The following is a 144,179-nucleotide window of genomic DNA, read 5'->3' as shown; positions in this document are numbered from 1 at the left end:
GTGAATTATTGTATTTTTTAAACTACCTTTTCTTTCTCTTGCAGAAAAAACCAACAAAAAAATGTGTCTTTAGTAAAGTTAAGATTGTATGAAGGTAAGGGAATTATTGTATTTTTTAAACTACCTTTTCTTTCTATTGCAGAAAAAAAATGTGTCTTTAGTAATGTTAAGATTGTATGAAGGTAAGTGAATTATTGTATTTTTAAACCACCTTTTCTTTCTATTGCAGAAAAAACCAACAAAAAAACTTTGTCTTCACCAATGTTAAGATTGTATGAAGGTAAGTGAATGATTGTATTTTCTAAACTACCTTTTCTTTCTCTTGCAGAAAAAAATGTGTCTTTAGTAATGATAAGATTGTATGAAGGTAAGTGAATTATTGTAGTTTTTAAACTACCTTTTCTTTCTCTTGCAGAAAAAAACAAAAAGAAAATGTGTCTTTAGTAATGTTAAGATTGTTTGAAGGTAAGTTAATTCGTGTATTTTTTAAACTACCTTTTCTTTCTATTGCAGAAAAAAATGTGTCTTTAGTAATGTTAAGATTGTATGAAGGTAAGTTAATTATTGTATTTTTTAAATTACCTTTTCTTTCTCTTGCAGAAAAAAAAACAAAAAGAAAACTTTGTCTTTAGTAATGTTAAGATTGTATGAAGGTAAGTGAATTATTGTATTTTTTTAAACTACCTTTTCTTTCTCTTGCAGAAAAAAACAACAAAAAAATTGTCTTTAGTAATGTTAAGATTGTATGAAGGTAAGTAAATTATTGTATTTTCTAAACTACCTTTACTTTCTGTTGCAGAAAAAAAACAAAAAGAAAATGTGTCTTTAGTAATGTTAAGATTGTATGAAGGTAAGTGAATTATTGTATTTTTTAAACTACCTTTTCTTTTTCTTGCAGAAAAAACCAACAAAAAAATGTGTCTTTAGTAATGTTAAGATTGTATGAAGGTAAGTGAATTATTGTATTTTTTAAACTACCTTTTCTTTCTTTTGCGGAAAAAAAAACAAAAAGAAAATGTGTCTTTAGTAATGTTAAGATTGTTTGAAGGTAAGTGAATTATTCTAATTTCTTAAATTACCTTTTCTTTCTCTTGCAGAAAAAAACAACAAAAAAATTGTCTTTAGTAATGTTAAGATTGTATGAAGGTAAGTGAATTATTGTATTTTCAAAACTACCTTTTCTTTCTATTGCAGAAAAAAAAACAAAAAGAAAATGTGTCTTTAGTAATGTTAAGATTGTAAGAAGGTAAGTGAATGATTGATTGTATGAAGGTAAGTGAATGATTGTAGATGAATTTGATTAGGACTGTAGATTACTTTAAAGTAGAAAAATACAGAGCTTTAGGAGGGTCTCCTGACAATCTTCTATCCAGCTGTTATTTACTGCAGTTCATGTATGAGTTTTACTACTGAAATAATCCTTCTTTTTGATACTTTAATCAGTTTGACTAATTCAATTATTGTTTTCTTTAATTGAACAATTGTATACATTATTCCAACTGATGTATCTTGTAGTGAACGTGAGCAGTAGTAAACATAGCTGGATGGATCATTGTCAGAGGGCGGGTTAGGGAGGGTTGACCCTCCTAAAGACATTTTATTCCTCAAAACTGGGACAAATGTTGATGTGTTTCCTTTTTTAAACTACCTTTTCTTTCTATTGCAGAAAAAAACAAAAAAACTTTGTCTTTAGTAATGTTAAGATTGTATGAAGGTAAGTGAATTATTGTATTTTTTAATCTACCTTTTCTTTCTTTTGCAGAAAAAAAACAAAAAGAAAATGTGTCTTTAGTAATGTTAAGATTGTATGAAGGTAAGTGAATTATTGTATTTTTTAAACTACCTTTTCTTTCTATTGCAGGAAAAAAAAAAAAAAAAGAAAATATGTCTTTAGTAATGTTAAGATTGTATGAAGGTAAGTGAATTATTGTATTTTTTAAACCACCTTTTCTTTCTATTGCAGAAAAAAATGTGTCTTTAGTAATGTTAAGATTGTATGAAGGTAAGTGAATTATTGTATTTTTTAAACTACCTTTTCTTTCTCTTGCAGAAAAAACCAACAAAAAAATGTGTCTTTAGTAATATTAAGACTGTATGAAGGTAAGTGAATTATTGTATTTTTTTAAACTACCCTTTCTTTCTCTTGCAGAAAAAAAAACAAAAAAACTTTGTCGTTAGTAATGTTAAGATTGTATGAAGGTAAGTGAATTATTGTATTTTTTAAACTACCTTTTCTTTCTATTGCAGAAAAAAAACAAAAAAACTTTGTCTTTAGTAATGTTAAGATTGTATGAAGGTAAGTGAATTTTTCTATTTTTTAAACTCCCTTTTCTTTCTCTTGCAGAAAAACCCAACAAAAAAATGTGTCTTTAGTAAAGTTAAGATCGTATGAAGGTAAGTTAATTATTGTATTTCTTAAACTACCTTTTCTTTCTATTGCAGAAAAAAAATGTGTCTTTAGTAATGTTAAGATTGTATGAAGGTAAGTGAATTATTGTATTTTTTAAACTACCTTTTCTTTCTATTGCAGAAAAAAATGTGTCTTTAGTAATGTTAAGATTGTATGAAGGTAAGTGAATTTTTCTATTTTTTAAACTACCTTTTCTTTCTCTTGCAGAAAAAAAAACTAAAAGAAAATGTGTCTTTAGTAATGTTAAGACTGTATGAAGGTAAGTGAATTATTGTATTTTTAAAACTATCTTTTCTTTCTATTGCAGAAAAAAACAAAAAAACTTTGTCTTTAGTAATGTTAAGATTGTATGAAGGTAAGTGAATTATTGTATTTTTTAAACTACCTTTTCTTTCTATTGCAGAAAAAAAATGTGTCTTTAGTAATGTTAAGATTGTATGAAGGTAAGTGAATTATTGTATTTTTTAAACTACCTTTTCTTTCTATTGCAGAAAAAAACAAAAAAAAATGTGTCTTTAGTAATGTTAAGATTGTATGAAGGTAAGTTAATTATTGTATTTCTTAAACTACCTTTTCTTTCTATTGCAGAAAAAAACTTTGTCTTTAGTAATGTTAAGATTGTATGAAGGTTAGTTACTGTAATTATTTTATTTTTTAAACTACCTTTTCTTTCTATTGCAGAAAAAAATGTGTCTTTAGTAATGTTAAGATTGTATAAAGGTAAGTGAATTATTGTATTTTATAAACTACCTTTTCTTTCTATTGCAGAAAAAAATGTGTCTTTAGTAATGTTAAGATTGTATGAAGGTAAGTGAATTTTTCTATTTTTTAAACTCCCTTTTCTTTCTCTTGCAGAAAAACCCAACAAAAAAATGTGTCTTTAGTAAAGTTAAGATCGTATGAAGGTAAGTGAATTATTGTATTTTTTAAACTACCTTTTCTTTCTCTTGCAGAAAAAAAACTAAAAGAAAATGTGTCTTTAGTAAAGTTAAGATTGTATGAAGGTTAGTGAATTATTTTATTTTTTAAACTACCTTTTCTTTCTATTGCAGAAAAAAACAAAAAAACTTTGTCTTTAGTAATGTTAAGATTGTATGAAGGTAAGTGAATTATTGTATTTTTTAAACTACCTTTTCTTTCTCTTGCAGAAAAAAAAACTAAAAGAAAATGTGTCTTTAGTAATGTTAAGACTGTATGAAGGTAAGTGAATTATTGTATTTTTAAAACTATCTTTTCTTTCTATTGCAGAAAAAAAATGTGTCTTTAGTAATGTTAAGATTGTATGAAGGTAAGTTAATTATTGTATTTTTTAAACTACCTTTTCTTTCTATTGCAGAAAAAAACAAAAAAACTTTGTCTTTAGTAATGTTAAGATTGTATGAAGGTAAGTGAATTATTGTATTTTTTAAACTAACTTTTCTTTCTATTGCAGAAGAAACCAAAAAAAAATGTGTCTTTAGTAATGTTAAGATTGTATGAAGGTAAGTGAAATATTGTATTTTTTAAACTAACTTTTCTTTCTATTGCAGAAAAAAAACAAAAAGAAAATGTGTCTTTAGTAATGTTAAGATTGTATGAAGGTAATTGAATTATTGTATTTTCTAAACTACCTTTTCTTTCTCTTGCAGAAAAAAAAAACAAAAAGAAAATGTGTCTTTAGTAATGTTAAGATTGTATGAAGGTAAGTTACTGTAATTATTTTATTTTTTAAACTACCTTTTCTTTCTATTGCAGAAAAAAAACAAAAAAACTTTGTCTTTAGTAATGTTAAGATTGTATAAAGGTAAGTGAATTATTTTATTTTTTAAAATACCTTTTCTTTCTCTTGCAGAAGAAACCAAAAAAAAAAGTGTCTTTAGTAATGTTAAGATTGTATGAAGGTAAGTGAATTATTGTATTTTTTAAACTAACTTTTCTTTCTATTGCAGAAAAAAAACAAAAAGAAAATGTGTCTTTAGTAATGTTAAGATTGTATGAAGGTAAGTTAATTATTGTATTTTTTAAACTACCTTTTCTTTCTATTGCAGAAAAAAATGTGTCTTTAGTAATGTTAAGATTGTATGAAGGTAAGTGAATTTTTCTATTTTTTAAACTCCCTTTTCTTTCTCTTGCAGAAAAAACCAACAAAAAAATGTGTCTTTAGTAAAGTTAAGATCGTATGAAGGTAAGTGAATGATTGTATTTTGTAAACTACCTTTTCTTTCTCTTGCAGGAAAAAAAAACAAAAAGAAAATGTGTCTTTAGTAATGTTAAGATTGTATGAAGGTAAGTGAATTATTGTATTTTTTAAACTACCTTTTCTTTCTCTTGCAGAAAAAACCAACAAAAAAATGTGTCTTTAGTAAAGTTAAGATTGTATGAAGGTAAGTGAATTATTGTATTTTTTAATCTACCCTTTCTTTCTCTTGCAGAAAAAAACAAAAAAAATGTATCTTTACCAATATTAAGATTGTATGAAGGTAAGTGAATTATTGTATTTTTTAAACTACCTTTTCTTTCTCTTGCGGAAAAAAAACAAAAAAACTTTGTCTTTAGTAATGTTAAGATTGTATGAAGGTAAGTGAATTATTGTATTTTTTAATCTACCCTTTCTTTCTCTTGCAGAAAAAAACAAAAAAAATGTATCTTTAGTAAAGTTAAGATTGTATGAAGGTAAGTGAATTATTGTATTTTTTAAACCACCTTTTCTTTCTATTGCAGAAAAAAATGTGTCTTTAGTAATGTTAAGATTGTATGAAGGTAAGTGAATTATTGTATTTTTTAAACTACCTTTTCTTTCTCTTGCGGAAAAAAAACAAAAAAACTTTCTCTTTAGTAATGTTAAGATTGTATGAAGGTAAGTGAATTATTGTATTTTCTAAACTACCTTTTCTTTCTCTTGCAGAAAAAAAAACAAAAAGAAAATGTGTCTTTAGTAATGTTAAGATTGTTTGAAGGTAAGTTAATTATTGTATTTTTTAAACTAACTTTTCTTTCTATTGCAGAAAAAAACAAAAAAACTTTGGTTTTAGTAATGTTAAGATTGTATGAAGGTAAGTTAATTATTTTATTTTTTAAACCACCTTTTCTTTCTATTGCAGAAAAAAATGTGTCTTTAGTAATGTTAAGATTGTATGAAGGTAAGTGAATTATTGTATTTTCTAAACTACCTTTTCTTTCTCTTGCGGAAAAAAAACAAAAAAACTTTGTCTTTAGTAATGTTAAGATTGTATGAAGGTAAGTGAATTATTGTATTTTTTAAACCACCTTTTCTTTCTATTGCAGAAAAAAATGTGTCTTTAGTAATGTTAAGATTGTATGAAGGTAAGTGAATTATGGTATTTTTTAAACTACCTTTTCTTTCTCTTGCGGAAAAAAAACAAAAAAACTTTCTCTTTAGTAATGTTAAGATTGTATGAAGGTAAGTGAATTATTGTATTTTCTAAACTACCTTTTCTTTCTCTTGCAGAAAAAAAAACAAAAAGAAAATGTGTCTTTAGTAATGTTAAGATTGTTTGAAGGTAAGTTAATTATTGTATTTTTTAAACTACCTTTTCTTTCTCTTGCAGAAAAAAACAAAAAAAATGTATCTTTAGTAATGTTAAGATTGTATGAAGGTAAGTGAATTATTGTATTTTTTAAACTACCTTTTCTTTCTCTTGCGGAAAAAAAAACAAAAAAACTTTGTCTTTAGTAATGTTAAGATTGTATGAAGGTAAGTGAATTATTCTATTTTTTAAACTACCTTTTCTTTCTCTTGCAGAAAAAAAACAAAAAGAAAATGTGTCTTTAGTAATGTTAAGATTGTTTGAAGGTAAGTTAATTATTTTATTTTTTAAACCACCTTTTCTTTCTATTGCAGAAAAAAATGTGTCTTTAGTAATGTTAAGATTGTATAAAGGTAAGTGAATTATTCTAATTTCTTAAACTACCTTTTCTTTCTCTTGCAGAAAAAAACAACAAAAAAATTGTCTTTAGTAATGTTAAGATTGTATGAAGGTAAGTGAATTATTGTATTTTCTAAACTACCTTTTCTTTCTCTTGCAGAAAAAAAATGTGTCTTTAGTAATGTTAAGATTGTATGAAAGTAAGTGAATTATTGTATTTTTTAATCTACCCTTTCTTTCTCTTGCAGAAAAAAACAAAAAAAATGTATCTTTAGTAATGTTAAGATTGTATGAAGGTAAGTGAATTATTGTATTTTTTAAACTACCTTTTCTTTCTCTTGCAGAAAAAAACAAAAAGAAAATGTGTCTTTAGTAATGTTAAGATTGTATGAAGGTAAGTGAATTATTGTATTTTCTAAACTACCTTTTCTTTCTCTTGCAGAAAAAAACAAAAAAATTGTCTTTAGTAATGTTAAGATTGTATGAAGGTAAGTGAATTATTGTATTTTTTAAACTACCTTTTCTTTTTCTTGCAGAAAAAACCAACAAAAAAATGTGTCTTTAGTAATGTTAAGATTGTATGAAGGTAAGTGAATTATTGTATTTTTTAAACTACCTTTTCTTTCTTTTGCGGAAAAAAAAAACAAAAAAACTTTGTCTTTAGTAATGTTAAGATTGTATGAAGGTAAGTGAATTATTGTATTTTTTAAACTACCTTTTCTTTCTATTGCAGAAAAAAATGTGTCTTTAGTAATGTTAAGATTGTATGAAGGTAAGTGAATTATTTTATTTTTTAAACTACCTTTTCTTTCTCTTGCAGAAAAAAACAAAAAGAAAATGTGTCTTTAGTAATGTTAAGATTGTATGAAGGTAAGTGAATTATTGTATTTTCTAAACTACCTTTTCTTTCTCTTGCAGAAAAAAACAAAAAAATTGTCTTTAGTAATGTTAAGATTGTATGAAGGTAAGTGAATTATTGTATTTTTTAAACTACCTTTTCTTTCTTTTGCGGAAAAAAAAAACAAAAAAACTTTGTCTTTAGTAATGTTAAGATTGTATGAAGGTAAGTGAATTATTGTATTTTTTAAACTACCTTTTCTTTCTATTGCAGAAAAAAATGTGTCTTTAGTAATGTTAAGATTGTATGAAGGTAAGTGAATTATTGTATTTTTTAAACTACCTTTTCTTTCTCTTGCAGAAAAAACCAACAAAAAAATGTGTCTTTAGTAAAGTTAAGATTGTATGAAGGTAAGGGAATTATTGTATTTTTTAAACTACCTTTTCTTTCTATTGCAGAAAAAAAATGTGTCTTTAGTAATGTTAAGATTGTATGAAGGTAAGTGAATTATTGTATTTTTAAACCACCTTTTCTTTCTATTGCAGAAAAAACCAACAAAAAAACTTTGTCTTCACCAATGTTAAGATTGTATGAAGGTAAGTGAATGATTGTATTTTCTAAACTACCTTTTCTTTCTCTTGCAGAAAAAAATGTGTCTTTAGTAATGATAAGATTGTATGAAGGTAAGTGAATTATTGTAGTTTTTAAACTACCTTTTCTTTCTCTTGCAGAAAAAAACAAAAAGAAAATGTGTCTTTAGTAATGTTAAGATTGTTTGAAGGTAAGTTAATTCGTGTATTTTTTAAACTACCTTTTCTTTCTATTGCAGAAAAAAATGTGTCTTTAGTAATGTTAAGATTGTATGAAGGTAAGTTAATTATTGTATTTTTTAAATTACCTTTTCTTTCTCTTGCAGAAAAAAAAACAAAAAGAAAACTTTGTCTTTAGTAATGTTAAGATTGTATGAAGGTAAGTGAATTATTGTATTTTTTTAAACTACCTTTTCTTTCTCTTGCAGAAAAAAACAACAAAAAAATTGTCTTTAGTAATGTTAAGATTGTATGAAGGTAAGTAAATTATTGTATTTTCTAAACTACCTTTACTTTCTGTTGCAGAAAAAAAACAAAAAGAAAATGTGTCTTTAGTAATGTTAAGATTGTATGAAGGTAAGTGAATTATTGTATTTTTTAAACTACCTTTTCTTTTTCTTGCAGAAAAAACCAACAAAAAAATGTGTCTTTAGTAATGTTAAGATTGTATGAAGGTAAGTGAATTATTGTATTTTTTAAACTACCTTTTCTTTCTTTTGCGGAAAAAAAAACAAAAAGAAAATGTGTCTTTAGTAATGTTAAGATTGTTTGAAGGTAAGTGAATTATTCTAATTTCTTAAATTACCTTTTCTTTCTCTTGCAGAAAAAAACAACAAAAAAATTGTCTTTAGTAATGTTAAGATTGTATGAAGGTAAGTGAATTATTGTATTTTCAAAACTACCTTTTCTTTCTCTTGCAGAAAAAAAAACAAAAAGAAAATGTGTTTTTAGTAATGTTAAGATTGTATGAAGGTAAGTTAATTATTGTATTTTTTAAACTACCTTTTCTTTCTATTGCAGAAAAAAATGTGTCTTTAGTAATGTTAAGATTGTATGAAGGTAAGTGAATTATTGTATTTTTTAAACTACCTTTTCTTTCTCTTGCAGAAAAAACCAACAAAAAAATGTGTCTTTATTAAAGTTAAGATTGTATGAAGGTAAGTGAATTATTGTATTTTTTAAACTACCTTTTCTTTCTATTGCAGAAAAAAATGTGTCTTTAGTAATGTTAAGATTGTATGAAGGTAAGTAAATTATTGTATTTTTTAAACTACCTTTTCTTTCTATTGCAGAAAAAAAATGTGTCTTTAGTAATGTTAAGATCGTATGAAGGTAAGTGAATTATTGTATTTTTTAAACCACCTTTTCTTTCTATTGCAGAAAAAACCAACAAAAAAACTTTGTCTTCACCAATGTTAAGATTGTATGAAGGTAAGTGAATGATTGTATTTTCTAAACTACCTTTTCTTTCTCTTGCGGAAAAAAAACAAAAAAACTTTGTCTTTAGTAATGTTAAGATTGTATGAAGGTAAGTGAATTATTCGAATTTTTTAAACTACCTTTTCTTTCTCTTGCAGAAAAAAAAACAAAAAGAAAATGTGTCTTTAGTAATGTTAAGATTGTATGAAGGTAAGTTAATTATTGTATTTTTTAAACTACCTTTTCTTTCTATTGCAGAAAAAAACAAAAAAACTTTGTCTTTAGTAAAGTTAAGATTGTATGAAGGTAAGTGAATTATTGTATTTTTTAAACTACCCTTTCTTTCTCTTGCAGAAGAAAACAAAAAAACTTTTTCGTTAGTAATGTTAAGATTGTATGAAGGTAAGTGAATTATTGTATTTTTTAAACTACCTTTTCTTTCTATTGCAGAAAAAAAAACAAAAAGAAAATGTGTCTTTAGTAATGTTAAGATTGTAAGAAGGTAAGTGAATGATTGATTGTATGAAGGTAAGTGAATGATTGTAGATGAATTTGATTAGGACTGTAGATTACTTTAAAGTAGAAAAATACAGAGCTTTAGGAGGGTCTCCTGACAATCTTCTATCCAGCTGTTATTTACTGCAGTTCATGTATGAGTTTTACTACTGAAATAATCCTTCTTTTTGATACTTTAATCAGTTTGACTAATTCAATTATTGTTTTCTTTAATTGAACAATTGTATACATTATTCCAACTGATGTATCTTGTAGTGAACGTGAGCAGTAGTAAACATAGCTGGATGGATCATTGTCAGAGGGCGGGATAGGGAGGGTTGACCCTCCTAAAGACATTTTATTCCTCAAAACTGGGACAAATGTTGATGTGTTTCCTTTTTTAAACTACCTTTTCTTTCTATTGCAGAAAAAAACAAAAAAACTTTGTCTTTAGTAATGTTAAGATTGTATGAAGGTAAGTGAATTATTGTATTTTTTAATCTACCTTTTCTTTCTTTTGCAGAAAAAAAACAAAAAGAAAATGTGTCTTTAGTAATGTTAAGATTGTATGAAGGTAAGTGAATTATTGTATTTTTTAAACTACCTTTTCTTTCTATTGCAGGAAAAAAAAAACAAAAAGAAAATATGTCTTTAGTAATGTTAAGATTGTATGAAGGTAAGTGAATTATTGTATTTTTTAAACCACCTTTTCTTTCTATTGCAGAAAAAAATGTGTCTTTAGTAATGTTAAGATTGTATGAAGGTAAGTGAATTATTGTATTTTTTAAACTACCTTTTCTTTCTCTTGCAGAAAAAACCAACAAAAAAATGTGTCTTTAGTAATATTAAGACTGTATGAAGGTAAGTGAATTATTGTATTTTTTAAACTATCTTTTCTTTCTATTGCAGAAAAAAAATGTGTCTTTAGTAATGTTAAGATTGTATGAAGGTAAGTGAATTATTGTATTTTTTTAAACTACCCTTTCTTTCTCTTGCAGAAAAAAAAACAAAAAAACTTTGTCGTTAGTAATGTTAAGATTGTATGAAGGTAAGTGAATTATTGTATTTTTTAAACTACCTTTTCTTTCTATTGCAGAAAAAAAACAAAAAAACTTTGTCTTTAGTAATGTTAAGATTGTATAAAGGTAAGTGAATTATTGTATTTTTTAAACTACCTTTTCTTTCTATTGCAGAAAAAAAACAAAAAAACTTTGTCTTTAGTAATGTTAAGATTGTATGAAGGTAAGTGAATTTTTCTATTTTTTAAACTCCCTTTTCTTTCTCTTGCAGAAAAACCCAACAAAAAAATGTGTCTTTAGTAAAGTTAAGATCGTATGAAGGTAAGTGAATTATTGTATTTTTTAAACTACCTTTTCTTTCTATTGCAGAAAAAAAATGTGTCTTTAGTAATGTTAAGATTGTATGAAGGTAAGTGAATTATTGTATTTTTTAAACTACCTTTTCTTTCTATTGCAGAAAAAAATGTGTCTTTAGTAATGTTAAGATTGTATGAAGGTAAGTGAATTTTTCTATTTTTTAAACTACCTTTTCTTTCTCTTGCAGAAAAAAAAACTAAAAGAAAATGTGTCTTTAGTAATGTTAAGACTGTATGAAGGTAAGTGAATTATTGTATTTTTAAAACTATCTTTTCTTTCTATTGCAGAAAAAAACAAAAAAACTTTGTCTTTAGTAATGTTAAGATTGTATGAAGGTAAGTGAATTATTGTATTTTTTAAACTACCTTTTCTTTCTATTGCAGAAAAAAAATGTGTCTTTAGTAATGTTAAGATTGTATGAAGGTAAGTGAATTAATGTATTTTTTAAACTACCTTTTCTTTCTATTGCAGAAAAAAACAAAAAAAAATGTGTCTTTAGTAATGTTAAGATTGTATGAAGGTAAGTTAATTATTGTATTTCTTAAACTACCTTTTCTTTCTATTGCAGAAAAAAACTTTGTCTTTAGTAATGTTAAGATTGTATGAAGGTTAGTTACTGTAATTATTTTATTTTTTAAACTACCTTTTCTTTCTATTGCAGAAAAAAATGTGTCTTTAGTAATGTTAAGATTGTATAAAGGTAAGTGAATTATTGTATTTTATAAACTACCTTTTCTTTCTATTGCAGAAAAAAATGTGTCTTTAGTAATGTTAAGATTGTATGAAGGTAAGTGAATTTTTCTATTTTTTAAACTCCCTTTTCTTTCTCTTGCAGAAAAACCCAACAAAAAAATGTGTCTTTAGTAAAGTTAAGATCGTATGAAGGTAAGTGAATTATTGTATTTTTTAAACTACCTTTTCTTTCTCTTGCAGAAAAAAAACTAAAAGAAAATGTGTCTTTAGTAAAGTTAAGATTGTATGAAGGTTAGTGAATTATTTTATTTTTTAAACTACCTTTTCTTTCTATTGCAGAAAAAAACAAAAAAACTTTGTCTTTAGTAATGTTAAGATTGTATGAAGGTAAGTGAATTATTGTATTTTTTAAACTACCTTTTCTTTCTCTTGCAGAAAAAAAAACTAAAAGAAAATGTGTCTTTAGTAATGTTAAGACTGTATGAAGGTAAGTGAATTATTGTATTTTTAAAACTATCTTTTCTTTCTATTGCAGAAAAAAAATGTGTCTTTAGTAATGTTAAGATTGTATGAAGGTAAGTTAATTATTGTATTTTTTAAACTACCTTTTCTTTCTATTGCAGAAAAAAACAAAAAAACTTTGTCTTTAGTAATGTTAAGATTGTATGAAGGTAAGTGAATTATTGTATTTTTTAAACTAACTTTTCTTTCTATTGCAGAAGAAACCAAAAAAAAATGTGTCTTTAGTAATGTTAAGATTGTATGAAGGTAAGTGAATTATTGTATTTTTTAAACTAACTTTTCTTTCTATTGCAGAAAAAAAACAAAAAGAAAATGTGTCTTTAGTAATGTTAAGATTGTATGAAGGTAATTGAATTATTGTATTTTCTAAACTACCTTTTCTTTCTCTTGCAGAAAAAAAAAACAAAAAGAAAATGTGTCTTTAGTAATGTTAAGATTGTATGAAGGTAAGTTACTGTAATTATTTTATTTTTTAAACTACCTTTTCTTTCTATTGCAGAAAAAAAACAAAAAAACTTTGTCTTTAGTAATGTTAAGATTGTATAAAGGTAAGTGAATTATTTTATTTTTTAAAATACCTTTTCTTTCTCTTGCAGAAGAAACCAAAAAAAAAAGTGTCTTTAGTAATGTTAAGATTGTATGAAGGTAAGTGAATTATTGTATTTTTTAAACTAACTTTTCTTTCTATTGCAGAAAAAAAACAAAAAGAAAATGTGTCTTTAGTAATGTTAAGATTGTATGAAGGTAAGTTAATTATTGTATTTTTTAAACTACCTTTTCTTTCTATTGCAGAAAAAAATGTGTCTTTAGTAATGTTAAGATTGTATGAAGGTAAGTGAATTTTTCTATTTTTTAAACTCCCTTTTCTTTCTCTTGCAGAAAAAACCAACAAAAAAATGTGTCTTTAGTAAAGTTAAGATCGTATGAAGGTAAGTGAATGATTGTATTTTGTAAACTACCTTTTCTTTCTCTTGCAGGAAAAAAAAACAAAAAGAAAATGTGTCTTTAGTAAAGTTAAGATTGTATGAAGGTAAGTGAATTATTGTATTTTTTAATCTACCCTTTCTTTCTCTTGCAGAAAAAAACAAAAAAAATGTATCTTTAGTAATGTTAAGATTGTATGAAGGTAAGTGAATTATTGTATTTTTTAAACTACCTTTTCTTTCTCTTGCGGAAAAAAAACAAAAAAACTTTGTCTTTAGTAATGTTAAGATTGTATGAAGGTAAGTGAATTATTGTATTTTTTAATCTACCCTTTCTTTCTCTTGCAGAAAAAAACAAAAAAAATGTATCTTTAGTAAAGTTAAGATTGTATGAAGGTAAGTGAATTATTGTATTTTTTAAACCACCTTTTCTTTCTATTGCAGAAAAAAATGTGTCTTTAGTAATGTTAAGATTGTATGAAGGTAAGTGAATTATTGTATTTTTTAAACTACCTTTTCTTTCTCTTGCGGAAAAAAAACAAAAAAACTTTCTCTTTAGTAATGTTAAGATTGTATGAAGGTAAGTGAATTATTGTATTTTCTAAACTACCTTTTCTTTCTCTTGCAGAAAAAAAAACAAAAAGAAAATGTGTCTTTAGTAATGTTAAGATTGTTTGAAGGTAAGTTAATTATTGTATTTTTTAAACTAACTTTTCTTTCTATTGCAGAAAAAAACAAAAAAACTTTGTCTTTAGTAATGTTAAGATTGTATGAAGGTAAGTTAATTATTTTATTTTTTAAACCACCTTTTCTTTCTATTGCAGAAAAAAATGTGTCTTTAGTAATGTTAAGATTGTATGAAGGTAAGTGAATTATTGTATTTTCTAAACTACCTTTTCTTTCTCTTGCGGAAAAAAAAACAAAAAAACTTTGTCTTTAGTAAAGTTAAGATTGTATGAAGGTAAGTGAATTATTGTATTTTTTAAACCACCTTTTCTTTCTATTGCAGAAAAAAATGTGTCTTTAGTAATGTTAAGATTGTATGAAGGTAAGTGAATTATGGTATTTTTTAAACTACCTTTTCTTTCTCTTGCGGAAAAAAAACAAAAAAACTTTCTCTTTAGTAATGTTAAGATTGTATGAAGGTAAGTGAATTATTGTATTTTCTAAACTACCTTTTCTTTCTCTTGCAGAAAAAAAAACAAAAAGAAAATGTGTCTTTAGTAATGTTAAGATTGTTTGAAGGTAAGTTAATTATTGTATTTTTTAAACTACCTTTTCTTTCTCTTGCAGAAAAAAACAAAAAAAATGTATCTTTAGTAATGTTAAGATTGTATGAAGGTAAGTGAATTATTGTATTTTTTAAACTACCTTTTCTTTCTCTTGCGGAAAAAAAACAAAAAAACTTTGTCTTTAGTAATGTTAAGATTGTATGAAGGTAAGTGAATTATTCTATTTTTTAAACTACCTTTTCTTTCTCTTGCAGAAAAAAAACAAAAAGAAAATGTGTCTTTAGTAATGTTAAGATTGTTTGAAGGTAAGTTAATTATTTTATTTTTTAAACCACCTTTTCTTTCTATTGCAGAAAAAAATGTGTCTTTAGTAATGTTAAGATTGTATAAAGGTAAGTGAATTATTCTAATTTCTTAAACTACCTTTTCTTTCTCTTGCAGAAAAACCCAACAAAAAAATGTGTCTTTAGTAAAGTTAAGATCGTATGAAGGTAAGTTAATTATTGTATTTCTTAAACTACCTTTTCTTTCTATTGCAGAAAAAAAATGTGTCTTTAGTAATGTTAAGATTGTATGAAGGTAAGTGAATTATTGTATTTTTTAAACTACCTTTTCTTTCTATTGCAGAAAAAAATGTGTCTTTAGTAATGTTAAGATTGTATGAAGGTAAGTGAATTTTTCTATTTTTTAAACTACCTTTTCTTTCTCTTGCAGAAAAAAAAACTAAAAGAAAATGTGTCTTTAGTAATGTTAAGACTGTATGAAGGTAAGTGAATTATTGTATTTTTAAAACTATCTTTTCTTTCTATTGCAGAAAAAAACAAAAAAACTTTGTCTTTAGTAATGTTAAGATTGTATGAAGGTAAGTGAATTATTGTATTTTTTAAACTACCTTTTCTTTCTATTGCAGAAAAAAAATGTGTCTTTAGTAATGTTAAGATTGTATGAAGGTAAGTGAATTATTGTATTTTTTAAACTACCTTTTCTTTCTATTGCAGAAAAAAACAAAAAAAAATGTGTCTTTAGTAATGTTAAGATTGTATGAAGGTAAGTTAATTATTGTATTTCTTAAACTACCTTTTCTTTCTATTGCAGAAAAAAACTTTGTCTTTAGTAATGTTAAGATTGTATGAAGGTTAGTTACTGTAATTATTTTATTTTTTAAACTACCTTTTCTTTCTATTGCAGAAAAAAATGTGTCTTTAGTAATGTTAAGATTGTATAAAGGTAAGTGAATTATTGTATTTTATAAACTACCTTTTCTTTCTATTGCAGAAAAAAATGTGTCTTTAGTAATGTTAAGATTGTATGAAGGTAAGTGAATTTTTCTATTTTTTAAACTCCCTTTTCTTTCTCTTGCAGAAAAACCCAACAAAAAAATGTGTGTTTAGTAAAGTTAAGATCGTATGAAGGTAAGTGAATTATTGTATTTTTTAAACTACCTTTTCTTTCTCTTGCAGAAAAAAAACTAAAAGAAAATGTGTCTTTAGTAAAGTTAAGATTGTATGAAGGTTAGTGAATTATTTTATTTTTTAAACTACCTTTTCTTTCTATTGCAGAAAAAAACAAAAAAACTTTGTCTTTAGTAATGTTAAGATTGTATGAAGGTAAGTGAATTATTGTATTTTTTAAACTACCTTTTCTTTCTCTTGCAGAAAAAAAAACAAAAAGAAAATGTGTCTTTAGTAATGTTAAGATTGTATGAAGGTAAGTGAATTTTTCTATTTTTTAAACTACCTTTTCTTTCTCTTGCAGAAAAAAAAACTAAAAGAAAATGTGTCTTTAGTAATGTTAAGACTGTATGAAGGTAAGTGAATTATTGTATTTTTAAAACTATCTTTTCTTTCTATTGCAGAAAAAAAATGTGTCTTTAGTAATGTTAAGATTGTATGAAGGTAAGTTAATTATTGTATTTTTTAAACTACCTTTTCTTTCTATTGCAGAAAAAAACAAAAAAACTTTGTCTTTAGTAATGTTAAGATTGTATGAAGGTAAGTGAATTATTGTATTTTTTAAACTAACTTTTCTTTCTATTGCAGAAGAAACCAAAAAAAAATGTGTCTTTAGTAATGTTAAGATTGTATGAAGGTAAGTGAATTATTGTATTTTTTAAACTAACTTTTCTTTCTATTGCAGAAAAAAAACAAAAAGAAAATGTGTCTTTAGTAATGTTAAGATTGTATGAAGGTAATTGAATTATTGTATTTTCTAAACTACCTTTTCTTTCTCTTGCAGAAAAAAAAAAAACAAAAAGAAAATGTGTCTTTAGTAATGTTAAGATTGTATGAAGGTAAGTTACTGTAATTATTTTATTTTTTAAACTACCTTTTCTTTCTATTGCAGAAAAAAAACAAAAAAACTTTGTCTTTAGTAATGTTAAGATTGTATGAAGGTAAGTTAATTATTGTATTTTTTAAACTACCTTTTCTTTCTATTGCAGAAAAAAATGTGTCTTTAGTAATGTTAAGATTGTATGAAGGTAAGTGAATTTTTCTATTTTTTAAACTCCCTTTTCTTTCTCTTGCAGAAAAAACCAACAAAAAAATGTGTCTTTAGTAAAGTTAAGATCGTATGAAGGTAAGTGAATGATTGTATTTTGTAAACTACCTTTTCTTTCTCTTGCAGAAAAAAAACAACAAAAAACGTTGTTATTACTAATGTTAAGATTGTATGAAGGTAAGTGAATTATTTTATTTTTTAAACTACCTTTTCTTTCTCTTGCAGAAAAAAAACAAAAAAACTTTGTCTTTAGTAATGTTAAGATTGTATGAAGGTAAGTGAATTATTGTATTTTTTAAACTACCTTTTCTTTCTCTTGCAGAAAAAAAAACAAAAAGAAAATGTGTCTTTAGTAATGTTAAGATTGTATGAAGGTAAGTGAATTATTGTATTTTCTAAACTACCTTTTCTTTCTCTTGCAGAAGAAACCAAAAATAAAATGTGTCTTTAGTAATGTTAAGATTGTATGAAGGTAAGTGAATTATTCTTTTTTTTAAACTACCTTTTCTTTCTCTTGCAGAAGAAACCAAAAAAAAAATGTGTCTTTAGTAATGTTAAGATTGTATGAAGGTAAGTTAATTATTGTATTTCTTAAACTACCTTTTATTTCTATTGCAGAAAAACCCAACAAAAAAATGTGTCTTTAGTAAAGTTAAGATCGTATGAAGGTAAGTGAATTATTGTATTTTTTAAACTACCTTTTCTTTCTCTTGCAGAAAAAAACAAAAAAAATTTGTCTTTAGTAATGTTAAGATTGTATAAAGGTAAGTGAATTATTTTATTTTTTAAAATACCTTTTCTTTCTCTTGCAGAAGAAACAAAAAGAAAATGTGTCTTTAGTAATGTTAAGATTGTATGAAGGTAAGTGAATTATTGTATTTCTTAAACTACCTTTTCTTTCTCTTGCAGAAAAAAACAACAAAAAACGTTGTTTTTTAAACTACCTTTTCTTTCTCTTGCAGAAAAAAAAACAAAAAGAAAATGTGTCTTTAGTAATGTTAAGATTGTATGAAGGTAAGTTACTGTAATTATTGTATTTTTTAAACTACCTTTTCTTTCTCTTGCAGAAAAAACAAAAAAACTTTGTCTTTAGTAATGTTAAGATTGTATGAAGGTAAGTGAATTATTCTATTTTTTAAACCACATTTTCTTTCTCTTGCAGAAAAAAAAAACAAAAAGAAAATGTGTCTTTAGTAATGTTAAGATTGTAAGAAGGTTAGTGAATTATTTTATTTTTTAAACTACCTTTTCTTTCTCTTGCAGAAAAAACCAACAAAAAAATGTGTCTTTAGTAAAGTTAAGATCGTATGAAGGTAAGTGAATTATTGTATTTTTTAAACTACCTTTTCTTTCTCTTGCAGAAAAAAAAACAAAAAGAAAATGTGTCTTTAGTAATGTTAAGATTGTATGAAGGTAAGTTACTGTAATTATTTTATTTTTTAAACTACCTTTTCTTTCTATTGCAGAAAAAAACAAAAAAACTTTGTCTTTAGTAATGATAAGATTGTATAAAGGTAAGTGAATTATTGTATTTTTTAAACTACCTTTTCTTTTCTCTTGCAGAAAAAACAAAAAAACTTTGTCTTTAGTAATGTTAAGATTGTATAAAGGTAAGTGAATTATTTTATTTTTTAAAATACCTTTTCTTTCTCTTGCAGAAGAAACCAAAAAAAAATGTGTCTTTAGTAATGTTAAGATTGTATGAAGGTAAGTGAATTATTGTATTTTTTAAACTAACTTTTCTTTCTATTGCAGAAAAAAAACAAAAAGAAAATGTGTCTTTAGTAATGTTAAGATCGTATGAAGGTAAGTTAATTATTGTATTTCTTAAACTACCTTTTCTTTCTATTGCAGAAAAACCCAACAAAAAAATGTGTCTTTAGTAAAGTTAAGATCGTATGAAGGTAAGTGAATTATTGTATTTTTTAAACTACCTTTTCTTTCTATTGCAGAAAAAAACAAAAAAAATTTGTCTTTAGTAATGTTAAGATTGTATGAAGGTAAGTTAATTATTGTATTTCTTAAACTACCTTTTCTTTCTATTGCAGAAAAACCCAACAAAAAAATGTGTCTTTAGTAAAGTTAAGATCGTATGAAGGTAAGTGAATTATTGTATTTTTTAAACTATCTTTTCTTTCTATTGCAGAAAAAAAATGTGTCTTTAGTAATGTTAAGATTGTATGAAGGTAAGTGAATTATTGATTGTATGAAGGTAAGTGAATGATTGTAGATGAATTTGATTAGGACTGTAGATTACTTTAACGTAGAAAAATACAGAGCTTTAGGAAGGTCTCCTGACAATGTTCTATCCAGCTGTTATTTACTGCAGTTCATGTATGAGTTTTACTACTGAAATAATCCTTCTCTTTGATACTTTAATCAGTTTGACTAATTCAATTATTGTTTTCTTTAATTGAACAATTGTATACATTATTTCAACTGATGTATCTTGTAGTGAACATGAGCAGTAGTAAACATAGCTGGATGGATCATTGTCAGAGGGCGGGTTAGGGAGGGTTGACCCTCCTAAAGACATTTTATTCCTTAAAACTGGGACAAATGTTGATGTGTTTCCTTTTTTAAACTACCTTTTCTTTCTCTTGCAAAAAAACAACAAAAAACTGTCTTTAGTAATGTTAAGATTGTATGAAGGTAAGTGAATTATTCTATTTTTTAAACTCCCTTTTCTTTCTCTTGCAGAAAAAACCAACAAAAAAATGTGTCTTTAGTAAAGTTAAGATCGTATGAAGGTAAGTGAATGATTGTATTTTTTAAACTACCTTTTCTTTCTATTGCAGAAAAAAATGTGTCTTTAGTAATGTTAAGATTGTATGAAGGTAAGTGAATTATTGTATTTTCTAAACTACCTTTTATTTCTATAGCAAAAAAATGTGTCTTTAGTAATGTTAAGATTGTATGAAGGTAAGTGAATTATTCTATTTTTTAAACTACCTTTCTTTCTATTGCAGAAAAAAACAACAAAAAAAAGTATATTTAGTAATGTAAAGATTGTATGAAGGTAAGTTAATTATTGTATTTTTTAAACTACCTTTTCTTTCTATTGCAGAAAAAAATGTGTCTTTAGTAAAGTTAAGATTGTATGAAGGTAAGTGAATTATTCTTTTTTTTAAACTACCTTTTCTTTCTCTTGCAGAAGAAACCAAAAAAAAAATGTGTCTTTAGTAATGTTAAGATTGTATGAAGGTAAGTGAATTATTGTATTTTTTAAACTAACTTTTCTTTCTATTGCAGAAAAAAAACAAAAAGAAAATGTGTCTTTAGTAATGTTAAGATTGTATGAAGGTAAGTTAATTATTGTATTTCTTAAACTACCTTTTCTTTCTATTGCAGAAAAAAATGTGTCTTCAGTAATGTTAAGATTGTATGAAGGTAAGTGAATGATTGTATTTTGTAAACTACCTTTTCTTTCTCTTGCAGAAAAAAACAACAAAAAACGTTGTTATTACTAATGTTAAGATTGTATGAAGGTAAGTGAATTATTTTATTTTTTAAACTACCTTTTCTTTCTATTGCAGAAAAAAACAAAAAAACTTTGTCTTTAGTAATGTTAAGATTGTATGAAGGTAAGTGAATTATTGTATTTTTTAAACTACCTTTTCTTTCTCTTGCAGAAAAAACAAAAAAACTTTGTCTTTAGTAATGTTAAGATTGTATGAAGGTAAGTGAATTATTCTATTTTTTAAACCACATTTTCTTTCTCTTGCAGAAAAAACCAACAAAAAAATGTGTCTTTAGTAAAGTTAAGATTGTATGAAGGTAAGTGAATTATTGTATTTTCTAAACTACCTTTTCTTTCTCTTGCAGAAAAAAAAAAACAAAAAGAAAATGTGTCTTTAGTAATGTTAAGATTGTAAGAAGGTTAGTGAATTATTTTATTTTTTAAACTACCTTTTCTTTCTATTGCAGAAAAAAACAAAAAAACTTTGTCTTTAGTAATGATAAGATTGTATAATGGTAAGTGAATTATTGTATTTTTTAAACTACCTTTTCTTTCTCTTGCAGAAAAAACCAACAAAAAAATGTGTCTTTAGTAAAGTTAAGATCGTATGAAGGTAAGTGAATTATTGTATTTTTTAAACTACCTTTTCTTTCTCTTGCAGAAAAAAAAACAAAAAGAAAATGTGTCTTTAGTAATGTTAAGATTGTATGAAGGTAAGTTACTGTAATTATTGTATTTTTTAAACTACCTTTTCTTTTCTCTTGCAGAAAAAACAAAAAAACTTTGTCTTTAGTAATGTTAAGATTGTATAAAGGTAAGTGAATTATTTTATTTTTTAAAATACCTTTTCTTTCTCTTGCAGAAGAAACCAAAAAAAAATGTGTCTTTAGTAATGTTAAGATTGTATGAAGGTAAGTGAATTATTGTATTTTTTAAACTACCTTTTCTTTCTATTGCAGAAAAAAATGTGTCTTTAGTAATGTTAAGATTGTATGAAGGTAAGTGAATTTTTCTATTTTTTAAACTCCCTTTTCTTTCTCTTGCAGAAAAAACCAACAAAAAAATGTGTCTTTAGTAAAGTTAAGATCGTATGAAGGTAAGTGAATGATTGTATTTTGTAAACTACCTTTTCTTTCTCTTGCAGAAAAAAACAACAAAAAACGTTGTTATTATTAATGTTAAGATTGTATGAAGGTAAGTGAATTATTTTATTTTTTAAACTACCTTTTCTTTCTCTTGCAGAAAAAAACAAAAAAACTTTGTCTTTAGTAATGTTAAGATTGTATGAAGGTAAGTGAATTATTGTATTTTTTAAACTACCTTTTCTTTCTCTTGCAGAAAAAAAAACAAAAAGAAAATGTGTCTTTAGTAATGTTAAGATTGTATGAAGGTAAGTGAATTATTGTATTTTCTAAACTACCTTTTATTTCTATAGCAAAAAAATGTGTCTTTAGTAATGTTAAGATTGTATGAAGGTAAGTGAATTATTCTATTTTTTTAAACTACCTTTCTTTCTATTGCAGAAAAAAACAACAAAAAAAAGTATATTTAGTAATGTAAAGATTGTATGAAGGTAAGTTAATTATTGTATTTTTTAAACTACCTTTTCTTTCTATTGCAGAAAAAAATGTGTCTTTAGTAAAGTTAAGATTGTATGAAGGTAAGTGAATTATTCTATTTTTTTAAACTACCTTTCTTTCTATTGCAGAAAAAAACAACAAAAAAAAGTATATTTAGTAATGTAAAGATTGTATGAAGGTAAGTGAATTATTCTTTTTTTTAAACTACCTTTTCTTTCTCTTGCAGAAGAAACCAAAAAAAAAATGTGTCTTTAGTAATGTTAAGATTGTATGAAGGTAAGTGAATTATTGTATTTTTTAAACTACCTTTTCTTTCTATTGCAGAAAAAAACAAAAAAAATTTGTCTTTAGTAATGTTAAGATTGTATAAAGGTAAGTGAATTATTTTATTTTTTAAAATACCTTTTCTTTCTCTTGCAGAAGAAACAAAAAAAAAATGTGTCTTTAGTAATGTTAAGATTGTATGAAGGTAAGTTAATTATTGTATTTCTTAAACTACCTTTTCTTTCTATTGCAGAAAAAAATGTGTCTTTAGTAATGTTAAGATTGTATGAAGGTAAGTGAATTTTTCTATTTTTTAAACTCCCCTTTTTTTCTCTTGCAGAAAAACCCAACAAAAAAATGTGTCTTTAGTAAAGTTAAGATCGTATGAAGGTAAGTGAATGATTGATTGTATGAAGGTAAGTGAATGATTGTAGATGAATTTGATTAGGACTGTAGATTACTTTAAAGTAGAAAAATACAGAGCTTTAGGAGGGTCTCCTGACAATGTTCTATCCAGCTGTTATTTACTGCAGTTCATGTATGAGTTTTACTACTGAAATAATCCTTCTTTTTGTTACTTTAATCAGTTTGACTAATTCAATTATTGTTTTCTTTAATTGAACAATTGTATACATTATTTCAACTGATGTATCTTGTAGTGAACGTGAGCAGTAGTAAACATAGCTGGATGGATCATTGTCAGAGGGCGGGTTAGGGAGGGTTGACCCTCCTAAAGACATTTTATTCCTCAAAACTGGGACAAATGTTGATGTGTTTCCTTTTTTAAACTACCTTTTCTTTCTCTTGCAGAAAAAACCAACAAAAAAACTTTGTCTTTACCAATGTTAAGATTGTATGAAGGTAAGTGAATTATTGTATTTTTTAAACTACCTTTTCTTTCTCTTGCAGAAAAAACCAACAAAAAACTTTGTCTTTAGTAATGTTAAGATTGTATGAAGGTAAGTGAATTATTGTATTTTCTAAACTACCTTTTCTTTCTCTTGCAGAAAAAAAACAAAAAGAAAATGTGTCTTTAGTAATGTTAAGATTGTATGAAGGTAAGTGAATTATTGTATTTTTTAAACTACCTTTTCTTTCTCTTGCAGAAAAAAACAAAAAAACTTTGTCTTTAGTAATGTTAAGATTGTATGAAGGTAAGTGAATGATTGTATTTTTTAAATTACCTTTTCTTTCTCTTGCAGAAAAAAAAAACAAAAAGAAAATGTGTCTTTAGTAATGTTAAGATTGTTTGAAGGTAAGTTCATTATTGTATTTTTTAAACTACCTTTTCTTTCTATTGCAGAAAAAAACAACAAAAAACTTTGTCTTTAGTAATGTTAAGATTGTATGAAGGTAAGTGAATGATTGATTGTATGAAGGTAAGTGAATGATTGTAGATGAATTTGATTAGGACTGTAGATTACTTTAAAGTAGAAAAATACAGAGCTTTAGGAGGGTCTCCTGACAATGTTCTATCCAGCTCTTATTTACTGCAGTTCATGTATGAGTTTTACTACTGAAATAATCCTTCTCTTTGATACTTTAATCAGTTTGACTAATTCAATTATTGTTTTCTTTAATTGAACAATTGTATACATTATTTCAACTGATGTATCTTGTAGTGAACGTGAGCAGTAGTAAACATAGCTGGATGGATCATTGTCAGAGGGCGGGTTAGGGAGGGTTGACCCTCCTAAAGACATTTTATTCCTTAAAACTGGGACAAATGTTGATGTGTTTCCTTTTTTAAACTACCTTTTCTTTCTATTGCAGAAAAAAACAAAAAAAACTTTGTCTTTAGTAAAGTTAAGATTGTATGAAGGTAAGTGAATTATTGTATTTTCTAAACTACCTTTTCTTTCTCTTGCAGAAAAAAAACAACAAAAAATGTGTCTTTACTAATGTTAAGATTGTATGAAGGTAAGTGAATTTTTCTATTGTTTAAACTCCCTTTTCTTTCTCTTGCAGAAAAAAACAACAAAAAAATGTGTCTTTAGTAAAGTTAAGATCGTATGAAGGTAAGTGAATTATTGTATTTTTTAAACTCCCTTTTCTTTCTCTTGCAGAAAAAAACAACAAAAAAATGTGTCTTTAGTAAAGTTAAGATTGTATGAAGGTAAGTTAATTATTTTATTTTTTAAACTACCTTTTCTTTCTATTGCAGAAAAAAACAAAAAAACTTTGTCTTTAGTAATGATAAGATTGTATAAAGGTAAGTGAATTATTGTATTTTTTAAACTACCTTTTCTTTCTATTGCAGAAAAAAATGTGTCTTTAGTAATGTTAAGATTGTATGACGGTAAGTGAATTATTGTATTTTTTAAACTACCTTTTCTTTCTCTTGCAGAAAAACCAACAAAAAAATGTGTCTTTAGTAAAGTTAAGATTGTATGAAGGTAAGTGAATTATTGTATTTTTTAAACTACCTTTTCTTTCTCTTGCAGAAAAAAAACAAAAAGAAAATGTGTCTTTAGTAATGTTAAGATTGTATGAAGGTAAGTTAATTATTTTATTTTTTAAACTACCTTTTCTTTCTATTGCAGAAAAAAATGTATCTTTAGTAATGTTAAGATTGTATGAAGGTAAGTGAATTATTGTATTTTCTAAACTACCTTTTCTTTCTCTTGCAGAAAAAAAACAAAGAAAATGTGTCTTTAGTAATGTTAAGATTGTATGAAGGTAAGTGAATTATTGTATTTTTTAAAATACCTTTTCTTTCTCTTGCAGAAAAAACCAACAAAAAATGTGTCTTTAGTAATGTTAAGATTGTATGAAGGTAAGTTAATTATTGTATTTTTTAAATTACCTTTTCTTTCTCTTGCGGAAAAAAAACAAAAAAACTTTGTCTTTAGTAAAGTTAAGATTGTATGAAGGTAAGTGAATTATTGTATTTTTTAAACCACCTTTTCTTTCTATTGCAGAAAAAAATGTGTCTTTAGTAATGTTAAGATTGTATGAAGGTAAGTGAATTATTCTATTTTTTAAACTACCTTTTCTTTCTCTTGCAGAAAAAAACAAACAAAAAAATGTGTCTTTAGTAAAGTTAAGATCGTATGAAGGTAAGTGAATTATTGTATTTTTTAAACTACCTTTTCTTTCTCTTGCGGAAGAAAACAAAAAGAAAACTTTGTCTTTAGTAATGTTAAGATTGTATGAAGGTAAGTTAATTATTGTATTTTTTAAATTACCTTTTCTTTCTCTTGCAGAAAAAAAACAAAAAAACTTTGTCTTTAGTAAAGTTAAGATTGTATGAAGGTAAGTGAATTATTGTATTTTTTAAACTACCTTTTCTTTCTCTTGCAGAAAAAAACAAAAGGAAAATGTGTCTTTAGTAATGTTAAGATTGTATGAAGGTAAGTGAATTATTCTAATTTTTTAAACTACCTTTTCTTTCTCTTGCAGAAAAAAACAAAAAAACTTTGTCTTTAGTAATGTTAAGATTGTATGAAGGTAAGTGAATTATTGTATTTTTTAAACTACCTTTTCTTTCTCTTGCAGAAAAAACCAACAAAAAAATGTGTCTTTAGTAATGTTAAGATTGTATGAAGGTAAGTTAATTATTTTATTTTTTAAACTACCTTTTCTTTCTATTGCAGAAAAAACAAAAAAACTATGTCTTTAGTAATGATAAGATTGTATAAAGGTAAGTGAATTATTGTATTTTTTAAACTACCTTTTCTTTCTCTTGCAGAAAAAAAACAAAAAAACTTTGTCTTTAGTAAAGTTAAGATTGTATGAAGGTAAGTTAATTATTGTATTTCTTAAACTACCTTTTCTTTCTATTGCAGAAAAAAAATGTGTCTTTAGTAATGTTAAGATTGTATGAAGGTAAGTGAATTATTGTATTTTTTAAACAACCTTTTCTTTCTATTTCAGAAAAAAAAACAAAAAGAAAATGTGTCTTTAGTAATGATAAGATTGTATGAAGGTAAGTTAATTATTGTATTTTTTAAATTACCTTTTCTTTCTCTTGCGGAAAAAAAACAAAAAAACTTTGTCTTTAGTAATGTTAAGATTGTATGAAGGTAAGTTAATTATTGTATTTCTTAAACTACCTTTTCTTTCTATTGCAGAAAAAAAATGTGTCTTTAGTAATGTTAAGATTGTATGAAGGTAAGTGAATTATTCTATTTTTTAAACTACCTTTTCTTTCTCTTGCAGAAAAAAACAAAAAAACTTTGTCTTTAGTAATGTTAAGATTGTATGAAGGTAAGTTAATTATTGTATTTCTTAAACTACCTTTTCTTTCTATTGCAGAAAAAAAATGTGTCTTTAGTAATGTTAAGATTGTATGAAGGTAAGTGAATTATTGTATTTTCTAAACTACCTTTTCTTTCTCTTGCAGAAAAAACCAACAAAAAATGTGTCTTTAGTAATGTTAAGATTGTATGAAGGTAAGTTAATTATTGTATTTTTTAAATTACCTTTTCTTTCTCTTGCGGAAAAAAAACAAAAAAACTTTGTCTTTAGTAAAGTTAAGATTGTATGAACGTAAGTGAATTATTGTATTTTTTAAACCACCTTTTCTTTCTCTTGCAGAAAAAAATGTGTCTTTAGTAATGTTAAGATTGTATGAAGGTAAGTGAATTATTCTATTTTTTAAACTACCTTTTCTTTCTCTTGCGGAAAAAAACAAAAAGAAAACTTTGTCTTTACTAATGTTAACATTGTATGAAGGTAAGTTAATTATTGTATTTTTTAAACCACCTTTTCTTTCTCTTGCAGAAAAAAATGTGTCTTTAGTAATGTTAAGATTGTATGAAGGTAAGTGAATTATTCTATTTTTTAAACTACCTTTTCTTTCTCTTGCAGAAAAAAAAACAAAAAGAAAATGTGTCTTTAGTAATGTTAAGATTGTTTGAAGGTAAGTGAATTATTGTATTTTTTAAACTACCTTTTCTTTCTCTTGCGGAAAAAAACAAAAAGAAAACTTTGTCTTTAGTAATGTTAACATTGTATGAAGGTAAGTGAATTATTGTATTTTTTAAACTACCTTTTCTTTCTCTTGCAGAAAAAAACAAAAGGAAAATGTGTCTTTAGTAATGTTAAGATTGTATGAAGGTAAGTGAATTATTCTAATTTTTTAAACTACCTTTTCTTTCTCTTTCAGAAAAAAACAAACAAAAAAATGTGTCTTTAGTAAAGTTAAGATTGTATAAAGGTAAGTGAATTATTCTAATTTTTTAAACTACTTTTTCTTTCTCTTGCAGAAAAAAACAAAAAAACTTTGTCTTTAGTAATGTTAAGATTGTATGAAGGTAAGTGAATTATTGTATTTTCTAAACTACCTTTTCTTTCTCTTGCAGAAAAAAACAAAAGGAAAATGTGTCTTTAGTAATGTTAAGATTGTATGAAGGTAAGTGAATTATTCTAATTTTTTAAACTACCTTTTCTTTCTCTTTCAGAAAAAAACAAACAAAAAAATGTGTCTTTAGTAAAGTTAAGATTGTATGAAGGTAAGTGAATTATTCTAATTTTTTAAACTACCTTTTCTTTCTCTTGCAGAAAAAAACAAAAAAACTTTGTCTTTAGTAATGTTAAGATTGTATGAAGGTAAGTTAATTATTTTATTTTTTAAACTACCTTTTCTTTCTATTGCAGAAAAAACAAAAAAACTATGTCTTTAGTAATGATAAGATTGTATAAAGGTAAGTGAATTATTCTATTTTTTAAACTACCTTTTCTTTCTCTTGCAGAAAAAAACAAACAAAAAAATGTGTCTTTAGTAAAGTTAAGATTGTATGAAGGTAAGTGAATTATTGTATTTTTTAAACAACCTTTTCTTTCTATTTCAGAAAAAAAAAACAAAAAGAAAATGTGTCTTTAGTAATGATAAGATTGTATGAAGGTAAGTGAATTATTGTATTTTTTAAATTACCTTTTCTTTCTCTTGCGGAAAAAAAACAAAAAAACGTTGTCTTTAGTAATGTTAAGATTGTATGAAGGTAAGTTAATTATTGTATTTTTTAAACTATCTTTTCTTTCTCTTGCAAAAAAACAAAAACAAAAAGAAAATGTGTCTTTAGTAATGTTAAGACTGTATGAAGGTAAGTGAATTATTCTAATTTTTTAAACTACCTTTTCTTTCTATTGCAGAAAAAAACAAAAAGAAAATGTGTCTTTAGTAATGTTAAGATTGTATGAAGGTAAGTGAATTATTGTATTTTTTAAACTACCTTTTCTTTCTCTTGCAGAAAAAAACAACAAAAAAATGTGTCTTTAGTAAAGTTAAGATCGTATGAAGGTAAGTTAATTATTGTATTTTTTAAACTACCTTTTCTTTCTCTTGCAGAAAAAAAAAACAAAAAAACTGTCTTTAGTAAAGTTAAGATTGTATGAAGGTAAGTTAATTATTGTATTTCTTAAACTACCTTTTCTTTCTATTGCAGAAAAAAAATGTGTCTTTAGTAATGTTAAGATTGTATGAAGGTAAGTGAATTATTCTATTTTTTAAACTACCTTTTCTTTCTCTTGCAGAAAAAAACAACAAAAAAATTGTCTTTAGTAATGTTAAGATTGTATGAAGGTAAGTGAATTATTGTATTTTCTAAACTACCTTTTCTTTCTCTTGCAGAAAAAAAAACAAAAAGAAAATGTGTCTTTAGTAATGTTAAGATTGTTTGAAGGTAAGTTAATTATTGTATTTTTTAAACTACCTTTTCTTTCTTTTGCAGAAAAAAACAAACAAAAAAATTTGTCTTTAGTAATGTTAAGATTGTATGAAGGTAAGTGAATTATTCTAATTTTTTAAACTACCTTTTCTTTCTCTTGCAGAAAAAAAACAAAAAAACTTTGTCTTTAGTAATGTTAAGATTGTATGAAGGTAAGTGAATTATTGTATTTTCTAAACTACCTTTTCTTTCTCTTGCAGAAAAAACAAAAAAACTTTGTCTTTAGTAATGTTAAGATTGTATGAAGGTAAGTGAATTATTGTATTTTTTAAACTACCTTTTCTTTCTCTTGCAGAAAAAACCAACAAAAAAATGTGTCTTTAGTAATGTTAAGATTGTATGAAGGTAAGTGAATTATTGTATTTTTTAAACTACCTTTTCTTTCTCTTGCGGAAGAAAAACAAAAAAACTGTCTTTAGTAAAGTGAAGATTGTATGAAGGTAAGTGAATTATTGTATTTTTTAAACTACCTTTTCTTTCTCTTGCAGAAAAAAACAAAAAGAAAATGTGTCTTTAGTAATGTTAAGATTGTTTGAAGGTAAGTTAATTATTGTATTTTTTAAACTACCTTTTCTTTCTCTTGCAGAAAAAAACAAACAAAAAAATTTGTCTTTAGTAATGTTAAGATTGTATGAAGGTAAGTGAATTATTCTAATTTTTTAAACTACCTTTTCTTTCTCTTGCAGAAAAAAAACAAAAAAACTTTGTCTTTAGTAATGTTAAGATTGTATGAAGGTAAGTGAATTATTGTATTTTCTAAACTACCTTTTCTTTCTCTTGCAGAAAAAAACAAAAGGAAAATGTGTCTTTAGTAATGTTAAGATTGTATGAAGGTAAGTGAATTATTCTAATTTTTTAAACTACCTTTTCTTTCTCTTTCAGAAAAAAACAAACAAAAAAATGTGTCTTTAGTAAAGTTAAGATTGTATGAAGGTAAGTGAATTATTCTAATTTTTTAAACTACCTTTTCTTTCTCTTGCAGAAAAAAACAAAAAAACTTTGTCTTTAGTAATGTTAAGATTGTATGAAGGTAAGTTAATTATTTTATTTTTTAAACTACCTTTTCTTTCTATTGCAGAAAAAACAAAAAAACTATGTCTTTAGTAATGATAAGATTGTATAAAGGTAAGTGAATTATTCTATTTTTTAAACTACCTTTTCTTTCTCTTGCAGAAAAAAACAAACAAAAAAATGTGTCTTTAGTAAAGTTAAGATTGTATGAAGGTAAGTGAATTATTGTATTTTTTAAACAACCTTTTCTTTCTATTTCAGAAAAAAAAAACAAAAAGAAAATGTGTCTTTAGTAATGATAAGATTGTATGAAGGTAAGTGAATTATTGTATTTTTTAAATTACCTTTTCTTTCTCTTGCGGAAAAAAAACAAAAAAACTTTGTCTTTAGTAATGTTAAGATTGTATGAAGGTAAGTTAATTATTGTATTTTTTAAACTATCTTTTCTTTCTCTTGCAAAAAAACAAAAACAAAAAGAAAATGTGTCTTTAGTAATGTTAAGACTGTATGAAGGTAAGTGAATTATTCTAATTTTTTAAACTACCTTTTCTTTCTATTGCAGAAAAAAACAAAAAGAAAATGTGTCTTTAGTAATGTTAAGATTGTATGAAGGTAAGTGAATTATTGTATTTTTTAAACTACCTTTTCTTTCTCTTGCAGAAAAAAACAACAAAAAAATGTGTCTTTAGTAAAGTTAAGATCGTATGAAGGTAAGTTAATTATTGTATTTTTTAAACTACCTTTTCTTTCTCTTGCAGAAAAAAAAAACAAAAAAACTGTCTTTAGTAAAGTTAAGATTGTATGAAGGTAAGTTAATTATTGTATTTCTTAAACTACCTTTTCTTTCTATTGCAGAAAAAAAATGTGTCTTTAGTAATGTTAAGATTGTATGAAGGTAAGTGAATTATTCTATTTTTTAAACTACCTTTTCTTTCTCTTGCAGAAAAAAACAACAAAAAAATTGTCTTTAGTAATGTTAAGATTGTATGAAGGTAAGTGAATTATTGTATTTTCTAAACTACCTTTTCTTTCTCTTGCAGAAAAAAAAACAAAAAGAAAATGTGTCTTTAGTAATGTTAAGATTGTTTGAAGGTAAGTTAATTATTGTATTTTTTAAACTACCTTTTCTTTCTTTTGCAGAAAAAAACAAACAAAAAAATTTGTCTTTAGTAATGTTAAGATTGTATGAAGGTAAGTGAATTATTCTAATTTTTTAAACTACCTTTTCTTTCTCTTGCAGAAAAAAAACAAAAAAACTTTGTCTTTAGTAATGTTAAGATTGTATGAAGGTAAGTGAATTATTGTATTTTCTAAACTACCTTTTCTTTCTCTTGCAGAAAAAACAAAAAAACTTTGTCTTTAGTAATGTTAAGATTGTATGAAGGTAAGTGAATTATTGTATTTTTTAAACTACCTTTTCTTTCTCTTGCAGAAAAAACCAACAAAAAAATGTGTCTTTAGTAATGTTAAGATTGTATGAAGGTAAGTGAATTATTCTAATTTTTTAAACTACCTTTTCTTTCTATTGCAGAAAAAAAACAAAAAGAAAATGTGTCTTTAGTAATGTTAAGATTGTATGAAGGTAAGTGAATTATTGTATTTTTTAAACTACCTTTTCTTTCTCTTGCGGAAGAAAAACAAAAAAACTGTCTTTAGTAAAGTGAAGATTGTATGAAGGTAAGTGAATTATTGTATTTTTTAAACTACCTTTTCTTTCTCTTGCAGAAAAAAACAAAAAGAAAATGTGTCTTTAGTAATGTTAAGATTGTTTGAAGGTAAGTTAATTATTGTATTTTTTAAACTACCTTTTCTTTCTCTTGCAGAAAAAAACAAACAAAAAAATTTGTCTTTAGTAATGTTAAGATTGTATGAAGGTAAGTGAATTATTCTAATTTTTTAAACTACCTTTTCTTTCTCTTGCAGAAAAAAAACAAAAAAACTTTGTCTTTAGTAATGTTAAGATTGTATGAAGGTAAGTGAATTATTGTATTTTCTAAACTACCTTTTCTTTCTCTTGCAGAAAAAACAAAAAAACTTTGTCTTTAGTAATGTTAAGATTGTATGAAGGTAAGTGAATTATTGTATTTTTTAAACTACCTTTTCTTTCTCTTGCAGAAAAAACCAACAAAAAAATGTGTCTTTAGTAATGTTAAGATTGTATGAAGGTAAGTGAATTATTCAAATTTTTTAAACTACCTTTTCTTTCTATTGCAGAAAAAAAACAAAAAGAAAATGTGTCTTTAGTAATGTTAAGATTGTATGAAGGTAAGTGAATTATTGTATTTTTTAAACTACCTTTTCTTTCTCTTGCGGAAGAAAAACAAAAAAACTGTCTTTAGTAAAGTGAAGATTGTATGAAGGTAAGTGAATTATTGTATTTTTTAAACTACCTTTTCTTTCTCTTGCAGAAAAAAACAAAAAGAAAATGTGTCTTTAGTAATGTTAAGATTGTATGAAGGTAAGTGAATTATTCTAATTTTTTAAACTACCTTTTCTTTCTCTTGCAGAAAAAAACAAAAAGAAAATGTGTCTTTAGTAATGTTAAGATTGTATGAAGGTAAGTGAATTATTCTGATTTTTTAAACTACCTTTTCTTTCTCTTGCAGAAAAAAACAAAAAGAAAATGTTTCTTTAGTAAAGTTAAGATTGTATGAAGGTAAGTGAATTATTCTAATTTTTTAAACTACCTTTTCTTTCTCTTGCAGAAAAAAACAAAAAAACTTTGTCTTTAGTAATGTTAAGATTGTATGAAGGTAAGTGAATTATTCTAATTTTTTAAACTACCTTTTCTTTCTCTTGCAGAAAAAAACAACAAAAACATTGTCTTTAGTAATGTTAAGATTGTATGAAGGTAAGTGAATTATTGTATTTTTAAAACTACCTTTTCTTTCTCTTGCAGAAAAAACCAACAAAAAAACTTTGTCTTTACCAATATTAAGATTGTATGAAGGTAAGTGAATTATTGTATTTTTTAAACTACCTTTTCTTTCTCTTGCAGAAAAAAAAACAAAAAGAAAATGTGTCTTTAGTAAAGTTAAGATTGTATGAAGGTAAGTGAATTATTGTATTTTTTAAACTACCTTTTCTTTCTCTTGCAGAAAAAAAACAAAAAGAAAACTTTGTCTTTAGTAATGTTAAGATTGTATGAAGGTAAGTTAATTATTGTATTTTTTAAATTACCTTTTCTTTCTATTGCAGAAAAAAACAAAAAAACTTTGTCTTTAGTAATGTTAAGATTGTATGAAGGTAAGTGAATTATTCTAATTTTTTAAACTACCTTTTCTTTCTCTTGCAGAGAAAAACCAAAAAAATGTATCTTTAGTAATGTTAAGATTGTATGAAGGTAAGTGAATTATTGTATTTTTTAAACTACCTTTTCTTTCTCTTGCAGAAAAAAACAACAAAAAAATGTGTCTTTAGTAAAGTTAAGATTGTATGAAGGTAAGTGAATTATTGTATTTTTTAAACTACCTTTTCTTTCTCTTGCAGAAAAAAAACAAAAAGAAAACTTTGTCTTTAGTAATGTTAAGATTGTATGAAGGTAAGTTAATTATTGTATTTTTTAAATTACCTTTTCTTTCTCTTGCGGAAGAAAAACAAAAAAACTGTCTTTAGTAAAGTTAAGATTGTATGAAGGTAAGTGAATTATTGTATTTTTTAAACCACCTTTTCTTTCTATTGCAGAAAAAAATGTGTCTTTAGTAATGTTAAGATTGTATGAAGGTAAGTGAATTATTGTATTTTTTAAACTACCTTTTCTTTCTCTTGCGGAAGAAAAACAAAAAAACTGTCTTTAGTAAAGTTAAGATTGTATGAAGGTAAGTGAATTATTGTATTTTTTAAACTACCTTTTCTTTCTCTTGCAGAAAAAAACAAAAAGAAAATATGTCTTTAGTAATGTTAAGATTGTATGAAGGTAAGTGAATTATTCTAATTTTTTAAACTACCTTTTCTTTCTCTTGCAGAAAAAAACAAAAAGAAAATGTGTCTTTAGTAATGTTAAGATTGTATGAAGGTAAGTGAATTATTCTAATTTTTTAAACTACCTTTTCTTTCTCTTGCAGAAAAAAACAAAAAGAAAATGTTTCTTTAGTAAAGTTAAGATTGTATGAAGGTAAGTGAATTATTCTAATTTTTTAAACTACCTTTTCTTTCTCTTGCAGAAAAAAACAAAAAAACTTTGTCTTTAGTAATGTTAAGATTGTATGAAGGTAAGTGAATTATTCTAATTTTTTAAACTACCTTTTCTTTCTCTTGCAGAAAAAAACAACAAAAACATTGTCTTTAGTAATGTTAAGATTGTATGAAGGTAAGTGAATTATTGTATTTTTAAAACTACCTTTTCTTTCTCTTGCAGAAAAAACCAACAAAAAAACTTTGTCTTTACCAATATTAAGATTGTATGAAGGTAAGTGAATTATTGTATTTTTTAAACTACCTTTTCTTTCTCTTGCGGAAAAAAAACAAAAAAACTTTGTCTTTAGTAATGTTAAGATTGTATGAAGGTAAGTGAATTATTATATTTTTTAAACTACCTTTTCTTTCTCTTGCAGAAAAAAAAACAAAAAGAAAATGTGTCTTTAGTAATGTTAAGATTGTATGAAGGTAAGTGAATTATTGTATTTTCTAAACTACCTTTTCATTCTCTTGCAGAAAAAACAAAAAAACTTTGTCTTTAGTAATGTTAAGATTGTATGAAGGTAAGTGAATTATTGTAATTTTTTAAACTACCTTTTCTTTCTCTTGCAGAAAAAACCAACAAAAAAATGTGTCTTTATTAATGTTAAGATTGTATGAAGGTAAGTGAATTATTCTAATTTTTTAAACTACCTTTTCTTTCTCTTGCAGAAAAAAACAAAAAAACTTTGTCTTTAGTAAAGTTAAGATTGTATGAAGGTAAGTGAATTATTGTATTTTTTAAACTACCTTTTCTTTCTCTTGCAGAAAAAAACAACAAAAAAATTTGTCTTTAGTAATGTTAAGATTGTATGAAGGTAAGTGAATTATTGTATTTTTTAAACTACCTTTTCTTTCTATTGCAGAAAAAACAAAAAAACTTTGTCTTTAGTAATGATAAGATTGTATAAAGGTAAGTGAATTATTGTATTTTTTAAACTACCTTTTCTTTCTCTTGCAGAAAAAAAACAAAAAGAAAACTTTGTCTTTAGTAATGTTAAGATTGTATGAAGGTAAGTTAATTATTGTATTTTTTAAACTACCTTTTCTTTCTCTTGCGGAAAAAAAACAAAAAAACTTTGTCTTTAGTAATGTTAAGATTGTATGAAGGTAAGTTAATTATTGTATTTTTTAAACTACCTTTTCTTTCTCTTGCAGAAAAAAAAACAAAAAGTATACTTTGTCTTTAGTAATGTTAAGATTGTTTGAAGGTAAGTGAATTATTGTATTTTTTAAACTACCTTTTCTTTCTATTGCAGAAAAAAATTTCTTTAGTAATGTTAAGATTGTATGAAGGTAAGTGAATTATTATATTTTTTAAACTACCTTTTCTTTCTCTTGCAAAAAAACAAAAACAAAAAGAAAATGTGTCTTTAGTAATGTTAAGATTGTATGAAGGTAAGTGAATTATTCTATTTTTTAAACTACCTTTTCTTTCTCTTGCGGAAAAAAAACAAAAAAACTTTGTCTTTAGTAATGTTAAGATTGTATGAAGGTAAGTTAATTATTGTATTTCTTAAACTACCTTTTCTCTCTATTGCAGAAATAAAATGTATCTTTAGTAATGTTAAGATTGTATGAAGGTAAGTGAATTATTGTATTTTTTAAACTACCTTTTCTTTCTCTTGCCGAAAAAAAAAAACAAAAAGAAAATGTGTCTTTAGTAATGTTAAGATTGTATGAAGGTAAGTTAATTATTGTATTTTTTAAATGACCTTTTCTTTCTCTTGCAGAAAAAAAACAAAAAGAAAACTTTGTCTTTAGTAATGTTAAGATTGTATAAAGGTAAGTGAATTATTGTATTTTTTAAACTACCTTTTCTTTCTCTTGCAGAAAAAAAACAAAAAGAAAACTTTGTCTTTAGTAATGTTAAGATTGTATGAAGGTAAGTTAATTATTGTATTTTTTAAATGACCTTTTCTTTCTCTTGCAAAAAAAAACAACAAAAAAATGTGTCTTTAGTAATGTTAAGATTGTATGAAGGTAAGTGAATTATTGTATTTTTTAAACTACCTTTTCTTTCTCTTGCCGGAAAAAAAAAACAAAAAGAAAATGTGTCTTTAGTAATGTTAAGATTGTATGAAGGTAAGTTAATTATTGTATTTTTTAAACTACCTTTTCTTTCTCTTGCAGAAAAAAAACAAAAAGAAAACTTTGTCTTTAGTAATGTTAAGATTGTTTGAAGGTAAGTGAATTATTGTATTTTTTAAACTACCTTTTCTTTCTATTGCAGAAAAAAATGTCTTTAGTAATGTTAAGATTGTATGAAGGTAAGTGAATGATTATATTTTTTAAACTACCTTTTCTTTCTCTTGCAGAAAAAAACAAAAAGAAAATGTGTCTTTAGTAATGTTAAGATTGTATGAAGGTAAGTGAATTATTCTAATTTTTTAAACTACCTTTTCTTTCTCTTGCAAAAAAACAAAAACAAAAAGAAAATGTGTCTTTAGTAATGTTAAGATTGTATGAAGGTAAGTGAATTATTCTATTTTTTAAACTACCTTTTCTTTCTCTTGCGGAAAAAAAACAAAAAAACTTTGTCTTTAGTAATGTTAAGATTGTATGAAGGTAAGTTAATTATTGTATTTCTTAAACTACCTTTTCTCTCTATTGCAGAAATAAAATGTATCTTTAGTAATGTTAAGATTGTATGAAGGTAAGTGAATTATTGTATTTTTTAAACTACCTTTTCTTTCTCTTGCCGAAAAAAAAAAACAAAAAGAAAATGTGTCTTTAGTAATGTTAAGATTGTATGAAGGTAAGTTAATTATTGTATTTTTTAAATGACCTTTTCTTTCTCTTGCAGAAAAAAAACAAAAAGAAAACTTTGTCTTTAGTAATGTTAAGATTGTATAAAGGTAAGTGAATTATTGTATTTTTTAAACTACCTTTTCTTTCTCTTGCAGAAAAAAAACAAAAAGAAAACTTTGTCTTTAGTAATGTTAAGATTGTATGAAGGTAAGTTAATTATTGTATTTTTTAAATGACCTTTTCTTTCTCTTGCAAAAAAAAACAACAAAAAAATGTGTCTTTAGTAATGTTAAGATTGTATGAAGGTAAGTGAATTATTGTATTTTTTAAACTACCTTTTCTTTCTCTTGCGGAAGAAAACAAAAAGAAAACTTTGTCTTTAGTAATGTTAAGATTGTATGAAGGTAAGTGAATTATTCTAATTTTTTAAACTACCTTTTCTTTCTCTTTCATAAAAAAACAAACAAAAAAATGTGTCTTTAGTAAAGTTAAGATTGTATAAAGGTAAGTGAATTATTCTAATTTTTTAAACTACCTTTTCTTTCTCTTGCAGAAAAAACCAACAAAAAAATGTGTCTTTAGTAATGTTAAGATTGTATGAAGGTAAGTTAATTATTTTATTTTTTAAACTACCTTTTCTTTCTATTGCAGAAAAAACAAAAAAACTATGTCTTTAGTAATGATAAGATTGTATAAAGGTAAGTGAATTATTGTATTTTTTAAACTACCTTTTCTTTCTATTGCAGAAAAAAAACAAAAAAACTTTGTCTTTAGTAAAGTTAAGATTGTATGAAGGTAAGTTAATTATTGTATTTCTTAAACTACCTTTTCTTTCTATTGCAGAAAAAAAATGTGTCTTTAGTAATCTTAAGATTGTATGAAGGTAAGTGAATTATTGTATTTTTTAAACAACCTTTTCTTTCTATTTCAGAAAAAAAAACAAAAAGAAAATGTGTCTTTAGTAATGATAAGATTGTATGAAGGTAAGTTAATTATTGTATTTTTTAAATTACCTTTTCTTTCTCTTGCGGAAAAAAAACAAAAAAACTTTGTCTTTAGTAATGTTAAGATTGTATGAAGGTAAGTTAATTATTGTATTTCTTAAACTACCTTTTCTTTCTATTGCAGAAAAAAATGTGTCTTTAGTAATGTTAAGATTGTATGAAGGTAAGTGAATTATTCTATTTTTTAAACTACCTTTTCTTTCTCTTGCAGAAAAAAACAAAAAAACTTTGTCTTTAGTAATGTTAAGATTGTATGAAGGTAAGTGAATTATTGTATTTTCTAAACTACCTTTTCTTTCTCTTGCAGAAAAAACCAACAAAAAATGTGTCTTTAGTAATGTTAAGATTGTTTGAAGGTAAGTGAATTATTGTATTTTTTAAACTACCTTTTCTTTCTCTTGCGGAAAAAAACAAAAAGAAAACTTTGTCTTTAGTAATGTTAAGATTGTATGAAGGTAAGTTAATTATTGTATTTTTTAAATTACCTTTTCTTTCTCTTGCGGAAAAAAAACAAAAAAACTTTGTCTTTAGTAAAGTTAAGATTGTATGAAGGTAAGTGAATTATTGTATTTTTTAAACTACCTTTTCTTTCTCTTGCAGAAAAAAACAAAAGGAAAATGTGTCTTTAGTAATGTTAAGATTGTATGAAGGTAAGTGAATTATTCTAATTTTTTAAACTACCTTTTCTTTCTCTTTCAGAAAAAAACAAACAAAAAAATGTGTCTTTAGTAAAGTTAAGATTGTATAAAGGTAAGTGAATTATTCTAATTTTTTAAACTACTTTTTCTTTCTCTTGCAGAAAAAAACAAAAAAACTTTGTCTTTAGTAATGTTAAGATTGTATGAAGGTAAGTGAATTATTGTATTTTCTAAACTACCTTTTCTTTCTATTGCAGAAAAAAAATGTGTCTTTAGTAATGTTAAGATTGTATGAAGGTAAGTGAATTATTCTATTTTTTAAACTACCTTTTCTTTCTCTTGCAGAAAAAAACAACAAAAAAATTGTCTTTAGTAATGTTAAGATTGTATGAAGGTAAGTGAATTATTGTATTTTTTAAACTACCTTTTCTTTCTCTTGCAGAAAAAAAAACAAAAAGAAAATGTGTCTTTAGTAATGTTAAGATTGTTTGAAGGTAAGTTAATTATTGTATTTTTTAAACTACCTTTTCTTTCTCTTGCAGAAAAAAACAAACAAAAAAATTTGTCTTTAGTAATGTTAAGATTGTATGAAGGTAAGTGAATTATTGTATTTTCTAAACTACCTTTTCTTTCTCTTGCAGAAAAAACAAAAAAACTTTGTCTTTAGTAATGTTAAGATTGTATGAAGGTAAGTGAATTATTGTATTTTTTAAACTACCTTTTCTTTCTCTTGCAGAAAAAACCAACAAAAAAATGTGTCTTTAGTAATGTTAAGATTGTATGAAGGTAAGTGAATTATTCTATTTTCTAAACTACCTTTTCTTTCTCTTGCAAAAAAACAAAAACAAAAAGAAAATGTGTCTTTAGTAATGTTAAGACTGTATGAAGGTAAGTGAATTATTCTAATTTTTTAAACTACCTTTTCTTTCTATTGCAGAAAAAAAACAAAAAGAAAATGTGTCTTTAGTAATGTTAAGATTGTATGAAGGTATGTGAATTATTGTATTTTTTAAACTACCTTTTCTTTCTATTGCAGAAAAAAACAAAAAAACTTTGTCTTTAGTAATGTTAAGATTGTATGAAGGTAAGTGAATTATTCTAATTTTTTAAACTACCTTTTCTTTCTCTTGAAGAGAAAAACCAAAAAAATTTATCTTTAGTAATGTTAAGATTGTATGAAGGTAAGTGAATTATTGTATTTTTTAAACTACCTTTTCTTTCTCTTGCAGAAAAAAACAACAAAAAAATGTGTCTTTAGTAAAGTTAAGATTGTATGAAGGTAAGTGAATTATTGTATTTTTTAAACTACCTTTTCTTTCTCTTGCAGAAAAAAAACAAAAAGAAAACTTTGTCTTTAGTAATGTTAAGATTGTATGAAGGTAAGTTAATTATTGTATTTTTTAAATTACCTTTTCTTTCTCTTGCGGAAGAAAAACAAAAAAACTGTCTTTAGTAAAGTTAAGATTGTATGAAGGTAAGTGAATTATTGTATTTTTTAAACCACCTTTTCTTTCTATTGCAGAAAAAAATGTGTCTTTAGTAATGTTAAGATTGTATGAAGGTAAGTGAATTATTGTATTTTTTAAACTACCTTTTCTTTCTCTTGCGGAAGAAAAACAAAAAAACTGTCTTTAGTAAAGTTAAGATTGTATGAAGGTAAGTGAATTATTGTATTTTTTAAACTACCTTTTCTTTCTCTTGCAGAAAAAAACAAAAAGAAAATGTGTCTTTAGTAATGTTAAGATTGTATGAAGGTAAGTGAATTATTCTAATTTTTTAAACTACCTTTTCTTTCTCTTGCAGAAAAAAACAAAAAGAAAATGTGTCTTTAGTAATGTTAAGATTGTATGAAGGTAAGTGAATTATTCTAATTTTTTAAACTACCTTTTCTTTCTCTTGCAGAAAAAAACAAAAAGAAAATGTTTCTTTAGTAAAGTTAAGATTGTATGAAGGTAAGTGAATTATTCTAATTTTTTAAACTACCTTTTCTTTCTCTTGCAGAAAAAAACAAAAAAACTTTGTCTTTAGTAATGTTAAGATTGTATGAAGGTAAGTGAATTATTCTAATTTTTTAAACTACCTTTTCTTTCTCTTGCAGAAAAAAACAACAAAAACATTGTCTTTAGTAATGTTAAGATTGTATGAAGGTAAGTGAATTATTGTATTTTTAAAACTACCTTTTCTTTCTCTTGCAGAAAAAAACCAACAAAAAAACTTTGTCTTTACCAATATTAAGATTGTATGAAGGTAAGTGAATTATTGTATTTTTTAAACTACCTTTTCTTTCTCTTGCGGAAAAAAAACAAAAAAACTTTGTCTTTAGTAATGTTAAGATTGTATGAAGGTAAGTGAATTATTATATTTTTTAAACTACCTTTTCTTTCTCTTGCAGAAAAAAAAACAAAAAGAAAATGTGTCTTTAGTAATGTTAAGATTGTATGAAGGTAAGTGAATTATTGTATTTTCTAAACTACCTTTTCATTCTCTTGCAGAAAAAACAAAAAAACTTTGTCTTTAGTAATGTTAAGATTGTATGAAGGTAAGTGAATTATTGTAATTTTTTAAACTACCTTTTCTTTCTCTTGCAGAAAAAACCAACAAAAAAATGTGTCTTTATTAATGTTAAGATTGTATGAAGGTAAGTGAATTATTCTATTTTCTAAACTACCTTTTCTTTCTCTTGCAGAAAAAAAACAAAGAAAATGTGTCTTTAGTAATGTTAAGATTGTATGAAGGTAAGTGAATTATTGTATTTTTTAAACTACCTTTTCTTTCTCTTGCAGAAAAAACCAACAAAAAAATGTGTCTTTAGTAATGTTAAGATTGTATGAAGGTAAGTGAATTATTCTATTTTCTAAACTACCTTTTCTTTCTCTTGCAAAAAAACAAAAACAAAAAGAAAATGTGTCTTTAGTAATGTTAAGACTGTATGAAGGTAAGTGAATTATTCTAATTTTTTAAACTACCTTTTCTTTCTATTGCAGAAAAAAAACAAAAAGAAAATGTGTCTTTAGTAATGTTAAGATTGTATGAAGGTATGTGAATTATTGTATTTTTTAAACTACCTTTTCTTTCTATTGCAGAAAAAAACAAAAAAACTTTGTCTTTAGTAATGTTAAGATTGTATGAAGGTAAGTGAATTATTCTAATTTTTTAAACTACCTTTTCTTTCTCTTGAAGAGAAAAACCAAAAAAATTTATCTTTAGTAATGTTAAGATTGTATGAAGGTAAGTGAATTATTGTATTTTTTAAACTACCTTTTCTTTCTCTTGCAGAAAAAAACAACAAAAAAATGTGTCTTTAGTAAAGTTAAGATTGTATGAAGGTAAGTGAATTATTGTATTTTTTAAACTACCTTTTCTTTCTCTTGCAGAAAAAAAACAAAAAGAAAACTTTGTCTTTAGTAATGTTAAGATTGTATGAAGGTAAGTTAATTATTGTATTTTTTAAATTACCTTTTCTTTCTCTTGCGGAAGAAAAACAAAAAAACTGTCTTTAGTAAAGTTAAGATTGTATGAAGGTAAGTGAATTATTGTATTTTTTAAACCACCTTTTCTTTCTATTGCAGAAAAAAATGTGTCTTTAGTAATGTTAAGATTGTATGAAGGTAAGTGAATTATTGTATTTTTTAAACTACCTTTTCTTTCTCTTGCGGAAGAAAAACAAAAAAACTGTCTTTAGTAAAGTTAAGATTGTATGAAGGTAAGTGAATTATTGTATTTTTTAAACTACCTTTTCTTTCTCTTGCAGAAAAAAACAAAAAGAAAATGTGTCTTTAGTAATGTTAAGATTGTATGAAGGTAAGTGAATTATTCTAATTTTTTAAACTACCTTTTCTTTCTCTTGCAGAAAAAAACAAAAAGAAAATGTGTCTTTAGTAATGTTAAGATTGTATGAAGGTAAGTGAATTATTCTAATTTTTTAAACTACCTTTTCTTTCTCTTGCAGAAAAAAACAAAAAGAAAATGTTTCTTTAGTAAAGTTAAGATTGTATGAAGGTAAGTGAATTATTCTAATTTTTTAAACTACCTTTTCTTTCTCTTGCAGAAAAAAACAAAAAAACTTTGTCTTTAGTAATGTTAAGATTGTATGAAGGTAAGTGAATTATTCTAATTTTTTAAACTACCTTTTCTTTCTCTTGCAGAAAAAAACAACAAAAACATTGTCTTTAGTAATGTTAAGATTGTATGAAGGTAAGTGAATTATTGTATTTTTAAAACTACCTTTTCTTTCTCTTGCAGAAAAAAACCAACAAAAAAACTTTGTCTTTACCAATATTAAGATTGTATGAAGGTAAGTGAATTATTGTATTTTTTAAACTACCTTTTCTTTCTCTTGCGGAAAAAAAACAAAAAAACTTTGTCTTTAGTAATGTTAAGATTGTATGAAGGTAAGTGAATTATTATATTTTTTAAACTACCTTTTCTTTCTCTTGCAGAAAAAAAAACAAAAAGAAAATGTGTCTTTAGTAATGTTAAGATTGTATGAAGGTAAGTGAATTATTGTATTTTCTAAACTACCTTTTCATTCTCTTGCAGAAAAAACAAAAAAACTTTGTCTTTAGTAATGTTAAGATTGTATGAAGGTAAGTGAATTATTGTAATTTTTTAAACTACCTTTTCTTTCTCTTGCAGAAAAAACCAACAAAAAAATGTGTCTTTATTAATGTTAAGATTGTATGAAGGTAAGTGAATTATTCTATTTTCTAAACTACCTTTTCTTTCTCTTGCAGAAAAAAAACAAAGAAAATGTGTCTTTAGTAATGTTAAGATTGTATGAAGGTAAGTGAATTATTGTATTTTTTAAACTACCTTTTCTTTCTCTTGCAGAGAAAAACCAAAAAAATGTGTCTTTAGTAAAGTTAAGATTGTATGAAGGTAAGTGAATTATTGTATTTTTTAAACTACCTTTTCTTTCTATTGCAGAAAAAACAAAAAAACTTTGTCTTTAGTAATGATAAGATTGTATAAAGGTAAGTGAATTATTGTATTTTTTAAACTACCTTTTCTTTCTCTTGCAGAAAAAAACAACAAAAAAATTTGTCTTTAGTAATGTTAAGATTGTATGAAGGTAAGTGAATTATTGTATTTTTTAAACTACCTTTTCTTTCTATTGCAGAAAAAACAAAAAAACTTTGTCTTTAGTAATGATAAGATTGTATAAAGGTAAGTGAATTATTGTATTTTTTAAATTACCTTTTCTTTCTCTTGCGGAAGAAAAACAAAAAAACTGTCTTTAGTAAAGTTAAGATTGTATGAAGGTAAGTGAATTATTGTATTTTTTAAACCACCTTTTCTTTCTATTGCAGAAAAAAATGTGTCTTTAGTAATGTTAAGATTGTATGAAGGTAAGTGAATTATTGTATTTTTTAAACTACCTTTTCTTTCTCTTGCAGAAAAAAAACAAAAAGAAAACTTTGTCTTTAGTAATGTTAAGATTGTATGAAGGTAAGTTAATTATTGTATTTTTTAAATTACCTTTTCTTTCTCTTGCGGAAGAAAAACAAAAAAACTGTCTTTAGTAAAGTTAAGATTGTATGAAGGTAAGTGAATTATTGTATTTTTTAAACCACCTTTTCTTTCTATTGCAGAAAAAAATGTGTCTTTAGTAATGTTAAGATTGTATGAAGGTAAGTGAATTATTGTATTTTTTAAACTACCTTTTCTTTCTCTTGCGGAAGAAAAACAAAAAAACTGTCTTTAGTAAAGTTAAGATTGTATGAAGGTAAGTGAATTATTATAATTTTTTAAACTACCTTTTCTTTCTCTTGCAGAAAAAAACAAAAAGAAAATGTGTCTTTAGTAATGTTAAGATTGTATGAAGGTAAGTGAATTATTCTGATTTTTTTAAACTACCTTTTCTTTCTCTTGCAGAAAAAAACAAAAAGAAAATGTGTCTTTAGTAATGTTAAGATTGTATGAAGGTAAGTGAATTATTCTAATTTTTTAAACTACCTTTTCTTTCTCTTGCAGAAAAAAACAAAAAGAAAATGTTTCTTTAGTAAAGTTAAGATTGTATGAAGGTAAGTGAATTATTCTAATTTTTTAAACTACCTTTTCTTTCTCTTGCAGAAAAAAACAAAAAAACTTTGTCTTTAGTAATGTTAAGATTGTATGAAGGTAAGTGAATTATTCTAATTTTTTAAACTACCTTTTCTTTCTCTTGCAGAAAAAACCAACAAAAACATTGTCTTTACCAATATTAAGATTGTATGAAGGTAAGTGAATTATTGTATTTTTTAAACTACCTTTTCTTTCTCTTGCGGAAAAAAAACAAAAAAACTTTGTCTTTAGTAATGTTAAGATTGTATGAAGGTAAGTGAATTATTGTATTTTTTAAACTACCTTTTCTTTCTCTTGCAGAAAAAAAAACAAAAAGAAAATGTGTCTTTAGTAATGTTAAGATTGTATGAAGGTAAGTGAATTATTGTATTTTCTAAACTACCTTTTCATTCTCTTGCAGAAAAAAACAAAAAGAAAATGTGTCTTTAGTAATGTTAAGATTGTATGAAGGTAAGTGAATTATTGTATTTTTTAAACTACCTTTTCTTTCTCTTGCAGAGAAAAACCAAAAAAATGTTTCTTTAGTAATGTTAAGATTGTATGAAGGTAAGTGAATTATTCTAATTTTTTAAACTACCTTTTCTTTCTCTTGCAGAAAAAAACAAAAAAACTTTGTCTTTAGTAAAGTTAAGATTGTATGAAGGTAAGTGAATTATTGTATTTTTTAAACTACCTTTTCTTTCTCTTGCAGAAAAAAACAACAAAAAAATTTGTCTTTAGTAATGTTAAGATTGTATGAAGGTAAGTGAATTATTGTATTTTTTAAACTACCTTTTCTTTCTATTGCAGAAAAAACAAAAAAACTTTGTCTTTAGTAATGATAAGATTGTATAAAGGTAAGTGAATTATTGTATTTTTTAAACTACCTTTTCTTTCTCTTGCAGAAAAAAAACAAAAAGAAAACTTTGTCTTTAGTAATGTTAAGATTGTATGAAGGTAAGTTAATTATTGTATTTTTTAAACTACCTTTTCTTTCTCTTGCGGAAAAAAAACAAAAAAACTTTGTCTTTAGTAATGTTAAGATTGTATGAAGGTAAGTTAATTATTGTATTTTTTAAACTACCTTTTCTTTCTCTTGCAGAAAAAAAACAAAAAGAAAACTTTGTCTTTATTAATGTTAAGATTGTTTGAAGGTAAGTGAATTATTGTATTTTTTAAACTACCTTTTCTTTCTATTGCAGAAAAAAATGTCTTTAGTAATGTTAAGATTGTATGAAGGTAAGTGAATTATTATATTTTTTAAACTACCTTTTCTTTCTCTTGTAGAAAAAAACAAAAAGAAAATGTGTCTTTAGTAAAGTTAAGATTGTATGAAGGTAAGTGAATTATTCTAATTTTTTAAACTACCTTTTCTTTCTCTTGCAAAAAAACAAAAACAAAAAGAAAATGTGTCTTTAGTAATGTTAAGATTGTATGAAGGTAAGTGAATTATTCTATTTTTTAAACTACCTTTTCTTTCTCTTGCGGAAAAAAAACAAAAAAACTTTGTCTTTAGTAATGTTAAGATTGTATGAAGGTAAGTTAATTATTGTATTTCTTAAACTACCTTTTCTCTCTATTGCAGAAATAAAATGTGTCTTTAGTAATGTTAAGATTGTATGAAGGTAAGTGAATTATTGTATTTTTTAAATGACCTTTTCTTTCTCTTGCAAAAAAAAACAACAAAAAAATGTGTCTTTAGTAATGTTAAGATTGTATGAAGGTAAGTGAATTATTGTATTTTTTAAACTACCTTTTCTTTCTCTTGCCGGAAAAAAAAAAACAAAAAGAAAATGTGTCTTTAGTAATGTTAAGATTGTATGAAGGTAAGTGAATTATTGTATTTTTTAAATTACCTTTTCTTTCTCTTGCAAAAAAAACCAACAAAAAAATGTGTCTTTAGTAATGTTAAGATTGTATGAAGGTAAGTTAATTATTGTATTTTTTAAACTACCTTTTCTTTCTATTGCAGAAAGAAAACAAAAAAACTTTGTCTTTAGTAATGATAAGATTGTATAAAGGTAAGTGAATTATTGTATTTTTTAAACTACCTTTTCTTTCTATTGCAGAAAAAAATGTGTCTTTAGTAAAGTTAAGATTGTATGAAGGTAAGTGATTTATTGTATTTTTTAAACTACCTTTTCTTTCTCTTGCAGAAAAAAACAACAAAAAAATGTGTCTTTAGTAAAGTTAAGATCGTATGAAGGTAAGTGAATTATTGTATTTTTTAAACTACCTTTTCTTTCTCTTGCAGAAAAAAAACAAAAAGAAAATGTTTCTTTAGTAATGTTAAGATTGTATGAAGGTAAGTTAATTATTTTATTTTTTAAACTACCTTTTCTTTCTATTGCAGAAAAAACAAAAAAACTTTGTCTTTAGTAATGATAAGATTGTATAAAGGTAAGTGAATTATTGTATTTTTTAAACTACCTTTTCTTTCTCTTGCGGAAAAAAAACAAAAAAACTTTGTCTTTAGTAAAGTTAAGATTGTATGAAGGTAAGTGAATTATTGTATTTTTTAAACCACCTTTTCTTTCTATTGCAGAAAAAAATGTGTCTTTAGTAATGTTAAGATTGTATGAAGGTAAGTGAATTATTGTATTTTTTAAACTACCTTTTCTTTCTCTTGCAGAAAAAAACAAAAGGAAAATGTGTCTTTAGTAAAGTTAAGATTGTATGAAGGTAAGTGAATTATTCTAATTTTTTAAACTACCTTTTCTTTCTCTTGCAGAAAAAAACAAAAAGAAAATGTTTCTTTAGTAAAGTTAAGATTGTATGAAGGTAAGTGAATTATTCTAATTTTTTAAACTACCTTTTCTTTCTCTTGCAGAAAAAAACAAAAAAACTTTGTCTTTAGTAATGTTAAGATTGTATGAAGGTAAGTGAATTATTCTAATTTTTTAAACTACCTTTTCTTTCTCTTGCAGAAAAAACCAACAAAAACATTGTCTTTACCAATATTAAGATTGTATGAAGGTAAGTGAATTATTGTATTTTTTAAACTACCTTTTCTTTCTCTTGCGGAAAAAAAACAAAAAAACTTTGTCTTTAGTAATGTTAAGATTGTATGAAGGTAAGTGAATTATTGTATTTTTTAAACTACCTTTTCTTTCTCTTGCAGAAAAAAAAACAAAAAGAAAATGTGTCTTTAGTAATGTTAAGATTGTATGAAGGTAAGTGAATTATTGTATTTTCTAAACTACCTTTTCATTCTCTTGCAGAAAAAACCAACAAAAAAATGTGTCTTTATTAATGTTAAGATTGTATGAAGGTAAGTGAATTATTCTATTTTCTAAACTACCTTTTCTTTCTCTTGCAGAAAAAAAACAAAGAAAATGTGTCTTTAGTAATGTTAAGATTGTATGAAGGTAAGTGAATTATTCAAATTTTTTAAACTACCTTTTCTTTCTATTGCAGAAAAAAACAAAAAGAAAATGTGTCTTTAGTAATGTTAAGATTGTATGAAGGTAAGTGAATTATTGTATTTTTTAAACTACCTTTTCTTTCTCTTGCAGAGAAAAACCAAAAAAATGTTTCTTTAGTAATGTTAAGATTGTATGAAGGTAAGTGAATTATTCTAATTTTTTAAACTACCTTTTCTTTCTCTTGCAGAAAAAAACAAAAAAACTTTGTCTTTAGTAAAGTTAAGATTGTATGAAGGTAAGTGAATTATTGTATTTTTTAAACTACCTTTTCTTTCTCTTGCAGAAAAAAACAACAAAAAAATTTGTCTTTAGTAATGTTAAGATTGTATGAAGGTAAGTGAATTATTGTATTTTTTAAACTACCTTTTCTTTCTATTGCAGAAAAAACAAAAAAACTTTGTCTTTAGTAATGATAAGATTGTATAAAGGTAAGTGAATTATTGTATTTTTTAAACTACCTTTTCTTTCTCTTGCAGAAAAAAAACAAAAAGAAAACTTTGTCTTTAGTAATGTTAAGATTGTATGAAGGTAAGTTAATTATTGTATTTTTTAAACTACCTTTTCTTTCTCTTGCGAAAAAAAAACAAAAAAACTTTGTCTTTAGTAATGTTAAGATTGTATGAAGGTAAGTTAATTATTGTATTTTTTAAACTACCTTTTCTTTCTCTTGCAGAAAAAAAACAAAAAGAAAACTTTGTCTTTATTAATGTTAAGATTGTTTGAAGGTAAGTGAATTATTGTATTTTTTAAACTACCTTTTCTTTCTATTGCAGAAAAAAATGTCTTTAGTAATGTTAAGATTGTATGAAGGTAAGTGAATTATTATATTTTTTAAACTACCTTTTCTTTCTCTTGTAGAAAAAAACAAAAAGAAAATGTGTCTTTAGTAAAGTTAAGATTGTATGAAGGTAAGTGAATTATTCTAATTTTTTAAACTACCTTTTCTTTCTCTTGCAAAAAAACAAAAACAAAAAGAAAATGTGTCTTTAGTAATGTTAAGATTGTATGAAGGTAAGTGAATTATTCTATTTTTTAAACTACCTTTTCTTTCTCTTGCGGAAAAAAAACAAAAAAACTTTGTCTTTAGTAATGTTAAGATTGTATGAAGGTAAGTTAATTATTGTATTTCTTAAACTACCTTTTCTCTCTATTGCAGAAATAAAATGTGTCTTTAGTAATGTTAAGATTGTATGAAGGTAAGTTAATTATTGTATTTTTTAAATGACCTTTTCTTTCTCTTGCAAAAAAAAACAACAAAAAAATGTGTCTTTAGTAATGTTAAGATTGTATGAAGGTAAGTGAATTATTGTATTTTTTAAACTACCTTTTCTTTCTCTTGCCGGAAAAAAAAAAACAAAAAGAAAATGTGTCTTTAGTAATGTTAAGATTGTATGAAGGTAAGTGAATTATTGTATTTTTTAAATTACCTTTTCTTTCTCTTGCAAAAAAAACCAACAAAAAAATGTGTCTTTAGTAATGTTAAGATTGTATGAAGGTAAGTTAATTATTGTATTTTTTAAACTACCTTTTCTTTCTATTGCAGAAAGAAAACAAAAAAACTTTGTCTTTAGTAATGATAAGATTGTATAAAGGTAAGTGAATTATTGTATTTTTTAAACTACCTTTTCTTTCTATTGCAGAAAAAAATGTGTCTTTAGTAAAGTTAAGATTGTATGAAGGTAAGTGATTTATTGTATTTTTTAAACTACCTTTTCTTTCTCTTGCAGAAAAAAACAACAAAAAAATGTGTCTTTAGTAAAGTTAAGATCGTATGAAGGTAAGTGAATTATTGTATTTTTTAAACTACCTTTTCTTTCTCTTGCAGAAAAAAAACAAAAAGAAAATGTTTCTTTAGTAATGTTAAGATTGTATGAAGGTAAGTTAATTATTTTATTTTTTAAACTACCTTTTCTTTCTATTGCAGAAAAAACAAAAAAACTTTGTCTTTAGTAATGATAAGATTGTATAAAGGTAAGTGAATTATTGTATTTTTTAAACTACCTTTTCTTTCTCTTGCGGAAAAAAAACAAAAAAACTTTGTCTTTAGTAAAGTTAAGATTGTATGAAGGTAAGTGAATTATTGTATTTTTTAAACCACCTTTTCTTTCTATTGCAGAAAAAAATGTGTCTTTAGTAATGTTAAGATTGTATGAAGGTAAGTGAATTATTGTATTTTTTAAACTACCTTTTCTTTCTCTTGCAGAAAAAAACAAAAGGAAAATGTGTCTTTAGTAAAGTTAAGATTGTATGAAGGTAAGTGAATTATTCTAATTTTTTAAACTACCTTTTCTTTCTCTTTCAGAAAAAAACAAAAAGAAAATGTGTCTTTAGTAATGTTAAGATTGTATGAAGGTAAGTGAATTATTCTAATTTTTTAAACTACCTTTTCTTTCTCTTGCAGAAAAAAACAAAAAAAACTTTGTCTTTAGTAATGTTAAGATTGTATGAAGGTAAGTGAATTATTGTATTTTCTAAACTACCTTTTTCTTTCTCTTGCAGAAAAAAAAAACAAAAAGAAAATGTGTCTTTAGTAATGTTAAGATTGTATGAAGGTAAGTGAATGATTGATTGTATGAAGGTAAGTGAATGATTGTAGATGAATTTGATTAGGACTGTAGATTACTTTAAAGTAGAAAAATACAGAGCTTTAGGAGGGTCTCCTGACAATGTTCTATCCAGCTGTTATTTACTGCAGTTCATGTATGAGTTTTACTACTGAAATAATCTTTCTTTTTGATACTTTAATCAGTTTGACTAATTCAATTATTGTTTTCTTTAATTGAACAATTGTATACATTATTTCATGTATGTCTGAGGTGGTTCTGGTTCTGGTTGTGTTGAGGGTGGTTCAGGACCAGGACCTCCATCAGGACCTCCATCAGGACCACGACCTCCATCAGGACCACGACCTCCATCAGGACCACGACCTCCATCAGGACCAGGACCTCCATCAGGACCTCCATCAGGACCACGACCTCCATCAGGACCACGACCTCCATCAGGACCTCCATCAGGACCAGGACCTCCATCAGGACCTCCATCAAGACCTCCATCAGGACCTCCATCAGGACCAGGACCTCCATCAGGACCAGGACCTCCATCAGGACCAGGACCTCCATCAGGACCAGGACCTCCATCAGGACCAGGACCTCCATCAGGACCACGACCTCCATCAGGACCAGGACCTCCATCAGGACCTCCATCAGGACCACGACCTCCATCAGGACCACGACCTCCATCAGGACCTCCATCAGGACCAGGACCTCCATCAGGACCTCCATCAAGACCTCCATCAGGACCTCCATCAGGACCAGGACCTCCATCAGGACCAGGACCTCCATCAGGACCAGGACCTCCATCAGGACCAGGACCTCCATCAGGACCAGGACCTCCATCACGACCTCCATCACGACCTCCATCAGGACCAGGACCTCCATCAGGACCAGGACCTCCATCAGGACCCCCATCAGGACCAGGACCTGCCTGAACTCTGCCTGTTCCTGGACCCTGCCTTGTCTCCTGCTCTCCGGTGCCTGACCTTGTCTCCTGCTCTCCGGTGCCTGACCTTGTCTCCTGCTCTCCGGTGCCTGACCTTGTCTCCTGCTCTCCGGTGCCTGACCTTGTCTCCTGCTCTCCGGTGCCTGACCTTGTCCTCCGGACCTGACACTGATTCCTGCCTGATCCTGGTCCTGTATTCCTGCCTGCTCTTCGCCCCTGTTGGGAACTAAAGTGAACCAGACTACTACCACTTTGTGCTCTGGGTGCTGCTTTTGGGTTCTCTGCCGGACGTAACAACCTAAGTATTTAATATTACAGATGATAAGTGGAAAATTATTTTCAGCTGCAGAATCCCATGCCTTTTTGGAAAGCAGTAATATTGCTTTTGCCCATTTACTGAATAGTTTAAAATTTCGGAAAAATTGACTCTATTGATATTTTTCTGTATCAGATTTTATAGTTCCTCTGCACACAGGATCATTTTATGTTGGGAGCTTGTGTCTTCAATTCCTTCTAAATCTTTTCTTTGTGTATAGCTACTGCGAGTGGTTCAATGAAAACAGCAAACCCAGGAGGAGAGAGCGGGGATCCTTGTCTGGTTACCCTGTGAAGTGTGAAACTCTGCCGTCATCCCCTCAGCGGTTCTAGTGGCTCTGGGTGAAGTGTGCAGTGTTTCTATCAAGTGGATGAATGACCCTCCAAAACCAATTATGTAAGGTGTGTAGTAAAAATGTCCAATTAACTATTTTCAACAAAGAATGAAATCAGTAAAAAAAACAACAAACCCTTGACCATGTGGATTAAATGCCCTGGGAGTAGCTGATTTGCTAGGAATTTGTAATTTTTAGTGCTGTACTCAGTTTTCATATTTAAGTTGCTAGATAAATAATATTTAATATAATACACTTTCAATTTGAATTCATTTTGAAAATTGCTACTTTTTATTGACCTAATTTCAGCGGATGGAGCTTTCATTCTGATAACTAAATACACAATGTCATGAGGATATTCATTTGTTTTTGTCAAATGGTTTTGGATGCAGGAGCTTTTTTTCTCACCACCAAAAGAAAAAGAAACCTGACAGCCCAGTCTGCTTGAATGTCTGTGTGATTAACTAGTTTGTACTGTAACGATAAAGACTTTTCTCAAATGGTTTGTGCAAAACAGCCCCTGTTTTCATCAAATCATGCCTTAGGGAATTTTGCAGTTGTAAGTAATATAACAGCTAATGGATTCAAATCAAATTTAAGGTACAATCAAACAAGTCATCTAATTGCATATGGAAATTCTGAGCTTGAAATTCTACCCAGAAATCATGATCAAACTGCACTGAAAACAATCAGGTTGCAGTCCAATTAAGCCCAAACTGTTGAGGGTTGAGTATTGTTGTGTAGCACATTGAAAAACTATAAAATGTTATTTTAGTTGTAGTTTTCCCGTTGTCAGCCTGGCAGGTTTTTACCATCTATGGTTTTAATCTGAAATTGGAGCAAATTCAGCTACAAGAGCGGCCTGGGGTTGATTTACACTTAATATTTAAAGTGATATAGTAATAAGTGTGATACTGAGTGTCATCTACTAAAAGAAACAAAATAATCCAATAGATCATTTATAAACCATTTACTGTAAACACGTTATCTACTTTATTTTTGGTTTTAAATAAACTGCAACAGCAATGTGCAACATTTGGTGTTTCTATTGGACTGCTTCAAGTGGAGTTGCTGATGGAATCAGAAATAACCTGCTAGTAGGAGACTCTGAGACAGATGAGACCCTTCCAGACCAGCATCAGCCAGTCACAGCGGTAGCAGGAAGTCACTAAATGATGGTGGGCATCTATTGGCTGAGCCGGCCCAGCCAAAACGTCATGTCCCTCATTATTTCAGAAATGTGTTTCTCTATATAATTTACCTGAAGTACAAGCCCCCCCAGAAAAACTAAACAAAAACAAATGTAAATGTTTATTTCTGCTACAAAGTTGAACATTAAAGGAGCTTGAGGCAGGATTTATGAAAACAATTTGTATGTTTTAAGTTTTCTAGTAATAATGTCAGATGAAGCGTTCCAAACCAAAAAGAATGAGTCCTCTAGTGTATCTCTCCGTTGCCTTGAACATGCTGTGTGCTGCAAAATGTGCTGCAATTCGGGCCCGAATTTCCCGCGCTGTCCTGCAGATGTGACGTCACATGACGCTGCATGTGCGTTCTCCCCGTTCTCCCGTGCCGGCTTCGCTGTTGGCTGCAGTACCCCCGACGGCCATCGTGGTGAAGGGTGGCGCTAGAGAGTCTCATTTCTTAAAAGGAGCCTCATGCTCCTTTAACATGGATGTCAGTGGCGGTTGACTCACATTTGGAGCCCGTCCCCAGTGGTAAGTCAGAGAATTGCAAATTTGACGTTGTTCTGGTCAGTCTGAACCTGGACGTTAGAATGTTGATGTTTTACTTGGTCCGTCTTCGGTGAGTCCTCATCATCATCATCTGCTAATTTTTGGTACAATTCCTTGTCAGCCAATTATAGCAGACAGTGGTAATTTTTCAGAGGGTTTGTTTTATATTTCAAGGGCATGTTTTTGATATGATTCCTCAGAAAATGACCTCTGTCAACAAAGCTAGCATGGCTTCAATGGCGGAATCTGCCATCCAGACCTTTCATCAACTGGAAAACAGTTAGCAGTAGCACCTCATATAATGAAATCACAAGAAAGAACAGCAGGAAGTTTTGAGCAGCTCCAGTCCTACATCCGTCAAGAAAGGGACAGCATTCCTCTCACTATACTCTGCTGGACTCCTCAGTTCCACATATCCTCCTATATGGACATTTGAGATATTTTCTGTGAATAGCTGTGAATAAAATGTGAAGTTATGAGATCATGAGGGTTTTTTAAACTTTGTTTATTGAATTTTAATACACAAATTGACAATGATAAAGTGCCTGTAAATGACAGTAACATAAGAGCCACAAACAAAACAAAAAAACTGACAGTCGGCTTGGCCATATTTCACATATTACAGTGACAGTAACCTCACTTTTCAAGTCAAAATAGAAATAAATAAATACATGACAAAAGGTAAACAAAAATAAAGGGGAATCTTATTCAGGTGTAACTGGGAACTTTCTCTGCATAGGCAAAGAAAGGTCCCCACATTTCACTACATTTCCTGGAAGAGCCTCTCAGTGTGTATCAGATTTTTTCAGGCCTGTATGTGATGGCGGTGTTGGTGATTTCCACCTCATTAGAATAAGAAGTCTAGCCAATAATGTCACAAAAGCTATCAGATCTGCTTGAAGTTTAGGCAAAGGCAGTTGAGAGATGCCAAACAAAGCAGTAATGGGATTAGGCTCAATAACTGTCCCAGTTACCTCTGTCAAAGTATTAAAAATTACAGTTCAATAGTTATAAAGGGATGATGTGCATGACCAAAACATATGCACATAGAGCTGCCAACCGTCCCTTGGAAAACGGAATGGTAGTACGTCCTGTATTGAGCTGAAAAGGGCGCACTTTGTCCCGTGTTACTGAGAGTCATAAAATAGTCATAAAATGTCATTAAGTTCATAAATTATTTTGTTCTGTTTTACTACAACTGTAGCTACAGTCATGGCCTTTGAGGCACAAATATGTTTACAAGTTTTCTACAGACTTTCTGTTTGCACTTTTGTTATTGCACTAAAAATGTGCACTATTGCAGAATGGATGTTCTGCTTTCTTTCTATTGTTTTATATAATTTTATACAATTTTAAGTTATGCAGGACAAGTTTCTGTTTGAGAAAGATACTTATTTTATTCAGTTCATTTTGTTATTTTGTATTAAAGTGAATTGCTGGATAATAATTAGTTTTCCATGTGTTCATGGCATTCAAAAATATGCATCTAATTCAATTCAGGTTCGAGTCAAATAGTTAAAAAATCGTTTCACTCACAAAAAAAGGGGCTAAAAAAATTCACCACGCCAGGAAAGGTGAAGGCAATCGGGTCAGTCGGCCCTGCAGATGAGGGGTCCCACTTTTTCAGGCAGTTGGCAATCCTATATCCACATGACTGGCGAGAACATGAGGTTTCTATCTACATTTGACTCCCAACTTCTTCTGGACTTGCAGTAGAAATGGACAAGTACAATAGTGCATTTGTGATGGAACTGGTATTACTGAGCAGTGAAGCGCAGGAACCTGCAGCAGATGGCGCCACAAGAACAGAGGAGTGTTGGTGGAGGGCGGTGATGAGGGAGTGCTCTCCACCCTGAAGGCTGATTTATGGTTCCGCGTTACATCAACGACGAGACTACGGCGTAGGGTGCGCGTCGCCGCGTACTCTACGCCGTATGCTACGCCGACGATTTAACGCGGAAGCATAAATCAGGCTTAACACACCTTCTCATCCTGGTCCTCCAGCCCTGCACCTGCAGCCTCCCCCCACCCCCCGCATCCCGCTGCTCCTCCCCGCATCTCCCTGACAGCGGGCTGGGGTGAAGGAGCCGTGCGCAGAGCCGGCAGCATGCGCCTGGAGAGGAGCCGCCCGGAGCCGCCGGTACCGGGCTCAGCTGGAGCAGCAGCAGCTGGAACAGCCGGAACATCTGGATCAGCAGCATCAGCTGGATCAGAGACCTCGGTGCTGTAACCGCGGGGACGCGGGGTGGGCGTGCGGGAGCGCAGCCACAGCCATGTAACGGTGTAACCTCGGTGATCCCCGCTGGAAGTTTGACTGCCATGGAGAGGAGCGCGGAGCGGCCGGCGGAGGACGCGTCCGCGCTGGCCGACGGGGAGCTGCTGAAGTGGGGCAAGGAGGAGCTGCTGCGGGGGCTGCGCAGGGCGGACGCCGACAAGCGGCGCGTCATCCTGGAGCACGGGAATCTGATGCGGGAGGTGAACCGGAGCCTGCAGCAGCACCTCACCGAGATCCGGAGTCTGAAGGTGAGGTGGGGGTGGGGGGGGGGGGATACCTGGGGGGCCCTGGGGGCCCACTGCACCAGGAGCCGCACTTTCCAGCTGTTTGGGGCTCTAGTTCCGACTGCTGTCGTGGGGAGGTCAGCCCTTAGAAACGAGCCAGAGCCACGCACTACACGTAGATTTGGTTCAAATGCTCCAGGGTATTCAGATCATGTAGCCCTGTGTGTAATTATATATAAAAAAAAATTGTGTTGGGACTCGATTAAAACAATTAATCTAATTAATTAGAGGCTTTGTAATTAATTAATTGCAATTAATCGCATATCAGGTCAACACATGGTCAAGGTTCCGGGGGCCGTCCTCGGGGAGTAGCAGGCGGGTCAGGAGGTCGGTCTGGGGGAGTAGCAGGCGGGTCAGGGGGTCGGTCTCGGGGAGTAGCAGGCGGGTCAGGAGGTCGGTCTGGGGGCGTAGCAGGCGGGTCAGGGGGTCGGTCTCGGGGAGTAGCAGGCGGGTCAGGAGGTCGGTCTGGGGGCGTAGCAGGCGGGTCAGGGGGTCGGTCTCGGGGCGTAGCAGGCGGGTCAGAGGGTCGGTCTCGGGGCGTAGCAGGCGGATCCGGGGGTCGGTCTCGGGGAGTAGCAGGCGGGTCAGGGGGTCGGTCTCGGGGCGTAGCAGGCGGGTCAGGGGGTCGGTCTCGGGGCGTAGCAGGCGGGTCAGGGGGTCGGTCTCGGGGAGTAGCAGGCGGGTCAGGGGGTCGGTCTCGGGGAGTAGCAGGCGGATCCGGGGGTCGGTCTCGGGGAGTAGCAGGCGGATCCGGGGGTCGGTCTGGGGGCGTAGCAGGCGGGTCAGGGGGTCGGTCTCGGGGCGTAGCAGGCGGGTCAGGAGGTCGGTCTCGGGGAGTAGCAGGCGGGTCAGGAGGTCGGTCTCGGGACGTAGGGTCAGGGGGTCGGTCTGGGGGCGTAGCAGGCGGGTCAGGGGGTCGGTCTCGGGGCGTAGCAGGCGGATCCGGGGGTCGGTCTCGGGGAGTAGCAGGCGGATCCGGGGGTCGGTCTCGGGGAGTAGCAGGCGGATCCGGGGGTCGGTCTCGGGACGTAGCAGGCGGGTCAGGGGGTCGGTCTGGGGGCGTAGCAGGCGGGTCAGGGGGTCGGTCTCGGGGCGTAGCAGGCAGATCCGGGGGTCGGTCTCGGGGCGTAGCAGGCGGATCCGGGGGTCGGTCTCGGGACGTAGCAGGCGGGTCAGGGGGTCGGTCTGGGGGAGTAGCAGGCAGATCCGGGGGTCGGTCTCGGGGCGTAGCAGGCGGGTCAGGAGGTCGGTCTCGGGACGTAGCAGGCGGGTCAGGGGGTCGGTCTGGGGGAGTAGCAGGCGGGTCAGGGGGTCGGTCTGGGGGCGTAGCAGGCGGATCCGGGGGTCGGTCTCGGGGAGTAGCAGGCGGATCCGGGGGTCGGTCTCGGGACGTAGCAGGCGGGTCAGGAGGTCGGTCTGGGGGCGTAGCAGGCGGGTCAGGGGGTCGGTCTCGGGGCGTAGCAGGCGGGTCAGGGGGTCGGTCTCGGGGCGTAGCAGGCGGGTCAGGGGGTCGGTCTCGGGGCGTAGCAAGCGGGTCAGGAGGTCGGTCTCGGGACGTAGCAGGCGGGTCAGGGGGTCGGTCTCGGGGCATAGCAGGCGGGTCACACCGAACCCGAGGAGCCGGCTTCGGGGGACTAAGGATCCTCGGGGCTGGCTGAGGGGGTCCGGGACCATCACAGGAGCAGGAACCGGGGCTGATGCGTCCGGGACCACCGCCGAAACAGGAACAGGAGACGATGCGCCCGGGATGTTCCTCTGTGCCTCCCGGCAGCCGAATTCAAAAAGGGTGATGTGCTCTTCCGCTGGGTCCATCTTGGCTGGTCCGTTCTGTCACGATTACGGTTTGTTGAGGACCCAAAGGCAGGAGAGCAGGAGGCAGGAGTTCACCAAAGCAGGATTTATTCAGCAAAACCAAAAGCGCTGCTGAGCAGGATCAAAAAAGGCAAACCAAAAACCAGAACTTAAACAGGATCAAAAACCACAAAAACTTGATATGCCACATGGAGGGAGGAAACAGTACGGACCAGCAGGGAGTAGAGGAAAGATAAGATAAGACTAGATATACACAAGGGATAACGAGACACAGGTGCAGACAATCAGGGCAGATGGAAACAGGAGGGACAGAACTGAAACACAAACTGGGGGAAATGTCAAACCCTGACACAAACGTTGGAAACAGAACACTAAGAAACTTTTTAAATTCACAAATTTCCAAGAAGGCACTACATTTTTGACTTTTAAGTTGCACATTTTTGTAAATATATATTTGGATCACAACAGAGATGTTGCTTACGCAATGCATAATCTCAGTGCTTTACAGTGAAATACGTAAATGTTCAGTGATGAACAGAAATCAAAGTATTTCTCCCTAAATACTATATGTATAAATACATATAAACATGCATTTATTTAGTTTAAAATTTTAATGATTGAATTTAAATTTTATCTTCTTTCTTTCTTGTATTTGTCTTATATACTTTTGATATTGATATATAAACTTCAAAATTGTTATATTTATATATCACGGAAATTGGGAAGGAAAAATGGAAGAAGGGAACAAGGAAAGAGGGGAAAAAAATAAATAAAGATGTGTGTCTGAGTGTAGGCATGTATGTGTGTAGATATGTAGATGTATATAGATTTCGTAAGTTTATTCATGTCTATGTATATATGTGTGTGTATGTATGTATATGTATACAGGCTAGGGGTAGTATTTAATATGTTTTTTACTTCTTCCTACTCCTCGCACAACACCGAACGCATTTGGTATTTATATTTGTTAATTCTCGTCTATGTTTACGAAAGTACATTTATTATTATTCTTTTTATCTTATCGATTGATTTTTTTGCTGTTTTATTTATTATTTTATTTTTTGTGCTAGTGTTTGTAATAAAGATATCAATAAAAAACGGATCTAGACATAAGGTGAAAGAGGAGTATTTTCCGTCCCAGTGACCAGTTTGACCTTAGCCGTTAAACAGTCCTGTATCACATAAACCTGCCACTCAAAGGAGATAGATGGATGTGTCTAGGGATTACATACATCATCTTTACTTAAAAAAACTAAAAACAAATGGGCAATACTAAGTACCCACCATGATTCCTTACATTGCAGTTCGACCTGTAGCATAGAGAAATTTAAATAGTTATTTTTCTGGTGGACTGTATCAGCCCTTCAAATTATTATACAGATATCTTTCTCATTTTTCACATCAGCTATAGTTTGAGGTTTTTGAAGATTCATATTAGGGCTGTAACGATACACTAATCTCATGATACAGTACGATACACGATATTGAGGTCACGGTAACGATACGAAACGATATTATAGCAGTATTTTTTTAACAGCCTTGATTGAGGAACATATAAACAATGCTGTGCGTTTGCCCTATTGTTACAGTTTGTAATGCTTTATAACTGTTTAAGTTTTAAAGAGAAAGCCAGGCCAACCATTTTCCACAAACTGAACTAAAAATAAATGTCAGGTTTGCATTATGCATCTTCAGTTTCATACAAGTACAAATATTTTGCCACAAACTGAATAGTTTCTCTCATGTATGATTTGACTTTTTTCTTTTCCAGAAATTTAACAACTAAAATTAAATAAATAAATAAAAGTAAATAAATACGTACAATTTTACATCATCAAAAAGATTGATTCATGCTCACCTTATAAGTGTAAGAGGAGATTTATTTTTGTTAAGAAGGTTATTTTGGTAAAATAACCGTGCTTGCGTGGGTTTCCTCCGGGTACTCCGGTTTCCTCCCACAGTCCAAAAACATGCATGCTAGGTTAAAGGAGCATGAGGCTCCTTTTAAGAAATGAGACTCTCTAGCGCCACCCTTCACCACGACGGCCGTCGGGGGTACTGCAGCCAACAGTGAAGCCGGCACGGGAGAACGGGGAGAACGTGCATGCAGCGTCATGTGACATCACATCCGCAGGACAGCGCGGGAAATTCGGCCCCACAATTGCAGCACATTTTTCAGCACACAGCCTGTTCAAGGCAAAGGAGAGATACACTAGAGGGCTCATTCTTTTTGGTTTGGAACGCTTCATCTGACATTATTACTAGAAAACTTAAAACTTAGTGTGAGTGTGTCTGGTTGTTTGTCTGTATATGTGGCCCTGCTATGGACTGGTGACCTGTCCAGGGTGTAACCCCTGCCTCTCGCCTGAAAATAGCTGGGATAAACTCCTGCAAACCCCCGTGACCCTGCAAAGGATAAAGCGGTATAGAAAATGGATGGATGGATATTCTGATGTAAATCAGGGACTATAATGACACTAGTCAGTTTATCTGTAGTGATTAGTCTGTTTTAGATTGGGCGGAGTGATACGCCACAGTACGGCACTAGGTGCTGTGTTGATGTTCTAAAATCCTACACTGTTGAGGGACATTAAAGTACACTGGAACTCAGCAGAAGTTGTCCCCGTGTTTATCCTACTCACCACCCCAAAAAGGTTTAATTTAATAAGGTAAGGCTTAACTCTACACCAGCCTTACATCAGTAAAAGTTCAGAGCTCAAAACCCTGCAAGAGTCCCGTGATCGGGACCAAAACGGGACTAGTTTCTTCTGAGCGGAGGAAGATTTTGGTCTGCGGGTCGAGACGCGGTCGGATGCGCGTTACTAGTCAACACAATAGATTAATATTAATAACCCAATATCGCGATACAGTTTGTCACCTCCACCTTTTTGTATCGCGAAATTTCATGGCACGAAATATTGTTACCCCCCTAATAGGGCTGGGCGATATATCGAGGATAGTCGATGTATCTCGGCTTCTACTCTGTGCGATGTACAAAATGACTTTATCGTGCATATTCGAATATACATTTTCACGCATTTTGCTTTTAGCCGCGGGCGTTAAATTACAGGCTTTTCTCACTCTCTCGTCTCGTCTCTCCTTCTCTGAGACATAAAACAAGCGCACCCTGTCACACATGTCAGTCACGTGCTGTCGTGTGTGCATTATCATTGGCCCCGGACCAGCTGCAGGTGTCTGCGCTGCGGTCCGGGACCGCCGCTCACTTCCACCGCTTTAACTTTCCCAAACTCGGCCTGTTTGCGCTGTGAGCTCATCTGCGCGGTTGCTACGCGCGGCGGACTCTTTTCAAAGCTAACCGGTGTAGTAAGGACGGGAGGGGATGTTTTCTCCTCGCACGACGCGCACGGCTGGAGAGCCGAGGAGCCGCTTAGCGCTACACGCGCAGCCGAGCCTTGAGGCTGATTTATGGTCCCGCGTTACACCAACGCAGAGCCTACGGCGTAAATGCGCGTCGCCGCGTTCCCTACGCCGTAGGTTCTGCGTCGATTTAACGCGGAACCATAATTCAGACTTTTCTCTTCCAGAACTGAGAAACGTCACCTAGTGTTGCTTAAATGTGGCCACATGAAATCAATCACTATCATCAAAACAAAGTCAAACAAGACTATATGATGTCATATTTCTAACAATAAGTGAAAGTGATGCAAAGTAAAGGAGGAGAGGATGAAACATTGCAGTCCCTGCACCTACAATTTAATATAAAGGTGCTCTAAGGGGCCCCTGCTGCTCAGAGCAGCTCATCCTGGTAAAACCTGGTAAAACCAGGTAAAACCTGGTAAAACCAGGACCAGAACATGTTCTTAGCAGATGTTCTTCAGACGGGAGTCAGAGAGATGCAACGTGCACTTTCTATTTTGAAATTACACTTTTTATGTTTGTGCCACTCGCTGCTTAGTAACTGTTTAATAAATACAGTTTTTTGGTAAATTTGACTTATTCCCCCTTTTTGCATGAAAGTTTAAAATGAGCATATATTAATGCAGTAGCCTATGAACAAGAATGTTTTAATTTAGACATATAGAATCATCATACTGGTGTGATTGTATGCATCAAAGTGTTAATTCAAGGCTAAGGCAAAATATCGAGATATATATCGTGTATCGTGACATGGCCTAAAAATATCGAGATATTAATAAAAGGCCATATCGCCCAGCCCTACCCCCTAATATATATAGAAAGCTTGCTCAAGGTCCCAGCACAGCAATTCAATCAGTTTGAGGTCTGGACTTTGATTTGATCCTTCCAAGCCCTTGACTCCTTGTTTTTTCTTGGCTCCTGTGATGTAGTTAGTGGTTTACCTCAGATCACTGTCCTGTTGGATGAACAAGCCGTAACCAGAATTAAGCTGTCACACAGTTGTCCTCACATTTGCCTCCACAATAGTTTATTTTTTTAAATATTTTACCTGATCTGTTGTCATGAATATGAGAAGGGATGCAATGGTAACAGTCTGTAAAATACAATTCACGAAGCACTGGTTAAGGGATGCATCAATTTTGTGGAAGAGGGGATTTGAAGCCTCTTTTTCCCATAGACTGTAAAAAATAAAAAAAATAAAAACATTTTTTTCCTCGTATGGATTGCCGCCATGCTGCTCTGGAAGCTGATGGGAACACGGCCGTCGTATGTCAATCAAAGTTAGCTGTAGCTGTCAGCAGATGAGCGGTTTTTTAGTGGTGGGGAAAAAAATTGATATTGCAATATATTGTTGCGCTCTCTGTCGCAATAAATAATCGATAAACTGACGGAAAATATCGATATTTTATTACAACACACATAATGGATTTACGCGGTTGTCACCGCAATATTGTTCATGCACTTTAATTTGTCCAGCTGTTCAAAGTTTACATTTACAAGACTAGGAGGCAGTGAGGTACGATGCAAAATTAAGTTGCTTACTGACTTTTCAGTATTAGAAACAAAGCAGTGCACTGTCCTGGTTTATATAACACATGTTATTAATGTTCATGCACTTTAATTTGTCCAGCTGTACAGTGTTTACATTTACAAGCCTAGGAGGCAGTGAGGAAATATACAAATGCACTTTCTTTGTACATTGTACACGTTTTGGCATTGAATAAATGCATAACTACAGACATTTTCCTTTTTATGGGTATTTTTTTCTTTTTCAGTCACATATATCGTGATATATCGATGAAATTTCTTACAATATATCGATGTGGCAGGGTGGAGTAGCTGCAGCCACTCAGGCTGACGGGACACAGGTGTGTCCCATCAGCCTCTCCACCCTGCCAGCCTTGATAAGGAGGACTGGGAGACTGCAGCTGGGTCGGACTGAGAAGCTGCTGCAGAGAAGCAGAAACTGCTGGTCGTGGTGCTTGTGCACGTGTGGTGGTGTCGTGTGACAATAAAAGGGTCTGCACGAAACTCCGTGTCTCTCCATCCTTCGGTCGGCCCCGGTAGCACTCGCCCTGCTACATCTGGCGCCCAACGTGGGGCTTCGAAGGACGGGAGAGGCACGGAGCGGGCCCTGGACGCGCTCGCCCGGGCCATGGCGGGCATGGCGGCCGCCTTCCGGGACCAGGGCGAGCGACCCACCCCTGCACCCCTTCTGAGGGCCGCCGCAACAACGCGGGAGGAGCTGGCGGCGCCGCAGCTGAGAGGCCGGGAGGCAGAAGCTGCGGGCCGGCAAGCGACGGCTCCCGAGGCGGCGGGACCCGCGGAGCGACCCATCCCTGCACCCCGTCTGAGGTTTGCCACGGCAGCGCTGGTGGACCTGCAGCCGACTGGCCGTGAGGCAGTGGCTGCAGGCCGCCAGGCGACGGCTCCCGGGACGGAGGCGGAGGCGGAGTTGGCGGGGGAGGCGGCTTCGGAGGCGCAGCCGCCAGCGACAGCGGGTCCCGCGGAGACGGGGCCGGACCTTCGGCCAGAGCAGAGCGTGACGGAGGAGGCGGTCCTGGACACACCAGCTCCAGACCAGGGCTGCGCCGTGGAGGAGGCGGTCCTGGAGGCGGACCAGCGGCCGGTGCGGGTCCGCGTCACGGAGGAGGGGGTGGTCTTGGACGCACGGTCTGACCCGAGGCCACCATGGGCCCGGTCCCGAGAGCGGCTTTCTCAGCGGTCGGCCCGTCGCCGAGGACGGCTGCCCAACCGTTCCCGGTGGTCAGCCCGTCGCCGAGGGCGGCCGCCCGACCGTTCCCGCTGGTCGGCCCGTCGCCGAGGGCAACCTCCCGACGGGGCTCGGCGGCCGTCTGAACCAGGAAGACCCGGGGGCGCAGACGGCTTCCTCCCCCGCTCCGAGGGGGCAGGGGGGGGAGTAGGCTCGGCCGGACGGACCCCGGCACGAGTTTGACGTTGGGGGTGTGTGGCAGGGTGGAGTAGCTGCAGCCTCTCCACCCTGCCAGCCTTGATAAGGAGGACTGGGAGACTGCAGCTGGGTCGGACTGAGAAGCTGCTGCAGAGAAGCAGAAACTGCTGGTCGTGGTGCTTGTGCACGTGTGGTGGTGTCGTGTGACAATAAAAGGGTCTGCACGAAACTCCGTGTCTCTCCATCCTTCGGTCGGCCCCGGTAGCACTCGCCCTGCTACAATCGAATATCGTAGATATCGTGATATTATCGTTATCGTGGGCCACATATCGCCACAGTTTTGAATCGTGTGTTACCCGTATCGTCCCACCCCTAGTGCGTATGTGTAATGATTTTGAAATATTAACATGTAATTGGACTCACGTAAATAAGTTTGGAATTACGAAGGAGTAAACAGGTCACACCTGAGATAATGGCTCAGAGCAGCAACGTGTGTTTAATCCCTCCTTTTACTTCTCTGTGTGTCTGTGGATGTATTTCTGAACCAGGAGGTGAACCAGCAGCTGCAGGAGGACAACCAGGAGCTGCGGGACCTGTGCTGCTTCCTGGACGACGACAGGCAGAAGGGGAAGCGGCTGTCCCGGGAATGGCAGCGCCTGGGCCGCTACAGCGCCAGCCTCATGCGGAGGGAGGTCTCCATCTACCTGCAGAAGCTCAAGGAGCTGGAGCAGCGGCAGGCGGAGGTCATCCGGGAGAATCTGGAGCTCAAGGAAGTGTGTTTGATGCTGGAAGAGGAAAGGGTTGGGGGAGCGGGTCAAGTGGGGCCAACAGGAAGTCAGAGTAGTCTGTCTCAGCCTCCACCTGGCCTGCTGCGGGACGTGGGTGACGGCAGCAGCACCTCCAGCGCTGGGAGCACCGGCAGCCCCGATAACCCCCACCACAAACCCCCCCTGCTGAGCTGCAACACCAGCCCCATGCCTGGATCCAGGTACTCTTCCCCTGCATCCACAGGGAGGAGGCACAGCTCCACCCCCGAGTACCACACCTTCCCTCTGGCCTGCCGCCCCCGTAAGGGCTCCCTGACCAACCCGGAGCCCCGGGGCCTTCGGGGACACAGCCCCGAGAAACACAGCAAGTCCCCTACCAGGACAAACCTAGACTGCCACCCCAAAACCTGCAGCTCCGAGCTCTTGGCTCAGAAACATCTGCTGGTGCCGGGGCAGGCGTCCCCGGGCCACGGCAGGGGCTCCGCTGCTTCCAGTCCAGAGCTGAGTCAGAGACACCGGCACATCTGCATCGTGGGGGCCGGGTGTGAGGGCCGGGACACCCAGCAGGAGAGGACGGGGACTCCAGAGCACCTGCGGAAAGGACAGGTGATCGTTGGAAGCCCGGAGTCGATACGACGCCACCATCACTACCAGCACGGCCCTGGAGGGGACTACGGCAAGGGGAGGTGCAGCGGCACCGCCTGCACCGAGGGGGGCCAGAGGAGGGCTGTGGGAGGGGAGGTCACCCCGCTACACCACAGTCTCTACAATGGTAGGAACCACTGATGCACATCAGAGAAACACAAATCTAATGTCTAGATCAGGGGTCAGCAAAACAAAATGTTCAAAGAGCCATATTAGACCAAAAACACAAAAAACAAATATGTCTGGAGCCGCAAACAATGAAAAGTCTTGTATGAGACTTAGGGGTAAATCCACAAAGAACAGATTGCGCCCGCAAATAGCGCTGTGAATTGCGCTGCATTTGCGCCCGCAATTTGCCCCGCTTTAAGGTCCTATTCACAAAAGATTTTGCTCTAATGATATACCGGCGCAAACACGCCCATAAAGTTTTGCGGCTGAGTGCAATTTGCACTTGTCTGAGTGAGCGGAGCTGTTTCCAGTGTTCTCCGTATTTCAGCACACAGATTGGTCCATAATGAAAACTGCAGAGAGCCCAATAGACTCAACTTTCACGTATTTGTACTAGTATTTCGCATAGATAGATAGATAGATAGATAGATAGATAGATAGATAGATAGATAGATAGATAGATAGATAGATAGATAGATAGATAGATAGATAGATAGATAGATAGATAGAGAGAGAAGACCTCAGTGTCTGTATGACATAAGCTAATGAAATGTCAAATGTTAAGAGGCTGTGCGCATTTACGCACAAGGCACAGCACCGGTAGCCTACTGGATCGGGATCAGATCAGGATCTAATGGTAATTCATGTTCTTTGTTTTGCTACACGTATGAAAGCTGTATGTGTACACTGTATGAAAGCGTCGCCGTGTACCCTACGCCGTAGGGCTGCGTCGTTTTAACGCGGGACCCTAATTTAGGCACCATACACCTGCACCTAAAGGTTTCACGCGCGAGTAAAACTCATATATATGAAAAAAAATCTGAGTCCCTTTAGGGGCTCCGTGGGGCTCCCTAAACGCAGCGCCTCATTTGTTCTGTCTTAAAGTGTGAGGAGGTTCCCCGCATGTCACCACGGCAGCAGCAGCAGCAGCACCAGAGTCCTGACTGACTGAGCTTCACACAGAGGGACACGATCAGCGCTATTTTAATTTATTATTTTATTATTTTAAGTCTGATATATGTTGTGATATGTGATGACATTATTAAGCTGTTAAACACACACATTCTAGATTATGTTTATATGGTGGAATTGTTTGTAATAAAGCAGCCCCTACTGTATGGATGAATCCTGAACTCCGTCCTGTTATTTTTATTTTTAAATCCGAGATAAGTCCACAACCCCACTTGATCTGACTGTGTACAGTCATGTCTGACTGTAGATTTCACCCTTAATATCATTCAGTATCACACAGGCTTGAATGACATTGAGAGAGAGAAACAGAGAGACGGGGAGTGAGGAGTTTGCGCGCAGTTTAATACACGCTTCTGAAAGACGGTATTTGCTCCACTATTTTTGCGTGTGGCAAATAGCCCTGGCTTTTGTGAATTAGGCGCTTTTTGCAATGAGGCTTATTTGCATAGAAAGGGGGCAATTTTGCGCCGAATTACCTAATTTGCATGCATGCAAATGGTACCGGCGCAGACTGCCACTATTTGCTTGGCAGCGCAGTTTGTGGAGCAATTCCCCCTTTGCGGGTGCTTTGTGAATTGGACGCTCTCTTTTTGTCTCATTTGCACCGGTTTAGCGGCCGCAAAAGCCGCGCAATCCTTTTGTGGATTTGGCCCTTAGAATCAAGGCAAATAGCGAAAGGTGAAATGTTGAGAAAAAAGTCGAAATGTTGAGAAAAAAGTCAAAATTTCGCGAAAAAAGAGAAATGTCGAGAAAAAAGTCGAAATGTCGAGAAACAAGTCAAAATTTCGAGAAACAAGTCAAAACTTCGAGAAAAAAGTCAAAATGTCGAGATTAATCTTGAAGTACAATCTTGAGAAAAAAGTCAAAATGTTGAGAAAAAAGTCAAAATGTTGAGAAAAAAGTCGAAATGTGGAGATTAATGTTGAAGTACAATTTTGAGAAAAAAGTTGAAATGTTGAGATTAAAAAGGAAAGGAAAAAGGAAGAAAAAAAGAAAAAAAGAAGAAAAAAAGGAACAAAAAGAGAAAAAAAAGGTCAAACATTTTTGAAAAAGCTCCAGGAGCCACTAGGGCGGCGCTAAAGAGCCGCATGCGGCTCTGGAGCCACGGGTTGCTCACCCCTGCTCTAGATGGAGGAAATGTTGCACCTCCACAAAGAAACCAGGTCATCTTAAGCTTGTTGGCAGCAACATGTCTCAAACGTTGGGATGGGGTGATGTTTTCTGCTGTGTAGCATTTGCACGTCTTATAACAACAGTCCATATGAGGTTTTCCCTGGAAAGGAGAGGAATGAGGGTTAGCCACAGCGAGACGGAGTATATGTGTGTGAATGAGAAGAACCCAAGTGGAAGAATGAGGTTACAGGGAGAAGAGGTAGAGAAGGTGGAGGATTTGAAGTACAGGTCAACAGTTCAGAGCAATGGAGAGTGTGGAAAAGAGGTGAAGAAATGTGTGCAGGTGGGATGGAGTGGGTGGAGAAAAGTGTCAGGTGTGATGTGTGATAAAAGAGTTTCCGCTAAAATGAAAGGAAAGGTGTACAAAACTGTGGTGAGAGCAGCGATGTTGTTTGGTCTAGAGACACTAATGTCACTGAGTAAAAGACAGAGCTGGAGGCAGCAGAGATGGAGATGCTGAGGTTCTCTAAGGGAGAGACCAGACTGGACAGGATCAGGAATGAGGACATCAGAGGGACGGACAGTACTCGAGTTGTAAAAAAGAATCAGGGGGGATGGTGGATTTGATCATATGGGGACAGATAATTTGTGCTGATTACAAATAATATAATATATTACAAATAATAGCAGTGACCAAAACACCTGCAGAAATACTGCAGGAATGACATAGCAGCAGTTAAATGCAGCCTTCTGTAAGCTTTAAATATCCACTGGGCTTACATCAAATACATCAAAACACAACAATAAAAAACACTTTTCTGAACTTATCAATATGACTCTGTCCTTCACAGGATAAGTAAAATGGATCACTGCAAAAACTCAAAATCTTAACAAGAATATTTGTCTTATTTCTAGTTAAAATGTCTCATTTTAGTAAAATCTTATTACACTTAAAACAAGACTCATCACTGGAAAAAACAACAATTTTCACCTGTTTCAAGTAGATTTTCACTTGAAATAAGTAGAAAAATCTATTTTTTTTTACTGATTTTTGGCTTCACAACTCCTACGTTTGTAAGATATCCCTAAAAAAAGCATAAAAAATGCATCAGATTCATTGCAGAAAAGTCATTTTCCAACTTCATGACAATGTCCCTGTATATAAACCTTTTTACTTTGATGAAGATTTAAATGACGGTTTCAAAGAAGAAAAAACGAATTATGAGGCAAAGATGACACAGTACTGCTGTACAAGCAAGACGGCGTCAACTTAAAGGTTAAACCATTATGGTAACATGTGCACAACAGAAATAAACCGTACTATTTCAAATGAATAATTAATAACGCCAGAGTGCAGTCAGCTCCCCCACTCCGGAGAAACGGGGTTAGAACAGTCCAGCGTGTCGTCTACAGCGGGTGGATGTACATTTCATTTGATAGCTTCAGTTATATTAACAAGCATTAAGCATTTAAAACATAATAAAATCAGCTTCAGTGTGCAATCAAAGCCTAGTCGGCTAATAGGGATGTTCCAATACTGATACCAGTATCAGAAATACTTGCATATTCTGCCACAGGAACCCAGTTTTTTTTAAATATTTTTTAATTAACATTATTTCTCATTACAACATGTTTGTGCATCAAGTAATACAAATTTGTGCAAAGAATACCTGTTTTATAATTTAAGAAAAAGCAAAAACAAAAGAAAACAAATAAAATCACAAAATAGGAAATAAAAACTAATACTAAAACAAATAAAAGATTGCCTCAGCGATGGATAAGCTTCAGATTTCCAATTAATTAGGATGCATTTCTTCACTGCTGTGCTGGCAAGTAAAATGAATTATTTCTTATAATTGTCCACGTTAACAGACCTTGTATCTCCCAAAATCCAAAGTTTTGGGTTCTGCTCAATTTGGCATCCTGTTATCTTAGAAGTTAATGGAATAATGTGTTCCCAAAGTTTTCCTATCACTGGGCAGCTCCAAAACATGATCGCCTTTTTCCACTTTACACCTCTGACATCTTGAAGAAATGCTGCTGTCAAATGTATGCAATCTGTGAGGGGTGTAGTATGTTCTGTGCAATAAGTTGAATTGTATTTGCCTGTTTAGTTGATATTAACACAGTCTGTGCCTGCTCCAGTGAAGAATACCAGTCCTCCTCATCATAAACACAGCATGTCTTTTTCCCACTTTCCTTTTTTAGATGTCTTATCATAAACAGGTAGATTGCCATTGATACCAGTTCTTCTTTGTTGCTCTAAAAGCCTTCACAGGAACTTACACAGGAACAGCTGATAGAGCTATCTGGCACTCTCATAATGTTGGTAATATGTTATTTTAGTCTGTGAAATCCCACCAGGAAAACTGCATGATACTTGTACAGCAAGGCAAATTAAATCCAGAACAACGATGGACGAAACTGTAGAATTCATCGTCCTAGATGATGATGTTGGTCGTTGAAAATGTTGGATTTCACTACGTAACCGAACATCTGGAGCAGTAGTACCGTTTCCCAGGTGGGAAATACACCTCTGAAATTGCTCTTCATGTAAATAGATATTATATTTGTTAAAAAGAACGACTTTAATTTGTTAAAAGAAATAAATAAATAATACACTGGTGTCGTAGCAGCCCAGCCCAGGTACTGGAATCGGTAAGAGACAGAAAAACCTGGTACCAGAACATCTCAAACAGCTGTACACTTCTATTAATGGGTTATGTATGGACCTTAGTCCGTGGCCGTCTGCCTTTTTCTTTTCCGCTTGAGAGCAAATCATTATGGTACAGAGGCTTGGCTGGTGCCCGCGGGTTGTACCCCAGTCTTTCAGGTGCATTGTGGGATATCCTGAGTAGGCTACATGTTGGAACACTGGTCCTAGTGGACCATGTAGAGACAAGGAGGTGCTTTTTATGACACGGAGTTGTTAATCTTTCCAGTACGGAAGAGTATTAGGGCCATGCAGGAGAAACAATATTTGAGAGGGGAAGATTTTTCTTTATTGTGCACTTCGAGAAAAAAGTCGACCTGGACCAGGCCTGGACAATTTAGGTCTAAAAACAAAGAGAAAGCAACTCAAAAACAGAAATCATAATTAAGCAGAGGTGTTGGCATCAACCTCTCCCCATGGCAGCCCTGCCCTGTACTGAACCATTTCCCCTTTATATCTTCTCCTGACTGCACCCCTGGCTAAGCAGTCAGCAAATCACAACCTAACTACAATACACACAAGGTGCTCCCCATAAAGCAATCAGAGCTCCCCTCAGGCAAACATGGCCGCTCCCCAATTGCTGCATCTGCATGGATAGACAAAAGTAGTTAGATTACATGTCACAACAGAATGTTCTGTGGGACTGAAATCCAACTCACAACACACAATACAGCATAAATAACATGAATGTATATTTGTTGCTCATGAAAACAATAATAAGCAGCAGAACCTACTCTGACAGAGTCTGCTCTTTCACAATGTCGAGAAACAAGTCAAATGTTGAGATTAATGTTGAAATACAATTTCAAGAAAAAAGTCGAAATGTTGAGAATAAAGTTGAAATACAATTTCAAGAATAAAGTGGAAATGTCTCCTCTGGTCCATCAAATCCAGTTAGCAGAGTGATTGACAGCTCTGCAGCAGCAGCCGTAACTAACTAACTATCTTACATCCTTGGAGTGGAACGTTAAGGGTAAGTTTTTGGAGTTATTTTGACTTTTTTCTCAACATTTCGACTTTTTTCTCGACATTTCGACTTTTTTCTCGAAATTGTACTTCAACATTAATCTCAACATTTTGACTTTTTTCTCTGCATTTCAACTTTTTTCTCGACATTTCGACTATTTTGTCGAAGTGTATAATGAAAAAAAAATCTTCCTCCTCTAAGATATTATTTAAATGTTTCTCCTGCCTGGCCCTAATACTCTTCCGTAATCACCATGGTTTCAATTCGCCCACAATCACGTGAATCCAGTTTTGTATCTGCTGGGTTGGCGTGTGGTGAGATTGGTCGACCCAAAGAGGCTGGTGTTCATAAGCTGGTCGTGCCAGTACAGTCGCGGGCTGATCGATCAGCGTTATTTCTCTCTGTGCAGCTTTCTTAAACTCAAAAAGAACAAAGTGCAACAAGGGAGCGCTTCGGAATATGTGATGGGAGTTAAGTGAATCAAGCTTGAAGGCAAAGCAAATGTATTTCACATCAGCTCTGCTGCTTAAAGGATTTACACAAGTCTTTTCATGTCAGAAATAAATGAGGCTTTAATAGTATGCATGTGGGAAGGAAAATCAATGTTAACACTTCAGAAGGGCTGAATAGCTGCCAGAATGCGAGCTAATAGAAATGAGTGTTAAGCTTCCAGACAGCTCTCACACTCCCCGTCTGCACACCAACACACTGCTTACATATGCTGGGTGTAAATACAGCCATTATAAACTCACTCTGCTGTCCCTGCCTCTTCCACGAGATTTGTGAGTGTGTGTGTGTGTGTGTGTGTGTGTGTGTGTGTGTGTGTGTGTGTGTGTGTGTGTGTGTGTGTGTGTGTGTGTGTGTGTGTGTGTGTGTGTGTGTGTGTGTGTGTGTGTGTGTGTGTGTGTGTGTGTGTGTGTGTGGCTGCATGGAGCATGTACCCACAGTTTAACCTTTACACTCTGGAGTCTACATCAGTCACGCCTGCCTGCTCACAAATACAATCTGATGAACACACATCTCCCTCATCCTCCCAGCCCTGTGGCCTCAGCCGCTGAATCAGAGTTAGACTCGGAGATGTGTGTGAGTGTGTGTGTGTGTGTGTGTGTGTGTGAGTGTGAGAGAGGGAGAGGGAGGGTGGCAGTTGAAATGCTATGTGTTTGCTGCAGAGTAACTAACTAGTGGGTCAGGTAAAGAACAGGGTGGTTTGGCTTGCAGTCACCTTTATCACATTACAACACAACTGCTATACGGTTTGAATGTAATGGATCTGGCTGCAGTGGCTCAAATCTGCCGGTTGGGTAAGTGCAAGTAAGTAGGGGTAGAACGATACACTAATCTCACGATACGGTACAATACATGATATTATAGCAGAAAAAATTGTCTTTTATTTGAAAGACACAAAATACAAAACAATGCTGTGCGTCTGCCCTATTGTTCCAGTTTTACAGTTTGTGACGTTTTTTATGCATCTTCAGTTTCATACAAGTACAAATATTTTGCCACAAACTGAATAGTTTCTCTCATGTATGATTTGACTTTTTTCTTTTCCAGAAATTTAACAACTAAAATTAAATAAATAAATACAAGTAAATAAATACATACAATTTTACATCATAAAACAGATTGATTCATGCTCACCTTATAAGTGTAAGAGGAGATTTATTTTTGTTAAGGTTATTTTGGTAATTCAGGGTTCATTATTTTATAAATCTATTCTTTATATTCTGATGTAAATCAGGGACTATAATGACACTAGTCAGTTTATCTGTAGTGATTAGTGTGTTTTAGATTGGGCGGAGTGATACGCCACAGTACGGCACTAGCTGCTGTGTTGATGTTCTAAAATCCTACACTGTTGAGGGACATTAAAGTACACTGGAACTCAGCAGAAGTTGTCCCCGTGTTTATCCTACTCACCACCCCAAAAAGGTTTAATTTAATAAGGTAAGGCTTAACTCTACACCAGCCTTACATCAGTAAAAGTTCAGACCTCAAAACCTGCAAGAGTCCCGTCATCGGGACCAAAACTGTACTAGTTTCTTCTGAGCGGAGTCAGATTTCCCTCCGCGGGTCGAGGCGCAGTCGTTATTAGTCAACACAATAGATTAATATTAATAACCCAATATCACGATACAGACTGTCACCTCCACGACACGTATTGTGATGTTTTTGTATCGCAGATTTCGTGGCACGATATATTGTTACACCCCTACAAGTAAGTGATCGTGTGTCAGGTTCTGTGCACCTCCAAAACATGTACGAGCCACGGTTTAAAATGAAACGGATTATTGAATCAATGGTTGACCATGTTAATTATCAGCAATCTGCTTCTGTTAGTTGGCTTGTTTTCTGTATAACTCCCTTGCCACCCCTGAAATTTAACATTTCTCATAAAGTGTTTGGACTCTGAAATATAAATGTCGTCTACTGTGGGGGCCTTTCTATTTTCTTCCAGCCGCCTTTTTAATTCAGAGGAGACCTGCGGTCTTGACGCGCTCCAATAAAACAATCACTGTGTCTGGCTTGTATCGAACAGAGATTTATTAAACTCTCGATCGTGCAGTGTCCACAACAAAACAATTAAACTTAGGCCTATACTGTAGCTTGTAAACGAAAATAACGAGAGCGGTCCAAAAACAATACGGCTCTCCCCTGTCACATCAGCTGTCTCATCACCTGTCCATCGCTCCTCTATATGTCATTTCCTTGGAGGACCTCATCATATAAACATTTTAAATTAAACTCAAATATAAACGTAGAGCCATTAATTATTTCACTGTCCTTAATCTACAGTATTATTAAAAATAACAATATTCAAGAAAAATGGGCAGATATGGCTCTAATATCTACAGTTAAGCAACATCTTGGCATTCCTTGATAAGAGGTTGTCAGGATGGGGCATGTGTCTCTCTAAGCCAGGGGTGTCCAAACTTTTTTCAGAGAGGGCCAGATTTGGTAAGGTGGTGAAAATGTGTGTGGGCCGACCTTTCCACCTGACATTCTTTGAACCAAAAACATTAAATACAAATGAACTATCCATCCATCCATCTATTATCTATACCTGCTTTATCCTTTGCAGGGTCACGGGGGTCTGCTGGAGCCACTTTTTTAAAGAATGAAAATATATTTTACTCATTGAGAGACGCGTTGCTGCCGTCAAATCCTTAACGAGCCAATATTTTTCATGAAATGGTTGAATGTTTCAGTTTAAACATGTATGTTTTCTGGGCTGTAGATAAAATGTTATGAGACTTGTGAATCATTACTAAAAGAGCACACTTATAAACCACCAACAGCAAAACTGCTGTTAAACCTAAGTACTTTCTTAACCTGTAAATCTGTCTTGTCCTGCTTCAGGAGACGCGGTTTAAATGGTACAATATTCACTGCGCTTCAATAATACTTTATGAGTCCTTGCAGACGAATTATATTTTGCTGTAGTACCAACTGTATATCTGTCAGGTGTGGTTGAAAGATGCAGCTTTACATCAGCCAGCAACAACAGCACACAATACCAGCCCTTAAAAGCAGCTCTCCACCTCCAGCCTTCCACACGGCCAGCGTAAATCTTCATTAAGCAGTCGTCATGAAGCAGCACCTTTTACAAATTGAGGTCATTAACTTCACGGGTTTTTTTGACCGGCACCCTTAGTCCACTAAATGATTGAATAGACAGTGTGGGATTTTCCACCTTGACAGTAGCAATACATGCTGCTTCCAGAGTTAATGTGACCTTTGGGGATAAGCATCCATTTGAGGTATTCAGAAGAAGAGTAGAGTACTTCAGCATGGGAAATCAGCGGTTATGAAGAAATGGGTTTCATGTTGCCATCCATAAATGGGATCTTCCTGCAAGACATATCATTATACCACCACCTCCATACCTTCATGTTAAGACTAGAGATGCATCGATCGATCTGCAACTGATCGGTATTGGCCCGATAATGCCCCTATCGGTTTTGATTCTCAAAATAATAGTTCAAAGCAGGCCGATCTGATGACGTTTACAACAATAACCCGCTGCCCAGGCGTGCGTTCCCACCATAGACATATATACGTAGACACCTCATGACATGCTGGAACGTAATCCAGCGTGGCCGCCATATTGGATGGGTCTCGTCACTCCAGGCTAAATTAACTACACTGGAGTTACAGAGTTACAGTTACAGTTACAGAGTAACAGTTACAGCCAGCACACGCAAGAAGCTGCAAAACAGTTCTTTTTCAAGGGTTTTAGCTCCGCAGCCCACGTTCAAGCCTAACAGGGTAATATAAGACCCTGGAATGACCTGGATTTATTTTTATAGATATATTTATTGAGGGCAATAAGAGAAAAAAGAAACATATTTACAATAACAATAGAAATATCAATATTTTCCCCTTTTTTAACTTTTCAAAACAATAATTAAATAAAAATAAATAAATAATATTAATAAGAAAGAAAGAAAAAATAAATAAATAAATATAAATAAATAAATACACACCCCTCTCCCCTTCAAATAAATTCAAATGAACAATCAAAGTTGTTTCTTTATGAAAATATAAAATGAATTAATTTATACATTTATCAATATGCCATACCATATGTCTTTGTTAAAGAGCATAATACAAAGTCTTTCAGCATAAAAGTACGTATTTTTAATGTGTGACAGCGTCCTGTATCATAACTAAATCTCTGCCGTTTGTAACAAACCAAACCGTGTGAAAATCGGGTAAAAATTTGGGTAAAAATTGGATGATTGTAGTCGGGGATAAAACCTTCCTCAGTAGAAATAAATGCATTGGAGACCCATCCAAGATGGCGGGCACGTCGGCCCCATCCAAGATGGCGGCCGCGCTGAACGTCAGCTCCAATGGGCAGCGTCAGTCTATGAGGCGTCTACGTATAAATGTCTATGGTTCCCACATCTCAGACCCAGGTCTCCTGAGGGGGCGTTGGCCTCGCCGGTATGGGAGTTTTACAATGTCCGAATTGGACAACAAATTTGCAGTTTGCAATGTGTTTGCAAAGGAGAAACCCTGAGGAGGAATGTTACAAAAGAATTTCAACACAACGAAGCTGAAAGCACAGTTGAAAGTTTCTCACATCAAGGAGTATGTTGGGTTTTCAAAGTTGGCTGGCGTTGAGACAGAGAAACAACAGGAGCGTGCAGCAACGCCGCTAACTCACCTGTAACAGAGACCTAAATAAACGACAGCAGCAACAGCTAGAAAAATAAAGAATTACACGGTAAGGTAATGGATTAATAAGCCTTGACCATCAGCCGCTTTCTGTTGCAGAAGACTTTCACTGATGAATGTCTGCCGGAGTTATAAACTAAGGTTTATAGTTAACAACTTTTATCAACTCTAAGAGAGTGAAATATCTGCTGTTGTCTGTGTTGCTGCACATGTTGTACATAATTATTACCACAGGAAAGTTTAAGCTAGTAGCTACACTTACTCTTTGTAAGCTGAGTCTAAATCGTCTCTAAGAGTCTCTAGAGGGTGAAATATTGCACATTGCTTAAGCTTGAAATAAAACAGTCAATTCATGATACTTTCTCATCTTCTAATTTTTATACCCAATAATACAATGTCAGTGTTGTACATGAAACAACAATATTGACGAATGTATGGATTTCACGCTGTGATCGGCAATATCGGGATCGGCAGATACTGATTTTGGGGATCGGTGATCAGCAGATACTGATTTTGGGGATCGGTGAGGGGTCTCAAAATCCTGATCGGTGCATCTCTAGTTAAGACTTTCTTTAAATATATCAAGGTCCTGCCCGCTGTTTCAGATGGGTTGAGGTCTGGCAGTTAACTAAGTTATCCCAAAACATATATTCTTTGGTTTTTCTGTCATTTGAAGGTCGTCTTGGGTGATCTGGTTTTGACCAAGACAGATGGAGTCACAGTTGTCTGTAGAATACTCTGGTGTACAGAGGAGTTCATGGTCTTTTCAATGCTGCTTTTGGCTTTAATACCTAGTACCATGATTACTGAGAAAGCCAAAGAACTCCACTTTGGTTCCATCTGTCCATTGGGCATTATTCACACAATCCTTATGGTTTATTCTTTGTAGTTTTGCAAAGCTGTGGTGCTTCTATGTTGTTTTTCAGACAGAGACTTTCTCCTTGCTGGAAACTGCAATGTCAGTGTCACGTCTGGCATCCAGTTGCCTGGGCGTTCTGATCACAAAGATCAGCGAGTAAACAGAGAAACATTAGAGCGCAGAAGCTTTTCATGCAGAAAAAAAAACAAGTGAATGAACTGAGCTTAAACTGGAAAGCAAGACATACAGTTTGTACAATATGTAATTAATCTAAGAGCTGTGAAGTGAAGCAGAGCAATAATGCTCTCAAATCAAAATGATATGTTCATTCGTGTCAAATTAAAAAGAGCAGATGTACCAGATTTTGCTTTTAGCTCATTTCCATCTGTCGTCCCTGGGGGAGATCTGCGCTGAACAAACACCAAATGCTTAAGACTCTTTCGCTCGCAACCACAGTTATATAATCAAACCGTTTTGCAGTCAAACGGACATCAGCAAGTAAAAAATAAGTAGGAGAGCCAATGTTCTCAGAGGGACGTTTAATCTGACATCTATCTATCTATCTATCTATCTATCTATCTATCTATCTATCTATCTATCTATCTATCTATCTATCTATCTATCTATCTATCTATCTATCTATCTATCTATCTATCTATCTATCTATCTATCTATCTATCTATCTATCTATCTATCTATCTATCTATTCCTACCCCTTCTCCAATATTCCATAATTAGGGCCCGAGCACTTACAGTGCAAAGGCCCTATTGTATCTGTAGAAATTTTTTTCCTTGTTTTTATTTTTCCCTAAATGTGCCCCCAAATTTTGCACCAAGCCAGGCCTGGCGAAAAATTTGATATTTAATGGTTTGCATTAATGGGCGTGACAAAATGGCTCAACAGCGCCCCCTAGAAAACTTCGGCACAATTTATGCCATTCCTTCGGCAGTTAATACGGCCCGAACCATAACGTGCACCCAGGTGTGTTATACATCAAAATGTGCGTCTCCATCCTGCGACCACGGGCATTACTTTTCTCTTTCAAAAGCGTTACGAGACGCTAGACGCCAAAAAGCGCCATAATACGGTTTGATGTACATGCACGAAAATCGGTACACACCTGTATCATGTCGCAACTTAAAGAAAAGTCTCTTGGCCCCATGGCCAAAACCAAACAGGAAGTCGGCCATTTTGAATTAATCGTGTAATTTTGGCGCAATTTATGTCATTCCTTCAGCAGTTAATGCCTCCTTAACCCATATTGGAAGTTGGTTCCATAGTAATGGTGCCTGATAGCAGAACGCCCGCCCTCCAAATCTACATTTAGATACTCTAGGAACTACGAGTAAACCTGCACTCTGAGAACGCAGAGCTCTGTTAAGAACATAAGGCACTATCAAGTCTTGCAAATATCCCGGAGCTAAGCCGTTTTGGGCTTCATACGCAAGTAATAACATTTTGAATTGGATTCTGAGTTTTAGAGACGTGGTCTCTCCTGCTGATTCCTGTCAGCACTCACTGCTGCATTTTGGATCAGCTGGAGCCTATTCAGCAAATTACTTGGACATCCTGCTAACAACACATTACAGTAATCTAGTCTACAAGATACAAACTTGTGAATTAGTTTTTCCGCAAGATGTTCCTGATCTTTTTAAACAGATTTTTAAATTGTGTCTCTGCAGTGTAGAGGAGCAAGCCAGTTATTTAAACTTTCAAAAGTTCAACCAGTTCTAAATTGGCTCAAACACCAGCTAATTTGATGCGCATTAGATGCATAATAAGTATTATGATTATCATTGTAAATAGTGATTTCAAAGTATGAGTCTTATCTTATCAACTACCTCACATAAAATAACTGAGTCAGAAAGGAAAAACAGGCTATAAATGAAAAATGTGATTTAACTTTTATTTACTCTTACCACATGAACGATGAGAAGAACCAGTACCATTACTGTAATTGTAGTTTATTTTTATTGGCCTTCCTTTTTCTAGCATTATCACTTCAAAAGTGATCCCAATAATAAACTTCACGGTAAAAAGGTGTCTACAGAACTCGATATGGCCTAATCCTTTTATTGTTAACACGCCGGGATCCTGCGTTGCTACAGATCATATCTGTCAGAGTAGGATGGAGTCAGCGGTGCAGCTCTCTGTTCATCCGTCTTCACGCTGACATTCCCATTAAACATTCACTCATCCTCCGTCCCGCTGTCATTTTCTGCCATTCTTTATAAATCCTTTCCTTTTTGTGAAGGTCCATCTTCTGTCTGTCTGGATGTCCTTTCACTGTCCGTTTGGCAAGTTCACTGGAGACTTTCTTTTAAGAGCTGCAGCTTCGACATGCATCAAGCAGGTTTTGCCCTGATAAGGAGCACCGCACCAGTCAATGCATTTTCTTCTTACAGGGGTAAGATAGATATATGTTAAGCATAAGGGTTTTTGTTTTATTTATGCCATATACAGGACAGTCTCAGAAAATTAAAATATTGTGATAAAGTTCTTTATTTTCTGTAATGCAATTAAAAAAAACAAAAATGTCATTCATTCTGGATTCATTACAAATCAACTGAAATATTGCAAGCCTTTTATTATTTTAATATTGCTGATTATGGTTTACAGTTTAAGATTAAGATTCCCAGAATATTCAAATTTTTTGAGATAGGATATTTGAGTTTTCTTAAGCTGTAAACCATGATCAGCAATATTAAAATAATAAAAGGCTTGAAATATTTCAGTTGATTTGTAATGAATCCAGAATGTATGACTTTTTTTGTTTTTGTAATTGCATTACAGAAAATCACAATATTCTAATTTTCTGAGACAGTCCTGTAGGCTTTACCTGAAAATGCTTTTGAAGGGATGAGGATACATGCATTTTTTTTTTAAAGACCTTAATCCTGGTGTCAGATGAGCTGCTCCACCTGCCATCCACAGTGCACGTAGAAATCAGTGAAGGATGACAACTGGGGTGTTACGTTAATGTCAGATCTCAAGAGCGCTAAAGCACATTGTTATGACAGGGTTTAAGCAGGAGTGGAAGCAAATCAGCAGCTGCTAAACAAACTGATCTCCTCCCCAAGACTGCCAACCGTTTGAACCAGCAGTTATTCATGGGATCACATATATGTACAGCAGTGATTAGGGAGAAACTTGAGCTTCAGCTTTTCCCTCCAGGAGTCACTTCACCAGATCACTTGTTTTCATCCATTGTTACCCTCCATTCACACTGAAAGCGTCATAGGCGTCGGGTTGCCTTTCATTTTCTATGAAAGCTCTGCGAGAGGTGTCGGAGGCGTCCAGAGCGTCAATTGGAAGTTGAAAAATCTTAACTTTATGCAAATGAGCAGCGGTGACGCCGAGGCAGCGTCCAATCACAGACCGGGATTCCTGAAGCGAGAACCCTCAATGCAGATTGTACTTTCATGTACACACAAACGTACACTCACTCACATACGTACAGGAGCAGAGCTGTGCACTAACAAACTTATTTTATCAGGAATTAATATATTTCATCCAGCAAACTGACATTTTTGCTGATTTGACTGCCGTTTTTACCTGAACTGCTCATGTGAAACACGTAACTGATGCAGAAATAACACTAAAATATAAAGAAGGCTTCCCAAAGTGTGATCCATGGTGAAATAGGAAACTGGAGATGTGCAGCTATATATAGATATATGTAGACTATATGCACTTTGTTCCCTCCAGTAAAGCGCAGCTTGAAAGCCCCGCCCACTGCAGGCGTCAACAGACTTTGGCAAGCAGCACCATGCAGGCGTCCACAGGCCATTTCTGACCCTTTCGGTGTGAATCTAGGGTTATCCTGTCTTCTGCAAGCCCCTGTGTCAGACCAGCCAACATCCTATCCTCTTTCACCTCATCCAGAAAACTCCTCTTTGAAGAAAGATGCTGGAGGTGGAACAGAGGATGACCAATGTATTCATTAGCCCTCTTTATGTGCCCAAACCATGTCAACGTAGCCTCTGCTACAAGTCATCTAACCTTGGGGTTTCTTTTAATGGGCTTCATCTTAATCGTATCCATTGTCATCACTCCAAAAGAGAAGCTTACAATCTTCATCTCCAGCTCTGCTTCCTGGTTCCTGGTCAGTGCTGCCACCTCCAAGCCAAAGAGAAGTCTCACCAGTCTCTAAACTTTACCCTTCAGTCTCCAGACGATGTGGGATGGGCTCCAGCGGACCCCCGTGACCCTGTACAGCAGTGGTCTCCAACCTTTTCTGAACCAGGACCGGTTTAATGTCTGACAATATTTTCACGGCCCAATCTAAAGGTGTAGCTGATAAAAACTAAATAAAATGACAGGATCAGCATTAAAAACTGGTATTTTCTCTATAGTAATAATAATAATGAATAATAATAAAACATAATTTTCGAAAAAAAATAAAATAAAATAATGGAAATTGTAAATTACCTTTAATATGAGTATTTCTATAAATGTGTTTTTATGTTTGTTTTCTCATTGACGTTATTTAAAGCCAGGCTTTTATTTTATTTGTTATATATCAAGGAGACCGATATTTAGTGCTTTTATTTTGAAGGCATCTCGCCGAGACCTTGTAAATATCCGGCACTTCGGACTTTAATGGTAAAAGTTTAATGGCAGTAGAAAAGTGTGTCTGAAAGACTAAACTAGTGTCAGGAATGCTAAAGTGGAGCCTAACTGACACAAAAATCACCTGCTGATGAGGATTTGTTTTCTTTGCAAATGTTATGCCTTATTTATGTTCAGTTTGAGTTTGGTTGCCATGGTTACTCATGTATTGTGGTTAACTGTAGCTGTTATTACCGACAGAGCGAGCAGCTGCGTCGGTCCGTATTTAAGTTAAATGAAACTTATATGAATGTAGAAAGACTAACTCTATTTAATTTTATTCCTTTATAGCTCTTACGGTGTGTTTGCAGTGTATTTACATCCAAGGAATAAAAACATTGTGAACCATCAGTTTGAGAGTCAACCATCATCAGTCCGGGATGATACAGAAATTATTTTTTCTTTCTGTGTGTCCCGGTACCGAATGACCCGGGCCGCGGGTCATTCAAAGCTGGTCACCCGGGGTTTGGGGACCACTGCTGTATAGGATCCACCAGGTATAGAAGATGGACAGAACTCCAGACAGTCCTCTCCACCTGCTTGTACTGTATTCTTCCTCTCTTCCAGGCTCCTCATTGCAGCTGCACCTTGTCCTCTAATCTATCTACCTCCCTTATATATATAACCATGTACTGTGTTTAGCTGCACCTGACCTCCATTCCTCCTCTCCACCACATCTCCACCTGTGCCTGCTCTCACTAGACAGAACAATGTTTTCTGCAACATCATAATCCCTGGAGACTCTTTTCTGATCTCATCTGCCAACCTGTCCATCAGCACGGTAACTAGAATGGGACTAGGGCCAATCCTTGATGTCAACCCACTTCCACCTGAAACTGGTCTCTTACTGCTACTGCCCCTGCCCCAGTGCAGTCATGCAAAGTAGTATACATGTCCTGCAGGTCTATATTCACCGCTGAGAAGTCAAGTTCACCAAGAGTGCATTGGCTCCCTGTGCGCTTCAGGATTGATTTTAAGGTTCTTTTACTAGTTTTTAAGTGTCTTAATGGTCTTGGGCCATCTTATTTGTCTGCACTATTTTACCCTATAGACCCTGGCGGACTCTGAGGTCCTCCGGTGCCTTTACGGGGCGGCAGTAGCTCAGGTGGTAGAGCGGGTCGTCCAATGATCGGAAGGTCAGCGGTTCGAATCCCGCTCTGTCCCAGTTCGCTGTCGTAGTGTCCTTGGGCAAGACACCTTATCCACCTGCCCCGTTTGAATGTTGGTGGTGGTCGGAGGGGCTGTTTGGGGCGGAATGGCAGTCACGCTTCTGTCAGTCTGCCCCAGGGCAGCTGTGGCTACAAACGTAGCTACCACCACTGTAGAGAATGTGTATGAATGAATAATGGTCTAAGGGCCTGATTTACTAAAGGTTTGCGTGCGTAAAAACGTGTGCAAACTTGACATCACCCGCAAACCAATGTGCAAGCTGATCTACTAACAGCGTGCAAAGAGGACTGCGCCTCTCAAATGAGCAAAATAGCACACGCAATTCATTTAGTACTTTTGCCCTGATGAATAATCAATATGGGGCGTACCCGCCAGAAATCCCTAAATAAACTAAACTGGGAGGGGAAAATGCAAATTGGTCCATTTACCACCCGCAATGAGATTTACCAAGCCTGAAAGTTTTTGCGGGGATTGTGATTGCGTCTGTATTTAATACGTTCGAAAGGAAGGTGCTAATCTGCCCAGCATTACGCAGAGATGCTTGTTGGTGCCTGATTTGAGGACTGGGGTGGGGATGGCTCAACTTGTGGTGAGGATTCTCCACATGCAAAAGGAGAAATATTTTATTTGAATGTTAAATCGAGTATTATTCAGCAAAAGGTTTCCACAGGAGGCACATTCATTTTTTTATTTGTGATAATAAATAAATCACGTGTTTTCATGGAGAAAAAAGTGTTTCTTATTGTTCTGCAGTCTTCATACCCCGGTGCTGTGCCGTATTCAGCACCCCTGCCGTGAAAAGCACCCCCTCGTCTGACAAAAATGATATTCTCATTCCGTGTCACGTTCTGTTTAGCGTCCAGTTTTGTGTTAATGATTCATGTTTAAATGCGCTCATGGATTCCACAATAGTCATACTTTCCCACAATCACAGTCACAGATAACAAAAATCGGGTAGATGGTTATTGTTGTCATTAATTAATAGCCTGCTTACTGTGTTGTCTTCCATAATATTTGTAAATATATATAATATAAACTCCTAAGTATGTGTTTGTGTGAGTGTGTATAAATAAATATATTGAAGTGTCAGTGTGTTGTTTTTTTTCTTGGTCTACTTATCATTGAATATACGAGGGGGTGCTTTTCACGGCAGGGGTGCTGAATACGGCACAACAATTTGCCTCTTCCACTAATATCTCTAACTCCAACTCGTCAAATTTCATTTTGCGCTCGCAAACCGTAAGACGTGCAACACCTCATTTAAATACTGAGGTTTGCACCTGTTATCAATTGCGCACGCAATCTTAGTTGATCTCCCGCAAAACACACAACAACAGCAGGTGCAAACTTTTTCAGTGCACATGCAATTTAGTACTCTTTATTTAGGATCTTAGTAAATCGGGCCCTAAGTGTAGCACTTTGAGATTCATTGAATATAAAGGGCGTTACAAGTTGAATTAATTATTATTATTATTTTAACGATACCAAGAGTCAGAACCAGGACACACGGGGAGGCGGCATTCAGTTATTACGGTCCCCGATTGTGGAACGTCCTCCTGGAGAACCTCAGGAGAACCTCAGGCTGCAGAGACTTGATGTTTTTAAAAAGAGGCTCCAGACCCATCTCTTTAATCAGGCTTTTAACTGACTCATTTAACTCTTTTAAATGTTTTATGCTCACCACTATTTTTATTGGATCTTACTGCTCTGTCTTATATTAATCTTTAGTTTAGTTTATCCTGTTTTATTATCTCATTGTTTTATCTCAATGTCATATTTAAATGTTTTAGTCGTTATTTATGGTCTATTTTATACAGTACATTCTATTGTTTTATTCTCTCAGTTCTAATTTCTTGCTTTCTAGACCTACTTTTAGGATTTTATGTTACACTTATTAATACGTTTTATGTTTGTGTATTGTTTTTATGTAAAGCACTTTGTGCTGCATTTTTTATGCATGAAAGGTGCTAAACAAATAAAGTTTGATTTGATTTGAAAAGTGCTAAGTAGTTAAAGCGGTAGCAGCAAGCCAAGACTGTAATGCAGCCGTCACTCATAATACCACACCCTTTGTACTTTGATATTATTATACCTGATGAGATCATCAAATATTTAGCCCCTGCACAGTTGTCATGGGCGTGAAATCCAGCTTTGAATACCCAAACCGTTGTTTTGTACCCGGTTCTAAACATGTTTATTTCTGCTGTAAAGTTGGATAGTTTAACATATGGATCAAATGAGATTGACTTCCTTTTGACCCAGCCCCTAGTGGCCATTTGAAAAACTACAATCTCTTGTATTTCCTCTATGATTTTCACTTTGAAAACCAGATGTTATCCTCGGGCATGAACACAGATCAGTCCCAGGACCGTTCTGACCCGTTGCTGTGTAGAGCGGTTGATCTCCGCCGGTGTGGCCATCAGCTACTGAAACCTGTGGTGGCTTAAGAATGACGGGCAAAACTAAACACAAGGACAAAAGTTGTACAAAATCAAAACTGAAATAATCCTAATGAAACAATCCTAACACTGACCCACTGACCATGACAAGTTACCAACTTTGTTTAAGCGTTATTCTCCTTCACAATAGTGTTCATAATGATAATAATGAATGACATAAACAGTTACTCTTTAACCTGGATCCTAGCTACTTTGGAGGCTTTTTTCCACTTTCCAATTCTATCTATTGATAAAGAAAATTCACATTTCTCTTTATTCTTTATCTCATTCATTAAAAGAAAAACAAAACAGTTTTATATAATTACAACAAATCTCTTTCCTTGAATGAAAGGGAACAGAAAGAAGACTAAGCTTATTTTATCTGTCCCTTTTTCCTAAGAAAAAGGGACAGATAAAGGGCCCGAGCACTTACAGTGCTCGGGCCCTAATTAATGTAATAATAATAAACAAAAAAAAATTACAAATTATTCAATTTAAAAAAAATTACTTTCCAATAAAGATAATTTAAAAAGAAAATCAAACAAACAAAAAAAAAACACAAAATAGTTGTCTTCAAACACAGATAGTCGTATTCTTTTTTGATTCAAAGAAAAAAAATATGACAATGGTGCTAAAAAGAGAAAGAGAAAAAAAGAAAACCCACCTAACTTAACAATTATCATGATATTTCTTCGTCAAACTGGCTTTTATTATTCTTTTAAATGTAATGTTTGATTTGTATTCTTTGGCTTCTGTATCCACATTGTTCCATAAACTGATACTTTTTACAGAAACACAACGTTCCATTAATTTTTGAAAATCCTGTCAAAAAGGATAGCTGTTAGCCCCGGCTGTGGGAAGGGTTTTTACATCACGACACTCTCTTGTCCAACGCTGCAGCTGAATGACAGGGGATTTGTGGGATTACATCATACCAGCAGTATCAGTTTGTCAGGCGATTTAGGAACTGACAAAGACCCCTGTTGTCATCATTCATCCGTTAATGGAACGAGAGTTCAACAGATTAAATTCTTTTCAACGGCTAATTGAATGTCAGTGTCACCATTTTTACTGTTTACTTCATTTTTCTTGGACTTTACTGTTTTTATTCACAGTCACACATGATCAGTTAAACTATGAGTTGACAGTGGATCCAAGTAGGAGCAATATTCACCCACAGTGTGTGCTTTCACAAGGCATGGCCACAATCTGGTGCCACAAATGACAGAAAAGGAATTTCTTTAGTCAGCAACTAGTCTCTAATGTACGGAAAAGTATTAGGGCCAGTCAGGAGAAAAACACAAATCATTTTTTAGAGGAGGAAGAGTTTTTTTTCATTATGCACTCTGAGAAAAAAGTCAAAATGTTGAGAAAAAAGTTGAAAATGGCTTTACGATATTGATTTGAAACACATATCACACATATGCAGTTGCGTAACTTCAGAAACGTACCCTTAACGTTACACTCCAAGGATGTAAGTTAGTTAGTTAGTTAGTTAGTTAGTTAGTTAGTTAGTTAGTTAGTTAGTTACGGCTGCTGCTGCATAGCTGTCAGTCGCTCTGCTAACTGGATTTGATGGACCAGTGGAGACATTTGATAAAAATGTGATATTTAATGCTTTACATTAATGGTCGTGGCCTAACGGCTCAACAGCGCCCCCTAGAAAACTTTGTGCCTCAAGCCCCACAATACGGTTTGACGTACATGCACGAAAATCGGTACACACCTGTATCATGTCGCAACTTAAAGAAAAGTCTCTTGGCGTCATGGCTGAAACCGAACAGGAAGTCGGCCATTTTGAATTAATCGTGTACTTTTGGCGCAATTTATGCCATTTCTTCGGCCGCTTCTTCGCCCGAACCGTAACGTGCACCCAGGTGTGTTATACATCAAAATGGGCGTCTCGATACTGTGACGATGTGCATTACTTTTCTCAGTCAAAAGTGTTACCTTGGCAACGATAGACGCCAAAAAGCACGCCCCCCCTTCATCTGATTGGTCGATATCTGATAGTTCCTACTTTCTGCCATAACTTTTGAATGGTTTGATATAGAGAGTCGTGGCTGGTTTCATCCGCTAAATGTCCAGGCCTGAAGAATCTACATGCAAGCGCTTCCACTGCAGCCTGAACATGCACAAGGGTGCGAGGGCCCGTTCATCGCTGCTTGCAGCTTAAATTTTTCTTGCTGTTGCTGCTGTCGTTTATAGATCTCTCTTACAGTTGAGTTAGTGGCGTTGCTGCACGCTCCTGTTCTTTAAATAGTCGTTCAAATGTCTTATCAGCTTTGTTGTGTTGAAATTCTTGACGAGGGATCTTCATCAAGTTTACAGAGCTCTATAAAAGCAGGCGTTTCAGCAGCTGGTCAGGAGCATTTAGGTACATTTCAGTAGAAATGCTGCATACACAGTGTTGCAGGGGTGATTGTTTGAGTTGAGCCTAGCGCTGGACTCAAACGCCGCTGTCTTCCAGAGGTGATTAAGGATCCAGCTGCGTTGAGCAGTTTTAGTGGAGCTGTGTCTGTCAGTGATCCCAAACACAGCAGAAACTCCACATCAGGATGGCAGAAAAACAAAAGAACCAAGGTTTTGGAATAGATTAGTAATAAAGCTGCGCATGACATCATGTTTAAAAAGCAAAAAATAGTTGTAAAGAAGAATGGACCAAACTTCCTCTACGACAGAGTTAAACACTGAAAGCCATAAAGGAAACCACCAATTCAAGGTAATGTTGCTAAAGGTGGATCTACAAGTTACTAAATCATGGAGAAGATGCAGAGTTTTTGCACTGTTCAGGTATTTATATAAGGAACACCATGGAGGACGGAGAGCACTGCCACAACTCTGACATTTGGAGATGGCAGCGTGGTAAGGAAGAGGGGGAAACCTGCATTACTGAGCTCCTACTTCAGTAGCTCTTCCTGTTTACACAATTACCAGATTCACCTCCAGACTGTCAGGATGAAGGTCCAGAAGAACAGGATGGGGAGATAGTTGACTGGTTTATACTAGGGCTGTCAAAGTTAACGCGTTAATAATGCATTAACTTAATGTCCTCTTAACGCCGACAATTTTTTTAACGCACGATTAACGCGCAGGATAAAAAAAAACCCAAAGCGCATTATATCATTTCTGGCAGTCGACGGCACCCGTAGCTTGAGGAAAAGTATGGTGGATTACTGTGTGAACTTTTTTGAAAAGCGAGGAAAAATGAAAAGGGAAGTTTGAAGGGCAAGTTCACTTTCAAAAAGATGCAGATGGTTTGCTGGACAAGACTAAAGTTATTTGCATGTACTGTTGATTTGAAATGAAGTACCATCGAAGTACATCGAGTTTCAAATACCACTTGAAGCCAAACACACGGCCGATGCAGTAATAGCCCCCCCCCCCCCCGTCAAAAACAGACAACGCTGGACAGCAGCTGCAAAATGGCGCCTGGACAAGTCTGCAATTTATAAGTTGAGTTACACTCCCTGCTGTTACTGGTGCACTTTATTTGTTTGTCATTTAGTTTTTGTATCTCCCTGTTTTGATCCCACTTAGGAGAATAATTACATGGGAAATTTAACTGACCAATGCACTTTTTATACAATGTGTGTGATGCATATGGTTCATTGTTTTACAATTGAGCTGCTTAAAAAAACAAGGAATCTTAAGTTAGTCTTTACAAGTGTAAAGTTGGGACTACATTGTGTTTGTATTTACGAAGGAATGTTACATTCAGGTCAAAAGCTTTTTTTTTGTGGAAAGTTGAAGAAACATTGGCATAAAGCAGCATATTTGCCCTTTTCTCATGTTGTTAACAGTATTAAAAACATAAAAAAAATACCTTAAGGTAATTTAAAACAGCAAAAAATGTGTGAATAAATGTGCGATTAATATGCGATTAATCGCGATTAAAAAATGAATGGTTTGACAGCCCTAGTTTCTACCCTAATGGTGGCTTCCTGTTGGAGGATGGCAGAGTTCAGGTTAGAGCCTTCATGAGCCCCAGCTGAGCCCCCACCGTCTGCTCTCCCTTAAACTGGTTATGTCTGCATTTGCATGGAATAGAAAGCCCAAATCCAATAATGACGTGTGTGATTGCGCATGTGTGTGCAGAATTACAGTCCGTTCTTCCTCGTCGCTGAACGGGACTCTGCCGTCCAACTTTAGCACTGATGACATGATGAGTGAGAGAGGAACTGCAGGACAACTAGAAACGTGATGCGTGCTCACAGGCTGACGCGCAGTATAAACATTGGTGATGTGTCATAAAAGCTATACATCCAGCTGAAGGTCACGCTCTCTTATACAACCTTGGTATGGGAGGAAGAGGCACGCAAATCTCTTCCATCCCTCTCTTTCTCTCGCTTCCCTTTTCCTCCTATATCCCTTTTTCTAACTCAGTTAATTGCAGTGGTGGGTTTTTAACCCTTGTACTGTCTTTGGGTCAAAATGACCAAATTCTCCTGTCCTTCTTTCCTCCTGCTCTCTCCTTCCTTCTTCCTTCCTCTTTCCTTCCTTCCTTCCTTCCTTCCTTCCTTCCTTCTTTACTCCCTTCCTTCCTTCCTTCCTTCCTTCCTTCCTTCCTTCCTTCCTTCCTTCCTTCCTTCCTTCCTTCCTTCCTTCCTTCTTTACTCCCTTCCTTCCTTCCTTCCTTCCTTCCTTCCTTCTTTTTTCCCTTCCTTCCTTCTTTCCTCCTGCTCTCTCCTTCCTTCTTCCTTCCTCTTTCCTTCCTTCCTTCCTTCCTTCCTTCTTTACTCCCTTCCTTCCTTCCTTCCTTCCTTCCTTCCTTCCTTCCTTCCTTCCTTCCTTCCTTCCTTCCTTCCTTCCTTCCTTCTTTTTTCCCTTCCTTCCTTCTTTCCTCCTGCTCTCTCCTTCCTTCTTCCTTCCTCTTTCCTTCCTTCCTTCCTTCCTTCTTTACTCCCTTCCTTCCTTCCTTCCTTCCTTCCTTCCTTCCTTCCTTCCTTCCTTCCTTCCTTCTTTTTTCCCTTCCTTCCTTCTTTCCTCCTGCTCTCTCCTTCCTTCTCCCTTCCTCTTTTCTCCCTTCCTTCCTTCTTTACTCCCTTCCTTCCTTCCTTCCTTCCTTCCTTCCTTCTTTTTTCCCTTCCTTCCTTCTTTCCTCCTGCTCTCTCGTTCCTTCTCCCTTCCTCTTTCCTTCCTTCCTTCCTTCCTTCCTTCTTTACTCCCTTCCTTCCTTCCTTCCTTCCTTCCTTCCTTCCTTCCTTCCTTCCTTCCTTCCTTCTTTTTTCCCTTCCTTCCTTCTTTCCTTCTGCTCTCTCCTTCCTTCTCCCTTCCTCTTTTCTCCCTTCCTTCCTTCCTTCCTTCCTTCCTTCCTTCCTTCCTTCCTTCCTTCCTTCCTTCCTTCCTTCCTTCCTTCCTTCCTTCCTTCTTTTTTCCCTTCCTTCCTTCTTTCCTCCTGCTCTCTCCTTCCTTCTCCCTTCCTCTTTTCTCCCTTCCTTCCTTCCTTCCTTCCTTCCTTCCCTTTTCCCTTCCTTCCTTCTTTCCTCCTGCTCTCTCCTTCCTTCTTCCCTTCCTCTTTTCTCCCTTCCTTCCCCCTTTCTTCTTTCCTTCCTTCCTTCCTTCATTCCTTCTTTCCTCCCTTCCTTCTTTGTCTCCTTTCCGTTTCTCCTTCTTTTCTCCCTTCCTTCCTTCCTTTTCTCCTTCTTTTCTTTCTTCCTTCCTTCCTTCTTTCCTCCCTTCTTCTCTTCCTCCTTCCTTGACCTGAAGACAGCACAAGGGTTAAAGTGGTCTCAACACAAGCACACATTGTCGTCATCGTTTTGGACCCAATCTAGTCTTTGTTTCAAATCGTAATGAAATGCAGTTGTGCAAAATATCGAAATCCGTCTTTTTATCCACCTTTTTGGTGCAAAACAGTAAAAATCATCTAAGTATTAGACACTTAAAACCCCACACAAACAACAACATATACATTTTTCATAATGTCTTTGTTTATTTAACATAAATGAAACAAAGAAAAAACTAAATACCATCACAAAGTAACTTGTAGATCCACATAGCAGCATAACTTTCAGTAGCTGTTTCCTGTATGACTATCGGCCTCTTGCATGTTTGTGGAGGACTTTTGGTCCTTTCTTCTTGACAATGTTGCTTCAGTTCATTGAGGTTGTTGGATACTTGGTTCTGCAGAGATCTCTGAAGGTCCCACCACACCAAAAAGGTCTCATATTCTATCAGGTCTTCCTTATGCCCTGAGTCCTGTATTTCTTAGTCACTTTATGCATTGTTTGTTTCCACGGAGTAATGCTAATGTCTCATATTTAAGCTGATCATAAGATAAAAAGGGTTGGCACTATAAGCTATTGGCTTCAGCTACACCTTTTTGGCAAAAGAAATGTTTATTTTACCTTTTCATCTTGTTTTGTAAAAAAGTGTGTACAAGCCGAAATAAAGATTCATTCATTCATTCATTCATTCATTCATTCATCCATCACCAGTGGGTTTAACGGGTTTCTGCTGAAAGGCTTGGTTTGCGTTTCAGCAAACCGTTGGGAAGTGAGGCCATACAGCTCCACTAGGGTCGCATCTGTCCACAGCACAGCCTTTCTAGAAGTCTTGTGGTTTGTGCAGATGCAGTTTGGTGAACCTCAGTCTTCTTTCCGTGCTCTTTTAGATGGATTAGCAAATTTGTACAGTCATCTTCTAATTGTGCTGTCATGAACTGTAATATTTGACATGGACAGCACAGCCTGCAGGGTGAGATAAAACTTGTTTTTTTTTAGTTTTTTTTTTTGTTATTTCGTTTGAACATTGACCTTGGGCTAAATTCCCTGAGACATCCCCTCCGCAGAAGCTCCTTGGAAGAAACCCACCTTTTCGATCGTGAATAACCTTTTTGGCTGTAGAACTTTGAACTGTAAATTAGTTAAAAATTGTTACTTCCAAATGGAAGTAAACTTTGGTTCTCTAATACCATTACTAATGTCTCCCCTCTTGACATTGTGTTAATTCATGCCTGAATGCTCGAGAAAACCATAGGAGAACATAGGAGTTTGCACACCTGCTGTGGATCAGTTCATCTGGGGTTAGCAGCGCTGTTTACGCCCCTAAATCCTGCAGAAACCTTATTTAGGGGGAAACGCTCCCTGTTTCGGAACAACTGCTCCAAACGGGACGGGTGTGAAAGCACCGTAAAAGAGGAGGTACTAACTTTTGCTCATGGTGTAACTAGTAGATATTGATAAAACATTAATCTCCAAGGGTGACTCAGGTCTGATTGGGTCACACAGGGATGGAGCTCCGATTCTCCGTCAGCCGAAGTATCGAAGTGTTTAACAAATTCGATGAACCTGAGTAACCTCTTTCTGTTCATGTTTCATAATCTGAGACTGACCTTATTGTCGCGTTGATGTTTTACACCTAAGATTTGTCCCAGAGTGGTCCAGGCTGGCACACACACACACACACACACACACACACACACACACACACACACACACACACACACACACACACACACACACACACACACACACACACACACACACACACACACACACACACACGGAGGACAGGCTTCAGGGCTGCTTCACAGCTGTGTTCTCTGCTTCGCTTCAGTGCGCCTCACTGTCTCTGTCAGAGAGTGATGGACAGAGGAAAGGGAGGATGGGGGATGGCAAATGTTCCGAGCACAGGAAGAGTGAAAGATAAACATCTGAGGACGTATTTATCATTATTTTCTATAGTTTTTTCTGTCAAGGAAATAACTGGCACAGTGAGAACAGAAATGATAAATGGATGATCATTAGGATTCATATTTTTTCTAGCGCTGTCAAGTGATTCGAAAAATTGAGAGCACTAAAATGACCAGAACGCGATGCCTTTCTGGCCACGGCTGCTGCCAGTCGTTAGTTAATGAGTTGAGCTAAACTGTTAGTACAGTTAACAGCACAACAAGCCCTGATATCTTTACATTAACACTCAATATGCTCCACCGACCGCTACAACCCCCCCAAGGTACATTTTAGTGTACCAGGCTGTAAATATGTTTATTTGTGCTGGAAAGTTGGACATTTTAACATCAGCAGTAAAGACAAATATAGTCACTTTTGAGTCCCGCCCCTAAAGGTCATCTGAGGAACTGCACACTGTTGAACCCCCATATGGCTTCAGAAAGGAAACCCAGATATTTCCTCCTGGAACAGATCACTTTTTACCCTCCAAAGGCTGTGTTCCCCAGCCCAGGTCTCACTGGCCTGCATGTTTTACACGTTTCCTGATTCAGATGAATGGCTCACCTAGACGGCAATCGTAGAACCCGGTGGTGGACACCGGAAGTAAAGGATGCCGTCAGACTGAAGAAGGAGTCCTACCTATGTTGGCCTGTGGGACTCCTGACGCAGTAGATAGGACCGGCAGGCCAAGCGAGCCATAGCTCGGGCAGTGCTGGAGGCAAAAACCCGGGTCTGGGAGGAGTTCAGGGAGGCCATAGAGGAAGACTTTCGGTCGGCCTCGAGGAAATTCTGGAGGACCGTTCGGCGCCTCAGAAGGGGGAAGCAGTACTCTGCTGGCACCGTTTATGGTGCGGGTGGGGAGCTGTTGACTTCGACTGGGGACATCGTTGGACGGTGGAAGGAATACTTCGAGGATCTCCTCAACCCGACTGACATGCCTTCCACTGAGGAAGCAGAGGGTGAGGACTCGGAGACGTGCTCATCCATCACCCAAGCCGAGGTCACTGAGGTGGTTCGTAAGCTCCTCAGTGGCACCGTGGGTGGAGGAGATTCGCCCTGAGTACCTCAAGTCTCTGGATGTCGTAGGGCTGTCTTGTCACCGGTCCTGTTCATAATTTTTATGGACAGGATTTCTAGGCGCAGCCAGGGGCTGGAGGGGATCCGGTTTGAGAACAACAGGATTTCATCTCTGCTTTTTGCAGATGATGTTGTACTGTTGGCTTCCTCGGACCGGGATGTTCAGCATGTGCTGGGGCGGTTTGAGGCCGAGTGCGACGCGGCAGGGATGAGAATCAGCACCTCCAAGACCGAGGCCATGGTTCTCTACCGGGAAAGGGTGGCATGCCTTCTCCGGGTGGGTGGAGAAGTCCTGTCTCAGGTGGAGGAGTTCAAGTATCTCGGGGTCTTGTTCACGAGTGAGGGAACGATGGAGCGGGAGATTGACAGACGGATCGGTGCAGCGTCCGCAGTTATGCGGTCGATGTACCGGACCGTCGTGGTGAAGAAGGAGCTGAGTCGAAAGGTGAAGCTCTCGATTTACCGGTCAATCTACGCACCTACCCGCACCTATGGTCATGAACTTTGGGTAGTGACCGAAAGGACAAGATCGCGGATACACGCGGCCGAGATGAGTTTCCTCCGCAGGGTGGCTGGACGCCCCCTTAGAGATGAGTTTCCTCCACTGGGTGGCTGGACGCTCCCTTAGAGATAGGATGAGGAGTTCGGTCACCCGGGAGGAGCTCGGAGTCGAGCCGCTGCTCCTTCACATTGAGAGGAGTCAGCTGAGGTGGCTTGGGCATCTGTACCGGATCCTCCTGGATCCTCCCTGGTGTTCCAGGCATGTCCCTCCTGCCTAAGGAGGTGTTCCAGGCATGTCCCTCCTCCCTAGGGAGGTGTTCCAGGCATGTCCCTCCTCCCTAGGGAGGTGTACCAGGCATGTCCCTCCTGCCTAAGGAGGTGTTCCAGGCATGTCCCTCCTCCCTAGGGAGGTATTCCAGGCATGTCCCACCGGAAGGAGACCACGGGGAAGACCCAGGACACGCTGGAGAGACTGGAGGAAGAGCAGGAGGAAGAGATGGAGGAAGAGCTGGAGGAAGAGCTGGATGAAGAGATGGAGGAAGAGCTGGAGGAAGTGTCTGGGGTGAGGGAAGTCTGGGCATCTCTGCTGAGACTGCTGCCCCCGCGACCCGGGAACGGGGAAGCGGCGGAAAATGGATGGATGGATAGATGGCTCACCATCAGTTTATCACTGAGGTCCGCACAAGTCGGGCAGCACGGTGGTTGGGGGTTAGCACTGTTGTCTCACAGCAAGAAGGTTCCCGGTTCAACTCCCTGGCCAGACGGGGTTCTTTCTGTATGGAGTTTGCATGTTCTCCCCGTGTTTGCGTGGGTTCCCTCCGGTTACTCCGGTTTCCTCCCACAGTCATGCATGCATAGTAGGTTAACTGATGATTCTAAATTGCTTGTAGGTGTGAGTGAGAGTATGTCTGGTTGTTTGTATATATGTGGCCCTGCGATGGACTGGCGACCTGTCCAGGGTGAACTTCCTCTCGCCTGAAAATTAGCTGGGATCGGCTCCAGCAGACCCCCGTGACCCTGCAAAGGATAAAGCGGGTATAGATAATGGATGGATGGATGGATGGAGTCCCGCCCCTAAAGGTCAGCTGAGGAACTGCACACTGTTGACCCCTCACATGGCTTCAGAAAGGAAACCCAGATATTTCCTCCTGGAACAGATCTTTTTTCCTCTCCAAAGGCAGTGTTCCCCAACCCAGGTCTGGCCTGAATGGTTTACACGTTTCTTGATTCAGATGAACGGCTCACCGTTAGTTTGTCTGTTGAAGGTTCATGTGGATCCATTGTATGGAGGAGAGACGTCTTAAACATGCAGAGCAGTAGCCATCAAGTACCCGGATTGGGGAACACTGATCAAAGTGTATGGGCACACACACATAGTAGGTGAAGGATGAAAAGAGCCGTTTTGAATCTCATTTCTGCTGTGCATGTTAATAACCTGCTATGCTGCATTTATATGAAGAGATAAAACAGGCTTGGAAATTACACCTGGGCACTTAAGCTCTTTTTTTTGGTCTAGTTCCCTTTAAAGAGATATTTTAAATAGGTTTGTGAGTTCGAGCAACTGTGATGTGTGTAAATAAGTGTGTTATGGTCAGCCTACAACTGCCATTAATATGCAGACCGTTCCGGAGTTGAAACAACTGAAGAAAAAAGGGGACTTCAAAGCCGTCGCCGGTCTAGTTAGCAGGCCTGTCCTCAACCCTGGACCTCTGATCTCTCTGTTCCATCTCTTTCCTCCCTAGCAGCTGCTGCTCGGCTCCCTGAGGTCGGGGCAGCACAGACGCTGCCACTGCAGCTGCACCCGGAACAGCTCAGGGCTTTTAGACACCAAACAGATGTCAAGCACCAGTGACAACCTTGCACCTGGCCACAAAATACAGCACATTTATTCTTAGATTTTGATTTTGATTTGATTTGATTTGAAGAGATATATATATATATATATATATATATATATATATATATATATATATGTGTGTATATGTGTGTATATATATATATATATATATATATATATATATATATATATATATATATATATTGTAATGGTGCAAAAAGTCAAACTTCAGAGGCATGTTATCATTTATCCTAACCTTTATTGGAATGTACATCCAAGTTTAGTTGCAGGAATCTGAGGGAACGGATGTAAGAACAAAACTGGACAAGAACATCTGAAACAACCACAAGCAAATTCACTCTATCCGGATGGAGCAATTTAACTGGATAGTTTTGTTTTAAAGGCCGAAATGAAATAGAGTAACGAGGCTGTTTTTAAAATGTAAGGAGTAAAAAGTACAGATAATTGCATGAAAATGTAAGGAGTAAAAGTAAAAAGTCGTCTGAAAAATAATTACTCCAAAATTTCTACTTAAGTAAGGTAACAAAGTATTTATACTTCGTTACTTGACACCTCTGGTTTTTAATCATGTTTTTTACCAATAAAGGCCGTGGGTTAACAGGCCGTAGCGTAGGGTGATGGTAACAGGAAGTGGCTGTCAGTAATGCTGGTGTCTGACTCTTCCTGCTGATTGTGTTTGCAGCTCTGATATCTGCTGGCTGCTGCAGCAATCCCTGTCAGAGTGTAAAGATTTGGGACAGGTGAGTGACACACACACAAGCACACAACCACAAACAGGGTGGACAATGATAAAAATGAACTGATTTCACGGCAACTCGGGCTCAGAACTCAACACCTGGCGTGTACCTCATCCTCATCCCTGGTTTCACGTTCAGCAGAAATAGAGCAACATGAGAGGGAGGCCTGATTCCACCGCCTTTCATCGGGACAAATCCAGCACCTGCGCTTACAACAGTCTAATTATACTACTTATCCCTCCTGTCTAGACACCAGCACACATTTAGCACCAGGCCTCCCAGGAGAGCCTGAATCCGTCTGTGGAAAAGCCCCTAACACCCTTAGAGATAGAATAACTCTTATGCGTCTTTACAAGATTTACACGTAAAAAGCAGAATGGATGGTGACCACACCCGGGTTTCAGATGACAGTGAGTTCCAGTGTTACAGATTATATAAGAGCCCAAAGGTAGTGTAACTGGGACACATGGGAACATGACCCGGGGTCTGCCGCCGCCGAGAACATCAGCATGACGCGTAGCTACGTCCTCAAGCTCACGGGGGGAGGGGGGGCTGGGAGACAGCAGCGCTAGCCACTAGCCACGGTGTGAACTGGGGTCATTTGAGTCAATGAGTGGTCTCACAGGAGGCGCCGAGTGATCAGAAACATCCCAGAAGTGAAGAAGTGATCGTCAAGCATAGGGCTGGGCGATATGGACCAAAAGTCATATCTCGATATTTTCTAGCTGAATGGCGATACTCGATATATATCGATATTTTTTCTGTGCCATAATTGGGGTTTCCCCCAAAGCAATATAGCATAGCATCTCTGTTAGTATCTCTGTTAGCATCTCTGTTAGCATCTCTGTTAGCATCTCTTTTAGCTTCATTTTTTTCTGAGGCAAACCCTTAAAAAAACAGTCAGTTTTAATACAAAGCCTCGTGCCTTATGTCACACAGGTACCTTTATTAACAGAGGTCTGCACAATATCAAAATGTATAAAACAAATTAAATAAAAATAAACTGCCTGCATATATAGAATAAAAATGCTTCTTGAATAAAATAAAACAAATATCCCTTTCCTGCATAACAATTAAATTAAAATACACTGTGCAATTACAGTAATACAATGTAGACAGTAACAGGCAGACTTTTCCACTGAGGTTGACAGTTGTGCAAGTAACAAAACATTTGTGCAAATCTCAAATAAAATATTCAAGTCAATTTGTCACAAAATAAGCTATATCAAAATCATAAAAAAAAAAAATAAAATTTAAATCGATATTAACGATATTGTCTCGTACCATATCGCGTTTGAAAATATATCAATATATATTAAAATCTTGATATATCGCCCAGCCCTAGTCAAGCATACACATCAGGTCAGGGTTTGACATTTCCCCCAGTTTGAGTTTCAGTTCTGTCTTGTCCCTCCTGTTCCCATCTGCCCTGATTGTCTGCACCTGTGTCTCGTTATCCTCTGTGTATATCTAGTCTTGTCTTTCCCTGCTCCTCGCTGGTCCGTACTGTACTGGACTCTCCATGTTTTCCTCGTCTAGTTTTTGTTCTGCCTTTTTGATCCTGCTCAGAAATAAACCTGAGTTTTCTGGAATCCAAAAACTAGACGAGGAGAACATGGAAGGAGCAAACAGTACGGACCAACAGGGAGCAGGGAAAGACAAGACCAGATATACACAAGGATTAACGAGACACAGGTGCAGACAATCAGGGCAGATGGAAACAGGAGGGACAAGACAGAACTGAAACTGGGGGAAATGTCAAACCCTGACACATCAGATCTGTTGTGGTGCTGGGTTTACAAGTGGCAATATACCACTGATCCGGCCCGCTCGGTGGCGCAGTGGGTTAAGCAGCGGCTCATATACTGAGGCTACAGTCCTCCTGCAGCGGTCGCAGGTTCGAATCCCAGCCTGCGCACCTTTGCTGCATGTCATCCCCATTCTCTCTCTCTACCCCTTTCATATCTGCAGCTTGAATAAAGGGCCACTAGAGCCCAAAAAAATCTTTAAAAAAAAAAATATCCCACTGATCCATTTTGACATTCAGTCAAGTACCGTTAATATTTTAATATTATGATGGTTATCATGATCAATTGTATAATTGTCCATGTGGGCATCGTTCCTGTCCCATCGTGATTCTGAAGACTGTTGTCAGACAAGTCGCATACGCAGCTCCAAACACGCCTGGTCCTTCACATGTTTGAATGATGATGTCCATGATGAAGAACTTGTGTCTCGGGACGGGTCCGACCCACCGCGGAGCCACGCCCTCACTGTTACCCAATGTGATCTGTGTAGGGCGGTAGCAAAACTGCTAAATTTGCTAGTTATATTCAATAATATTTTGTTAATCCCAGAAAGTGAAATTGGATAAATTGCAAGAAAACCTTGTCTGGGATATTAGGGTTTCCATCTGGGTATTTGTTGCTTCTGGCTCCCCCTGCTTGTGAACAACCCCCCCGTTGTCATGGTTACTCATCATAACAGATGTTAAAAGAGTGTCAGGTAACAGTGGAAATCCCTTGAGCAGCAGAGCATCCGAACCGGGGCAGAAGATCATTCAAGCATCAGTCAGTGGGTTTAGGTGCTCATGTTATTCTGGTATTAGCTTGATGAGTCCTCTCTCTGTCCCAATACAATAATCCCTCGCTATAACGCCGTTCACCTTTCACGGTCTCGCTGCTTCACAGATTTACAGTTCTCAAATATAATCCATCGTGGGAAGTAAAGTTGCTTTCATCAATTAAAATAATGACCAAATATCATCGTAAAAGAACCTTTATAACCTGAGGAAAAAGGAGATGAGACACAACGAAAATGCTGTTCATGTGACAATAATGATAATAAAATATATAATGCAATATATATAATGCAATATTGATAATTTTTTTTGTCTTAGTTTGGCCCTAATACTCCTTTATAACCAGCCCCATAGAAAAGTATATGGATTCAAACATAATGTTGTTCTTGTTGTTCTTGATTATTTTGGAATACATCATATTACAAGAAATAATTTCTTTTCATAGTTTTATTGGTTTACTCGAACATATACACATGCAAGATGTATACGGGAGGCATCTTTATCTTTAATCTCTTTTTTAAAGAGGTATGAAGCATTGCTTCAGTGAGTGGTGAGGGTCTACATCTGTGAGTGTGTGTGTGTGTGTGTGTGTGTGTGTGTGTGTGTGTGTGTGTGTGTGGAGTGTGTGCTCAGCAGAAAGCAGGAATTATTACCCTCCAGGAAAAGATGGAAGCTGATTTATTCACCCATTAAGACCTTATTCCTCATAAAATATTAACTCCGTGCCATCCCTCAGACGGTGCATTAACGCCAGGGTCACTCCGCGGTGACCTCACATATTCTCCGTCAGGAGATTTACTAGGTCTGATCCTGAACACCGTCTTCCCTGAGCACTGAGGAGGAGTTAGTGCTCGACAGTCCCGTGCAGCAGTACCAGCTCGTGTACGTCCACATTCATCAATCTGAGCAGTTCCCTGTCCAGCCCTGGGGGCTGAACCAGAGCTGTGCAGCAGGAACATCAAGAGAAGCCAAATGATACCAGATAACACCACCAACATAGACCAATTCTCTTCATTTGTGTGTACAGTAATCCCTGGTTTTTCACAGGGGTTATGTTCCAAAAAGAACCCGTGATGAGTGAAATCCGCAAAGTAGCAACCTTTTTTTTTCTTTTTGACGTTTATACTCCTTTTAGGCCCCGTTTACACATACAGTAGCAAAAACGGTTGTGTTTTCATGGGTTTTGGCCGTTCGTTTACACGAAAACGAAGCTCAAAGTCACAAAAAACCAGCATTTCTGAAAACTCCAGCCTAAGTGGAGATTTGCAAAAACTGTGTTTTCACCTTTGCTTGTAAACAGAGAGAAACGGACATTTAGGCTTCAGAACGTCACATTATGCGACAGAAACGTCACCAGCGTCATGAGTGACACCTGTGTTTACAATTTGTTTGGCCACCGTCAATATTTTCTTGTATTTTACCTGTTTTAAAGTAAAAAAATAAAAATAATCAATGCCTCTATGGTCCTGCCCCTATCCACTGGGGTACAGTCGTGTTGGGATAGGAACGGACCTTCAAACTGCGTTGAAAGCAAAGTACGGTACTGAGCAAAATGTCTTGGTATGCTGAAGATTTAAGACTGTCGTCCACTGGAAATGATGGCCTGACCCAAACCTTGATGGACACCGCCATACTTTAAACGCTCATCCACCAACCTCTATAGAGGGAATATGCATGACGTCACAGATGCGACTTCACAGCGGTTACGCCCACTGAGTGTCAGAAAGACTGAGTGTCAGAAAGACTGAGTCTCAGAAAGACTGAGTGGCAGAAAGACTGAGTGTCAGCGTAAACTTTCAGTTTGAGCAACTCAAACATCTAAAATGGGAAAGAGCTGTTGTGGGATCTACTGTACTCATAGATTTAGCAAGAAATCAGAGTTATCGTTTTACAGACTGTCGAAAAATAAGCTTAAGAGAGACAAATGTATCGCTGCAATTCACAGAAACAACTGGATTCCAGGCACCGAAACATGGATTTGTGGTTCCCATTTTGTATCAGGTAATGTTGGATTTTTGGGTAGCTAACGTTAAACGGTCAAATCATAAAGTTCTGTGTCCTCATCACTTTAATTTCTACAACAAATCCTGCCTTGAAGTCGGACCAAGCGTCAAGACTTTTGTAAGCCTTCAAGCTTTGCTTCGTGTATTTCCCCGGCGTAGAAATTAAGTACATATAAATATCAGGAGACTGGATTGGTGGCCAAATATTAATGTCCATGGACCACTGGTTCTTGGTAACTGTACCAAATATTAATGTCCATGGACCACTGGTTCTTGGTAACTGTACCAAATATGAATGTCCATGGACCACTGGTTCTTGGTAACTGTACCAAATATTAATGTCCATGGACCACTGGTTCTTGGTAACTGTACCAAATATTAATGTCCATGGACCACTGGTTCTTGGTAACTGTACCAAATATGAATGTCCATGGACCACTGGTTCTTGGTAACTGTACCAAATATTAATGTCTATGGACCACTGGTTCTTGGTAACTGTACCAAATATTAATGTCCATGGACCACTGGTTCTTGGTAACTGTACGGGTCACTATCAAGTCCAACTGCCTTTAATTTAAGATGATAATCTTAAATTCCCAGCTGAATTTTATAAGGAATTCTGGAGCATATTAGCACCAACATTTTATAAAATGATTCTAAATATTAGGGAAAATAAAAGCTTACCCTTAAATATGAACTCTGCTAATATTAGTCTTTTATTAAAACCGGATAAAGATCCCTTGCTCCCATCGAGCTACCGCCCAATTTCATTAATAAATGTAGACCTTAAAATAATTAGCAAGGCCCTTACTGAACGTCTGAAAAGAGTCACCCCTTCTATTATACATCCGGATCAAACAGGCTTTATTAAAGGTAGACATTCCTCTACTAATATTCGCAGATTATTAAATATTATAGATTATTCCAGTATCAATAAACAGGAAACTACTATTATATCCTTAGACGCGGAAAAGGCATTCGATAAGGTAAATTGGAAGTTTCTATTGGCAACCTTACATAAATTTGGATTTGGTGAATCTTTCATTGACTGGGTAAAAATATTATACAGCTCTCCCAAGGCACGTGTAAGGACAAATGATCAAATCTCTACAAGTTTTACCTTGCAAAGAGGCACTAGACAGGGTTGCCCTCTATCTCCCTCATTATTTGCAATATTTATCGAACCTTTAGCAGCAGCTATTAGACAAAATCAAAATATTAAAGGTATACAATGCAAAATAGTAGAGCACAAAATAAGTCTTTATGCGGATGACGTACTCCTCTTCCTCCAGAACTCACGATCTTCACTATCACAGACAATTGCACTTATAGAGGGATTTTCATCTCTGTCTGATTATTCTATTAATTGGTCTAAATCCACCGTTTTGTGCGTGAACTGCAATTTTAGGAATATATCCAATACTCAATTACAATCAGGGAACATTAGATATTTAGGCATAAACATCTCCCCTAGGCTGTCAGAGTTAATAAAATTAAATTATGTTCAGCTTATAAAGAAAATAGAAGATGATCTTGCTAGATGGAGCTCTCTCCCCATTTCACTCATGGGTAGAATAGCCACCATTAAAATGATGGTTTTACCAAAAGTAAATTATTTTTTCTCAATGATACCATTCAAACCCCCTACCTCCTGGTTTAAATCGCTGGACTCAGGTGTTTCAAAATTTCTGTGGAAAAATAAAACTCCACGCATTAGTTTAAAGACATTGCAGAAATCTAAAGAATATGGAGGTTTAGAGCTACCTAATTTTCAGTATTACTTCCTTGCCAATAAATTACAGTATATTGTAAAATGGTCAAAGGATCATCCTTTAGATAGTCAATGGCTGGACTCAGAGCAAGTGTTTTGCAACGAACTAGAAATCTCAGAGTTACCATTTATTAGTCAAAGTATCAAACGTCATCAATGTTTCAAAAGCACTAATATTAGCACAACTTTATCAGCTTGGTGGGAATTTCTTAAAGTAGCTAAAATTTCACTTTTTCCATGTGACCGTACACCCATATGGAACAACCCAGACATCGTGAAAAATGATAAAAAGATGGTTAACTTCGTTCAATGGAGAGATCAAGGAATACGGTATTTACAGCACGTAATTGTAGGAGGACAGTTTGTACCTTTCAATACACTTATGGTTCAATACGGAGTTAGCAGGAGTAAATTTTTAGAGTATCAACAACTCAAGGCCATAATAAATAAAACATACAAAATTAGACAATTAGACTTACAACTTCCCGCTAAGATAATAGATTTATTAAATCTAAGCAATTTAAAGTTGTTATCAAAACTTTACAGGTTAGTGTCTAAACTGGACGAGTCAGTCTCTCTCCCGATCTCCAAGTGGGAGGCGGATCTCTCTCTGAATACCGACCAGCTTTCTTGGTCACAAATATGCTTAAATACGTTTACTATGACTAAAAACCCAAACTTACAACTTATACAGTATAAAGTTCTTCATAGAATACATTATACTGGACAAAGGATGTTCCAGATGGGCTTTGTCACCTCTAATATCTGTTCACAGTGCACAGAGAACACCCCAGATAATTATATGCATGCTTTATGGTTCTGTACACCGGTACAGAGGTTCTGGAAGGAGATTTGTGAGGATTTATCCACATGGATCGACCACAGAATCCCAGTGTGCCCCACGGTGTGTATATTAGGTCACCTGGGAGACACTCAAATAGATCCTAATTGGACACACCGGGTTCTCACTGCCTTATGTATCGCAAAGAAAACCATTCTAGTAAATTGGAAACAAAAATCCAGTTTATGTATTAACCATTTTAGGAATCTTTTATCAGATCATATTAGTAGTGAGATAATGTCTGCCTCCACTGAACAACACTCGGCTGAATTGCACTCTCTGTGGTCCCCGATTATTGGCCTCGTTACCTAGTGGGGGCGGGGGGGGGGGTGATCTCGTAGCCCTTGGGGTTGGGGGTCGGCTTGGGGGGTCTGGGGCGCGGGCCTCTGGTGGCCCCTGGGGGGCGGTGGGTGGGGCCGCGGGGTCCTGTCCCTGGCCGGTGGGGGCCTTGGGGGCCTGTGGGGGGGGGTACCTCATGGCGGTGGGGGGGGTGGCTGGGGAGGGCTCGGGCGGGGGGCGGTGGCTTGGGCGTCTCCGGGCCTCCTGGGGGGGGCTGGGCCGTGGACGTGGGGGTCCCACCCGGAGGGCCCGGTCCTGCCTGGGTGGGGGGTGGCTGTCTGCGCTGGGGGGGCATTGCTGCCTTGGTCCTCCGTCGCTGGGCGGGGGCCGAGTGCCCCTGCGGATGTGGGGACTCCGTGACCCTTGGGGTGTCCGCCGGGGTGGCCTCGGGGGGGGGGTGGGGCCGGGTCCGGAGATCGGGCCTCCCCTGACCGGGGGGTGCACGGGCGGGCGCGGCGGCGGGGTGGCGCCATTCCCAGGTATCTATGTCTTATGTTGTCAGTATGAATGGGAGGATGTTGGACCGTTTCCCCCTCCGTCTGGGGGCTCCGGCGGCTCCGGGGGCGCCCGTGGAGGTACGGTGGGGCCCTGGCCCGGCTCGGGGGGCCGGCCCCCGTCTACTGGATGGCCGGTGGGGGGACGCGGGTGTCTTATCAGGGCCAGCTTTGCTGGTCCTGCCTCCTGGCTTCGGCCTCCGCTCCCCCTCTTGCCCCCCCTACACGATTCATACGCACATAGGCGAAAGGCGGGGGGTCCGGGTCGTGGGGGGCACTGTCCCGCGTGGCCCGGCACTCCCCGCCTCACGGTTTTAACAGCAAACTAGACACTGCACATTCAACACTTTATAAATACACTTGACAAGGACACGTAGTTCGGGAGGGGGGGGGGGTCGGTGTCAATCGATACTTGGCCCTCCCTCCTCCCTGTTTTTATGGCATTAATCACATGCACTCAACACAAGGGGCGGGAGGGGGTCCCACATCACCCGCGTTCCCTCACCGGCCTGGGCCTCGGACGGGTGGGTCGGGTTACCCGGGCCTGGCGGGGCCCGCCGTGCAGCCTGGGGTGCCTTCTGGCGGTGCTGGACCCCCCCGGGGAGGGGGAAACGGTGCGTGATTGTATGTCTGTGTCGGTGAGAATGCGGTATGGAAGGGTCCTGCCATGGAGGATTTGAGCCTCCATTGGCAGGACATCAAAAACTTAATAATTTATCAATATTATATTATACAAAGATGGTTATTATTATTATTATTATTATTAGTATTATTATTATTATTATTATGTATAGTATATTATATTATTATTAGTATAGGTATCGGATAGGCGAATGGATGAATGAATGGGATGCCTGGGTCTGGGGCCCTCCGTTGTCGGGCCTGCGCGGGTGTCGCCTTGTTGGGGGGTTCCCTCTCTCCGGGCCCGTCTCCGGTCCCCCCCGCTGCCTCTACGGCGGGGCGCCCCTCTGGTCTTGGAGGGCCACTTTCGTGGGGGACGGGTGCGCCTGCCCGCGTCGGCGGCCGGGGCGGCTCTGTCTCTCCGGGCAGGCTGGCCCCCTGCCGGGTGGGGGTCGTTGGCCTGAAGGGTGAGGGCCTCCTGGCCGCGTGTCCGGCCCGGACCGGGTGGCCGGGGATTGCCTGGGTCGCGGTCCGCCGCCGCGGGATCCCTGGCTGCTTCTTTCCGCGCCGTGGGGGCCCCGCCCGCGGGCCCCCTCGGCCGCCGCCGGGCGGGGGGGGGGGCCTCGCAGGCGGTGGGTTGCCTCCCTCCTACTTCTCCCCTCTGTGGGGTTTGCCGGTGGCCTGGGTTCCGGGCTCTTCCTTGTCGGCCTCTGGTCTCGCGGGTGGCGGGGTCGCTCCCCCCCCTCCCCCACTATAGATACACTTCAGGTGGAGCTTTGTTTGGTTTATTACACACACACACACACACACACACACACACACACACACACACACACATACACACATATAGTCATTTAGTCACATGCACACACACACACACACACACACACACACACACACACACACACACACACACACACACGCATGATCATATACATACACACACACACACACCTAGACATACACACTGGCTTGTTCACCTGCATGCTGGCTCTCTAGTTTTTGGGTTTAGGTAGCGGTAGCGATAGCTTAGCTCAGACTGCGATCAGATCTCAAGATTTAGGTCGATTGCTGTTCGTGTTTTGGTTGGCTCCGTGCCGGTTTCGTGCTTTGTTTGTGGTTTTTTGTTGCAGATTTCCAGTGCTTGACGTGTGTCTCCGTGTGTTCCTGCTTCCTGGATTGGCAGTGGATGTCGTCACCCCCCCCCCCCCACCCCCTCCCCCCAAAAAAAAAAAAAAAAAACACTGGGTTTGTATGTGTATATTTATGTATGTGTACGCATATGTGTGCGTATATATATGTATATATTACATATAGTAATAATGCACATATATACACTTTTGGTTTCTACCGTCATGGTATCAATCAATAATATGTGTGCAGACAAGGTTAAAAAAAAAAAAAAAAAAAAAAAATTTAAGATGATAATCAGCTGTTATCCCGTCTTCTCCACTAGTTGCAGCTGTTTTTACCACTCAGTGTGAGTAAGGGGGCTGGTCCAGTGGGGAAGTGACGTCAATGCAGACCCTCTATAGACGGCCCAATACCAGTCAGGAACTGTTCTCCCGGCGTCCACCAGGCCTGGACTCGGCTATCTGAGTGCCAGACATAGAAGCAGGATTTGTCAACCCACTGGCCACATTTCCGCTGTTTCAGTCTGCTCGACCGTGGAGCCCCATTTCATGAAGCCGATTAGTCTTTGTGCTCGGATTAAAAGTTGAGGGATGACATTTCACAGTCTTACTGCAGTGGCATCTCAGCACAGTCCCGATGCTCTACAGAACAACTTGTATCGCAAATGTTTGCAAATGTGTAGCGTGCTGTGATTCCGTGCACCACCAACGTGGACCGCAGCACACAAAGTAGAGGGTTGTCTGAGGACTTGGGTCCAGCTGTTGGCCTTTGATAGCAGGAAAGCAGCAACTGCCAGCTAAGCTAAGCTGCACCCCAGGCACCGTCCAGGCCGAGCCAGAGCCCCATTTCAGGACTTCTGCACTGGCGACAGGTTCTAAGGCTGATGTAGCACCTTGGCCATTACACATCTCTATTGGTGCTTTTCCACTAGTACCTACTCAGCTCTACTCATCTTAGCTCGGCCTGGTTTCTTTTCCAGAATAATCCATCAACTGGAGCAGAAGTAGGAGGTTGGAGAGAAGCTGCTGTGACGTATTTGATTGTGTGATCTAAACGAAGAAGACAACAACACTAAAGATGTAGAACCTGGAGGAGATGATAGATGTGCTGCTGGGTCTGTGACTTGTGTTCCATATCAAGTTAAAAAATGAGAGTGAGAGAAGCTTCAAGCAGCAATGCTTTTTTTTTTGTTAGTTTGTCTCTGTGCTGCTGAAAAGTCAGCTGGAGTCGTGAGCAGCTATGAAGAGACAGAGATCCTGGTGGATCTGGTCGTTCCTTATCCCCCGTCTAGATTCCTTTTTAATTCTCTCCTCAGCCACCAGGTTTATGAACATCTGACCCTCAGAGTTGGATCATGAAACAGACTTCTGCTGCCATTGCCTGTTGAATAAAATGAAGAAGAATCCGTCAGAGTCTCTTTCTCTGATTTCCTCCTCCTGACTCAGACGTCTGACTCCAACCCCCCGACCAATCGGTGGCCTGTAGTGTGATGATGTCAGATACAGCCGACTCAGCCGCTTAGAACCTCGGCAGAATAGTTACAGAAAAGTATCTACTCGGCACGTTAGACCCCTAGTGGAGAAGAACCAAACGGAGGCGAGTCGAGTCGGGCTGAGTAGGTACTAGTGGAAAAGTGCCATAAGAATTAAGAGAAGGGGTTTCAAACAACAAAAATTAAGCTCTTCTAATCCTGCAACCAAAGCAGAGTTCAGAAGCCACACCCCTCCATCCACAGATGGGTATTTTGCCCACTTGCGTGGGTGGTGTGAACCCAAATGTTTACCGTCGGATGCAGAAGTCTGGTTGGGAGCGGTTGGGATGGAGGTCCTCTGATGGCAGTCATCCAACAAAATCATGAGATAAGCTCATCCTCAGTTCCAAATCAAAAGAAAAGCCTGAGTTGGGTGAAATATGGAATAAATTATGGTAATCAGGGCCCGAGCACTGCGAAGGGCGAAGGCCCTATTGTATCTGTAGGAATTTTCTTTTCTCCGTTTTGCCCCCCTAAACATGCCCCAAAAGTCACCAAATTTTGCACGCAAGCCAGGCCTGGTGAAAAATGTGATATTTAATGGTTTGCATTATTGGGCGTGGCAAAATGGCTCAACAGCGCCCCCTAGTAAACTTTGTGCCTCAAGCCCCACAATACGGTTTGACGTACATGCACGAAAATCGCTACACATCTGTATCATGTCGCAACTTAAAGAAAAGTCTCTTGGCGCCATGGCCGAATCCCAACAGGAAGTTGGCCATTTTGAATTAATCGTGTAATTTTGCTGCAATTTATGCCATTCCTTCGGCTGCTTCTTCGCCCGAACCGTAACGTGCACCCAGGTGTGTTATACATCAAAATGTGCGTCTCCATCCTTCGACGATGGGCATTACTTTTCTCAGTCAAAAGCGTTACCGTGGTGACGATAGATGCCAAAAAAGCGCGCCCCCCCTTCATCCGATTGGTCCATATTTGATAGTTCCTATTTTCTGCAATCACTTTTGAATGGTTTGACATAAAGAGTCGTGGGTGGTGTCATCGGAATCGGTTTTGAGTCCTTGACCATAATTGGTGCAAATTAGCCTCGTCCCTTCTTCTGATTGGTCGATATTTGATAAAAATAAATGTCCAGGCCTGAAGAATCTACATGCAAGTCATACAAGCTTCCACTGCAGCCTGAACGTGCACAAAGGTGCGAGGGCCCGTTCATCGCTGCTTGCAGCTTTCATTTTATGAAGGGTACCAATGAATGTGTCTAAATCTGTTAAAACAATCCTTTTGTTTCTTTCTTGTCTTTCAGCTTCAACACCTCCTGACCACGAAATGCCTCTTCATCTGATGCTGCTGTGACAAGAACACCCCCCTCACCCCAACCCCCCCGGAGACAGAGAGATGGAACAATCAGTGTATCACCGGGTGGATCAACGGATCTGAAAAATCAAGTGAGCAAGTGAGCAGACGAATGAAGCGAGGCAACAACGAGGCAAAGCCCTGAACCCTTCCTGCCCTGTCTGCTGCTGCAAGAGAGAGAGAGAAGTAAACCTGTCACGTGCAGACGGGTTCCTGTTCATCCCTCCACTGCCGGGAGGAAGAGGGGAAGACGACAGACAGCTGGGAACCTCTAAGTTGCCAACAATAAAGAGCTACCTCTTTTGAAAGACAAATAAGGAAAGTGTGACAGGAGGAGGAAGTTCTCCGGGAGTTTCAGCTCCGTCTCTCTCTCCCAGTCATCACAGCAAATATTTAAAATGAAAGCCAAGTCAAGCTTTTTGATTGTGATAACTATTTTAAGATACAGTGTACCTGGAAAGAGCAGTTATTTTTACTTTGTAGGAAAGTATTTTTAAATATAATAACTATCTCTTTGGCCATCGTTCTCAGCAGTTAGGATCATTTTATCTGAGCAGTCAATTAGATTTTGGAGACAACAAAATCTAAAGGGGGGGGAGTAAATATGAGCCATCACACTAGTTCAGAGTGAAATGTCCCGTTTAGACGCCTCCATGCAGGGGGGGAGACTCCGGCGGTGGACAGGAAGTGGGCTGGTATCAGGGTCCAAACATTTCCTTTTTCTACCAGCCTGAAACCAAAACCTGGAGCTGAAACCAAACCCAGGTCCTTTAGTCTGCCTCGGTGGTCCACTTGGTTCAGAATGCAGGAAAGCTCTCAAATAAAGGACTGTGTAAACGTGTATAAACCCCAGCGGCTAGAGGGATCAGAGTGCAGATGTTTGCAGCCATGTGCAAAAGTCAGTAGCCCCTCTTTAAGTCCTGTCTTTCGTTTTGTTTTGATTTCCTGGTTTGTAATTTTTTTAAAATCTTCTGAACCTGAACACCTCGTTTAAATTTTGTTTGTACATCTGCGGTTTCAATAGAATTTTTTTCAACCAATTTGATATAAAAAGGAAGACAAGTCATCTGGGCAATAGAGGCTCTGCATTGACGTCACTTCCCCACTGGACCAGCCCCCTTACTCACAATGAGTGGCAAAAACAGCTGCAACTAGTGGAAAAGACGGGATAACAGCTGATTATGGGCTTAAATTAAAGGCAGTTGGACTTGACAGTGACCCGTACAGTTACCCCAAGAACCAGTGGTCCATGGACATTAATATTTGGTACAGTTACCAAGAACCAGTGGTCCATGGACATTAATATTTGGTACAGTTACCAAGAACCAGTGGTCCATGGACATTAATATTTGGTACAGTTACCAAGAACCAGTGGTTCATGGACAATAATATTTGGTACAGTTACCAAGAACCAGTGGTTCATGGACAATAATATTTGGTACAGTTACCAAGAACCAATGGTCCATGGACATTAATATTTGGTACAGTTACCAAGAACCAGTGGTCCATGGACATTAATATTTGGTACAGTTACCAAGAACCAGTGGTTCATGGACATTAATATTTGGTACAGTTACCAAGAACCAGTGGTCCATGGACATTAATATTTGGTACAGTTACCAAGAACCAATGGTCCATGGACATTAATATTTGGTACAGTTACCAAGAACCAGTGGTCCATGGACATTAATATTTGGTACAGTTACCAAGAACCAGTGGTCCATGGACATTAATATTTGGCCATGAATCCAGTTTCCTGATATTTATATGTACTTAATTTCTACGCCGGGGAAATACACGAAGCAAAGCTTGAAGGCTTACAAAAGTCTTGACGCTTGGTCCGACTTCAAGGCAGGATTTGTTGTAGAAATTAAAGTGATGAGGACACCGAACTTTATGATTTGACCGTTTAACGTTAGCTACCCAAAAATTCAAAAATCCGTCATGTGCATTCCCTCTATACTAAGTACCCCCATAATCCAGATTGTTAAAAAGAGGGGAGGAAACAATTCTTAGTCATGCTCTCTTTTCTGGGGAGATTGACAACTATTTTCTTAAATTTTTGTATTGTCTTCATCATGTCTTCAGATTGATATCTTATGGTTTTCTTTTTTTCAGACAAAGTTCCGACTTCTTACCTTCAGACTGACAGTTTTGGCGGGACGCAGTTGACTCATGGGGGTACTTAGTATTGCCCACATGATGTTTCTCTTTTGCTTTATTTTTGTGAAATAAATAACGGCACAATTGGAAGAAAAAGCTTCTTTTGGCCAGTGAGATCATGTGATTAAAAGAGGGGGTACTAACCTTTGTTCATGACTGTCTTCAGAAGGCATTAAACAGTCCTTTTTAGATCATAAACACTTACTCTAAGTGGCCTAAAGCTGCACCGTCTTAGCTCACATCTGCTGAATGAAACGCGTCTTTGTCTAAGTAATACAAGCACAATGTTACTTACTGTATACTGAGCAACATGATGGCCAAAACTACACATTTAAACGTGGAACAAACATGGCTCACAGCTGGCAGCTTTCTGTCAATTTAAAATAAAAAAAAATAAAAATATAAGTTAATAATCAAATTATTGCAGTATTTAGAGATATTTGTAGGATTTGTGTAAAACGTAGTTCCTGTGTACTTACGCAGTATTTAACCTTTGCAATTATTAAGAGGGTTAGGGAGAATAGAGAGAGGTGTGGCGCTGTTTTTAACATGCTTTTCTAAACCCTTGTGCTGTCTTCAGGTCAAGGAAGGAGGAAGGGAAGAAGGGAGGAAAGAAGGAAGGAAGAAAAGAAGGAAGGAAGGAAAGAAGGGAGGAAAGAAGGAAGGAAGGGAAAAAAGAAGGAAGGAAGGGGGTAAAGAAGGAAGGGAGGGAGAAAAGAAGGAAGGAAGGGAGAAAAGAAGGAAGGAAGAGAGGAAAGAAGGAAGGAAGAGAGGAAAGAAGGGAGAAAAGAAGGAAGGAAGGGAGAAAAGAAGGAAGGAAGGGAGAAAAGAAGGAAGGAAGAGAGGAAAGAAGGGAGAAAAGAAGGAAGGGAGGAAGGAAGGAAGGAAGGAAGGAAGGAAGGAAGGAAGGAAGGAAGGAAGGGAGGGAGGAAAGAAGGAAGGAAGGAAAGAAGGGAGGAAAGAAGGAAAGAACGTACGAGGGGAGAAAAAAGGAAGGAAGGGAGGAAGGAAGGAAGGAAGGAAGGAAGGAAGGAAGGAAGGAAGGAAGGAAGGAAGGAAGGAAGGAAGGAAGGAAGGAAGGAAGGGAGGAAAGAAGGTAGGAAGGAAAGAAGGGAGGAAAGAAGGAAGGAAGGGAAAACAGAAGGAAGGAAGGGAGAAAAGAAGGAAAGAACGTACGAGGGGAGAAAAAAGGAAGGAAGGGAGGAAGGAAGGAAGGAAGGAAGGAAGGAAGGAAGGAAGGAAGGAAGGAAGGAAGGGAGGAAGGGAGGAAAGAAGGTAGGGAGTAAAGAAGGAAGGGAGGGAGAAAAGAGGAAGGGAGAAGGAAGGAGAGAGCAGGAGGAAAGAAGGACAGGGGAATTAGGTCATTTTGACCCAAAGACAGAACAAGGGTTAAGAGGAGGAGGAAAAAGAGTTTGCATATTATCTGCTTGGCGTTCAGCTTTGGTGTCCAGGTTCCTGCAGCGTTCCAGTCACCCGTCACACATCGGTGCTGTAGACGTGCATGTCATGGTCCACGTCCCTGGCTGTGGAGGACGTGAGGACGTGGCCCTGACACCAAACCAACACACAGCTGCTGGAACATCAGGAGCCACGGGGAACATCTGTCTCTCTCATGTTTCTGGGGGGGAAAGCACCGTCAACGTGTTCCGATGGGCCGATCAGCGTCGTCAACCAGCTCTGAACATTAACGTGACATTGATGTATTTTTTTTTTTTGTTGCTTTTTTTAATGCATGAAGCTTAAATGCTTAATGAAAGCATAAATGTACCGAATGATCCATATGATATGTTAGTTGGAATGGAAAGGCCAGTTTGAGTCTGGGAATATTGAACCACTTCTAAGCTTGAAATTACGACAATTAGGGCCAAACTAAGACAAAAAAGAAAATTGGAAATTACGAGAATAAAGTCATAATATTATGAGAATAAAGTCGTAATATTTTGAGAATAAAGTCGTAAAATTACGAGAATAAAGTCGTAATATTATGAGAATAAAGTCGTAATATTATGAGAATAAAGTCGTAATATTACGAGAATAAAGTCATAATATAATGAGAATAAAGTCGTAATATAATGAGAATAAAGTCGTAATATTTTGACAATAAAGTTGTAAAATTACGAAAATAAAGTCATAATAGAATAAAGTCATAATATTATGAGAATAAAGTCGTAATATTATGAGAATAAAGTCGTAATATTATGAGAATAAAGACGTAATATTATGAGAATAAAGTCGTAATATTTTGACAATAAAGTTGTAAAATTACGAAAATAAAGTCATAATAGAATAAAGTCATAATATTATGAGAATAAAGTCGTAATATTATGAGAATAAAGTCGTAATATAATGAGAATAAAGTCGTAATATTTTGACAATAAAGTTGTAAAATTACGAAAATAAAGTCATAATAGAATAAAGTCATAATATTATGAGAATAAAGTCGTAATATTATGAGAATAAAGTCGTAATATTATGAGAATAAAGTCGTAATATTATGAGAATAAAGACGTAATATTATGAGAATAAAGTCGTAATATTATGAGAATAAAGTCGTAATATTACGAGAATAAAGTCGTAATATTATGAGAATATAATTTATAAGAACTCTAACAGGAAGAGCATCTTCTCCCTGTGTTAAAATGAGGAATATTGAGCATCTTGTGAAGTTATATTTATATATTTATAATATATTTAATATTACGACTTTATTCTCGTAATATTGCGACTTTATTCTCAAAATATTACGACTTTATTCTCGTAATATTATGACTTTATTCTCGTAATTTTACGACTTTATTCTCATATTATTGTGACTTTATTCTCGTAATTTCCATTTTTTTTGTCTTAGTTTGGCCCTAATACTCCCTAATATAATAATATGAAATACAGTATGTTGGAAACTAAAAACTCCAATGATAATGACCCAACTTTATAACATTTATTAATTTTTGTCTTATAATATTGAATAATGTGTATACAACGTCTCCTCTCTAACTGCATCTTTGTCCTCTTGCAGGCGTATATTGTATGTGCTAGTTGGCAGCTGGATATATTATTTCTGAGCACAATTAGTACTTTACTCCTGTTTTTTTTTTTTTTTTTTTTTGCTGGAAAAACATAGTAAACAAAGAAGTCCGCTGATTGTAGGAAGTTTTACCGTTAAGCAAGTACAACCTTAGATGAACAACAACGATATGACTTTGTTCAATGTTTCACAAAAATGACAAAAAGCAGCTTGGTGCTGCTGATCATCAACCTTTAATACACTGATCAGAAAACCAACCAATATTTCAACAGAAAAAAGCTAAATGTTGTTAAAACAAAACAGGGTAAATGACCAGTTTGGTTCTATGAAAACAAAAGTTCTATGTTGTTGTTTATGTGAGGTTATATTTGCCTAATAATGAAACCTGCCTCAATGAGGGGATTTGATTATTTTACACAGCTGATAAAAATGGGTTATTAACTTTACAAATGACTGTATAGTTTTGTTTAGACGTCTGCCATTGTTTGTGTGTTTGTTTAATGGCACTAATGTGGTGTATCCCATCACATCTGTATCACTCCAGAGTTTCCTGGACGTTGGTCCCAGCAGTGTCTGTGACCACTAACGTGGAGAATTACTCCACTTTTCTTGCCCTTTTACACAAATAATGTTTTCATCCCTTTTTCTGATTGAAGAACACCCAATATATTAATACTTATGTACTATATTATATTTTGTAATATATATATATATACAAAAAAGGAATACTATCAGCCCCTGTAATTATTAAGGCGCAGCATTAGCAGTATACTTTACCCTAGAAAATATTTATATTCAGTCACATCAGTTGTACAGTGGACCAGTTATGACCAAGTCACTTCTTTTTTTTAATTTATTTTATTTTTTCCAACATGAATAAGCTATAACGTAACATTACATGTGGAACACTGGATGTGCTGAAATATTACTTTTCAAATTTGATGTATTTAATGGTTTGAACAAAGCTGATGAAAAAGGATGAAAATACCCCGTCATTGGCACCATTTCTGTGACTTATTTCCGTTCATCATTGAAGGAAAGAACGAAAGGATTTTTCTACAAACTTTCTGGAGGACGTGGTTCTGAGTGGACAGTTTCTCCCACAGTCCAGAAACACATCTGGGCCTGACATAAGTATCGTGTTTGTGACGCTCCTCCCTTTTCACAGCCGTACAAGTTAACGTATTGCACCGATCCAGAATTGCTAGTAACACCTTGGATCAATAGAGGGTCTGCATTGACGTCACTTCCCCACTGGACCAGCCCCCTTACTCTCACTGAGTGGCAGAAACAACTGCAACTAGTGGAGAACACGGAATGAGTAGTGACCCGTACAGTTACCCCAAGAACCAGTGGTCCATGGACATTAATATTTGGTACATTTACCCCAAGAACCAGTGGTCCATGGACATTAATATTTGGTACAGTTACCAAGAACCAGTGGTCCATGGACATTAATATTTGGTACAGTTACCAAGAACCAGTGGTCCATGGACATTAATATTTGGTACAGTTACCAAGAACCAGTGGTCCATGGACATTAATATTTGGTACAGTTACCAAGAACCAGTGGTCCATGGACATTAATATTTGGTACAGTTACCAAGAACCAGTGGTCCATGGACATTAATATTTGGTACAGTTACCAAGAACCAGTGGTCCATGGACATTAATATTTGGCCACGAATCCAGTTTCCTGATATTTATATGTACTTAATTTCTACGCCGGAGAAATACACGAAGCAAAGCTTGAAGGCTTACAAAAGTCTTGACGCTTGGTCCGACTTCAAGGCATGATTTGTTGTAGAAATTAAAGTGATGAGGACACCGAACTTTATGATTTGACCATTTAACGTTAGCTACCCAAAAATCCAACATTACCTGATACGAAATGGGAACCACAAATCCACGTTTCGGTGTCTGGAATCCAGTTGTTTCTGTGAATTGCAGTGATCCATTTGTCTCTCTTAAGCTTATTCTTCAGCAGTCTGTAAAACGATAACTCAGATTTCTTGCTAAATCTATGAGTACAGTCGATCGCACAACAGCTCTTTCCCGTTTTAGATGTTTTCCAGTTGCTCAAACTGAAAGTTTATGCTGCCAATCAGTCTTTCTGACACTCAGTCTTTCTGACACTCAGTCTTTCTGAACCTCAGTCTTTCTGACACTCAGTGGGCGAAACCCGCTGTGAAGTCGCATCTGTGACGTCATGCTCATTCCCTCTATAGGTTTTTACCTCAAAACCCACAACCGTCATCCATCGACGTCCCTTTTCCACTACACAAGTTGTTGGATGTTTTTAGTGGGTCTGTGTCACATTCTTCATTTCTCTGACTGGTTGTGGACCTGCCAAGAGGAAGTTTCCTGGGGCTACTTTTCCCTGGATATCCCCGTCAGATCCAGAGGAAGCAGACAGCAGGGCTGGCCGGCTACCCCAACATGCATGTTAGGTTGAACTGTGATTGTGAATAGCTTGTAGGAGAGTGTGTGAGCATGCGTAGTCGTTGATCTCGTGTGGCCCTGTGATGAACTGCTGGAGCCTCCTCCACCCCCAACAGGACCAGGCAGGAGTAGAAGGAGGATTTGTGAGTGAACCCTCCCAGTTACCAGCTCAGTCTGCTGGGTTTACATCATGACGGTTCAGTTGCGTACACAGTGACTTTCTAACGATGTATGTGTGCAGACATATTTATCCTGAAGCCATCCTGTATAACCTACCGTATAACCTTTGTGAGTTTTTTTAAATTTGTTGAAACAAACAGGAAGTAGAAGTATAATATCATATGAAAGAACTTTGTTTTTAAAAAGTCAAAAGTATATCTGCTTAGTTTTATAAGGATGTAACTGCAATTTTGACTTCTTGCTACTATATTATATAACATTATATCCAGAGGCATATATACAGTATAATATAATAGAGTGTCTTTATATTAAAAACTACCTTCCTCAACTTATTCTTTGCTAGTTTGTCATTTTGTTGGATAAATACAAACATACATACATTATATATATACAAACATACACACACACACACACACATATATATATATATATATATATATATATATATATATACACATATATATACACAAACACACACATATATATATATTATATATATATATACATATATATGTGTATGTATATATATATATATATATATATATATATATATATATATATATATATATATATATATATATATATATATATATATATATATATATATATATATATATATATATACCAGAGTCAATAGCATCAGCAGAGAGGATTTGTCAAATTTTTCAAGGGTGCAACCCACAAATGCATTTTCCTGGTGACATTTACAAAGGGAAATAAAGAGACTTTCCAACAGTATAAGATTTATTGTGTGTGTATCCCCACTACTTTACAGTATGTGGTGCCACTAATAAAGCAGCCTGTGAGTGTTTGTTTCTGAGAGCTTAAAGGATGTGCAATTAAGAGAAACATCTGCTGCAACTCTGAAAGACAAGAAAACACAGCGGGCACGCAAACATTTGGAATCTGAAAGAGACAAAAACAGGAACCATCCCAGTTTGCTAAAACTGAATCAAGACCACTGCAGTTATCTGTCCCATGAAACTGTGGGGGGGGCATGAGAGTGAGCAGGTGTGTATGTCTGTGTAACTGTGTGTGTTTAAAGTGAAAACAAGGCTTTTTTTTTGTATTACACTGACGATTTACACCTCTACTTTGGGTTATTTGTGTTGTGGAAATTGAAAGGACCAATAAACTAAACTAAACTAAAACTAAACTAAAAAAAAGAAGTCGACAAGGAAGAAACCCGAACCCAGGCCCCCAGCCGCCACATGAAGGGCCAGAAGAGGGCGGGAGGAAACCCTCCACCAGCAACCCCCTCCCAGCGCAGACAGGGGGAAGCCCCGGGCCCCGGGCCCCGGGCCACGGACGGGGCCCCCAGGACCACGGGAGGAGGCAGCCAAGGAACCCACGGTGATGGACCAACGCCAGCCACCTGGCATGGGCCCAACATGCGGTCAGGAGGTCCACGCTAGAGGACTTGTCTAGAGACAACATCTGTTGTACTAGACGCTATACAAATAAAATTGAACTGAATTGAATTGAACTAGAGCCCTGCGCGGGACTGTTTTCTTCATCCCACTGAATTTCTGACCATTATCACCCGCGTCCGCAAAACTCTGAGAATTCATGCCGCCCAATAATAGAGATGCATTGATTTTGTCTTCTCCCGTCCCGCAAGAGAAATGTCTCGGACAACTATATCTGATTTAATGTTAACATGATCATTGTGCAGCTTGATGGATAATTGACAGTCAGGCCACCTGACCGAAAGTTAGATGCAAATCCATCATAGCCAGCTGCATGGCTGCTCTTACTACTCCTGGTTCTGTTTTTCAGTCCTGTTAATTAGGCGTTTTCTTCTCCGCTCTCGCCTCACGCGTGCAGGTTGAGGGACTGCACCAAAGTAAGGATCTGCACTCTCTCGGGCTCCTTAGCTAAGCCGTTTTTACAAACACTCATAATAGGAACTGGGGATTTTGGCCGACTGCTTATTCTGTTCAGTTCGGTTCAATTAATCTGATTCAATCCTTCCAGATTCAACCACGGAATGAAAAGGTTACTGCGACAGTCACTCCAAGTCAGTGCTGTAAATGGCAATTCTACAAATTCAACCATGCAGTCATTTTTACATTGCGCATTTTTGCTTATTTTTCAAACAAATAATCAGAGAGAGTTTTTTACCTGAGATTATATGTAGGTAATTTTAGTATCCATTAAGGATCAAATTACATACATACACACACACAAACAAGCACCCACACAATATGATTGATTGAGGTTGCAGCTGATGCCGTTTCCTCTGCTACTTTATGATAATGCGTCTGCTGCAGTGTGTCAACACACTTTGCTTATGTACGTACGTATTGCTACCCAAGCATTGTTTATTTATTCACTCAATTATGGTATACACTAAAGTGTGTGTGTGTGTGTGCGTGCGTGCGTGCGTGCGTGCGTGCGTGCCTGCGTGCGTGCGTGCGTGCGTGCGTGCGTCCGTGCGTCCGTGCGTGTGTGTGTGATCTACCTACAGTGAGCAGATTGATTTCTAGCTGGCCGACTGCCAGAGGAAATGTCCCCAAAAGTTAAATCAGATTTGAATGAGTCACCCACACAAACACACATCCTGCATTACATTTACAACCCACACCCATATTTACCCATCATCCTTTTCTGCCACACACACACAGAGGGGAGATGATTTGTTTAGGTGTATCACTGTCAGCATTTAAGAATCCCAAAACGCTTTGTCTGTATCTCCCCGTCACACACACACACACACACACACACACACACACACACACACACACACACACACACACACACACACACACACACACACACACACACACACACACACACACACACACACACACACACACACACACACAGCAGTATACAGTACATACATTAACTCGTAGCTTCACTCTGCATTGCAGCAGCAGTGAAGTCTTGGTATCTTGGTCAGTAGCCTCCTAGCTGGTGAGTCAGCCTGTCGCAGTGTCTGACAACCTCCAGCTGTCCTGGGAAATCCTGGGAAATCCTGGGAAATCGGACCACAGGAACTGGCCTAAGTGATCAACTGAAGGTTGTCTGGTACACTTGTGTCCACATTCTCTTCAGTCTGAACACAACCTGACCCGTGCTCATAGAGCTTTAGCATATAGTGTATGAGAAGAAAGAAAGACCAATCCCTGGTGTAAGTCACAACGAACTGCACGATAAGTAGGACAAAGTGATGTAAAACGATGTGCTGGACTTGTGCACCCAAAAGTTGTGCAAACATGAGCATCTCAGCTTGCCATTCTAACATGTTTGCATGGTTCACCACCTTCAACCTAATTGGTTGTCGTCTGAAGTCCTGGTTACTGCTGCCCATCATTCATTCAGCCTTGATATCAATATAAACATTGAATCTACCACTGTCACTCCCACAAAGTATGCAAAGAACCTGGGGGTCACGTTTGATGACCAGTTATCTTTCTCTGACCATATTGCCTCGATGTCCCGCTCATGCTGCTTTGTACAACATCCCAAAAATAGGACCATACCACACTGAATATGCAAATCAACTCCTGGTAGAGGCCATGGTTATATCCCACCTGGATTACTGCAATGCCCTGTTAGCCAGCCTTCCAGCAGCAGCGTGTCTGGTCTTTAATTGACCCAGATGGGCACATGTCACACCTCATTGAGCTTCACCGGCCAACTGTGGCTGCTTGAATAAAACAAGCAGTCCCTGTCACTGGCCTTCATGGTGATCTTGGGGTCTGTACCTGCTTGTATATGAACTTAGTTGTAGAGGCTTACACCCCTTCATGAGCACTGCGCTCTTCACAAGAACACACACTGGCCTTGCCTTCTAACACAAGCTGATCTTAGTCCAGACTGGTTTCCCACATATCAATGGTGGGAAAAGTTACCGATGGCCGCAGGAGCAGGTGTTGGAACGAGTAGTAGATGTGGTGAAGTTCATAGGAAAGTGAGGACTGAGCTACAGAGGACGGCAATCTGAGGCAGCGTACACTCCAGATGACCACAACATTGAGGCCATATCCAGTGGGTCCCTCTTCTCCCTCATGAATGAGATTGCTGTCTTCATTCGTGAATCGTATCAAAGGATGAATGTGTGGAAATAAAGAAGCCAGGACACTCGACACAGACGTCTCTCTACTATCGGAGAGACAAGGTGGTGGGCCAAAGATGTAGCCTTGAAGAGGATCTTTGGGTCATTTGGAAAACCAGACCAGGCTTTATACATTGATGTCCTCATGACACTCAGCGTCTTTCAAGGTCAGGCCAATTTAAAATCTGCAGTGCGTGTCAAAGCTAGAGGATTCTTAGAGGCGCTGATGAGGTATGACACAGTGTTAACTGCTCAGCTTTTCCTGCGGATTTTTGAGGTCACAACACCGCTGTCAAAATACCTACAGTCAAGTGGACTAGATGTCTTAACTGCACACAGGTTGGTAATGGCAACTCAAGATACCATGAAGAAAATAGCAAGAGATTTTAAGTCAGTTAAGCAAGCTGCTGATACCTTCGTCCAGTGGGCAAATGCACAACTCATGGTGGAAGAGGACTGTGAGCTTGAGTTGGAGGCAGAACTTCCACAGAAAAGGAAGAGGAAAAGGAAGATCATCAAATCAAATCAAATCAAACTTTATTTATAAAGCACCTTTCATACAAAAAAAAAATGTAACACAAAGTGCTTTCCATAAAACATAAACATAAAATGTATTAATGCTCCCCCCCGCCCTCCCCCTCCCCCCCTCCCCGCACACACACAGACAGACACACACAGACACACGGTGCAGACATGGCTAGGCACAGAGGATACAGGTGAGGAAACGGTAACGGGGAGCCGTCCACGCCAGGAGGTCCCATAGCCCGCAGCTACAAGGGGGGGGGGCCCACAGAGACCATCCCGGCCCGGACGAATAGAGGAGTCCACACCACAGCGGTGAAGCCGTGGTGCAGAGCTCCACAACCATCCAGGCCAGAACCACCCCCAGGACGACCCCCTGCAGGCCAGAGTCACTCCCAGCATGGAGGCTCCCCATGAGGAAACACTGGAGCTAAAAGCTACAAGAAAGCAGGATAAAATACACTAAAAGAGTTTTAAAAAGTATAACATAACATAAAATCCTAAAAGTATGTCTAAAAAGCAAGACATTAAAAACTAAAGGAATAAGACAGTAAAATGTATAAAATAGACCATAAATAATGACTAAAATATTTAGATAAAACATTAAGATAAAACAATGAAAATAAAATATGATAAAAAAGGATAAACTAAATATAAAACAGAGCAGTAAGATCCAATAAAAATAAGGGTGAGCATAAGAAATTTAAAATAGTTAAATGAGTCAGTTAAAAGCCTGATTAAAGAGATGGGTCTTGAGCCTCTTTTTAAAAACATCAACAGTCTCTGCGGCCCTGAGGTTCTCCGGGAGGCTGTTCCACAATCGGGGACCATAAAAACTGAATGCCGCCTCCCCGTGTGTCCTGGTTCTAACTTTTGGTATGGTTAAAAGGCCAGCACCGGAGGACCTCAGGGTCCGTGAGGGTCGATAGGGTAAAAGTAGTGCAGACAAATAAGAAGGCCCAAGACCATTAAGACACTTAAAAACTAGTAAAATAACCTTAAAATCAACCCTGAAGCGCACGGAGAGCCAATGCAGCGATTTTAAAACAGGTGTAATGTGCTCCCGCCCTCTGGTCCTCGTCAGCACGCGTGCGGCTGAATTCTGTAATAATTGTAGATTGTACATGTTCTTTTTGGGAAGACCAGAGAGCAGGGCGTTACAATAATCTAAACGACATGAGATAAAAGCATGCATTAGCACCTCCGTACTAGCCTGAGAGAGAAACGGGCGGACTCTGGCTATGTTCTTAAGATGGTAAAAACCTATCTTTGTTATGTTTTTAATATGTGGAATAAAAGTGAGCTCAGAGTCAAAAATCACGCCCAGATTTTTAACTGATTTTGAGGGTTTAAAATCCTGTAACTTTGGTAAAAGTTTCTCTCTCTGGCCTTCAGGACCGATGAGTAAAATCTCTGTTTTGCCCTGGTTGAGCTGTAGGAAGTTTGCTGCCATCCATGACTTGATGTCTAAAATACAGTTAAAAAGGGCATCAATTGGCCCAGTGTCATCAGGAGACACAGCGATGTACAGTTGCGTATCGTCAGCGTAACTATGGAAGCTGATGCCGTGTCTCCTGATGACGTCCCCAAGGGGCAGCATGTACAGATTAAAAAGAGTTGGACCTAAAATTGACCCTTGGGGAACCCCACACCTTATCTTATAGATTCCTGAGGAACATGTATCCAAACTTACAAAGAAACTTCGATCAGTGAGGTAAGATGATGGCAGGTGAAATGACAACAAGTGATGAGACTCTCACAGATGCAAACAGAGCCTATGAAGTTGAGGTCCATAACCAGATTATGGATACAATCACAGAGAGCATCCACAGGCGTTTTCTGACCCATCGTACACTCTATGCCGACTTGGCTCTTCTTGATCTGAGAAACTTTGCAGAAGTGTCATCATCAGATGCTCTGCCTGATTCTGCATTTCAAGAACTTAGCAAATGTTTGCTCAGGTTTGACAGCAGAGCAACAGTTGTCAATTTGCAGTCTGAGTTAAAGTGCCTGGCAGCTCAGTGGGCACAGCTTAAAATGTCTGCACTTGAAGAGTACAAAGTCAGGATGGTAGGGGGTGGATGTGATGATGACGAAGAAGACACAGATGTACTAAAGTGCAAATCTTGTAAGGAATGCCCAGTCTGTTGTTCAAATCAAATCAAATTCTGAAACGTTACAACCTGTTCACAGATGCCTATCATATCCTTGGCTGGGGATACAGGTTCCTTCTTACTCTGCCTGTGACACAGAGCCTGTGAGAGAAGTGTCTCTGTTCTCAAACACATAAAAAGTAGAATAAGGAGCACACAGTCACAAGAACACCTGGAAGCATCCATGCTTATGACCACAGAGAAAGACATCCTCATGTCCCTTGACAATGACTTGGTCATAGACAGAGTTGAAGAAAAAAGTGACCTGTTGAAGTAACTCCTTATCCCCAAACATTGAGAAAAATGGCATTGCTGGTTTGTTTTTTTAGGTTAGTATTCAACCTTGATTTCTATGTGAGTATTTAAGTTACACTGTATATTTACAGCCTCTTAACATTGTGATTTATCATAACTCATACAGTGTTGTGTATTTATAGATACCTGTTTTGTATTGGTTCAACCAGAGGGACTGCAGCGAGACCTTCATTTCTATGTGAGAGTATTCAAGTTAAATTAAAGCTGCAAGCAGCGATGAACGGGCCCTCGCACTCACAGCCACCGCCCCCCTTAAGCATATCAGAAACGACACCACCCACGACTTCCTATGTCAAACCATTAAAAAGTTATAGCAGAAAAAAGGGACAACCAATCAGAAGAAGGGGCGGGGCTAATTAAGGCCAACGAAGCTCAAGGACTCATTACAGAGTCCCATGACACCACCCACAACTTCCTATGTCAAACCATTCAAAAGTTATGGCAGAGAAAAGGATTCTAGGGGGCGCTGTTGAGCCGTTAGGCCACGCCCATTAATGCAAACCATGAAATATCAAATTTATCGCCAAGTCTGGCTTGCATGCAAAATTTGGTGACTTTTGGAGTACTATCAAATATGGACCAATCACATGATTGCACTTTTTGGCGTCTAGCGTCGCCACGGTAACAGTTTTGAAAGAGAAAAGTAATGCGTGGTGTCGCAGGATGTAGACGCACATTTTGATGTATAACACACCTGGGTGCACGTTACGGTTCGCACTGAATTAGCTGCCGAAGGAATGGCATAAATTTCGCCAAAATGACACAATTTGTTCAAAATGGCCGACTTCCTGTTCGGTTTCGGCCATGGATCCAAGAGACTTTTCTTTCAGTTGCGACAAGATACAGGTGTGTACCGATTTTCGTGCATGTACATCAAACCGTATTGTGGGGCTTGAGGCACAAAGTTTTCCGGGGGGCGCTGTTGAGCCATTTTGCCACGCCCATTAATGCAAACCATGAAATATCAAATTTATCGCCAGGCCTGGCTTGCATGCCAAATTTGGTGCCTTTTGGGGAACTATCAAATATGGACCAATCAGATGAATGGGGGGTGCGCTTGTTGGCGTCTAGCGTCGCCACGGTAACACTTTTGAAAGAGAAAAGTAATGCGTGTAGTCGCAGGCTGGAGACGCACATTTTGATGTATACCACACCTGGCTTCACGATACGGTTCGGGCTGAATTAACTCTCGAAGGAATGGCATATATTGCTCCAAAATTACGCAATTAATTAAGAATGTTCAAAATGGCCGACTTCCTGTTCGGTATCGGCCATGGCGCCAAGAGACTTTTCTTTTAGTTGCGACATGATACAGGAGTGTACCAATTTTCGTTCATGTACGTCAAACCGTATTATGGGGCTTGAGGCGCAAAGTTTTTTCTGTCTGAACCAACCAGATGAAGGGTGGGCGCGCTTTTTGGCGTCTAGCGTCGCCACGGTAACGCTTTTGAAAGAGAAAAGTAATGCGTGTGGTCGCAGGAGGGAGATGCACATTTTGATGTATAACACACCTGGGTGCACGTTACGGTTGGGGCTGAATTAACTGCCGAAGGAATGGCATAAATTGCGCCAAAGTGACACGATTAATTCAAAATGGCCGACTTCCTGTTCGGTTTCGGGCATGACGCCAAGAGACTTTTCTTTAAGTTGTCCCATGATACAGGTGTGTACCGATTTTCGTGCATGTACGTCAAACCGTATCGTGGGGCTTGAGGCACAAAGATTTCAAGGGGGCGCTGTTGAGCCATTTTGCCACGCCCATTAATGCAAACCATTAAATATCAAATTTATCGCCAGGCCTGGCTTGCATGTAAAATTTGGTGACTTTTGGAGAACTATCAAATATGGACCAATCAGATGAAGGGGAGGCGCGCTTTTTGGCGTCTAGCGTCGCCACGGTAAAACTTTTGAAAGAGAAAAGTAATGCGCGTAGTTGCAAGATGAAGACGCACATTTTGAGGTATAACACACCTGGGTGCACGTTACGGTTCGGGCCGTATTAATTGCCGAAGGAATAGCATAAATTGCGCCAAAATTACACAATAAATTAAAAATGGCTGACTTCCTGTTCGGTTTCGGCCATGGCGCCAAGAGACTTTTCTTTAAGTTGCAACATGATGCAGGTGTGTACCGATTTTCATGCATGTACGTCAAACCGTATTGTGGGGCTTGAGGCACAAAGTTTTCCGGGGGGCGCTGTTGAGCCATTTTGCCACGCCCATTAATTTAACCATAAAATATCAAATTTATCGCCAGGCCTGCCTTGCATGCAAAATTTGGTGACTTTTGGGGAACTATCAAATATGGACCAATCAGATGAAGGGGGGCGCGCTTTTTGCCGTCTAGCTTCGCCACGTTAACACTTTTGAAAGAGAAAAGTAATGCGCGTAGTCGCAGGATAGAGACGCACATTTTGATGTATAACACACCTGGGTGCACGTTACGGTTCGGGCCGTATTAATTCTCGAAGGAATGGCTCATATTGCTCCAAAATTACGCGATTAATTCAGAATGTTTAAAATGGCCATGACGCCAAGAGACTTTTCTTTAAGTTGCGACATGATACAGGTGTGTACCGATTTTCGTTCATGTACGTCACACCGTATTCTGGGGCTTGAGGCGCAAAGTTTTTTCGGTCTGAATCAACCAGATGAAGGGTGGGCGCGCTTTTTGGCGTCTAGCGTCGCCACGGTAACGCTTTTGAAAGAGAAAAGTAATGCGTGTTGTTGCAGGATGAAGACGCACATTTTGATGTATAACACACTTGGGGGCACGTTACGGTTCGGGCCGTATTAACTGCCGAAGGAATGGCATAAATTGCGCCAAAGTGACACGATTAATTCAAAATGGCTGACTTCCTGTTCGGTTTCGGCCAAGTCGCCAAGAGACTTTTCTTTAAGTTGTGTACTGATACAGGTGTGTAGCGATTTTCGTGCATGTACGTCAAACCGTATTGTAGGGCTTGAGCCACAAAGTTTTCCGGGGGGCGCTGTTGAGCCATTTTGCCACGCCCATTAATGTAAGCCATTAAATATCAAATTTTTCGCCAGGCCTGACTTGCATGCAAAATTTGGTGACTTTTTGGGCACTTTTAGGGGGGCAAAAAGGCCCTCCTTTCGTCAGAAAAATAACGCGAAGAATTCCTACAGATACAATAGGGCCTTCGCACTGCAAGTGCTCGGGCCCTAACTAGAATACTATGCTCTTAACACAACATCTAGTCAACATCAGTGCTATTGCTATAATTTGGATGGTATAGTATCATGAGCCACAATTAAGTATTGTGACACTCATGCCAGGCATAATTAGGGCCCGAGCACCTTCAGTGCGAAGGCCCCATTGTATCTGTAGGAATTCTTCGCGTTATTATTATTATTAGGGCCCGAGCACCTTCAGTGCGAAGGCCCTATTGTATCTGTAGGAATTTTTCTTTCTTTCTTTCTTTCTTTCTTTCTTTCTTTCTTTCTTTCTTTCTTTCTTTCTTTCTTTCTTCTGACGAAAGGAGGGCCTTTTTGCCCCCCTAAACGTGCCCAAAAAGTCACCAAATTTTGCATGCAAGTCAGGCCTGGCGAAAAATTTGATATTTAATGGTTTACATTAATGGGCGTGCCAAAATGGCTCAACAGCGCCCCCTTGAAAACTTTGTGCCTCAAGCCCCACAATACGGTTTGACGTACATGCACGAAAATCGCTACACACCTGTATCAGTACACAACTTAAAGAAAAGTCTCTTGGCGACATGGCCGAAACCGAACAGGAAGTCGGCCATTTTGAATTAATCGTGTCACTTTGGCGCAATTTATGCCATTCCTTGGGCAGTTAATACGGCCCGAACCGTAATGTGCCCCCAAGTGTGTTATACATCAAAATGTGCGTCTCCATCCTGCGACAACACGCATTACTTTTCTCTTTCAAAAGCGTTACCGTGGCGACGCTAGACGCCAAAAAGCGCGCCCACCCTTCATCTGATTTGTTCAGACAGAAAAAACTTTGCGCCTCAAGCCCCATAATACGGTTTGACGTACATGAACGAAAATCGGTACACACCTGTATCATGTCGCAACTTAAAGAAAAGTCTCTTGGCGCTATGGCCGAAACTGAACAGGAAGTCGGCCATTTTGAACATTCTGAATTAATCACGTAATTTTGGAGCAATATATGCCATTCCTTCGAGACTTAATACGGCCCGAACCGTAACGTGCACCCAGGTGTGTTATACATCAAAATATGCGTCTCCATCCTGCGACTACGCGCATTACTTTTCTCTTTCAAAAGTGTTACCGTGGCGACGCTAGATGCCAAAAAGCGCGCCCCCCTTTCATCTGATTGGTCCATATTTGATAGTTCCCCAAAAGGCACCAAATTTTGCATGCAAGCCAGGCCTGGCGATAAATTTGATATTTCATGGTTTGCATTAATGGGCGTGGCAAAATGGCTCAACAGCGCCACCTGGAAAACTTTTCTCTGCCATAACTTTTGAATGGTATGACATAAAGAGTCGTGGGTGGTGTCATCAGACTCTGTATGGAGTCCTTGACCTTCATTGGCTTGAATTAGCCCCGCCCCTTCTTCTGATTGGTTGTCCCTTTTTTCTGCTATAACTTTTGAATGGTTTGACATAGGAAGTCGTGGGTGGTGTCATGTCTGATATGCTTATGGGGGGCGGTGGCTGTGAGTGCGAGGGCCCGTTCATCGCTGCTTGCAGCTTTAATTAGGGCCCGAGCACCTTCAGTGCGAAGGCCCTATTGTATCTGTAGGAATTCTTCGCGTTATTTTTCTGACGAAAGGAGGGCCTTTTTGCCCCCCTAAACGTGCCCAAAAAGTCACCAAATTTTGCACGCAAGCCAGGCCTGGCGAAAAATTTGATATTTAATGGTTTGCATTAATGAGCGTGACAAAATGGCTCAACAGCGCCCCCCGGAAAACTTTGTGCCTCAAGCCCCACGATACGGTTTGACGTACATGCACGAAAATCGCTACACACCTGTATCAGTACACAACTTAAAGAAAAGTCTCTTGGCGACATGGCCGAAACCGAACAGGAAGTCAGCCATTTTGAATTAATCGTGTCACTTTGGCGCAATTTATGCCATTCCTTCGGCAGTTAATACGGCCCGAACCGTAACGTGCCCCCAAGTGTGTTATACATCAAAATGTGCGTTTCTATCCTGCGACAACACGCATTACTTTTCTCTTTCAAAAGCGTTACCGTGGCGACGCTAGACGCCAAAAAGCGCGCCCACCCTTCATCTGATTGGTTCAGACAGAAAAAACTTTGCGCCTCAAGCCCCACAATACGGTTTGACGTACATGAACGAAAATCGGTACACACCTGTATCATGTCGCAACTTAAAGAAAAGTCTCTTGGCGCCATGGCCGAAACCGAACAGGAAGTCGGCCATTTTGAACATTCTGAATTAATCGCGTAATTTTGGAGCAATATGAGCCCTTCCTTTGAGAATTAATACGGCCCGAACCGTAACGTGCACCCAGGTGTGTTATACATCAAAATGTGCGTCTCTATCCTGTGACTACGTGCATTACTTTTCTCTTTCAAAAGTGTTACCGTGGCCACGCTAGACGCCAAAAAGCACGCCCCCCTTCATCTGATTGGTCCATATTTGATAGTTCCCCAAAAGTCACCATATTTTGCATGCAAGGCAGGCCTGGCGATAAATTTGATATTTCATGGTTTGTATTAATGGGCGTGGCAAAATGGCTCAACAGCGCCCCCCGGAAAACTTTGTGCCTCAAGCCCCACAATACGGTTTGACGTACATGCACGAAAATCGGTACACACCTGTATCATGTCGCAACTTAAAGAAAAGTCTCTTGGCGCCATGGCCAAAACCGAACAGGAAGTCGGCCATTTTGAATTAATTGTGTAATTTTGGCGCAATCTATGCCATTCTTTCGGCAATTAATACGGCCCGAACCGTAACGTGCACCCAGGTGTGTTATACATCAAAATGTGCGTCTTCATCTTGCGACTACGCGCATTACTTTTCTCTTTCAAAAGTGTTACCGTGGCGACGCTAGACGCCAAAAAGCGTTCCCCCCCCTTCATCTGATTGGTCCATATTTGATAGTTCCCCAAAAGTCACCATATTTTGCATGCAAGGCAGGCCTGGCGATAAATTTGATATTTCATGGTTTGTATTAATGGGCGTGGCAAAATGGCTCAACAGCGCCCCCCGGAAAACTTTGTGCCTCAAGCCCCACAATACGGTTTGACGTACATGCACGAAAATCGGTACACACCTGTATCATGTCGCAACTTAAAGAAAAGTCTCTTGGCGCCATGGCCAAAACCGAACAGGAAGTCGGCCATTTTGAATTAATTGTGTAATTTTGGCGCAATCTATGCCATTCTTTCGGCAATTAATACGGCCCGAACCGTAACGTGCACCCAGGTGTGTTATACATCAAAATGTGCGTCTTCATCTTGCGACTACGCGCATTACTTTTCTCTTTCAAAAGTGTTACCGTGGCGACGCTAGACGCCAAAAAGCGTCCCCCCCCCCTTCATCTGATTGGTCCATATTTGATAGTTCTCCAAAAGTCACCAAATTTTGCATGCAAGCCAGACTTGGCGATAAATTTGATATTTCTTGGTTTGCATTAATGGGCGTGGCCTAACGGCTCAACAGCGCCCCCTAGAATACTTTTCTCTGCCATAACTTTTGAAAGGTTTGACATAAAGAGTCGTGGGTGGTGTCATGGGACTCGGTATTGAGTCCTTGACCATAATTGGTGAAAATTAGCCCCGCCCCTTCTTCTGATTGGTTGTCCCGATTTTCTGCTTTAACTTTTGAATGGTTTGACATAGAGAGTCGTGGGTGGTATCATCAGATTCTGTATGGAGTCCTTGACCTTCATTGGCCTGAATTAGCCCCTTCTTCTGATTGGTTGTCCCTTTTTTCTGCTATAACTTTTGAATGGTTTGACATAGGAAGTAGTGGGTGGTGTCATTTCTGATATGCTAATGGGGGGCGGTGGCCGTGAGTGCGAGGGCCCGTTCATCGCTGCTTGCAGCTTTAATTAGGGCCCGAGCACTTGCAGTGCGAAGGCCCTATTGTATTTGCAGGAATTTTTATTATTATTATTATTATTTTTCTTCTGACAAAGTGATGGCCTTTTTGCCCCCCTTAACATGCCCAAAAAGTCACCAAATTTTGCACCAAAGTCAGGCCTGGCGAAAAATTTGATATTTAATGGTTTGCATTAATGGGCGTGGCAAAATGGCTCAACAGCGCCCCCTTGAAAACTTTGTGCCTCAAGCCCCACGATACGGTTTGACGTACATGCACGAAAATCGGTACACACCTGTATCATGGGACAACTTAAAGAAAAGTCTCTTGCCGTCATGCCCGAAACCGAACAGGAAGTCGGCCATTTTGAATTAATCGTGTCACTTTGGCGCAATTTATGCCATTCCTTCGGCAGTTAATTCAGCCCGAACCGTAACGTGCACCCAGGTGTATTATACATCAAAATGTGCGTCTCCCTCCTGCGACCACACGCATTACTTTTCTCTTTCAAAAGCGTTACCGTGGCGACGCTAGACGCCAAAAAGCGCGCCCACCCTTCATCTGGTTGGTTCAGACAGAAAAAACTTTGCGCCTCAAGCCCCATAATACGGTTTGACGTACATGAACGAAAATTGGTACACTCCTGTATCATGTCGCAACTAAAAGAAAAGTCTCTTGGCGCCATGGCCGAAACCGAACAGGAAGTCGGCCATTTTGAACATTCTGAATTAATTGCGTAATTTTGGAGCAATATATGCCATTCTTCGAGAGTTAATTCAGCCCGAACCGTATCGTGAACCCAGATGTGTTATACATCAAAATGTGCGTCTCCATCCTGCGACTACACGCATTACTTTTCTCTTTCGAAAGTGTTACCGTGGCGACGCTAGACGCCAACAAGCGCACCCCCCCTTCATCTGATTGGTCCATATTTGATAGTTCCCCAAAAGGCACCAAATTTGGCATGCAAGCCAGGCCTGGTGATAAATTTGATATTTCATGGTTTGCATTAATGGGCGTGGCAAAATGGCTCAACAGCGCCCCCCGGAAAACTTTGTGCCTCAAGCCCCACAATACGGTTTGACGTACATGCACGAAAATCGCTACACACCTGTATCATGGCACAACTTAAAGAAAAGTCTCTTGGAGCCATGGCCAAAACCGAACAGGATGTCGGCCATTTTGAATAAATTGTGTCATTTTGGCGAAATTTATGCCATTCCTTCGAGAGTTAATTCAGCCCGAACCGTATCGTGCACCCAGGTGTGTTATACATCAAAATGTGCGTCTACATCCTGCGACACCACGCATTACTTTTCTCTTTCAAAAGTGTTACCGTGGCGACGCTAGACGCCAAAAGGCGCGCCCCCCCTTCATGTGATTGGTCCATATTTGATAGTTCTCCAAAAGTCACCAAATTTTGCATGCAAGCCAGGCCTGGTGATAAATTTTATATTTCATGGTTTGCATTAATGGGCGTGGCCTAACGGCTCAACAGCGCCACCTTGAATACTTTTCTCTGCCATAACTTTTGAATGGTTTGACATAGAGAGTCGTGGGTGGTGTCATCAGATTCTGTATGGAGTCCTTGACCTTCATTGGCCTGAATTAGCCCCGCCCCTTCTTCTGATTGGTTGTCCCGATTTTCTGCCATAACTTTTGAATGGTTTGACATAGAGAGTCGTGGGTGGTGTCATCAGACTCTGTATGGAGTCCTTGACCTTCATTGGCCTGAATTAGCCCCGCCCCTTCTTCTGATTGGTTGTTCCTTTTTTCTGCTATAACTTTTGAATGGTTTGACATAGAGAGTCGTGGGTGGTGTCATTTCTGATATGCTTATGGGGTCGGTGGACGTGAGTGCGAGGGCCCGTTCATCGCTGCTTGCAGCTTTAATTATTATTATTATTTTTCTGACGAAAGGAGGGCCTTTTTGCCCCCCTAAACGTGCCCAAAAAGTCACCAAATTTTGCATGCAAGTCAGGCCTGGCGAAAAATTTTATATTTAATGGTTTGCATTAATGGACGTGGCAAAATGGCTCAACAGCGCCCCCTTGAAAACTTTGTGCCTCAAGCCCCACGATACGGTTTGACGTACATGCACGAAAATCGGTACACACCTGTATCATGGCCCAACTTAAAGAAAAGTCTCTGGGCGTCATGTCGAGAAACCGAACAGGAAGTCGGCCATTTTGAATTAATCGTGTCATTTTGGCGAAATTTATGCCTTCCTTCGGCAGTTAATACGGCCCGAACCGTAACGTGCCCCCAGGTGTGTTATACATCAAAATGTGCGTCTCCATCCTGCGAAAACACGCATTACTTTTCTCTTTCAAAAGCGCTACCGTGGCGACGCTAGACGCCAAAAAGCGCGCCCCCCCCTTCATCTGGTTGGTTCAGACAGAAAAAACTTTGTTCCTCAAGCCCCAGAATACGGTTTGACGTACATGAACGAAAATTGGTACACATCTGTATCATGTCGCTACTTAAAGAAAAGTCTCTTGGCGCCATGGCCGAAACCCAACAGGAAGTCGGCCATTTTGAACATTCTGAATTAATCGCCTAATTTTGGAGCAATATATGCCATTCATTTGAGAATTAATACGGCCCGAACCGTATCGTGAACCCAGATGTGTTATACATCAAAATGTGCGTCTCCATCCTGCGACTACACGCATTACTTTTCTCTTTCAAAAGTGTTACTGTGGCGACGCTAGACGCCAACAAGCGCACCCACCCTTCATCTGATTGGTCCATATTTGATAGTTCCCCAAAAGGCACCAAATTTGGCATGCAAGCCAGGCCTGGTGATAAATTTGATATTTCATGGTTTGCATTAATGGGCGTGGCCTAACGGCTCAACAGCGCCCTCTAGAAAACTTTTCTCTGCCATAACTTTTGAATGGTTTGACATAGGAAGTCGTGGGTGGTGTCATGGGACTCTGTAATGAGTCCTTAAGCTTCGTTGGCCTGAATTAGCCCCGCCCCTTCTTCTGATTGGTTGTCCCGATTTTCTGCTATAACTTTTGAATGGTTTGACATAGGAAGTCGTGGGTGGTGTCATCAGATTCTTTATGGAGTCCTTGACCTTCGTTGGCCTGAATTAGCCCCGCCCCTTCTTCTGATTGTTGTCCATATTTTCTGACTATAACTTTTGAATGGTTTGACATACAGAGTCGTGGGTGGTGGTAATAATATAAAATAGTAGTGTTTTACTAATATTTATACCTTACAAATATTTAAAAAATTAGGAAAAAACAGCTCCAGATCCATGTATATTTCATCGCTATGGTGGTCTGTGATAAGACAGTAAGTCAAATGGAAAGGAACAGCTGAGTTATAGCTCACCCAGGGAATTGCGGACTTTAGTGCCAGAGATCATGAGTTCAAGCCCAGATGGAGCAGAAATTTTTGTCAGCAATTTTTGTGTTTTTTTACATCAAAATATGCGTCTCGGTCCTGCGACGACGCACATTACTTTTCTCTTTCAAAAGTGTTACCGTGGCGACGCTAGACGCGAAAAAGCGCTCGTCCCCTTCATCTGATTGGTCCATATTTGATAGTTCTCCAAAAGTCACCAAATTTTGCATGCAAGCCAGGCCTGGTGATACATTTGATATTTCATGGTTTGCATTAATGGGCGTGGCCTAACGGCTCAACAGCGCCCCCTAGAATACTTTTCTCTGCAATAACTTTTGAATGGTTTGACATAAAGAGTCGTGGGTGGTGTCATCGGACTCGGTATTGAGTCCTTGACCATAATTGGTGAAAATTAGCCCCGCCCCTTCATCTGATTGGTTGTCCCTATTTCCTGCTATAACTTTTGAATGTTTTGACATAGAGAGTAGTGGGTGGTGTCATCAGATTCTGTATGGAGTCTTTGACCTTCATTGGCCTGAATTAGCCCCACCCCTTCTTCTGATTGGTTGTTCCTTTTTTCTGTTATAACTTTTTAAGGGTTTGACATAGAGAGTCGTGGGTGCTGTCATTTCTGATATGCTTATGGGGGCGGTGGACGTGAGTGCGAGGGCCCGTTCATCGCTGCTTGCAGCTTTAATTGTTGTTGTTCTTGTTGTTGAGTTTCCGCGCGCCGATTGCTTTGGGCCGGGCCTAGTCCAAGTCCAGGGCCGTTTTTTAGTCCCAGTCTGTCCCTGTTGACCATGATGATGACTGGCTGGTCACCGTTTTAGATGATGACTGGCTGGTCACTGTTTTAGATTTCCTAGAGCCATTATCTCTGAACTGCTGAGTTGGGTCCGACTTTGGAGGGAGAGACAAAGAGAAGTCATTACGTGTTACGGTACAAGTGCTGACAACAGTGGGCTTCCTGTCAACCAAGTTCTTCCAAAGGGAGTGTGTGAAGACAAGTCAGGAGTCATTCAATGCCAGCTGTATTGGACAGAATCATTGGCATGTTGCCTAGGTTTTCCCCATTTGAGGTAAACATTAATTCAATTCAATTCAATTCAATTTTATTTATATAGCGTCTAATACAACAAAAGTTGTCTCTAGATGCTTTCGAGAGACCCATACCCAGAACATGACCCCCGAGCAGTTATTACATAAACAATGGCAGGTAAAAACTCCCCTTTAAAATAAAAGCAATCGTCAGTTTTCCTAATGTAAATCAAAATGATCAACTGTACAAACACGGCTATAAAAGGCACCATCTGAACAAGAATTTGCATGCAACAACAGGAAGATTTCTCAATCCATGTAGGGTACGTCCAAATATGTGTTCCACAAATGCGCCTGACAAGTGTTGTGGAAAGGTGCTGTGGATCGAGCCATGAACCCTATGTCCTCATGACGAGCATGGGGATCAAACTTCAAGCAGGATGAGTAGTATCTCAGTTGAGTGATATTTTATGATTGAAATAATTGTAAATCCACTTTTATGTGTCCATTCAGTGTCCCCATCAGGTGACAGTGGTTATCCACCAAGGACATGCTAATCCCCTCACCAACCCAAAGACTGCCTGAGAGCGCAGATACACCTATGCACATTGCCACACTCGGGCGGTTGTAAAGCAAGCGAGAAACAGTTGACAAGCTGGTAATGCTGGTATTGCATGCCTGCGTGGATGTCTGCTGTGTGCTGCTGACGTCCCCGACCCCCCAGTCTGGACATCGGCAGGAGGGTCCCCCCTTATGATCCAGGTCCTGGTCCAGGTTTCTTCCCTCCTAAAGAGGAGTTTTTCTTGCCACTGTTTAGCTTAAGGTTTTTCTCCCACTAGGGGAGTTTTTACCTGCCATTGTTTATGTAATAATTGCTCGAGGGTTTATGTTCTGGGTTTCTGGAAAGCGTCTAGAGACAACTTTTGTTGTATTAGACGCTATATAAATAAAATTGAATTGAATTGCTGTCCGGACAGCACCGGGGGAATCCTGCAGCCAGCTTAATTAGCCACAAACGTAGGCACTCCTCAGTTTTGGCGCTTTTCCACTAGTACCTACTCAGCCCGACTCGACTCGCCTTTGCGCTTTTAAAATGCCGAGTAGATACTTTTCTGTAACTACCGAGGTTCTAAGCTGCTGAGTCGGCTGCATCTGACGTCATCACACTACAGGCCACCGATTGGTCGGGGGGTTGGAGTCAGACGTCTGAGTCAGGAGGAGGAAATCAAAGAAAGAGCGACTCGCGGCTTCTTCATTTTATTCAACAGGCAATGGCAGCGCAAAAGTCTGTTTGGTGATCCAACTCTGAGGTGCAGATGTTCATAAACCTGGTGCTGAGGAGAGAATTAAATCTAGACAGGCGATAAGGGAACGACCAGATCTACCAGGAGCTCTGTCACTTCATTGCTGCTCTCGGCTCCAGCTGACTTTTCAGCAGCTTGAAGCTTCTCTCACTTATTTTTTAACTTGATATCAAACACAAGCCACAGACCCAGCAGCACATCTATCATCTCCTCCAGGTTCTACATCTTTAGTGTTGTTGTCTTCTCCGTTTAGATACACAATCAAATACGTCACAGCAGCTTCACTCCAACCTCCTACTTCTCATCTGGGTATTGAAGAGAAACGAGGACGAGTTGAGTCAAGTTGAGTCGAGTGGGGCTGAGTAGGTAGGTACTAGTGTAAAAGCACCATTTGTCTGGCCCATCCTGTGCACAGAGGCTGACCTGCAGTGGGGTGTGTGTCCAGGTGTGAGCTGTATGGTGCTAAGCAGCGGCAGCTACTCAGTGGTGCAGCTCCCACAGAGCGGTCCAGATGAAGCAGTCAAGTTGTCAATGCCTGGCTTGGCGTTTCTCAATTCCCAAGAACACAAGTCCGTACTTGCATTTTTGGGAATTGAGAAACGCCCCAAGAAAGGGACTTTCAAAATAGAACAGGGGCAAGAGTAAAAAGCCAGGAAATCCAAGAGAACCGAAGGAAACAAAATCCTCACACGAAAACCCTAAACCATGACAAGAAACCCCTCTCTCGGGCAAAAAGAAGCTTAGCCAGTATGACACAGTCACTGAAATCAGTATCAACGAAAGCTCCTCTTAAAATGATTGCAGCTCAACAACTGCCTTACCTTAAAAAACTGTGTTGCAGGTGTTTTTCTGTCATTGTTTGTGTAATCTGATGCAGTGTTAACATTTCATCTACTTAGACTGCGCAATCCTCACAAAATACGGTCAGTTGTCTTATTTATTTATTTATTTATATTCATATTATTCAGACCTCATCAACATATATGTTTCATCTGTGAAGAGTTCAGTGTATAAAAATGCAAATGGTGCAGGAAACAGAGTGCATGATGGGAGAGAGAAAATGTTCACATCACACTGTAGAACACACTGTGAACTTCAGTTTAGAAAAAAAAAGATTTTTAAGCATTTTACAGATAAATTGCTTTTCTAAGACTATCGTTTCCCAGCCCAGGTCCTTGAAGACCGCTATCCTTCATGTTTTATATCCGTTTCCCTGCTCAAACAAACGCATGCAAAGGGATGGTTCACCATCAGCTCGCCATGAAGATCTACACACATCTGTTAATGGATGATTCATCTGGAGCAGCTATGTTGGAGAAGGAAAACGTCTTGAACATTGGGCAGTAGCGCTCAAGGAATTGGACTAGACAACACCATCCAAGACTTTTGCCTGTGTCATTCCCTCGTTAGTGCAGTAACACCTGAATGCGTCACGTCTGTAAACTAGCGAATAAACCCAACCCAAAATCCGCTTTTATAGACATAAACAGACTTTCTGATGATCAATTCAAGGAGTGATGATTAATAGCACTTAGACGCAACTTACTTACCCTCCTAAATCCTATGGAAACAGTAGCCTTGTCCATATGATTCATTCATTTATTATAAATGATGGAACTTACCATCTTCCTCAAAGAAGAAGCAAGCAAGTAAGTACCAACTGTGATCAGATGAGAACATAAATATGTCATAATCAGGCCTGTAGCAGTTTAATTAGCTTGATTTTGGCTTCATGTTAAATATTTTACATGAGGAGGAGAAAAGAATTGACATTAATGGGCAATTTTACAACACTTTGGACCAAAGATATAAAATACACCCAAACTATGCACAGCCACATATGACAGAGTGCCTGAGCCTCTGATTTTATTAATTCTCCATTGAGAGATTATTCCTGGCTAATCTTCACTGACGTCTATAATAGGCACCCCCTGACAATAGAGGAGGGCAACACATCATGGGATGAACAGAGCAATTACTGGCAACACTCACATGGGAGCTCAACAGAGTTAACAAGCAATCACAGGCTGAAATATGGATTTACAATTGTTTCTTTATCAGCCAGTAACCATGTAAATGACCTCACCTTCATTTTCCATTTCATCCTTCTCATAGTTATTAAATTTCATTAGATTAGTTCAGAATGTACAACGGCACATGGTCTAACTCGACTGATAACACATGACTAATGGGGTTAAAAGGGAGCAACTTAAAACTGATAGGGTTTTATTGCAAGGGTGAATAAAGCAGGTAGAAGAAACCAACCTCGGAAAAACAGGAATTCTGTCAGCTGAAGGTCAGGCGCTTAAACTGGCAGTGAAAACTTTTTTTTTTTAAAGATTTTTTTGGGCTCTAGTGACCCTTTATTGAAGTTGTAGACAGGGAGGGGGTAGAAAGAGAGAATGGGGATGACATGCAGCAAAGATGCACAGGCTGGGATTCAAACCTGCAACCACTGCAGGAGGACTGTAGCAAGGGGGATTCTATGTGTGGATGTAGGGGAGGGAGGGGTGCTTTTTTCTAGTTTTTCAATTTGATTTCTTTTGATATAATATTGTTTATTACAGTTTTTTTTTACTTTATAATATATTAGTGTATAATATATTAGTGTAATATGCCTTTTCACACTTGATGCTCATTGTATATTGGCTCTGGAGAGACCGTTGATCGACCCTGCTGGCCAAAAGAGCTGTCAACCAAAAGCATTTTGATTCTATGGTATTGTATATATTTCAATACCATAGAATCAAAACGCATTTTTATGCAAAAACTAACTCAAAATATTGATTTTTATTTTCACTAAAAAATGAGAAATGTCTCCCATGTTTTTGGTGCCATGGCCAGAATCTTGAAAGTCACGTGACTTGGACACAAAACAAATAGGCAGAAAAATGTAACAGTTATACAATTCAAGGGCTATTATTGTAACCGCTCTACGTTTTTGCACTTTGGACCAACGTAGGGTACGTTTTTATGTGAGACTGGGTTGCGTATTGAGAACTGAAAAATGTATTTTTCATTTGTTTATTCGAAAAGAAATCCTGTACAACATTGCTCACAGTAGAGTACAACACAAATATCTTTTTTCTTTTTTATAACCCCCCCCCAAAAAAAACATAAATATATATATATATATATATATATATATATATATATATATATATATATATATATATATATATATATATATATATATATATATATATATAATAAATATAATATAATATATAAATAAATAGTAACATATTACACTAATATATTATAAAGTTTAAAAAAAAAAAAACTGTAATAAACAATATTATATCAAAAGAAATAAAATGAAATTCAATTTAAAAACTAGAAAGAAAGCACCCTCCCTCCCCTACACATAGAATCCACAGATCCACAGATAGAATCATCACATAGAAGAGGGATACAGGCGTTCTAAAACGGTTTTAACAAGTCCACACGTGAGCATTGCAACCAGCCAGTAACCGTGCATGTGTGGAAGTGGAAGAGACTTTGTTGTCTACCATCTACCAATAAAACTGTAGGAATAAATTATTTTATCGGTGATTCTAACAAGGTGCGAAGCAAGATAGAATTGGTGTTGATTCCCTGCCCTCCAAAAGTTCTCCAGTGATAGAAGCATGAATCAAAATAACCTTGTAAAAAATAAAAACTATTACGCATTTAGTGCCAATAAAGACCGAAAAATTAGATGTGGACTACTAAATGTACAATTTAATTTAATTTGCGACCCAATTACCGAGACCTGGAGTGATATTTTCTGTTTAAAAGCAACATGGCTACAGGAAGAAGAGTGTGTTAGTTTAATGAATCAACACCGCCCGGTTACTCTAAATCATATTCCCCGAAGCACAGGCCGAGGCGGAGGAGTAGCAGCGATCTATAACTATAACTATATCTATAAATCTAAACCTAAATGCGATTATAATAGATTCAAAAGCCTCACGCTTAGTCAAACTCTCGAGCTGGAAATCAGAGAAGCCACTGTTGTTAATGCTGGGGTACCGGCCCCCTGCTGGTGCTTATCTAGAGTCTGTCTGTCGCTCTTTATGCCATGTATTAATTATAATGTATTGCCCCTCCTCTCCATACCCGTTTCCCAACAAAGGACACTCGTGCCGCAAAAAGAACCAATGGGCACTTCACAAAAAGTAAACAAGATGCATTGTTTTAGTCATACCCACAACATCATCTTCGCCTACAGTCTAGATCAGGGGTTGGCAACTTTAGTGCCGCCCTAGTAGCTCCTGGAGCTTTTTCAAAAATTTGTTTGACCTTTTTTTTCCTTTTTTTTTTTCCTTTTTTTCTTATTTTTTCTTTTTTTTCTTATTTTTTTCCTTTTCCTTTTTTTTCTCTTTTCTTCCTTTTTCCTTTTTTAATTTTGACTTTTTTCTCAAAATGTTGACTTTTTTCTCGACATTTTGACTTTTTTCTGAACATTTTGACTTTTTTCTCGACATTTTGACTTTTTTTCTCGACATTTTGACTTTTTTCTCAACATTTTGACTTTTTTCTTGGCATTTCGACTTTTTTCTCGACATTTCGACATTTTTCTTGAAATTGTACTTCAAGAGTCATCTCGACATTTTTCTTGACATTTCGACTTTTTTCTCGAAAGTGCATAATGAAAAAAAAATCTTCCCCCAGTTATAACTAATATGGCTAAGGCTTAGACAAGACTTTTCATTTTTTGCAGCTCCAGACATATTTGTTTTTTGTGTTTTTGGTCCAATATGGCTCTTTCAACATTTTGGGTTGCCGACCCCTGATCTAGATCATAATAATCTGTCAGTGTCACCTGTAAACTCTCTCCTATTTGATCACTAGTTAACATTTGAATTTAACGTTGTCGATGTTAAAGCGCTTAAAAAAAAACAAACTTCTTCAGCAGATGTTTATCCGATAAAGCTATTGCTAAATTTAAGGAAAGCATCGGTTTTCATCTTACTACAGTAGTGAAACTACATAGTGAAACAATTGTGGACTACGACCTACATTGTACCTCTGCAGACATCAATTTCCCTGTCAGCAACACTGCATTCAGCTTTAGATTCAGTCGCTCCTTTGAGCAAGAGGGTCTCTAACCATAGGTAGGATTCGCATGCTGAAACAAAAAGTGCATAAAATGGATTAGTGAAGTGAAAGAAACAAAAAACCAAAATAGAACCAAGGAGCAACAACGCCACGGGAATAGGTTTTTCATTTTAAAACAGAAGACAAGCCAATTTACTCAAAGCAAGAGACGTGTTTCCAAGGTTCAAAATAAATGTATTCAGTTTTCAATAAAATGTTGAATCTAAAAACACAATGACACAATGAGAGGAAAATAAATAAGGCTGAGGTCTAGTGGATGGACCGGGGTTAGTGCAAGGAGAGAGATCCACCAAAAATCCACCTTTGTCAGGGTTTGACATTTCCCCCAGTTTGAGTTTCAGTTATTTCCCTCCTGTCTTCCATCTGCCCTGATTGTCTGCACCTGTGTCTCGTTATCCCCTGTGTATATCTAGTCTTGTCTTTCCCCTGCTCCCTGCTGGTCCGTACTGTTTCCTCCCTCCATGTGGCATGTCAAGTTTTTGATCCTGTTTCAGTTCTGGTTTTTGGTCTGCCTTTTTTGGATCCTGCTCAGCAGCGCTTTTTGTTTTGTTCTGGTTCAATAAATCCTGCCTTTGGTGAACTCCTGCCTCCTGCTCTCCTGCGTTTGGGTCCTCACCAAACCATTTTTTCGTGACAACCTTCTAGAGACTTTCAGGCCTTTGCCTGAATGGCTTTCGATACCAGCTCACACTCCATCCTCCTTGACAGATTGGCTTCTGTTGGCATAACTGACACACCACTAGACCGGTTCCACTCATATTAAGTTAGATGGTTTTTTCTGCTGGCAATAGCCAAGGCAACAACAAGAGCTGAGGCTGGAACAGTTGCAGAGGCCTGAACACAATCAGAAGTGAATGCAAACAGGGAACCGGAACAGGAACCTGTAATGGAGGTTGGAGCAGGAGCCAGGACGGAGGCCGGAGTGTCCTCAATCACAGGCTTCTTCAGATCCATTGCAACACAGACTCCTA

General features: G+C 36.9%; 1 protein-coding gene across 1 annotated transcript; it reads left to right on the top strand.

Moving 5' to 3' along the window:
• The first annotated feature begins 55,866 nt into the window (after window positions 1–55,866).
• LOC133463620 (coiled-coil domain-containing protein 85A-like) lies at window positions 55,867–111,828 on the top strand. Its single transcript, XM_061745250.1, has 4 exons — window positions 55,867–56,292; window positions 64,978–65,968; window positions 97,832–97,889; window positions 110,463–111,828. Exons 1-4 carry the CDS (start codon window positions 56,089–56,091, stop codon window positions 110,476–110,478), a joined length of 1,269 nt encoding a protein of 422 aa, XP_061601234.1. The 5' UTR covers window positions 55,867–56,088; the 3' UTR covers window positions 110,479–111,828.
• Window positions 111,829–144,179: the final 32,351 nt, after the last annotated feature.

This window comes from Cololabis saira, chromosome 17 (genome assembly GCF_033807715.1).
Source record: "Cololabis saira isolate AMF1-May2022 chromosome 17, fColSai1.1, whole genome shotgun sequence".
Lineage (NCBI taxonomy): Eukaryota > Metazoa > Chordata > Actinopteri > Beloniformes > Belonidae > Cololabis > Cololabis saira.
This window is presented reverse-complemented; position numbering and strand designations above follow the sequence as displayed.

What these genes read in the sequence shown, in the direction of transcription:
- LOC133463620 (XM_061745250.1), top strand. Translation starts at nt 56,089, where the DNA reads ATGGAGAGGAGCGCGGAGCGGCCGGCGGAGGACGCGTCCGCGCTGGCC. An exon ending in CCGAGATCCGGAGTCTGAAG is followed by an intron (nt 56,293 to 64,977) that starts GTGAGGTGGGGG and finishes TTTCTGAACCAG; the next exon opens with GAGGTGAACCAGCAGCTGCA. An exon ending in ACACCACAGTCTCTACAATG is followed by an intron (nt 65,969 to 97,831) that starts GTAGGAACCACT and finishes TTGTGTTTGCAG; the next exon opens with CTCTGATATCTGCTGGCTGC.